At 43.4% G+C, this 144,179-nt stretch overlaps 2 protein-coding genes and 1 non-coding gene across 3 annotated transcripts in view; 2 read left to right on the top strand and 1 right to left on the bottom strand.

The window, feature by feature from the left end:
* The window catches only part of DENND11 (DENN domain containing 11), a 44,591-nt gene extending 7,587 nt beyond the window's left edge, over positions 1–37,004 (top strand). The window contains exons 2-9 of the mRNA XM_068973347.1: positions 13,287–13,386; positions 14,543–14,701; positions 26,550–26,703; positions 32,472–32,610; positions 33,434–33,565; positions 33,676–33,826; positions 34,343–34,411; positions 36,809–37,004. Coding sequence (XP_068829448.1) covers positions 13,287–13,386; positions 14,543–14,701; positions 26,550–26,703; positions 32,472–32,610; positions 33,434–33,565; positions 33,676–33,826; positions 34,343–34,411; positions 36,809–37,004 — 1,100 coding nt within the window. The remainder of the gene's footprint in view (positions 1–13,286; positions 13,387–14,542; positions 14,702–26,549; positions 26,704–32,471; positions 32,611–33,433; positions 33,566–33,675; positions 33,827–34,342; positions 34,412–36,808) is intronic.
* A 10,996-nt stretch (positions 37,005–48,000) lies between these two features.
* On the bottom strand, positions 48,001–142,667 carry AGK (acylglycerol kinase). The gene is made up of 16 exons (XM_068972838.1): positions 142,639–142,667; positions 136,778–136,895; positions 107,825–107,864; positions 103,000–103,079; positions 96,219–96,294; positions 91,084–91,176; positions 89,453–89,485; positions 88,018–88,112; positions 83,267–83,336; positions 70,769–70,848; positions 67,884–67,941; positions 63,182–63,329; positions 62,639–62,733; positions 52,954–53,024; positions 50,589–50,673; positions 48,001–49,281 (listed from the first exon to the last, which is right to left on the bottom strand). The coding sequence occupies exons 2-16, from the start codon at positions 136,876–136,878 to the stop codon at positions 49,144–49,146; spliced, it is 1,263 nt and encodes a 420-aa protein (XP_068828939.1). The 5' UTR covers positions 136,879–136,895; positions 142,639–142,667; the 3' UTR covers positions 48,001–49,143.
* On the top strand, positions 74,755–74,826 carry TRNAY-GUA (transfer RNA tyrosine (anticodon GUA)). Its single transcript has one exon. It is a non-coding gene; the product is annotated as a tRNA-Tyr (tRNA).
* Positions 142,668–144,179: the final 1,512 nt, after the last annotated feature.

Genomic DNA, 144,179 nt, shown 5'->3' with positions numbered 1-144,179 from the left:
TCCATAATGGGTGTGCCAGTTTACCTTCCTGCCAGCAATATAGGTGGGTTCCCTTTTCTCCACACCCTCTCCAGCATTGATTTGTAGACTTTTTGATGTTGGCTGTTTTGACTGACGTGAGGTGGTGCCTCACTGTAGTTTTGATACGCGTTTCTCTAGTGATGTGAGCATCTTTTTGTGTGCCTTTTGGCCATCTGTAGGTCTTCTTTGGAGACATGCATAGTTAGATTTTCCACCCACTTCTTTGGAGAAGGAAATGGAAACCCACTCTACAGTTCTTGCCTGGAAAATTCCATGGACAGAGGAGTCTGCAGGCTACAGTTCACGGTATCAAAGAGTCGGACCCGACTGAGCAACTGAGCACTCACTTCTTGATTGGGCTGTTTGTTCTTTAATATTGAGTTGCATGAGCTGTTTGTACATTTTGGAGATTAATTCCTTGTCAGTCACTTTGCAAATATTTTCTCCCATTGTATGGGTTCTCTTTTCATTTTGCTTATGATTCCTTTGCTGTGTAAAAGCTTTTTAGGTTTACTTAGGTTCCATTTGTTTATTTTTGTTTTTATTTTCGTTACTCTCAGAGGTGGATCCAAAAAGATATTACTTGATTTATGTCAAAGAGCGTTCTGCCTATGTTTTCCTCTAAGAGTTTTATAGTATCTGGCCTTACCTGTAGGTCTTCAATCAATTTTGAGCTTATTTTTGTGTTTCGTGTTAGAGAATGTTCTGATTTACATGTAGCTGTGTTTTACATGTAGCTGTCCAGTTTTCCCAGCACCACTTATTGAAGAGACTTTTTTCTGCATTGTACATTCTTGCCTTCTTTGTCCTAGATTAATTGACCATAGGTGTGTGGGTTTATTTCTGGGCTTCCCGTTCTATTGATCTATATTTCTACTTTTGTGCCAGTACCATACTGTTTGGATTAGTGTAGCTTTGTAGTTTAAAGTCAAGGAGCCAGCCCCATTTTTCTTTCTCAGGATTGCTTTGGCTATTCAGGGCCTTCTGTATTTTCATAAAAATTAAAAAAAAAAAAAAAGTTTGTTCTAGTTTGTTGAAGAATGCCATTGATAATTTGATAGGGATTATATTGAATCTGTAGATTGCCTTGGATTGTGTAAGCATCCTGATAGTGCTGATTCTTCCAATCCAAGAACATGGTATATCTTTGCAGCTGTTTGTGTTATCTTCAGTTTCTTTTATTAGCGTCTTATAGTTTTCTAGAGTACAGATCTTTTGCCTCCTTAGGTAGGTTTATTCCTAGGTATTTTATTTTTTGATGCAATTGTAAGTGGAATTGTTTCCTTAATTTCTCTTTCTGATCTTTTGTTGTTAGTATATAGAAATGCAAGAGATTTCTGTATTAATTTTGTATCTTGTAGCCTTACTGAATTCATTGATGAACTCTAGTAGTTTTCTGGTATTACTAGCATCTTTAGCATCTTCTATGTATGGTATCATGTCATTTGAAAACAGAGACAGTTTAACTTCTTTTCCAGTTTGGATTCCTTTTTTTTTTTTTTTTTTCTGTTTGCCATGGCTAGGACTTGCAAAGCTGTTGAATTAAAGTGGCAGGAGTAGACATCCATTCTTGTTCCTGATCTTAGAGGAAATGCTTTCATGTTTTCACCACTGAGTATGATGTTAGCTGTGGGTTTGTCATATATGGCCTTTATTATGTTGAGGTGGAGAAGGCAATGGTACCCCAGTCCAGCACTCTTGCCTGGCAAATCCCATGGACAGAGGAGCCTGGTAGGCTGCAGTCCATGGGGTCGCTAGGAGTTGGACTCGACTGACTTCACTTTCACTTTTCACTTTCATGCATTGGAGAAGGCAATGGCAACCCACTCCAGTGTTCTTGCCTGGAGAATCCCAGGGACGAGGGAGCCTGGTGGGCTGCCGTCTCTGGGGTCACACAGAGTCGGACATGACTGAAGCGACTTAGCAGCAGCAGCAGCATGTTGAGGTAGGTTCCCTCTGTGTCTACTTTCTGGAGAGTGTTTGTTGTTTTTTTTTGTTTTTATTTTTATCATAAACTGGTGTTGAATTTTGTCAAGAGCTTTTTCTGCATCTATTGAGATAATCATATGGTTTTTATTCTTAAGTTTGTTAATATGGTGTATCACACTAATTGTTTTGTGGATATTGAAAAATCCTTGCATCCTTGGCATAAATCCCACTTGATCCTGGTGTATGATCTTTTTAATGTATTGTTGGATTTGGCTTGCTAGTATTTTGTTGAGGGTTTTTGCATTTGTATTCATCAGTGATGTTGGCCTGTAATTTTCTTTTGTGTGTGTTGATTTTGTCTGGTTTGGGTATCAGGGTGATGGTGGCCTAATAGAATGAGTTTGGGAGTGTTCCTTCCTCAATTTTTTTGGAAGAGTTTCATAAGGATAGGTGTTAACTCATCTCTAAATGTTTGATAGAATTCACCTGTGAAGTCAGCACGCCTTGGACTTTTGTTGTTGGGTTTTTAAATGACAGTTTCAGTTTCAGTACTTGTGATTAGTCTGTTCATATTGGCTATTTCTTCCTGGTTTGTCCTTGGAAAAACATCTCATTGTGACTTTTTTTTTTTTTTTGTCTTTGGATGTAGAGTATTTTTTTTGATAGGTTCCAGTCTTTTTTTGTTGATAGTCGTTCAGCAGGGAGTTGTGATTTTGGTGTTTTTGTGAGAGGAGGTAAGCTCAAGTCCTTCTACTCGGTCATCTTATCTCCCTCTCGTATGTTGAATTGTTTTACACCTTAGGAAATTTTAAAAAGCTGTAAATCCCTCACTTAGGTAGATCCTTCACTCCCCATTTGTTGACATTTTGCTGTATTTGCTTTATCCTTGTAAAGTCAGTTCTACCATGATGTGAAATATGCATTTCTAAAAACCACTGTGCTAAGCAAATCCTGCAGTAAAAACCATAGCGTTTCTGGGGAAGATGGGGTGAGGGGCACAACATTTAAAAACCTCTTGAGTAACACTTGAAAGTTAGGAACATAATAAAAAGTGGTAGGACGACTGTACGTATATTAAATAGTTAAGAAATACATCACTACTTTAAATATGGCACTCTACTTAAAAAGAAAAAGACCTGTGGTTTGCTTACGAAGGTGGTTGTGGGAAGGGTGGGGCTTGTGAGTTACTATGAAGCAGTGGAAAAGGGCTTTGTGAAACTGGGTGGAAAGTCGTAGCACTAGAGGAGATAAATGCAGCTCAGGACACACTTGGTGAACCGAGGTAGCAGGCAGGGGTTTGAGTACTGTGTTGGGATTCATCTTGTATATTTCTGCAGCTGGGTGCAGTTTTCTGTACGCACATTGTAATCCTTGAGATCAAAATCATGTATCAGCACACATGAAATTCTCTGTGATCAAACTGTTAATATGTCGGTTGCTTTGGAACAAATTCCGCCAGCATTATAGCAGAACTGAGGATGTATAGACATACTTTTTTTCTGAACTGTTTGAAATTAACTTGCAGGCATCATGGCATTTCATTTCTAAATACTTAAGTATAAATCTCCTAAGAAAAAGGCCATTACCCTGCCTAAACCACAACATCGTTTCTACCCCCAGGATAATTAACCTAGGTTAGTTCATTTATTAGCTTTTTTAATTAATACATTTTATTTTTAACAGTTTTAGGTTTATAGGACAATTAAGCAGCAAATACAGAGTTTCCATATCATATACCTTCTTCCCTTACCCACCCACCTACATTGCCTGTTATTGACATCTTGCATTAGTGTGGCATATTTGCTACAATTGTTGAACCAATATTCATACATTATTATTAACTGAAGTTCATAGTTTCATTAGGGTTCATTCTTTGTGTTGTACTTTCTCTGGGTTTTGAAAAATGCACAGTGTTAGGTTATCTACCATGACAGTATCATGCAGAATAATTTTACTGCCCTAAAACTCCTCTGTGCTCTGATTATTTATCCTTGATTATCCCCAGATCTTTTTTTACTGTCTGTAGATTTTCCTTTCCAAAATGTCATATAGTCAGGATTATACAGAATATATCTTTTTTGGACTGGCTTCTTTCACTTAGCAATATGCTTTTAAGAAGTTCCCTCCATGCCTTTGTGTGGCTTGGTGGCTCATTTCCTTTTGTTGTTGAATGGTGTTTTGTTGACTCAGATGGTTAAGAATCCGCCTGCAATGCAGGAGATCTGGGTTTGATTCCTGGGTTGGGAAGAACCCCTGGAAGAGGGCACAGCAACCTACTCCAGTATTCTTGCCTGGAGAATCCCCAAGGACAGAGGAGCCTGGTGGGCTAAGGTTCATGGGGTCACAAAGAGTTGGACACGACTGAGTGACTAAGCCCAGCACAGTGTGTTTTATATGGATATCCTTCAGTTTTTTTAATCCATTCACCTTTTTGAAGGACATTTTGGTTGCTTCCAGTTGTAGGCAATTGTAAGTAAAGCTGTTGTAAACATCAGTGTACAGGCTTTTGTGTGGACATAAGTTTTCAACTCGTTGGATAAATACAAAGGATGCTGGATTGTGTGGTACGCATATATTTGATTTTGTAAACTAAACTGTCAAACTGTCATTCTAAGTGGCTGTACCATTTTGCACTCCCACCAGCAGTGGACAAGGTTTCCTGTTGATGCACATCCTTGTCAGTATTTGGTGTTTTAGCGTTTTGGATTTTGACCATTCTGTGTGTGCTTAGTCACTCAGTCCTGTCCAACTCTTTGCGACCCCATGGACCCCTGTCAGGCTCCTCTGTCCATGGGGATTCTCCAGGTGAGAATACCTGAGTAGTGTGTAATACAATCTCATTATTTTAATTGGCAGTTCCTTGATGACGCGATACTGAGCAGGTTTTCATGTATGTGTTGGCCATCTACATATCTTCTTTGGTGAGATGTCTATTTAGATATTTTGTCCATTTTTAAAATTGAGTTGTTTTCTTATTGTTGAGTTTTAGGAGTTCTTTGTATATTTGGACTTAAGCCTTTATCAGGTATGTTTTTGCAGATATTTTGCCCCATCATGAGTTTGTCTTTTTATTCTCTTAATAGCATCGTTCACAGATGAGAAGTTTTTAATTTTAATGAAGTACAACTAACACATTTTTTTTCGTGGATGATGCTTTTGATGTTGTATCTAAAAATATTGCTAAACCCAAAGTCACCTAGATTTTCTCCTATATTCTACAAGTTTTATAATTTTGCATTTTATATTTAAGCATACTATTCATATTGAGTTACTTGTTGTGTAAAGTGTAAGGTCTGTGTCTGGATTCGTTTTTTTGCATATGGATGTTCAGTTGTTCTAACACCACTTGTTGAAAAGACTGTCTTTTTTCCCATTTTATGACCTTAGCTCCTTGGGCAAAGATCAGTTGATTGTATTCATGTGGGTATATTTTGGGGCTGTCTATTCTGTTCCATTGATCCATCTGTGGCAATGCCACACTGTCTGGATTCCAGTAGCTTTATAGTCAGTCTTAGTTAGAATCAGGTAGTGTTGGTTCTCTTCAGTATCGTGCTGGCTAATTTTAGCCTTGTGCCTTTCCATGTAAACTTTAGAATTAACTTGTCAATATCCACAAATAGCTTACTGGGGTTTTCATTGAGATCACATTGAATCTATTAGCATTAGCAAATGTGAAATTCCCTGTGTGCACATTATTCTCGATATATATCAACTGACACAAATTCAGGAAGCATTGTATCAGAACTTATTAAATGCAGATATAAACTTTCCCTCAACCATTTGAAACTAAATGCCGACATGACTTCACTCCTTTCAGTATAAACGTCCTGAGAAAAAGGACGTTTTTCTACCTAGCTACAATATCTAGGACTTCCCTCGTGATTCATTGAATGAGACTTCACCTTCCAGTACAGGGGGCACAGATTCCATCTCTGGTCGGGGAGCTAAGACCACCCATGCTTTGCAGCCAAAAGACCAAAACATAAAACAGAAACAATATTGTAACATATTCAATAAAAACTTTAAAAACAGTCCCACATTAAAAAAAAAAAAAAAAACTAAAAAACCCCACTATCATTACTACTAGCTTTTTAAAATCACGCTTGTCCTCAGTAAAGCTGGGTTTTTGTTTTTGTTTTAATGTTCATCCTGTCCACTGTGCTCTGTTGGGATATAAAGATAAACAAGCAGAGTTCCTGCCTTTAAGAAGTCCAGTCTCCTGGGGAGACAGACATCTAAGACAGTGATTGTATTAGGCTGGGATGAGGGCCATAGTAGATTTATCTACTTTCCTTTCATTCAAGGAGTATGTCAGCAGAAATGTTCTTTCTGTGGGATAAAGAACTGTTCCCAGAGTGGTGTCCAGGAGTCCACACTCCATTCTGTGATTCGGCCTGACCGTGATGGACCTTCCTTCCCAACTGAGAGGGGCTTGCATCCATCTAGCAGAGAAGGATGCAAATAACAGAGTGTCATTCCCTTCATCTGATTCTTTCAATTTCTGTGCAACGAGGGTTGCCCAGGCACAGAAGAATAAGAACGAAGCTTTGAGAACTGAGCTGAGGAACTGGAGGCTTTATTCCTCAGATCAGCTGTATTAAGCTGTATTAATATATGTATTAATGTATATTAAGATATATGTTTGGCCATGAATACCAGAAGTGTACGTGCTCAGTGGCTCATTCATGTCTGACTTTTTGCGACCCCATGGACTGTAGCCCGCCAGGTTTCTCTGTTCATGGGATTTCCCAGGCAAGAATACTGGAGTGGGTTGCCATTTCCTTCTCCAGGGGATCTCCCAACCCAGGGATCGAACCCAGGTCTCCTGCATTGGCAGGCGGATTCTTTACCACCGAGCCACCAGGAAAGATGGATACCAGAGACCCAAATTAACAGAGACTTAATCAATAAAAAAGTTCAGCTTTCACTTAACAGGAGATCGGCAGTCCAGGGCTGGAGTGCCGGCTCAGCTCCATGAGGTCATCCAGGGACCTAGACTCACGCTCGCTGTCGTTCTGACCTCCCTTCCATGATATGTGGGCAGATGCCCTCACCTGAGTGATGCGAAATGGCTTATCTCTACATCCACATGCCAGGCAGTAGGATGGAAGAAGGGGGCAGCGTATGCCTTCCTTTTAAGGCATGCTTTAGAAAGACTCACCTAATTTCTGTCCAGATCCCATTAGCCAGAATTTACTTGTGTAGCCATACCTATTTACAAGAAGGTACAGAGAAACATAGTCATCATTTGGAAGACCATATGCCATGCTAAAGGGCTTCCCTGCTGGCTCAGAGATTAAAGCGTCTGCCTCCAAAGCGGGAGACCCGGGTTTGATCCCTGGGTCGGGAAGATCCCCTGGAGAAGGAAATGGCAACCTACTCCAGTATTCTTGCCTGGAGAATCCCATGGACGGAGAAGCGTAGTAGGGTTACAGTCCATGGGGTCGCAAAGAGTCGGACACGACTGAGCGACTTCACCTCACCTCACCTCACCTCATGCCGTGCTAAGAATAAGTTCTATCCCCTATAAGAAAGGTAGAGTGATATGTACTAAGGGTCAACTTGCAGCCCCTTATGTACTAGTATTTCTTTAAAAAAAAAAAAGCCTTCTATAAGATTGAACCCTTAAGATGCTACTTAAAAATAGGTTTATCAGAATAATTTTGGAACTTTAAGCATAGTATTGATCTCATAGATATTCATAATGCAGAATAACATTAAAGGCTCTGAGAATTTCTGCAGTAAAAGAATGTGTCTGTTTTTGTTTAACCTGAAAAATCCCTTAATATATATATATATATATATATATATATATTGCTGAAGTCCTAAGCTTTGGGAAACACTGCTTTGGGAATTATTGAAGTTGTTTCTTAGTTTGCAGCAATGCAAACATTTTTACAAGACTTCCACTCCCAGGGATTTTGTCAGCAGAAAGGTGTGCACGTTGTGTCAGTCAAAATCAAGGTTTAGGTAAAGAAAGAGAACCACTGGAGATGAATACAGGGATTTACTGCAGAGACTTGATCTTGTGCATTTGTGGGAGCTGGGTAGATAGTCTGCATAAGGCTGCTGTCTTTATATCTGATTGAGGTCTCTTGAGTAATGCAGTTAGAAGAAATTTTAAAAGGAGAATAAGCTGGAACTCACGAGAGTGGGTGAGATGACAAGTCAGTCTGTCATTGCCTCCAGTTCTAATGACGTGGTGTCCTGACCTGGTGATGCCGATGCCCTTCACTGTGGAACTAAGCGCACACCTGGGGTGTGAATCAGAAGCTGAAAGAGGATCTAGGGAAAGTGGATCCATAAGCAGCAGACCTCATGCCCCCGGCCCCCACCAAAGTGTGATGAGCCTACAAGATAAGCACAACAGGTATCAGCTTACCTGAAGCTCCCTCACTGACCTTCCCACACAAACATAATATGGCTACCGCTTCACTTCCCCTTCCCAGTCTCAACTGGAAACGTACAAAGAAGGGAATTCTGAGAAATGTGTATTAGCCCAGCTGGGTCATGCGTTACAAAGCTACTGCATATGGAGACACCAGATGAAAAGTATGGAATTGTTTACACCAGTGCTGTTTCTAATGGCTTCAAATAAGAAATAAGCTAAGTGTGCGTCCACAGTTAAGTAGATACATAAGTTGTGTCACTAGCATAGGACGGAAATAATAAATGAACAAATAATTGCTATATGCATCGCCATGGATGAATCTTGCAAAAAATATGGAGCAAAAAAAAAAGACACGAATACAAATGATGATTCAGTTCAGTTCAGTTGCTCAGTTGTGTCTGACTCTTTGCAACACCATGACTCGCAGCATGCCAGGCCTCCCTGTCCATCACCAACTCCCGGAGTTCACCCAAACTCATGTGCATCAAGTCAGTGATGTCATCCAGCCATCTTATCCTCTGTTGTCCCCTTCTCCTCCTGCCCCCAATACCTCCCAGCATCAGGGTCTTTTCCAAGGAGTCAACTCTTTGCATGAGGTGGCCAAACTATTGGAGTTTCAGCCTCAGAATCAGTCCTTCCAATGAACATCCAGGACTGGTCTCCTTTAGGATGGACTGGTTGGATCTCCTTGCAGTCAAAGGGACTCTCAAGAGTCTTCTCCAACACCACAGTTCAAAAGCATCAATTCTTCAGCGCTCAGCTTTCTTCACAGTCCAACTTTCACATCCATACATGACCACTGGAAAATCCATAGCCTTGACTAGACAGGCCTTTGTTGGCAAAGTAATGTCTCTGCTTTTGAATATGCTATCTAGGTTGGTCATAACTTTCCTTCCAAGGAGTAAGCGTCTTTTAATTTCATGGCTTCAATCACCATCTGCAGTGATTCTGGAGCCCCCCAAAATAAAGTCTGACACTGTTTCCCCATCTATTTGCCATGAAGTGATGGGACCAGATGCCATGATCTTCGTTTTCTGAATGTTGAGCTTTAGGCCAACTTTTTCGCTCTCCTCTTTCACTTTCATCAAGAGGCTTTTTAGTTCCTCTTCACTTTCTGCCATATGGATGGTGTCATCTGCATATCTGAGGTTATTGATATTTCTCCCAGCAATCTTAATTACAGCTTGTGCTTCTTCCAGCCCAGCATTTCTCATGATATACTCTGCATAGAAGTTAAATAAGCAGGGTGACAATATACAGCCTTGACATACTCCTTTTCCTATTTGGAACCAGTCTGTTGTTCCATGTCCAGTTCTAACTGTTGCTTCCTGACCTGCATACAGGTTTCTCAAGAGGCAGGTCAGGTGGTCTGGTATTCCCATCTCTTGAAGAATTTTTCACAGTTTATTGTGATCCACACAGTCAAAGGCTTTGGCATAGTCAAGAAAGCAGAAATAGATGTTTTTCTGGAACTCTCTTGCTTTTTCAATGATCCAGCAGTTGTTGGCAATTTGATCTCTGGTTACTCTGCCTTTCCTAAAACCAGCTTGAACATCTGGAAGTTCACGGTTCACGTATTGCTGAAGCCTGGCTTGGAGAATTTTGAGCATTACTTTACTAGCGTGTGAGATGAGTGCAATTGTGTGGTAGTTTGAGCATTCTTTTGCATTGCCTTTCTTTGAGATTGGAATGAAAACTGACCTTTTCCAGTCCTGTGGCCACTGCTGAGTTTTCTAAATTTGCTGGCATATTGGGTGCAACAGTTTCACAGCATCATTTTTTAGGATTTGAAATAACTGGAATTCCGTCACCTCCACTAGCTTTGTTCGTAGTGATGCTTTCTAAGGCCCACTTGACTTCACTTTCCAAGATGTCTGGCTCTAGGTGCGTGATCACACCATTGTGATTATCTGGGTCATGAAGATCTTTTTTTGTATAGTTCTTCTGTGTATTCTTGGCACCTCTTCTTAATATCTTCTGCTTCTGTTAGGTCCATACCATTTCTGTCCTTTATCAAGCCCATCTTTGCATGAAGTGTTCCCGTGGTATTTCTAATTTTCCTGAAGATCTCTCTAGTCTTTCTCATTCTGTTGTTTTCCTCTATTTCTTTGCATTGATCACTGAGGAAGGCTTTCCTATCTCTCCTTGCTATTCTTTGGAGCTGTTCAAATGGGAATATCTTTCCTTTTCTCCTTTGCTTTTGGCTTCTCTTCTTTTCACAGCTATTTGTAAGGCCTCCCCAGACAGCCATTTTGCTTTTTTGCATTTCTTTTCCATGAGGATGGTCTTGATCCCTGTCTCCTGTACAATGTCATGAACCTCTGTCCATAGTTCATCAGGTATGCTGTCTATCAGATCTAGTCCCTTAAATCTATTTTTCACTTCCATTATATAATCATAAGGGATTTGATTTAGGTCATACCTGAGTGGTCTAGTGGTTTTCCCTACTTTCTTCAGTTTAAGTCTGAATTTTGCAATAAGGAATTCATAATCTGAGCCAGTCAGCTCTCTAAATGCAAATGCTGATTGCATTTATGTAAATTTCAAGAACAGCAAAGCTCATTTGTGGTGTTAGAAGTCAGGATAATAGTCTTGAGAGAGGGTTAGCGACTTGGATGGGTTTCTGCTGTGCTGATAATGTCCTGCTTCTTGGTCTGGATTCTGCTCATCCAGGTATGGTCATGCTGGGAAAACTCACTGTGCCGCATAGGTCCGATCTGTGCACTTTTCTGAACTTATCCTTCAGCACAATGTTTAGGTGCATTAATGTTTTAACAAGTCATTGAGTGCTCATGGACATGCTGGATTAAAGGAAGGGAATTAAGTTAGGGAGAGTTGAACCCTCGTATGGAGCGGCATGGGGGCACGGAACAAGGTAGCAGATACTAGAAGAAGCAGATGAGTGAGAGGACAGGGTCTGCCAGAGGGTCATTGCAGGCTGTCCCTCTCCTCAGCTGGACATCTGTTGCCATCATGAAGGGCAGGACTCTGGAGACTTCCCTGGTGGGCCAGTGGCCAACACTCTGTGCTCCCAATGCAGGGGTTTCAGGTTCGATCCTGACTAGATCCCTCAGGCTGCAACTAGAGGGCCTGCATGCCAGATCAAAGATCGAAGATCCTGTATGCTGCAACTAAGACCTGGTGCAGCCGAATAAATACATACATATTATTTTTAAAAAGAGTTGGGACCCTGTACACAGGAGGCTCATCAGAGGCAGCCACATGGCACAGATCATAGATCTGGAGTAGATCCTGTAGATTTGGAGTGGGTCTCAGCTCGTTTGTAAGTTTCCTGGGTTTCCTGAGGCATGACACAGGGTGGAAGCCACTGGACTAAAGAGACAGTAGACATGGACGCTAAGGCATGTCGGGGGACCTTGACGCTGGAAACCTTACCTTTCTCCCCATGTTTACCCCAGCATGCTTTTTCTTGTCTTTAACCCTGACAAATACATTGGTCTAGACTTTCTGTTGTGTGAAATCATAACTCCTTTTCCCATGCTTTTTGTTTTAGCTCATCATTGGGGTTTATGATTCCTCTCTTGAAAATAAACTACTTGAAAGGGCCGCAGACTGTGAATATAGGATAGGCTGAGTCCCTGTGATGCCCGCCCTGTTCAGGGTGGGTTGTATACAGGTGGACCTCTGATGCCCTAAACAGTTATCTGAAAAGTATTGTTGTCAGGGATTATTAATGGTATTTCTGTTGCCTGGGAAATTAGGGTTTGCCATGTTGATGAGCAGTTCGTTCTAAAGTGAAATCTTTACAAGTTATCTTAGTATTTTTATTTGGAAAAAATTTGAATATGCAAGAAAACAGCAGGGAATATTCTGTAGTGTCCTCTCAAGCCTCTAGGAAACACTGGTTTTGTGAAATTCTCTGATTCTCTCAATCTGATGGAGGCTTGTCATTGCTACATTCTAAAATCCCATATTATACTCTGTCATGGAATTTAACATAACACTTCCAGAGCTGTGTTCCAGTCTCCTTGTTTATCTCTTTATCTGGCCCTGGAATCTAATCTGTTTGAGTTCAGGGACTATGTCTTATTTGACTTATAGCTCCAATGTCTGGCTCAGTAGAAACTCAGTAATTAGGGATGAGTGAAGGAGCCCTTGACTTCTGGAAGCAAAGAACTGGTGTCTGGACCTTGGAGAAGAGCCTCATTTGAGGAGGGAGGAGAGTTAGGGAAGGCAGCAGAGCTATACTGGCCAGAGAAGAAGGAAAAGAACCAAGACAGTGTTCCATCATGAGAGTCAAGGGGAAAATGGGAGAGGTTACTGAGGAATTATCAAATGCCACAATGAAACCAATGAAGATTTGAATTGAAAAGAGTTTGGGGGACTTCCTGGTGGTTCAGCAGATAAGACTCTGCACTCCCAGTGCAGGGAGGCTCAGGTTTTACCCCGGGCTGGGCAACTAGATCCCTTATGCTGCAACTAAAGATCCTGCATGCCGCAACTAAAACCTGGCGTGGCCAAATAAATATATTTTAAAAATAAATTTAAAAAAGAGTTTGGAAGTTTGTCAAAATCATTAGTGGCTATAGAAAAGCAAGATGGAAGCAGGATCCTGAGGGGTTAAGGAGAGAGTATGAGGCCAGGAAATGGAGGTAGAGGGTCAAAATATGCACCTGGAAGTGAGGCTACAAAAGAAAGGAGATTGGGAGGTGGCCAGGCAGAATGGCAGAAGCAAAGCCAGCAGCCTCGCTAGGAAGAACTGTGTTCATTCAAAGGCAGAGACCAGAGGTGCCTTCAGTGCCCATCTCCTGGCCTGCAGGATGACTCAGGCACTCTGCCAGCCTGTGGCTGGTGGAGGGATGAGCCTGCAGTTTAGTGGCTGAGTCAGCAGTTCATTTACTTGGAAGCCATATGGGTTCGGCCCTGCACTAAGCCCTTCAAATTATTTTGTCTGTTTTAAACGTGTATCTTCCCTTCCCCGCAGGAAACATGGTGGAATGGTGCTTACCCCAAGATATTGACCTTGAAGGTGTGGAGTTCAAGTCTATGGCCAGCGGATCCCATAAAATTCAGTCTGATTTCATGTAAGTAGCGCTGATTGCCAGTCTGCCCTCCACCGTTTCCGCTCCTCCTCTGCTTTCCCCAGAGAATAAGAGCTGTCATCAGGGCATCTTCAGGAAGTGTGTGTAAATGTCCTGAAAATATATGTACCGGTTTGTGTTTTTATATCAGGTTTGTAACAAGAAGCTCCCAAGCTTTTGTTAGGTTCTCATGACCCCAAAACGTTAAGAACTCCTGCCATAGAGGTTCTTGCCTTTTCTAAGAAATGATTGATCCTCATTTGAGGTTTGGCTTTAATAATGGAGTAGACTTTTGGTTCCATTTGGGTTAACTCAAGACATGTATGTGCTAAAACTTGAAATTTCAGCTCTAAGTAAGGCCAGTTTGTAGTCCTGTGTGGTTAAGATTCTTGTGAGGAGCAACTAGAACCTAAGGGTGACGGAGTAGCTTTCATCTTCTCATTGGGCTGAAACCATGACAGGCACAAGTGTGAGAAAGGGGAAGGAAATCAAATGACAGCTCTGGTCAAATGTTCTATTAAAAACATCAGAGACTCAGGAAGTGAGGAGAGGATCAACCCGGTTTATGCTAATAAAACAGAGGGCACACATCAAGTCAGCTGTTATGCAGGAAAGAAGGCTCAGGGTCACAGGCAGTTGATCTGGGGTCAAGGGCAGCTGAACAGCAGTCTTCGTGGAGAGCAAGTCCTGACTCCAGTGGGACGACGCTTAGTGAGTTCCAGTTTTTTTTTTTTGAGCCTTGATTGTCCCATCTGTAAGGTTGAATGGCTTGAGCTCATTGTCCCCCTGAGATTTTAAAAAAGATTTTTCTCAGGCTGAACTTTCTCATGTAGAGCCCTGGACACAGTTACATCTTCTATTTGGGATGCCTCTCAAGGGATTCCCAGGTGGTCCTGGTGGCAGGGAACCTGCCTGCCAATGCAAGAGACATAAGAGATGCGGGTTCCATCCCTGGGTCTGGACCATCCCCTGGAGGAGGGTATGGCAACCCACTCCAGTATCCTTTCCTGGAGAATCCCCATGGACAGAGGAGCCTGGCAGGCTACAGTCCATGAGGTCGCAAAGAGTTGGACACGACTGAAGCGTCTTAGCATGCCTCTCAAGGGAAAAAAACAAAATTTCCGATTTTGAGCTATGCTACATATTGGGTCTCTTTTAGCTATTTCCGGAAGGGGCCCTTCTTCGGCCTGGCCTGCTTCGCCAACATGCCGGTGGAAAGCGAGCTGGAGCGTGGCGCCCGAATGAAGTCTGTGGGCATCCTGTCTCCATCCTACACCCTGCTGTACCGGCACATGCACTTCCTGGAGAACCAAGTTCGGTGCGTGTCCCCCAGACAGGGGTGGGAGGCGGCGGGTGATGGTGATGAGCCCTCAGGGTTAAAGGTCGTGCGTCAATCAGAGCAGTAGGTGCCTCTCCGGGAACTTCCGTGGCCACGTTTCACGCCTCCGGCGGTGGTCCTTGTGTTTCAACCTGCGTCCTGTGTACTGATCCTTCATACTCGATTGAGAGCTGGGGTCGATTTTGCTTTCAGTTTAACACTATTATCAGTTTTGTTTAATTTGTTGACAGGTACAGTGATCTTTGCTTCCCTTCAACCACAGTTATGACCTCTTTGCCCCAGGCAAAGAGACTTTCAACTTTTTTAAAAATTTATTTTTAATCGAACGATAATTGTTTGCAATATTGTGTTAGTTTTTGCCATATATCAGCATGAATCAGCCATAGGTATACATATGTCTCCTCTCTCTTAAACCTCCTTTCCAACGCCCACCCTCAACTCTTTTAAGACCTCATCATTTATTAATTTAGAGTAATCCTTATCATGGGAGAGGATTAATAGGAAGGGAATTTTTAACAGAAGCTGCAAAACTGTTACTATTTCGTATTTTTTCCCATCATGTGAGTAACCTAATTTTATTTCAGATTTTTGGGGGAGAAATCACTAATCCCTGAAGCATTGTTAAAATGTTAGCACATTTGCCTCTTTTCTGGTATGCGTGTGTGTGTGTGTGACTTTAAAAAATTATTTATATACTTGGCATCGTACACTATACATACTTTTACATCCTATCCTTTTAAAATATATCATTATTTTAATTTTTGACATAACTGTCTTTCTTGATCATCATCTTTGAAAGAATATGAAATGTAGTTTGTGGGGAAAATATTTATTACATAAAAATTAGTTAAAAGTACAAATGAATTTTAAAAATTCTCCCAAATCTTAGCACTCAGTAAGACGAGATATCCATTGTCAATATTCAGTGAATGTCATTCTAAAACACATAATTTTCCAAAAGCAGGATTGGTTTAATGTATTTGTATATATCAGAGGAAAAGAGTAAGTGAAACTGAAGAAACTGTCAAACTTTAAGTGAATATTTTTTTCACAGTAGGATGTATTGTTTCTTGGAATAGTCCTCCCAAGTTAAGACAAAAGACTCTGAAAAACATGAAGCTACAGTATTATTCTTATCGAGAGATGGCATGTATACAATAAAGTGTACAAAGCTCTGTGCAGGGGTCACTGGTGCTTTTAGGTTGTTCGAGGTGTAGACAGTCAGGTATCTTGTACCTTTCCCCAGAGCTCCTCCCCTACTGTCTTTCTTGACTTTATATAGTGTGAGGTTTATCACATTTGGTTCTGTAATCATAATTCCCATGACGCTTAAGTCTCATTTATATGTCTACAACCACATCCAGGGCTTAACTGTGACTTGCTGAGCTCCTGATACGTTTCCTGGTTGGTTGGGTTTTGCCATCAAGCACTTTTTTTTTGTCATAAAAGGATCATGGATGGTGCCTTCTCTGAAATCTTGCATGCTTGATGGTGTTGGTCTTTCCCCTTTACTCTTTGCTGGGTTTAGGATTCTTATATCTTTTCTTTTTTCTTCTCAGGATGCTGTAACTATTGCTTTGCTGTCTCCTGATATTGGTTGCTTCAGAAAAGTCTCTTTTGTCTAGGTCCCTATAGATTCTTTATCTGAACTGTTTCTGAACTGTTTTTTTTTTTTTTCTTTTCTGGAATAGTTCTTGCTTTTTGATCTAGAGACATGACTTTCAATTTCAGGAACTTTTTCTTCTACCATGAAATACTCAACTTTTCCTCTGCATTTTTCCTTCTTCTTCAGCAACACCAGTTATGCTCAGGTTTTCTTGCCCTTGTCATACGTATTTTTCATTTTGATGGTTTAAAAAAATTATTTATTCACCTTTGGCTGCACTGGGTCTCCTTTGCTGCGCGTGGGCTTTCTCCGGTTGCAGCGAGCAGGGGCTGCTCTGGTGGTGGTGCACGGGCTTCTCATCGCGGCGGCCTCTCTTGTCGAGGAACACATGCTCTCGGGTGTGAGGGCTTTGGTAGTTGTGGCTTGCGGGCTCAGAAGCTGTGGCGCGCAGGCTCTGTAGTTGTGATACACGGGCTTAGTTGCTCCACGGCATGTGGGATCTTCCTGGAGCAGGGGTCGAACCCGTGTCCCCTGAATTGGCAGGCGGATTCATAACGACTGGGCCACCAGGGAAGTCCCTGGTGATTATTTTAATTGCTGTCGAATGTTAGAGCTGTCCCATTAATCTACACCAGTGTTCCCTGTGGTTGAGCAGTTGGCATGTTTCTCATTTTTTAAAACTGTTCCTCTGCATTTTGGAGCTGTGATAAATATGTTTCTGCATTTGAAACATTTCCTCAGTTTTGTGTCTCAGAATTAATCCTGAGGAAAAGAACATTTTTATTGGGATCTTGACACTTTTAAAAATTTATTACTCCTTTTGAAAAATTAACTTCCCAAGGAGGCAATACATTCTCATGGTTCAAAAGCCCAAAATTATAAGGAGGTATTATGTTAGAGTCCTGGCTAAATGGTGGTAACAGAGGCCCTGGAATACACTGGTTCCAATAAGACAGAAGATTCTTCTGCATGGAATGGTCTAGAAGTAGGCAGGTGGTCAGGGTGGGCAGCCTGCTGTTCCCACAGTCATTCGGGGCCCACAAAGCTTCTCTGATTGTTCTGCCAGATCCTAGGAGAGGTTTTTTGTTCTCAGGTGTCCTTCTCACCTGTTCAGAGCTGCTCACCACCTCGAGGTCTGCATTGCAGCCCACAGGTAGGAGGGAAAAGCCAGGAATTCCACATATAACTTCTCATAACCCAGGTCAAGTCTCCAATCACAGAGACACAGCTGACAGCGAAGGACACTGGGGAGGGTCGTCTCTAATTGGGTGGCCTTGTGACCGGTTAAAACTGGGGGCTCCTTTTCTGTATAGGAAGAAGGGTTTTAGGGGAAATTTTAGCAGCCTCTGCTTCAATTTGCCCCCCTGGCAACCCCAGTATCTGTGTGTACTGTCCTTCCCACACACAGAGCACATTCCTTCCATCCCGAGACATCAGAGTCTCATCCAGTTAATGCTGGCATCTAAAATCTAAGGTTTCTGTGTGGTTCCTCAGGACGTGGTTCCTCAGGACATGGTTCCTCTTATTCCTAAAAGCTGTGAAAGAACAGTCAAATCCTCCACTCCCCACCTCCCAAATGCAACATAGGAGATAGAGTAGGAGCCATGATACAAACTCCTGCTTGAAAATAAGATTGAGAAATACGAGCAGTCGTTAGTTCGTAACGATAATGGAATTCTGCCCAGCAGGGATGGCAAAGACGCCCTGTAGTCACAGAGCAGGAGCTCCTGGCTACACCTTGGTTCTGCTCACTAGAATCCCCTTGTCCATTTTCCTCCTTGGCTCCCCTCTTTGCCTTCTAGGGGATTCTTTATCTGTTTCCCACTGTAACTGCTTTTAAATCAAGCTTTGGAGAACTTTGGAGAAAGCTGCATAGCTTAAGAACATGTTTCCTGTGGGTGTAGGTCTGGAAGTCTAGTGATTTCCTTAAGGGACCAGAAAAATCCTGGGCTTATACAAGGCCAAGCATGCGGCAGTCCAGACCCCTCAGAACTCAGCAGGCTTCTGGTCTGTTTGCTCTCAGTCCCAGATAAAAATATCCACTGCCAAACATCTCTTCTGGGTCTGAGCTTTTAAGTCAGTGGACTGTGGAGTAGTTACTGGTCTTTGCTTGTGGCCAACCCATCTTTGCCTCATTTTAATGGCAACGGTCTTGAGACTGTAGCCTAAATCTGATCTTTATAAATGAACTGATGCTTATGTCTGGCGGAGAATACTTAACTGGAGAATTTCTTGGAGGCTTTGAGAGAAATTCTTACTTCCTGCTTTTTGGGTCCAGAGAAATTGGTTTTTCCAGTCCCATTGGGTCCCAAATGTTTTGAGTCTCAACTAATTCATATTGTGGAACTCAGAATGTACACCCTTATGCTATATTTATTTCTGCTTGCACACTGACCAGTTCTTGCTTATTTTCATCTTAACTCTTGTAAGTAGCTCATTAAAAACATCAAGGAGCCGGCAGTGCTCTGTTTCCCACTGTTTGCCCTAAAGGCACAAGTTCAGATGACACATGGCTTGTCTTATAAGTTACTGACATTCTAGCAAAGTTTTTTTGCTGCAGTAATAACAAGGATTACCAGCTTGTCAGTCCGCAACATTTATTTTCTTACCATTTTCCCTTGCCAGTTGCTAAACCAATGCACGATTGTTGATCATGGAAACTCATATCTATCATTTTCTACTTTAGCTCGAGTTCAGGCTGTTTCTGTAAAAAAGAGACCCAAAGTACAGTGACAGGTCTGGAGACAGAAGTACAACTTTTCTGGCATATCATCCCAGAAAGAGGGAAGTAGTCCGGTGTGGTAGGCTTTGCTCCACTGGGTCATTTCGGGACCCGAGTCTTTCTGTTTTGTATCCTGCCATCTCCTAGAATATCGTCCTCACCCACATGGTAAAAACTGATTCACCGTTAGCAGGTCGTGTCCCAGGCTGCCGGAGGGGGAACAAGGCAGAAATCCTAGAAATTGAACACATAACTTCTGCCCACATTTCACTGGCCAGGCTTTAGTTACTAGCCCCACCTAGCAGCAAGACAGTCTAGGAAATGGGGTATTTAACTGGCTGGTCATGTGACCGGCTACAATTTGAAAGGTTCTATTACTAAGGGAAGAAGAGAGTGCAGTATCAACTACTGGCATTAAAAAGCAAAGCGTTCACCGAGTTCCCACATCATCCAGTAATCCCGGTCACCACTGCTCATCTCCCATGTGTTTTTCCTAAGCCTGTGTTTGTGCATATACAAATACAAATGTACATTCTTATTTTCCCCCTTTCATACAAAAGATAGCATATTATACACGTTATCGGCACCTTGCCTTGTTCATTCAACAGTATATCTGGGAGATCTTTTCATATTCATACACAGACACCTTCTTCACTGTTTCTCACAGTTGTGTCACAAAAGGACCATGCTTGCTTTATCAGGTCTCTTCAGTTCAGTTCAGTAGGTCAGTCAGTCGTGTCAGACTCTTTGCCACCCCATGGACTGCAGCACGTCAGGCGTTCCCTGTCCATCACCGACTCCAGAGCCTGCTCAAACTCGTGTCCATCGAGTCAGTGATGTCATCCAACCATCTCATCCTCTGTTGACCCCTTCTCCACCTGCCTTCAATCTTTCCCAGCATCAGGGTCTTTTCCAACGAGTTAGTTCTTCGCATCAGGTGGCCAAAGTACTGGAGCTTCGGCATCAGTCCTTCCAATGAATATTCAGGACTGATCTCCTTTAGGATTGACTGGTTTGATCTCCTTGCAGTCCAAGGGACTCTCAAGAGTCTTCTCCAACACCACAGTTCAAGAGCATCGATTCTTCGGCGCTCAGGTCTCTTACTGATAGACATTTGGTTGTTTGCAGTCTTTTGCTGTGGTGCTGCTGCTGCACCGGATACCTATGAGCCAGTATCACTTCACACACGAGCAGTGTATGTGGACATTAAGTTTCTAGAAATGAAACTGGTGATTCAAAAGGCATATGCATTTCTAATTTTAATAGATACTTTCAAATTGCTTTACACAGAGATTGTACCATTTCGCATGCCCAGCAGTAATACAGGAGAATACTGTTTGCTCACAGCATTGCCCACACTAAAATACAGCTTTTGGATTTTGGGCATTCCGATGCATAAAGCACAGTTGTTGCTGTTCTCTAAGTCATGTTTGACTCTTTTGTGACCCCATGGACTGTAGCCCACCAGGCTTCTCTCTGTCCATGGGATTTCCTAGGCAAGAGTACTTTGAGTGGGTTGCCATTCCCTTCTCCAGGGGATCTTCCCGGACCAGGGATCAAACCCACATCTCTTGCATTGCAGGCAGATTCCTTGCTGCCTGAGCCACCAGGGAAGTCCATTAACACATTATAAATTTACATTTTTCTTAGGAGTGAGGACAAGCCCCTTTTATGTGCTTGAGCCATTTACATTTCCTTTTCCGTGAACTGTTCCTAGACTTTGCTACATTATTTTTTGGTCATGGGTCTTTTCTTATTAATTTCGAGTTCTTTGTACAGGATGGAGGTGTTATTCTTTGTGATATAAATGGAAAATATGTTTCCACTTTTTCGTTTGTCTGCTTCTTCAGGCTGTGCTAGGTCTTTGCGGCTGCCTGGGCTTTCCTCTAGTTGCTGAGAGTGGGGGTTGCTGTCCGGCTGGGTGTGCAGGCTTCTCACGGCAGTGCCTTCTCTTGTTGCAAAGAACAGGCTCACAGGGCCGGTGGCTCCAGCAGGCGCAGCTCCTGGGCTCCAGAGCACAGGCTTCGTGTTTGTGGTGCATGGGCTTTGGCGCTCCGTGGTACGTAGGACCTTCCGAGATCAGGGATCAAGCCCATGTCTCCTGCAGTGACAGGCGGATTTTTTATCCCTGAGCCACCAGGGAAGCTGCTGTCATTTGTCTTTTAACATTCCTTTTTGTTTGTTGTGCAGATTTTTCTTCATTTTTTTTCTTCACTGAATTCAGTACTTTTGTATGGCTTATAGATTTTGAATCATAACTAGAAAGGTTTTCCAGCTTGATGATTAAAGAGAGCTGAGGTAACACGAGAGAAGGACTTGCATGAGAGCGTATGAGGAGAAGAGAAAGCATGGTGATAAAAGCCCAGGTGTAGCCAGGGATAATACATGATTGTGGCCGTGACTTCTAGAAAAATTAACTAGACTTGATTTTCTAAAATACTCAATCTATGTTTTATACTTATTTTTATGTATGATATCTTAACCTTTTTTTGTTAGCATTTCATCTATAACTCTTGACCTCTCTATCTCCCTAGTCTTTTCTATGATTCTTTTTTTATTAATCAGGAGATATTGGAGAACTATTTTATAATTGTAAAGGATTAGTTGGAAAAATGAAGAGGGCATGTTATAAAAGGGACTTAAACACATAACCACATTTTTGATCTTGCTTAGATCATGATAGGATCTACCAACTATAAAATAACAGTTAGGGGACAGTTGATATAATTTGAAAGTGGACTGCGTATTAGTTTGTGTTAGAGGCATTATTATTTTGTTGGGTGAGATAATGGCATGGTAGTTACATTATTTTTTACAAAGATTTTATTAGTTAGAGATGCATACTGTATTTATGGGTAAAATGTTAAAAGGGATCTGCTTTAAAACATTTCAGGAAAAAGAGTGATGGGCATTGGGAAGGATAAAGTATAGCTTTAACAACCATATTGATCAAATATTGACTGTTGTTGAAACTAAGTGGTGGATAATGGGGTCTATTATTCTCTTCTTTCTACTTTTTGTGTATGTTTGAAATTTCCATATTGAAAAATTTTAAAAGACTAAATAGAAAATTAACATAGAGTTATTACGGAAAACTGAAAACCGGGCAAAGGCTAACGGGTTAAAAACGAACATGATCGCACCAGCCAGACCTATCTGCTGTTAACATTCATATCCTCCTGGTCTTTTTCCCATGTGTAAATATGTACATACACATTAATTTTTTTAAAAAGAACGTTGAGGTCACTCAGTGTCTAAATTTTCTAACTGAAAGATATTTAACCTTTTAATGTATCATGAGTACTAGTCCTTCTCATCATTCTGGTGATTTCCAAACATTTGGGGAAGATCTCTGGAGAAGGAAATGGCAACCCACTGCAATATTCTTGCCTAGAGAATCCCATGGACAGAGGAGCCTGGTGGGCTACAGTCCATGGGGTCACGAAGAGCTGGACACGACTGAAGCGACAGAGCACAGCACATCAGCATTTCATTGTATAGATGTATTTCACTGTTCTATTTTTAAGATTTTTTTTTGATGTGGCCCATTTTTATAGTCTTTATTGAATTTGTTACAGTATTCTCTTTTATGTTTTGGTTTTTGGGGAGTCATGTGGGATCTGAATTCCCCAACCAGGGATCGAGCCCACACCCTCTGCACTGGAAGGTAAAGTCTTAACCCTTGGACCACCAGGGAAGTCCCTGTTTCACTGTTTTGGGGCTTTTAGGTTGTTCTTATTTTTCACCCCCATGAACATGAATATCCTTATGAATAAATGGTTGTTCGTATCCACATACAGATCTTTAGGCCTTGATCCTGGAAATGGAACCATTGGGTTGGAGGGCACATCCAGGGTATGCAGTTTTACACAAATGTCAAGTGGCTTTCAGAAAGATAGTACTGCACCAGCGATAAACAGGAATGCCTGTTTTTCTGTACTTGCAAGGCCAGAAGACAGAGTGGTTCAGACCGGTCATGAGTGTCAGGAGTGAAGAAGTGTCGCTGCTGTGCAGAGGCATCCCTGATGCTTACACTGGGCGCGTGATGGCCCAGTGTGCTGGGGGAAGGCAGGGTTAGTCGCAGTGAGTGTCGGTGTGGCCGGACAGCTTATGCCATATTAGGTGAAGGGGCTGTGGGCCTACGCAGCAACCCAGTGTCTGGTTCTTGAGGAGAATCCTTGATGTGGCCCAGAACCACGGCTTGGATCAGTAGCTCAGACTCTGCCGGTTGCTCTCTCTTTCATGCTGTCGTGTCTCGTGGGCAGTTCCCATGGCACTTGGCGTGTGCTTCATCTCTGTATCGTATAGATCGCCCTCCTGGACCATCTTTGAAACCCAGCTCATCTTCTAAACTCTCAGGCTTGTTTCAGTACTTTTCGGTTTATCTTGGTGTTACGGTTTGATAATCATTCTTGCTCATGGCAAAATCTATATGGTGTTTACATTTTGAGGCCTTCATAAAACGGCTGTTTAACACCTGTCTGGGAACTGCCAGTTTATATTTATGTCTGTGTCCGTTTCCATACTCCATGTCGTTGCTTCATTCTGTTCCATCAGCCAGCGGTATCTTAGGCTGTCAGAGGACAGGATTCTGAAACTACCTGTTAGTGTAAGAGATTCTAACTTCGTAGTGAGCTTTTCTTTAGACTCTTGGTTTAAGTATAGAGTTTAATGGAGTCAAACAGGTAAGACTGTTAATTGAGAAGCAAATCAGCAAACAGTGAACCTAGAAAATATAGCCAAGATAATAGGATTAAAAAGACGAGAAAATGCTTCCCACTGTTCCTTTTAAGGAAATTAGGTCCTAATAAAAATACCCTTGAACTTAATTGTCTACATGCTATTTTGTAGTAATCAAGCTTTTGTCTTTTTGACATATCCTTGAAGGGTGTCTAAAGTCTGCCATCTTCTCAGAATAGCTGGACACAGCTTGGCCCTCATGGATTTCCCCTCTAGACTGTGAACATTTGTAAGAGTGAAAGAAAAGATTATAGGGACTTCCCTGGTGTTGCAGAGGTTAAAGCATCTGCCTGCAATGTGGGTGACTTGGGTTTGATCCCTGGGTAGGGAAGATCCCCTGGAGAAGAAAATGGCAACCCACTCCAGTATTCTTGCTTGGAGAATCCCATGGACGGAGGAACTTGGTGAGCTACAGTCCACGGGTCGCAAAGAGTCGGACACAACTGAGCGACTTCACTGGTGGTCCAGTGGTTAAGGTTCCACACTTCCAATGCAGGAGGTGTGGGTTTGATCCCTGGCCGGGGAACTAGATCTGACATGCTGTGCAGCACAATAAAAGAAAACCAGAAATGATTATAAGCACACACACCCTCAGAGTCATTTATTATTATATTACACAACTGCTGCTTCGTGCAAAGGTTAAAGTGTAGGAACCTCCCAAGTAGAGAGCTGTCACTCAGAGAGGAGTTTATTTTAGTAATGAATTTTTGGGGTGTACCTGATGATTTTTTTTGTTTTGTTTTGTTTTTAAATGTAAATTTGCCTAAAGTTCTCTTCCAGGGCTTGCCCTGAATCTTCCCGTTTCCCCACTGTTTCCAAGCCTTCCCTGTGCACCTGGCTAGACTGCCCATATCCTGAGGAGGAAGGAACTTAGTTTTTTCTGTGCTGTGCTCAGTCCCTCAGTCACGTCTGACTCTTTGCAACCCTGTGGACTGTAGCCCGCCAGGCTCCTCTGTCCGTGGGATTTCCGAGGCAAGAATAGGGGAGTCGGTTGCCATTTCCTCCTCTAGGGCATCTTCCCACCCAAGAATCAGACCCAGGTGTCCTGCATTGGCAGGCGGATTCTTTACCACTGAGCCACCTGGGAAGCCCGCCAGGTGTTCTATAAGAAGCTGAAATATATCACCAACTGTCCTAGGCACTTTTTCTACTCAGCTCCATTTACACCTCACAATAATATTGCAGTGGTGCTGCTATCTACGGGAAGAAAAGCAGATTTTGGAAAGTTCAGTAATGCCACTGAGCTCTCACAGTGACAGAGTGGCAGCTGTAGCCTTGACATCAGGAGCCGTTGGTCCCTCGGGAGCCGGGATGGGTGGGGCGCAGCAGGGTACCTGGTGGACAGTGCAGATCTTGAATCTGAGTATTGCGTGCCGGCGTTTGGGCGAAGCCAGCAGCGACAGGCTGGGGGCATTGCTGTCCAGTCATCATTGTGCCAGGGCCAGCTGTAATTAGGGAAGCCTCCCCTGGCTCAGTAAAGCTCTATTTTGATTCTCTTTCAGTGTGGTATGATGGAAATTGTACAGTTCTAAGGTAATTTAAATGGACTGAAAAAGTTTTAGTTGTTTTCTTTTCCATTTTTCCTTCTGTTCGTGTCCGAAGCCTGCTGTAACAAAGTACCACAAACTAGGTGATGACTGAGAACAACAGAAATGTATTGTCTCACAGTTCTGGAAGCTGGAAGTCTAAACTCAAGGTGTCGGCAGGCTTGGTTTCCTCCCAGGGCTCTGAGAGAAGCTGGTGGTTGCTCCTCTCTGGCTTCCAACAGTCTTGGCTGTTCCTGGCTTGCAGATTTATCGCTCCGGCCCTTCACTCGCACATGGTGTTCTTGTGTGTGTCTGTGCGTCCAGATTTCCCCTTTTACAAGATGCCAGTTGGGACTTTCCTGGTGGTCCAGTCGTTGAGATGCCGAACTTCCACTGATGGGGGCACAGGTTTGATCCATGGCCAGGGCACTAAGATCCCATATGCAGCGCAGTGTGGCCAGGAAAATAAAAAAAGATACCAGTCGTACTCGATTATGACCGCATTTTAAATTCAGCCTCTATTACACTTTCAGTAAACATAGTGCCAGAATGGTACCCGTGGTCCTCCTGTGCTTGACCCAAAGGCAGGATTGGATTCTCCATTAACCAAATGGTCCAGGGCCTTAATGTAGCTTTCTTGGCTTTGGGATCAGTTGACAGAATTAGCCACAGCCAAGTCGGCCACCTGTGCAGGATGGGGTTGGGGGAGAAAAGGTCCTGTGCTCTTTATTACTTGGTTCAAACATAAGCCCTTCATGACCTCCAATAGTTGTTTTCCATCATGTGAGAGGTTGAAGAGTACGCTGCTGCTTCTTTCTTTCACGACAGCAAAGCAAGAAAACAAAGTTGCTTTCTAAACAAAGACAAACTTGCTTTGAAGCAGGGAATCTGTGGTCTTTCAAGTTTCCCCTTCTCATCACCAATAGCCATTCTCCGGGAAGCATCCTTCGCTCCAGAACAATGGACATTAGTTAACAGCCTGTTAATTCCTCCTGTTTCCCATGAGAAGGAGCTTGTGTCCACAGCACGTCGGGGAGTTTCAGAGCCTGTCTTAGAGCTTTTGCTAAGGAACTTGTAACATGGAAGGAAGTGTCCTAGGCAACCTCTGGAAGAGAGGCTTTTCATTTATCCAGGCTTTTGCCCTCTCCCACCCCGAGTATTGCTGCTCCTGGGCCGGGGGGTGAGTGGCAGGGCCGCGGTCCGAGCCGTTCTCACTGTGCGCGTCTCGTGCAGACACCAGCTGGAGACCCCGGGTCATTACTCTCACCTGGCTGCCTTCTATGAGGACAAGAAGGGGGTGCTCCATGCCGGTCCGGGGAGAGGTGGCAGCCTGCCCCCCGTCTACTGGCTGCCTTCCATCCACCGATACATGTACCCTGAGATGAAGGTAGGTCAGCCAAAGTCTCACGCAGTCCCGGGCTTGGGTCTGGGGACAGTAGTTGCTGATTGTTGTTTTCATGAATAAGGAAATTTGTGTCTTGGGCTAACACCCAAAGTCTGCTTTTGATAGAATAGGATTGTAACCTCAGCATTTGGTTCTTATTTAAAACATAAGGCAAGTTGTCTTAACATGCTTTCTAATACTTCCGTAATAGCGGTGCAGAGCCATGTGAGGGCTCAGTGGTGGTGGACTCCTGGGGGCGGCGCGTGGATCTGATTCTCGTGATTGCTTTGGCTTTAAAGGCAGACATTTGAACTAAAAATGAAGCATTCAACAGTTGAGATATTTCTTAGTTACCATATTTTTGATATTACTTTACTGTGTATTTTTTCTGAATTACTTTGTACTGGAATATGTTTACTATTAACAGAAGACCCAAGCAAGCGGTAGGTGTTGGGAGGGTACAAAGAGCCCCCCCTTTCCCTCCTCCCCCAGCTCTGCCCTCCCCCTCCTCATCTGCTTCCTCCTCTTCCATCCCCCTCCCCCTCCTTTCAGTAAACATAGTGCCAAAATGGTACCCGTGGTCCTCCTGTGCTTGACCCAAAGGCAGGATTGGATTCTCCATTAACCGAATGGTCCAGGGCCTTAATGTAGCTTTCTTGGCTTTGGGATCAGTTGACAGAATTAGCCACAGCCAAGTCTCTGCCATCTGTGCAGGATGGGGTTGGGGTCCATCCCCCACCCCTCCTCCATCCCCCTCCCCCTCCTCCATCCCCCTCCCCCTCCTCCATCCCCATCCCCCTCCCCATCCCCCTCCTCCATCCCTCTCCTCTTCCTCCATCCCCCTCCCCCCTATCTTCCACCCCTCTCCTCCTCTAACCCCCTCCCTCTCCCTCCCCCTCCTCCATCCCCCTCCCCCTCCATCTTCCGCCCCTCTCCTCCTCTAACCCCCTCCCTCTCCCTCCTTCCCCTCCTCCATCCCCCTCCCCCTCCATCTTCCGCCCCTCTCCTCCTCTAACCCCCTCCCTCTCCCTCCTCCCCCTCCTCATCCCCCTGTCCCCCTCCATCTTCCGCCCCTCTCCTCCTCTAACCCCCTCCCTCTCCCTCCTCCCCCTCCTCCATCCCCCTCCCCCTCCATCTTCTGCCCCTCTCCTCCTCTAACCCCCTCCCTCTCCCTCCTCCCCCTCCTCCATCCCCCCCCATCTTCCACCCCTCTCCTCCTCTAACCCCCTCCCTCTCCCTCCTCCCCCTCCTCCATCCCCCTCCCCCTCCATCTTCCGCCCCTCTCCTCCTCTAACCCCGCCCCTCCTCCTCCACCCCGTCTTCCTCCCCTACCCCCTCTCCCCTCCCCTACAGGTGGCCACAAGATACTTCAGTGGAAATTTCAGGCTCCCTGGTAGAGAAATTATACTATGAGTCCTCTGAGAGGACTCTGAGAAGGCTCTTGGAAGAGCGTTTGAGGGATCTAACTGGAGGAAAGTGAGGGATGCTAACTCAGGCTGAGAGAAGGCATGCGCCGCAGGGGGCCGTGGTCCAGCACTCTGTCAGCACCTCCTGTGAGTTAGACCCCCTGCTGACTCTTTATCTGTATCTGTTGCAGCACTCTTTAAAGTGGATTTTTTTTTTAAATCCATGTTTTACAGATAAACCAACTGAGGTTTTTAAAGGTTCAGTGACTTGCTTAAGGCCTTACAACTAGTAGGAGATAGAGCCAGGATATTAACACAGGCCTGGTGCCAAGGCCAATGCTTAGTCCTCCCACTCCATTGCCTTGTGGGGATGTGCGTGAGAAATCACAGGGCGAGCTCATGGGCGTGAGAAGACTGGATTGACTGTGACGAATATCAGTGTCATCTGGCCAGGAGTAAAAAGTGGAAAAATAGGTTGCAGTCAGATTGGAAAGAACCTTAACTGTTAGACCATGGTATTTGAACCTGAATAAGTACCAGTTAGGGTCTTGTTAGGAAAACACAAACTATGCCAGGTATTTCAGACTGATTCAATACAGAGAATCGGTAATACAGGAATTGGAAAACCAAAGTCACAGACAGGTAACAAAATAGCCTAAACACTAGAAATACAGACTGTGGCTACCTCCCTATATTAGTTATCTGTTGCTGCATCACAAGTTGCCCTCAAATTAATGGTTTAAAACAGTGAAAGTTGCTCAGTCATGCCCGATTCTTTGTGACCCCATGGACTATATATACAGTCCATGGAATTCTCCAAGCCAGAATACTGGAGTGGGCAGCCTTTGCCTTCTTCGGGGATCTTCCCAACCCAGGGATTGAACCCAGGTCTCCCACATCGCAGGCGGATTCTTCACCAGCTGAGCCACATCTCTCAGTTTCTGCGAGTCAGGGATCCAGGCTTTGCTGGGTCCTCTGCAAGACTGCAATCAAGGTGTCCCTCATGACTGGGGGCTTATCTGAGAGCTCGACTGGGGGAGTATCCACTTGTGAGTTCACATGGTGGTTGGGAGGATTGAGTTCCTTGAGGCTGTTGGACTGAGAGCCTTGCTGACTGTTTAGAGCCTATGGCAATAAACAAACACGTCGGGTCTCTCCAACATGATGGCTTCCTTCATCAAAGCCAACCCGTGAAAAAGTCTCCTGGCAAGGTGGAAGTCACAATCCGTTGTATTAACTGTGGAAGTCACAGCGCTGTAGTGTTGCCATATTCTAGTGGTTAAAAGCAAGTTACTCAAGAGGAAAAGAGGATTGCACAGATAGGCAGTAGATAACCAGTGAGTGGGGGAGGGGTTGGTGGTGTGCCTGGGCTCCTTGAGGCTTCCTGCCATGCATTCCCGGGGCTGGAGTAAGAAAGAGGGGAAAGTGACAGGAAGTGACATCTGAACTGCAGGAGCTCGGAGGAGGGGCTCTGCCGAGGTGGTTCTCAGACCGCTTAGGGAGGCACCGTGCACCTGGGCATGGTGTGGGCAGGGCTTGCCTAGGGCCAGGGATGCCAGGAATAGCTGGAGTCTAGAATGGAGGTGTCCTCTGCCCCTGGAGAAATACCAGCGGAAGCTGGACCCTGAAACTAGAAGCTTCCTCCTGCCCTCCAGTCTCCTGTCATTGCCCCCCATCGGTAGAACCTAACAGGTAGCCACCGGGCATAAGAGTCTGGGAAATGTAGTTTGAAGATTTCCCAGGCGTGTGCTGTGAGGCAATAACTAAGAAGCTGTCAGAGGACCATTAGGGCAGTTATGGGCCTGTATTGATGAAAACCTACTTTCTTTCTCTTTACTCCTAACTCTGACCCCCTTTTTCCTTCTGAATTCAAGGCTGTCTCCAAACCCACAGAGAGGTGACCAGCATCTGACCTGGGTGCCCTATATTCCTCTTCCCAAGATGCCAAGAAGGGGACCAGAGGGAGAAAAAGTGAAATCGCCTGTTTTTTGCCTTATTGTGGGCAGCTCATTAGCAGACATGTTAAACCCTGGGAGATGCTGGGAAAAGGGTACTAACAGGTTGCAGGTAGAAATGTGAACAGTCTTCTTTTAAAAAAATAATTTGTTTGTGCTTTATTAAAATTCAAAATATTGCATCCTTTGATCTGATAGTCTCACTCCTTAGGATCTGTCTTCTCTGTAAACCACCGGCGTGTCATGATGTCTGTATGAGCATGTTTAATTCAATATTGTTCGGAGTGGCAGACAAATGGAGCACTCCATATATTACACAGCCATTCGGAATAATGAATTAGAGCATAACTAGTTGATGAGGGATGCTCTACTAGGAAGTATTGTGAGAGAACAGCAAAGAGCTGAAAACTGTATATGATGTTATCACTTCTGTAAAATAATCACTGCCTTGGGTATGTACAAACATGTAGATATATTCATATATGAACATACATACAGATACGTATCCACATACATATATGTATCCATGTCTGCATACATACATGAACATGGGGAAAAAAAAACATGGATGGGTGTGATGTAGGTTATTAACATGGGGTGAGGGATGAAGTGTGAATCCGAGGGACCTACCAGCAACAGTTAGGGAGTAAGAAGAGGATGGGGTGCCTGACATGAAAAGTTGGAGGGAAACCTCAAAGTAGGAGCTGTGCAAGTCCAGAAAAGAAGGTTCTCTGTAAAAGCTCCAAGGCCAGAGAAGGGAGATGTGTTGAGGTTGAAAGCACAGGAGAAGTCTCTTGTATCGTGCACTCAGGGTGCAGCCTAGGGCCGCGTCTCAGCAGAGAGAAGGTCCCCTCGCTGGGCTGCTGCCCGTGTGGCCCTGGCACAGGCCCTGCCCAGTCCCCCAGCTACTTGTGGTTCCCAGAAAGCAGCTTGTTCTCATACCTCAGGGCCTTTGTACGCCCTCCTGCAGCCCCCGGCCCCTCTTTCATCACACCTCTCATCAGGCTGGTGTTTAAGTGCTTGTGTGCCTGCTTCTTCCACTGGCTTGTAAACTACACACTTTGTCCTGGAAGTGACCTTCCAAATCATTCACAAAGCACTTGGCTTGAAACCTGGTGTCTTGTCAGTGACAGTTGTGTCATGTGGCTTTCTCATGTGCCAAGTGTTGCACACGATTTTTCTCAAGTGGTCCTTCTAGCCATATGAGGGATGTGATGGTATATCCCCATTTTACAGGTAAAGAAAGTGAACCAGAAACGTGGGCTGGCTTTCCTGAGGTCTCCCTGTCAGTAAAGGGCAGAGCAGAACCCTGGCCTCCGACTTCCCCTGGGTCAGATAGAGCTTATGCAGTTGCTCCTGGAATATATCTTGGCTCCTCTGCCCGCCTGGGAGGTGACCCTCAGAGTTGAGGGGCCCTGGCATCCAGCACTGAGAGGAGACGGGGGGTGGAGTTGGGACAAGGGGGTGGAGTTAGGTATAGGAGTGGGGTTATGTGCAGGGGGAGGGGTTATGTGCAAGGGTGGAGTTAGGTGCAGAGGGTGGGGTTAGGTGCGAGGGTGAGGTTAGGCACAGGGGGTGGGGTTAGGTGCGAGGGTGAGGTTAGACACAGGGGGTGGGGTTAGGTGCGAGGGTGAGGTTATGTGCAGGAGGGTGGGGTTAGGTGCAGAGGGTGGGGTTAGGTGCAAGGGTGGAGTTAGGCGCAGAGGGTGGGGTTAGGCACAGGGGGTGGGGTTAGGTGCGAGGGTGAGGTTAGGTGCGAGGGTGAGGTTATGTGCAGGAGGGTGGGGTTAGGTGCAAGGGGTGGAGTTAGGTGCAAGGGTGGAGTTAGGCGCAGAGGGTGGGGTTAGGTACAGGGGGTGGGGTTAGGTGCGAGGGTGGAGTTAGGTGCAGAGGGTGGGGTTAGGCACAGGGGGTGGGGTTAGGTGCAGGAGGGTGGGGTTAGGTGCTAGGAGTCCTTGTGCCAGTGGGGTAACCTGTAATCCCACATGTCACCTCCCACGGGAGCTGGTTCCCTGTGTATTTGAGGTGTCCCCTAGGACAGTTGGTTTATCCTTTCCTTCCTCCCTGTGCTTAGTCACTTCGGGAGCTGAATGGTCTCACTAAGGTGTGCATCATCCCGGATTCAAATATTACAATCCAGCTTCTCTTCCTCTGCACCCTTTCCCCAGACGAAGTAGTTAATGATCCTAAACTCTCACTTCGGTGCATCCGGGGAGCTGCTGAATGATAGAATTCTGGTTTAAAGATAAGACTTTCAAAGTGAAAAATACCAGTGTATCTGTTTAGTTATACGTTGAGTTATTTTTGGTGGGGAGGGGTAGTTAGCACACACTTATATTGCATATTTTTTACAATATTTCTAACAAGTTATTCCTCCCTCCCCCTCACCCACCTCTGTTAATTTTTTCAGATTACACACCCAGCTGGCTGCATGTCCCAGTTTATTAAGTTCTTTGGTGAACAGATCCTCATCCTTTGGAAATTTGCCTTACTTCGAAAGCGCATTTTGATATTTTCTCCCCCTCCAGTGGGCGTTGTATGCTATAGAGGTAACTAGAAGCCAAGGTCAGGGACTCTGCCCAAGCTCCCTGCGACAGAAACTGCCCCATCCTTTCCATTGTTGACCAAGGTCAGAGGGGTTGATCCGTGTCAGGGGCTCACTACTTTGAATCCCTGGAGGGCCGCAGCTGGATTGATATCGTAGAATGTGGACTCCGGCAATAGGGACGATGGATCGGGTGGCAGAGGAGTAGTCTGGAGAGAGAGAAGGGCCTGGATTAAAGCAGAGAGGATGGAGTCCAGATATAAAAAGAGAAAGCTGGCAGAGGCTGGTGTCAGATTGGGTTGTCAGGTTCTGATGTGAGAGGTCAGGGCGGGAGAGTCCAGGATGACAAGGACGGTAGGGCCACCAGCCGGGAACATGAGGAGGAACAAGTAGGGGTGGTGTGATAGAGTCCACTGGGACACTACCTGTGTGTGCTGCTCTGAGACCTTCTCGAGGTGGACGCTAGGCAGTGGTCTAGCTGGGGTCAGGATCTTGGGGGACAGGCTGGGCTCTCTGCCGCCACGTGGAGAGAGTGAATCAGGAGGGATGTGTCAGCGTGGAAGATGCTGGCCCGGGAGGTGAGCCAGAGGAGGAGGAAGACAGAGGAAGCTGAGGAGCGCAGACAGAAGAGGGGAGGGGACCAGGAGAGGCAGGGGTTGCCGTGGGCAAGGGTTCTGAGAAGGCGGAAGGTCACCAGTACATCCTAAGCAAGATCTCCTGCGAGAAAGGCTCACCCGTGTCTGAACGGGTGATGCTGGCCGCCCTGGAGGCAGGGGGGCAGGCTGGGAGGGGGACCCCGGGCGCCCTCACCTCTGCTGTCCCGCCAGTGTACTGCTGCTGCTGCCTGGCCAACGTCTCCCTGCCTGGCATCGGGGGCACCGTGCCCGAGTCCAAGCCTTTCTTCTACGTGAACGTGGCCGACATCGAGAGCCTGGAGGTAGAGGTGTCTTACGTGGCCTGTGAGTACGAGGCCCGCGCATCCCCGGCACCCCCCGCCCCTCCAGGGGCCCTGGTTCCCTGTAGGGCCACCCTGTGGGGGTCCCCGCCTCCTGAACCCCGGCTCCCGCAGGCACCACAGAGAAGATCTTTGAGGAGAAGCGGGAGCTCTACGACGTCTACGTGGACAACCAGAACGTGAAGACGCACCACGACCACTTGCAGCCGCTGCTGAAGATCAACAGCGCCGACCGGGAGAAGTACCGGCGGCTCAATGAGCAGAGGTGAGGCTGGGGGAAGGGGAGCCTCCCCCTGTCCAGACACCCGAGGGGCTCTGGTCCAGCCCCGCGGCCTGCCGCCCCTTCCCTCTGCACATTTTTTGCCCTTCTGCCCAGGGAGCGGGGGTTGAGGAAGCTCCCCACCTACACTGATGGGCAGCAGGCATGCCTGGGCTGACTCCTTTCTGGTGGCCTCTAGAATCTGTGAAGCCCGAGGCAGCACACTGGTATCAGTGGTGAGATAAATGACTTCATGGCCTCACCCTAATTGTATGACAGTTAGGAAAGGCTGTCCCTCGTCCTGGATTACCCAGGGCCAGACCCAGCCCAGGACTCCAAGCCCTGTGCTGCCCCTTCTCTCCCTGCCTTTGGCCGGGGCAGCGGTGGGGGTGTTGCTCTGGGTTTTCAGCCTCCTCCTTGAGAGGCAGTGACCCATGCAGATGCCCGCCCAGTGGCCTAGCCTGGGGCCTGGGGGATCCTTGTAGCTGCACCAGAAGCTGATGGTCGTTTCCTTCCTGACAGGCAGATGCTGTTATATTCCCAGGAGGTGGAAGAAGACTATAACCCTTGTGAAGAGGACCTCTTTGTGCTGTAAGTCAGCCTGGGTGGTGGTCATGGGCCTCCCTGAGGGTCCCTTAGCACTTGACAGCTTTAGCCTGGATCCCTCCTGTGTTGAGCTTCCTTGGTGGCTCAGCGGTAAAGAATCTGCTTGCCAGTGCAGGAGATGCGGGTTCGATCCCTGGGTTGGGAAGATCCCCTGGAGGAAGAAATGGCAACCCACTCCAGTATCCTTGCCTGGGAAATCCCATGGACAGAGGAGCCTGGCAGGCTACAGGCCATGGTGTCACAAAGAGTCAGACACGACTGAGCAACTAAACAACAGCAGCTACCTCCTGTGTTACGTGCTACACTGCAAGGATGCCCTTTATTGCCCTTAGAGCTGGGTTCCACAGAGTCAGCCTGAGCCCTGAAATGCGGTTAGGGGCACCCAAAAGAGTTCAAGAGCAGGGAAAGGTTATTAAGAGAAATGGGAGCCCCAGGAGTCATCTCCCTATTGGTCATTTACACCCAGATGTCCGCTGCATACAAGCTGTCTCAGGATGCGGGGGTTTGTCATCCATTGCTGCCTTTGAATAGAGCACTTCTTGTACAGAATATTATGGGATCATCAAAAACTTAACTCTTGAATTGAATGACATTTCTTTTCCCCCAGAGCAGTTGGTGGTCGGGATTAGAACCATGGCCTCTATACCTTTAAGGCATTGATTTCATTTATAAGCAGCTGTGTTTAATAGTGCCAGGTGATAAGAGCAGAAATGTAATTGAACCAGAAACAGTTCTGCCAACTTCCTGTCTTGGGGTGGGGAGTAGCGGCGGTTAAAACTGTTTCTGCCTTTGAGCATCTACAATGTGGGAGACCTGGGTTCAATTCCTGGGTCGGGCAGTTCCCCTGGAGAAAAAATCGCAACCCACTCCAGTATTCTTGCCTGGAGAATCCCATGGACAGAGGAGCCTGGCAGGCTACAGTTTATGGGATCGCGAGAGTCAGACACGACTTAGCGCTGGCTTTTGATGTTGCAACAAAGGTGCAGTACTTTGATTCTGATCAAGTGTACTTTCTAATGCGCACCTGCTGTTGAGATGTAAAAGTATCTGGGAGCTGAGTAGAGAGTCTTCTCAAGGCTTTTGAATCTGTCTGTTGAATCTGAAATTCCTGACCGCCCAAAGCTGCTTGGGGCACTGAGCACCTTGCTCTGTGGAATACAGATGAAAAGTCTAGACTGTTACGTTATCAGACCATATCTGAATACGGCTCATATATTCATATAGTACTATAAGTCAGTGACACTCAGATATGCCCTGTGCAAATTAAAACAAAGCCATCAAAGTATTGATTTCTAACATAATTCCACAGTGGCAGGAGAAAAGACTGTACGACTTCAATACCTTTAGACCATGACATTTTTGCACCTTGCCTCCTGGTTTATAGTCTGTGGGAACTTGAATAGAATTTGTATCCTACTGTTATGTGAAAATTGTGTAAATCTTAATTACATTGAGTTGCTTCATAGTGTTTTTCCAGTCTACTGTATCCTTCTACTTTTCTGTCTATTCATCCTAGTAATTTGTGAGAGTTTGATATTGAAACTCCAACTAAAAATCTTAATTTATTTACTTAAAATAGTTATTGTGATATATAGTAGAAATATATGTTAAGTTCCACTTACATATAGGAACTATATTTAAGTTCCACCATAGTGGGACTTTGTTCTATTTTCTAGGTGTCCTATAAAGCCATCTAAGGAACACAGTTATACACAGATGATGGTGAGCTGTGGAGATATCGGTCCCTCTGCCTCGCTCCCCCTCCTACATCACTGCCCGCCCCCCGGGGCTGGCTTCTGACTCCCCAGTGCCTGCCTCAGTACCTCTGAGCTCCACCTTTTTTGTGTGGTTGGCTCGGGCTGGAGAGTCATTTTAAGAGTCCTTCTCTGCGTTGGGAAGGCTCACCTCCTGTCACTGGCTTTAATTACCCATCCAGGGCTTGGAAGGTGGATTTCAGTTTCTCACATTAAGTCTTGACCTCAGAACTGCATTATCAGGTGTTTTTTTGTTTGCTTTTTAATCTTTCTCTTTCCTTTAGGACTAAGCAGAGCGGAACACAGTTCGTGGGGCGTCTCTCTACAGCTGTGTTTAAACCTCTAGTAACCTTCCTGTAGATTTCTGGCAGTCAGGCCATCACTCACTCAGAGATTCTGCGAATCATAGAACGGCTTAACACCAGTTCCTTGCTGACCTCCGTGGCACTTGAATAACTTTTCACTTTTATCCTGTTTTCTTCTTTTAAAAGGCTTATCTGACTTTTGAAACCATTTAAATGGATAGCAAGCAAAACAGTGTAGTTTTGGTTCCCCACGTGTGGCTTACTTGGTAAACTTTTGTGTCTTTTCTGCCCTCTCTTTCCCATGTCTTGTCTTGTGAATGCAGGTTTTTCCTTGAGCAAAACAACCGGATATTTCAGACTTTGTTGGAGGTGTCCGCCAGTCAAGACAAGACTCTGACAGCTGAGCATGCTCGGGGCATGGGTTTAGACCCCCAAGGAGACCGGAGTTTTCTTATGGACCTGCTGGAGGCCTACGGCATCGATGTTATGTTGGTCATTGACAACCCCTGTTGCCCATAGGAAGGATGCGCCGCTATCACGCGGGGATGGCCTGATTTCTAATTGACACACAGGAGTATTTATACTTCCAACAAATGTAATTTTTGCATCTCCTTTCTTCCCTTCTTCCCAAGAGGTAAGATGAGAGTGCTTTGATTTTGCAGGTCGTTGGAAGCTACCACTTTCCGAGCTGCTGCTGGGTTCAGACTTAGGAGTTATCAAAGCAGCCTCTCTCGTCTCCTAATGATTGACTTGAGGTGATGGGGTGGAGGCCACCTATCACCAGGAGTTCTGGACACCCTGGCTGGACTGTTGGGAAAGCCTGTCTGGTCTCTGTCATTTGATGTATCAAAAATGAGACCAGTCTGTCCAGTGTGGCCTTGCATATCCATCTGCCCAAAGCAGAAGCTAGACCAGATGGCCTTCCAAGGTTTTTATCAGTTCTGAGAGTCTTGTCTTGCGATCAAATTCCCTTTCCGGTTTATTAGAGTAAATCTGTGTTTTCTCTGTTCAGAGACTTCAGAGTGGGACGAAGGATGTTTCTGTCACCAGGTATGAAGCTTCTCTAGACAGAGGGCAGGGAGAGGTGGCTTCTCAGTCAGCTGGAAACTAAAGCTGTAAAAATGAAGCCTTGAAGCCTTTCTCTAAGTTAACGGTGGCCGCTCCATGTCATAGTCTTGTTTCTCTGAATCCCCTCCTGGGACGAGCTGGCACATTCCTCCGGGCTGATGTCAACAGGAATGTGTGCCAGCTAGGAGCCTTCATAAACAAACTCTCTTTAGCAGAGACAGCATTCCTCAAGCTAGGGACCTGGGACCAGAGACATTCCAGACTTGTTAGCAGAGGCGGCAGTGCCTGCACCCAGGGGAGTGGTTGGGAACCCCGTGAGTGAGTGATGAGTTTCTCTGCTGTGCTCTGGAGTGCTTGGACCTGGGATATCTCCTGTCGGCCCTGCCTGTTCTCTTTGGCTGGAGTGTTCAGTGGGTGTCAGCCTAGGTGAGACAACCACGGTTTGTTAGAGAAGCCGGCTCCTGTGAGTCGAGTAGAGGTCTTCCGGACCAGTTCAGGATTTTGACTTGGGGTCCTGGGTTGTTTGTGACATATAACTTTCTCCCCTTCACTATTCCTGCCTGGCTGTGTTATTGGAATAGGTGTCTGTGTATCTGTGTCTGAGACCTTGTTTCAGCCAGGCTAGCGTCAGAGAGAAATAACTTTCAAATGGATGGATCATGTGTCTTGTCTCGAGACTAGCTTTGTAGGGCTTATTCTTTATTCAAAACCATTCTCACTGCAGCTCCCTGATACAGAATTCAAGACTAAAGAAGTTCACATGTGGAAATGCAGACACTGACTAATTGAGGTAGTGTCTTTTATGTAAATATATAAATAAGTTTGGGCATTGAAATGTAAACTGTACATTTTTCTCCTCTGTGGGTTTAGCCATCATTTCAGTAATATATTTGTTTACAGAAGAAAAAAAGAATCCGTTTAGAAGCTGAAGCTTCACTGCCTTTTTCCTTGAAGAGTGGCCATCTCCTCTTGTTCCTGGAGAAGGAGCAGCCTTTGTAACTTGGGTCAAGTAATGGTTACTTTTAGTATTATCGGAAGGTTCAAGGCTTTCTAAGTTGGGATGGGCGGGGTAAAAGGAAAGGTCAGGTTCTCTTGGAGGACACTGGTAGGCCCTCGTTCTGTGGAACTCAGGAATTTGTTGGGCAAATAGTAAGCCCCTCTGCTCCAGAGGGCTTCTGCATGTGAATGCTTTTGTTTCTGTGCAGACATGCTGATGTGAAGGTAATCAGGTGAAAATGAGGTTCCTGTATTTCTCTTTGAATGGTGGGCCCAGGGTTCCACACCCCTTCTTTCAACTCCGTGCACTTCTAGGCAGCCTAGGCAGCCGTCCATCTGGCGTCCCCTGGGCTGGGAGTGGCCCTGGGAGAGGGTGCACCCATGCGGCAGTGCCACATCTGAAGTCGAATGCAGCCTGTTTTTGGCTGACCCCAGAGCAGAACCCCTCTGCTCCCCTTACACCCCTCCGCCTCCCCAGCAGAGTGCTGGTCCTTCCCTGCACTGCCAGCTTCCTAGTGAGGCCAGGAACCTAGCGCAGCGCCCTCTGCTGGCCTGCAGAGCACGCTGTTACCCTGTGTTACCCTCGTCACTGTCATCCCCAATGAGACGTGGATGGAGCCTCTTGGAGTTCATCTTTTGAAGGCTCCCTCCCCGGCCCCCCACCCCCACCCCCACCCCCACCTTCTTCCCCAATCTCTCAGCTGAGCAGCACGCAAGCATCACTTGCTGCCAGGTCTCTGAAAGGAAAATTTGTTGGCGAGGTACCAGGCAGGCCTCCCTGGTACAGGGACAGCAGAAGCTAGAAGCCACCCAGACCTGCTTTTGTGTCACTATGGAAATACTTTAAGAGAAACCATCTGCTTTTGTTTGGAAGTCACTGGAGAACGTCCTTCTCTGTCCTCTGTAGAAACAGGGCTTATTATAATATTACTGTGACCTTCGGGAGCAGGCTGGGAAACTCAGGTGTGGGTACACTGATTGATGGTGACCTTCTGTCCTTCTCGACTCTTAAACCTCCTCCTCCCAACCCTATGCCAGCTGGCTTGGTCCTTCTGGGGAACTTTAAGCCTGATCTAATGCCAAGCTGTACGTGTGTGTGTGTTCAGTTGCTCAGTCATGTCCGACTCTTTGCGACCTTGTGGCATGTAGCCCGCCAGGCTCCTGTGTCCATGGTTTTTCAGGCAAGGATACTGGACTGCGTTGCCATGCCCTCCTCCAGGGGATCTTCCTGACCCAGGGATTGAACCCCCATCTCTTGAGTCTCCTGCACTGACAGGTGATTCTGTACCCGTTGAACCAAGCTGTGCGCCATGCCCTAAGCTGGAAACATTGCTTACTTGAGATGTGGGGGCCACTGGGTCATCATTGGATGAAGTCAGAAGAAATTCTAGGTGGTCAGAGTCCTTGTGGGCCTAGAATCCAGGCTTGGAGTTTGCTGACGTCTAGGCGGATATGACAAAGTTCTGGCAAAATGGATTTTTTTCACTTGTGCGGGCTTGGCAGATGGTACTCTTCAGCCTTTGGGACAATGTCCAGTTGTCCTCTGGATTAGGATTATTCTGAAGGAGTCAGAAATGGTAGGACTTATCTTTCCCCAGACCAGAAAGTATGGGCCAAATAACAGTTCTGAATTAGCTTTGGCTTTTGCTAAGCACAAAGCACCCCTTAGGCCTAGCATAGATCCCTTCTAAGGTAAGTGCCCGTACAGTCCTCAGTAAGTTGTGATTGCTGTGGATTAGAAGGCTGCCTCCGTCATTCATCATGGTGTTGTGTCTTCCATTTGGCTGGAGAAGGGAAGCTGAATTCATTGATGTACTGATAGAAGTCATTTAGCCTAGGAATTTGCATTTATAACTTGTTTGTCCCACGTGAAAAAGCAAGATGGGAAATTTAAGTATAGCACAGGGTGCAGATAATTCTCAGTACCACATGTGAAGAGTCATTGATCAGTGTAACTACCTGTTTTTAGCTAGAAGATAAAGGTAAAGATAAATGAAATCATAGCTGAACCACTTTTTTTCATTCTGGTGGTTATGAGGGCAAACTTGCTATTTGTCTTGATACACTGAAAGCCCTTCAAACAGAGCAAAAAAGATGAGCTTACTCACCTTTAAACCAAGGCCTTTGGGGAAGCTTTTGCAAAGGGCAGTGATGGGAAGTTTTTGTTAACCTTTTAATGGCAGTACAAACAACCCTCCAGGAAGACGGGGACCTCAGGAACTTGTTTTTGTTTTGAAATGAAACTACCCAGGTGGCGCAAGTGGCAAAGAATCCACTTGCGTCTCCTGCTAATGCAAGAGACGTGGATTTAATCTCTGGGTCAGGAAGATCCCTGGAGAAGGAAATGGTAACCCACTCCAGTGTTCTTGCCTAGAAAATCCCATGGACAGAGGAGCCTGGTGAGCTACGGTCCATGGGGTCGCCAAGAGTCAGTCCTGACTCTGGACTGCTAAATCAAAGAAAGAAAAGAAACCAGAGAGCCCAGGGAATGAGAAAGCCCAGGGGGTGCTTTCTCCCATCCCAGGAGGATCATACTCACAGAGGTACAGGAAGGGGGGCGGGGGGTGCTGCTGAATAAGACCACGTGTTCAGCTTGACAATGAACTTGCCTTGGCGTGATGACAGTTCTCCACCAGGCGGGAAAGGTGGTAATAAGGGGACCGGGGTGTGTCGGGTGGGCTCTCATCTCTCCGGCAGGCTCCTGGCTGTGGGCCCGGCCTCCGAAAGCGCCAGTCCTCGGTCCCTTCTCTGCACTCCTGCTCTGCCTCCATGTAGTGCCCTGTGGTGAGGCTCCTGCGTGGCTGGGGTCGCCACAGCAGGCCAGCCCACCCCTCTCGTTTCAGGAAAGCCCTTTTGTGATTCAGGTGTAGGGGAAGAGGAGCTCAGGGCTCCTTTTACTCCCAAGTCATGGATGGATTTTTTTTTTAATATTCCATTTGTATTACTAATATACCTCTGTTCCCAGGAGCTACTGGAGGGCCGAGTGTGGTGGGAAAAAGGCTAACTGTGAATTAAGTTAATGTTTTTCTGATAAGAAATGGAAGTTTATTTTTATATGGATACGACTATGTGATGCATTGAGGATGCAGATGTTGAAATGGAAGGAAATATCAAAATGATAATCCTGGAAGAAATGGGCAGTATTACAAGTTGGAAGCAGCTGAGACCCCCTTTTTTAAAATTTAAATGTTCTGGTGAGTGAATAAGGACTGTCCTGTGATATCTAACAGCCTTTTGAGGAGATAAAGTTGACAGTCCTGTGGAGGACGACATAGAGTCACCAACTTTAAGTAAGACTCTTGTACAAAAGGGGGTGAATGTGATCAGGCTGAGTGCTAGGCCTCTTAACTGGAGGGAGTCAGAGGTAGTTTTATAACTGTCACTTGAGCTCATTTGTTTGGAGCTGGAATACAGGGACTGTTGGATGAAACTGCACATTTAGAAAGGAAGTAATTTTCTAGTACTATATAGAGAACTGATGATGGAGAAGTAAAGCCCTGTTCTCATCTCTTTAGCATTTATTCTAGAAGCAGAGCACTGAATGGGCTTTTACAGGTAATAGGATCTCAATTCAGGAAATGTATTTAATCACCATAAACAGATGGGTACGAACCACCTCTCTTTGCTGTAGAATGCTTCTTTACACTAATGGTACATCTGTTTTGCTAAGGACAGTTGGGGGATGCGGAGGTGGGGTGTAGGGTTTTATGAACTAGCCAGAGATGATCCACAAAACAAAAAATCCACACACAGGTCACTGAGTTATCTGGTTGTCAGCATATATTGTTGACATTGGAGTGAGAACGCCTTCCTTTGTCCAAATCAAACAAAGACTGAGTTTCAGTCTAGCCCTCCAAGACCAGCGAGGAAAGCTGTAGATTCTGTGCTTTTGAGAAGACTGGGTAGGAGACCTGAGGGGTATGGGGTAGAGGAAAACAAAACTAACCTCCTTTGTACATCTCAGGCTTGTTGGCCGAATTTTTTTTTTTTAATAGATCTGATGAGTAAGTCTTTTCTGAAAAAGAAACTTGGGAGAAGTTCTGTGTTTTCCAAGTTTAAGATCAGCATAGCCTCCCCGTCGCCTTAAATGTCAAACCCCTACTGTGATGAATATCCCAGTGTAAGTCATAGCAATAAGAGAAACGGAATCTAGTTTTGTTTCAAGTCTTCAGCTCCTAGGATGAAATTAGTAAGACAGTTGATACAGCTCCCTGAATGTCCTGCATCTGGCTCTGCTGGTCTCTCTCTTCGGTGGGAATCATTTAGAAGGCCTAAGGAAAGCTGGGATTCATCCCAGCGGGTACATGTTTCTCGAACTGATTTTGTTCTGTGCTACAGATAACATCTGTGTATATCATATCTGTATATATCTGAACCAAGCTGTATGCAGAGAGGTTGATATAACTATATTTACAGAAAACAGTTTTTATGATTAAAATTCACATTTTAACATGAACATGTGTGCTGCACTCCTTCGCCTGGTCCGAGAAAGGTGGTTTGTGATAGGAAGGAGCGGTAGCTGCGGGCATGAGCAGAATGTATGGTGCTCACCTTACTTAGGGTGACGACAGAGGCTGCAGAGGCCTGTCCTCCTCGATGCTGAGGTCTGGATACACACTCTCCAGGTAAGGGAAACCGAAGTTGGGAGTAACCATCCGCATTCCGTCAAAAAGTCAAGACTGTGTGCTCTCAGTCACATCAGGCGACTTCTGGAGGAGGACCCCACCCAGACCAAAGCCTTTTTGTTTCACATCTTCTTCCTACTAAAGTTCACTTTAAAACATTATATACTGAGATGTACACACACGTCTTACTTTTAACCTTTTGGGCAGTTACTTATTTTAAGGCAGTGTGGAGTCAATTCCTAACACTAGGAATTATCTCTGTGTTCTAAGCCAGGTTCCTACCTTCCAAGTGACGCGACCACATATTACCTAGCTCCTCGGGTGGTGAGAACACAGCCAATCAGTCGTGTGTGTGAAGCACTGGCACACAGTAGTTATAACCATGCATACACACTGGCTGTGGGGTCGCGCAAAAGACTTTATACTAAGCTATATTTAATATAAAACCTCTGCTGTTTTGAATAGAAATGCTGTCGGTTTTTCAGTGACGTTCGTCTGACATAAGGTTTGTACTAAATAGAAGGTGGTGGTGGGGGGGACTCGGATTCTCACTGGACCCTTTGCATTCAGGTCTGGCTGACGTGGGAGAGTCTGTCATAGTTGTGTTAAACATCCTTTACGTGGACCTTATATGGAAGGACAGTGGCAGGAAGGCAGTAGATGATAAGGCAGCTGTGTTCTCAGGTAAAAGCCTGAATCAAGAAAACAATTTGAACTAGGACATACCTACATTTAAAAATGAATAAACACACTAATCCGAATTAAATATCCTTCCCCAATCCTATGTTCCACTATTTCTATAGAAAAATTAGAATCACTAAATAAACACATACCTGCTGGTAGTCAAGATTCTGTGCTGGTCTTTTGCACTGTATTATACAAACAGTATATGCCAGATTCTCTGGGCTCACGTAGAGACTATTTTCTCAGACCACAGCACCCCCTCCTCGGCACGTTTGGACCCGTCTGCTTTTTGTTTAATTAGTTTTTGCAAAAGTGCAGCTTTTAACACCACTCTGAAGAACACAGAGGTAAACAGGTAAGCATTATTTTATGTGCTTTTTAAGCTGCTTGTCATGGTCTTGTCATAGCTGCTTTGTAATCCTTTAAGCATGTGGTCTTCCCTTCTCCACAAGGTCCGTGGGTGCAAGTACATGCACTGTCCTAAAACTGATCTGCCTGAGAAGCCTCCCAATTCTTCTTCCCCTTTTCCTCTTTTTTTTTTTTAAAGTGCCTTAGGTCTCATCCACCTTATTGCAGTGCATTGCCCTCTGGAGTAGAAAAACCTCAGGGGCACCAAATTCATTATAATGACTGGCTAACAAATCTATGGCAAGGCCAGTACTGTCTAGTTCTCTGCTTTCAACAAACTAAAGGAGAATCTATCTAATTAAGCGTTTAAGCTGATATATCATTATCATTTTTGATATGACAATGTCATGCAGTTGAGTTGCATAACAGAATCTTTCTATCCCATCTGCTTATTTATCTGTTTACATCTATAATGTTAAACACTGTCTCAGCTGTAAATAACATGCCTTTGGGAGGAGACACGATGGCAGTGTAGAAGGGCGTGAGCTCACCTCTTACGGAAACACCAGAATCACAACTAACTGCAGAACCACCATCAACAACAAAACACACGCTGGAACCTACCAAAAAGGATATGCTCCATCCAAAGAGGCCACAATAAGACGGTAGGGGGCACAATCAAGATTAAAATCAAATCCCATATGAACCAGGTGGGGACCCACAAACTGGAAAATAATTATATCACAGAAGTTCTCCCCCAAGAGTGAGTGTTCTGAGCCCCACAAAGGGCTCCCCAGCCTGGAGGTCTGGCGACAGGAGGAGGTGGCTCCAGAGAATCCAGCTTTGAAGGCCAGTGGGGTTTGACTGTAGGAATTCCACTCTCAGAGGGTACAGAGTCTCACATACATGAGGATTCAGGGAAAAAAAGCAGTGACCTCATAAGAGATTAGGCCAGACTTACCTGCTAGGATTGGAGGGTCTCCTGTGGAGGTGGGGGGCAGCTGTGGCTCACTGCAGGGACAAGGACACTGGCTGTTATAGTTCTAGGGAACACTTATTGGTGTGAGCCCTCTTGGATGCCCCCATTTTCTCACCAAGACCTGGCCCCACCCAACAGCCAGTGCTAGGACACCTCAAGCCAACCAACCAACAGGGCAGGAGCACAGCTCCACTCAGCAACAGACAGCCTGCTTAAATCCTGAGAAAACAGCTGCCCAATATAAACAGTCCCTGACATAGCCCTGCCCACCAGAGGGACAAGACCCAGCTCCACCCACCTATGGGCAAGTACCAGTTTCTCTCACCAGGAAGCCTGCATAAACCTCTTGGATAGCTGCACCTGCCAGGGGCAGGCAGCAAGAACTACAGCCCTATAGCCTGAAGAATGGAAGCCACAATCACAGAAAGTCAGACAAAATGAGATACCCCAGAAGAACTGGGTGAAGTAGAGACTGGCAATCTACCTCAAAGAGAGTTCAGAGGAATGATAGTAAAGATGAGCCAAGATCTCAGAAGATGAATGGAGGCACAGATCAGGAACATACAAGAAATATCTAACAAAGACCTTGGAGATTTAAAGAACAAAGATGAACAACACAATAACTGAGATGAAAAATACACTAGAAGGAATCAGTGGCAGAATATATGGGGCAGAAGAATAAATGAGCTGGAAGACAGAATGGTGGAAATCACTGCCGCGGATCAGAATAATGAAGAAAAGAATGAGGAGAAATGAGGACAATGGAAGAGATCTCTGGGACATTAAATGCAACAACATTTGCCTTATAGGGATCCCATAGGAGAAGAGAAAGGACCCAAGAAAATATTTAAAGAGATAACAACTGAAAACTTCCCTAACATGGGAAAGGAAACTAACACTCAAGTCCAGGAAGCACAGAGTCCCAGGCAGGATAAACCCAAGAAAACATGCCAAGACACATAGTAATCAAATTGACAGAAAAATATTAAAATCAACAAGGGAAATGTAACAACATACAAGGGAATTCCCGTAAGGTTGGCAGCTGATTTCTCAACAGAAACTCTTCAGGCCAAAGGGAATGGCACAATACATTTAAAGTGATGAGAGGGAACCTACAACCAGGAATACTCTACCAAGGCTCATTATTCAGATTTGACAGAGAAATCAAAAGCCTTACGGACAAGCAAAAGCTAAGAGAATTCAGCACCACCAAACCAGCTTTGCAACAAATGCCGAAGGAACTTCTCTAGGCAGAAAAGGCCACAACCAGAAACAAGAAAACTGCAAATGGAAAAGCTTACCAGTAAAGGCAGGAAATCATCTGTAAATGATGCAAATATTCCAAATATATCAAAACCAGAAATCGCGAGGAAAGCACAAATGCATTAGAAATTAACACTACCAACTTAAAACAATCATATGTATATATAGACTGCTGTATCAAAACCTCATGGTAACGGCAAAAGGAAAACCTCAATAGATACCACACACAAAAAAGAAACAGGAAACCAAACACAATACTAAAGTTAGTCATCAAATCACAAGAGAACAGAAGAGGAAGGGAAGCCGTAAACAAAGTGCAAAGACTACCCAGGGAAATGGAAGAAAATATTTGCAAAGGAGCTGAACAACAAGGGGTTAATCTTCAAAATTTATAAACAGCTCATGTGACTCCGTCACTCAGTTGTGTCTGACTCTTTGCGACCCCGTGGACTGTAGCCCACCAGGCTCCTCTGTCCATGGGATTCTCCAGGCAAGAACACTGGAGTGGGTTGCCATTTCCTTCTCCACAAAAAAATGGGCAGAAGACCTAAAAGAAGGCATGCAGATGACCAAGAAGCACCTAAAAAGATGCTTAGCATCACTAATTGCAGAGAAATGCAAATCAAAACTGTCATGAGACATCACCTCACACCACCGAGAATGGCCATCATCAAGAAGTCTACAAATAATGAGTGCTGAAGAGTGTGTGGAGTAAAGGGGGCCCTCCTATACTGTCAGTGGGAATGCAAACTGGTATAGCCACTTTGGAGAACAGTGTGGAGGTTCCTTAAGAAATTAGAGTTATCACATGATCCTACAATCCCATTCTTGGGCGTATATCTGGAGAAAAACGTGGTTGGAAAGGATACATGCAGCCCAGTGTTGACTGCAGTCCTATTTACCATAGTCAAGACATGGAAGCAACCTAAGTGTCTGGACAGATGAAGAGGCAAAAGAAGGTGTGGTACATACAGCAGGATTACTGCCCATTGAAAAGAAGAATATCATTTGCAGCAACACGGATGGACCTGCAGATTATCATACTAAGTGAAGTAAGTCAGACAAAGACAAATATCATATGAAATAACTTAAGAAAACACAAAGGAACTTATTTACAAAACACAGACCCAAAGAACATACTTACTGTTACCAGCAAGGTGGGTGGGGAGGATAGATTAGGAGTTTGGGCTCAACATGTACACACTGCTATATTTAAAACAGAAAACCAACAAGGACCTAATGTTGGTTGGGAACTCTGTTCAACACTCTGTAATAACCTAATGGAAAAAGAATTGAAACAAAATAGATACACATATCTGCATAAATCACTTTGCTATATACCTGAAACAACACTGTAATCAACACTACTACTATATAAAATAAAAATACAAAAACTTGAGTTAAATAAGTGTTTTTCAATAAATCAACCCAGAATAAAGAGCATTCTAATAAAATGTTAATTTTTAATTTTCAAAAATTTATAATATCAATTGTATTTCAATAATTTATAACATTTATTCTCTTTTGAGTTAATTGACACGAACTAAAAAAGTTATTTCCATTTACATTTTTTGTTGGCAAGAAGATAGTTCCAATAAAAAAAATTTCAAGCATAAAAACATTACATTATGATAGCATTCTTTGCAGAAAGTGGTATGGAAATACACATATAAGAAAAACCGGCATTTTTCAATGACTAAACAACGTACTAGTTTATTTTTGTAAATGGTTGATGAGTGTCAAATTGCTATCTATCTCAATTACACTGAAAATGTTTAAAAGAGTGATGTAACAGTTTTATTTTAAAATATCAATATTTACATGACACTAGAAAGTATGTACTTTGGCAACTACCCATGAAAATTTAGCTGTCAATTTAAAACTGCGGAGGGTTACATGATTTTTCAAAATACTTCTAGGACGTACATGAGCAGAATAACAGTGTGTGTGGACCGCTGCTTTACAAGACCGTCCCATTCAGTTCGGGGGACCTCTCCTAGTAGAACCACCCGGGGAGGGTGGCCCGCCTTTTAAAAAGTGCAGATTCCTGGGCTCCGCCCTCCAGACCGAGTTACTAAATTCGGGTTGGACCCCAACTAAGTCAATTTTCAACTGGCATCCTAGGTGGTTCTCGGGCAAACCATTTCAGAAGGAGGACTGTGGGGTGGAGGCGGGAGGTGGGAGAATAGAGTATTTGACAGTATTTCAGTCATGGCTGAAGAGGGACACACCTCTCCCTATGTGTTTTGCTTGGGCAGAGTAAACTGAAAGAAGCGGAGTCGGAGCTCACCAAGTCGCAGCACCGGCGGAAGGGCCTGGGACAGGCAGAGCGTTGGGAAAGCAGGTGCCTTGCTTCCCTGGTCCCAGGGCGGCCGCGGGCCCCAGCGCAGAGGAGGATCCTGCTCCCCACTAGGGGGGCGCTGTTGAGGTCGAGCCCTTCTCTGGCCACTGCGGGTGGGGATTTCCTGGAACTAGTCTTAGGAAAAGCGGTCTTCACGGGGGCCCGGGCCATCACAGCGGAGTCGAGCATGCGCTGAGAGGGGGACGGGGGTTGGGGAGTGGGAGGGGTGCTACTTGCCGTGAACCGGCCCTTGGGGGTCCTCTGACAACACTGCGAGGGACAGGGGAGGCCTCGGTTCCCTTTTGGTCCCAGGGTGGCCTAAAGTGCAGTCTCGGGCGCCCACCTGCCGCCCGCTCACTGGGCCGGGCTCTGCAGCAGCTGCTCCCTCTTGCGAGGGTCACAGAAGAACTGCAGTTTCCTGGGGAGCAGCTTCACCTCCACGGGCATCGCTTCGTACTCCTCACTGTCGATGCTGAAGGCGCCCCCTGTGCCCTGTGTGGAGGAGGGGTGGAAGCGCGGGGGAAGAGGACTCAGAACAGCTCGTGCCCACAGCTGGCTGGGATTCGTCATCACTGAGCATCTGGGCAGGTTGTTAGGGAAAACCGCAACCTCTCCGAGGATTTAGCTTAATGTTCTTTAAAAAGAGATTGCAGGGCCTGTGTCAGACACAGGGCTGGTTCTGGAAATAGGGGGGCTTCCCTCATAGCTGGGTTGGTAAAGAATCCGCCTGCAATGCAGGAGACCTGGGTTCAATCCCTGGGTTGGGAAGAGCCCCTGGAGAAGGGAAAGGCTACCCACTCCAGTATTCTGGCCTGGAGAATTCCATGGACTGTATAGTCCATGGGGTCGCAGAATCGGACACGACTGAGCAACTTTCACCTCACTTCACCACCATGAAAAACGTTTAAGTGGCCTCTGCTTCCTTCCAGAGGATTTTGGGATTTGTGAAACAAGGTTATCATTTTCAAATGCTTATTGAAAGACGGGGTCCTGTCATATCTTTAAGGAATTCACATAAGGTGTGTATGTCCTTCTCAGTCTTGCCCAGAAGAAAAGTGAGCAACACAGCCAGTTCTCTTAGGAAAGCCATTACAGCCACTTGATTATTTTCTCGGTTGTTCTTTAGGACTCGCTTACCTTTACACCTAAGGTATAGCGCCATTAATATTACAAATTCTAGAAAACCCTTCCATAACTCATGTATTTAACATTTGCTGTGTTGAAACCATGGTACCAGCCACTGTGGGAACACCTTCTGTTTTAGCTACACTCCTTTTTGACCACCTCAGTTCAACATCCAAATCTTCAGAGGCCATCTGTAGTAACTTTTCTTCCCCACTTACAGGTTATTCCACATGGCTCGGCATTTCCCAGTACAGAAAAATTTACTGCCATCCTGAAAACGCTTCCAGATCGTTTTTTTTTTTTTTTTTTTTTAATGTGAAGCTAGAATTCACTATGAACGTTTGCAAACTGGAGAATTCTGTGGGTTGTTATAGTAACCATTCGCATAATTTACATTCAGAAAAATAAAAGCTCAGGAGACTGAAGGATCATTTTACAGAACCTTGGCTTGACAACACTGGAAGTCTTCAGGAGCCAAACTCTAAACTTGTGACTCAGAAGGGGCTTTTCTGCCATCTTTTCAGGTCTCCCTTAATATAACCTAGAGCGTGGCACAGCACTCAGCATGTATGAGGTACCTAAGGGTCTGTTAATAGGAAGGAGGGAGAAAAAACCAGAAAGGAAGACCAAAGAGGAAAAGACCAGAAGCTATGGGGCAGCTCTCCCCTGCTCACCTCTGGAAGCAGCAGAGTGCAGCGGCTGGCTTGGAGACACTCGGTGCCCTCAACATGCAGCTTGGGGTCTCTCACCTTTTTACTTCTGTTGGTACAGGAAAAAGCAACCTTGGAAACCAGCACTCGCAACTGCATTCAACTGCCAGAACAAAGCAAGTTCTGCACGTCTTTGGGTCAAGTCAAATACATGGACTCACGGTCTCTTGAACCATGGGGTTCTGTGAATAATTTTTCCCCCAGTGCTTCTTGCTTAGTGTTGAGATACATTCTAGATTGAGAAGGTTTATTTATTGCAGAGAACTGTGCATGAAGACTGATTTTTCTCTCAACTGATCTTTAAGTAGTTCCATGTATACCTAATTCTTGGGCTATTTAAAAATCCCAACTTTAAAAACTGGAATGAAATGAAATATTTTAGAAAAAAGTACTAAACTTTTGATATTTGGCACTTCTTGTGAGTCTATTACTTGCAAGAGAAAATTTATTTTAATTTAAACTAGATGGATTTATATGAACAACCAACCTTAGCAGTTTTTGTATGATTCTCCGTATTGATATAAACAGTCTACTTAGAATACTGCATCTTGACCTTGACTACATGGCTTTGGAATAAAACTATTAGCCTCTCTCTACACACACCCACACACACCCACACACCCACACCCACACCCACAGACACACCCACAGACACACACACACACACACACACAAACACACACAGACAGACACACACACACACACCCCCTCATGTATATACACCCTGCAGCTAGTCAGTCAGTGGGAAATGGGTAAAAGCGAAATCTAAGAAAATTAGTCCATCTTTATCACTAATTGCTGGAGAACAGATAGGCTACCCACTCTAGTATTCTTAGGCTTCCCTGCTGGCTGAGCTGGTAAAGAATCCACCTGCAATGCGGGCGACCTGGGTTCAAACCCTGGGTTGGGAAGGTCGCCTGGAGAAGGGAAAGGCTACCCACTCCAGTATTCTGGCCTGAAGAATTCCATGGACTGTATAGTAATTCCATGGACTGTATAGTCCACGGGGTTGCAAAGAGTCAGACACGACTGAGCAACTTTCACTTCACTTCATCATTAATTAACAATAGCAATTCTTTCGATTAAACATCATCGGTTTTCTAAAGCAACTTTACAGTGTTCTAATCAGATACTCAGAGGAAGCTGACATGACTTGATTTCCCTTCGCGTAGAGACCAAAAGGAACCTATGTTACTGCCGCTGCTGCAGATGACGACAGAGACCATGTGCACCATGATGACTTCGTCTAATTTAAGCAGTATCATCAGCTTTTCCTTCTGGTTTTGGATGTCAGCATTATGAAGGAGATTCGAAAATAGCTGGTCCCACAGGCTTGTGGGACACTGTGTAGCTTCTGGACCCTTCGTAGGAGAAGAAAGACTTTTCCCTTTCTCCCTTTTACTATAGTTACAGCAAGTAAATCAAAGGCTGCAGAAGCAGCTATTGAGCATCTGAAGAACTGGTACCCAAGGCGAGAACAACACAAACTGAGCAAAGACATTGTGCTGCTGGTGCTGGCACAGAGAATGAGGTAGCCATGGAGACCCGGCCGCTGCAGCAGCAATGTCTAACCCTCACGTGGGCGCGAGAGGGAGCTCTGAGACAGAGTTCAGAAACAAATGGAGCAGATTCCAGCTGGCATGGTAACACACAGCCTTCTCCGTTGCTCTGAAGTCTGGCGGAAGGCTGAGAGGATCCTTAACCAATAAAACTCTGGCAGAGGTACGGCTTAACAAATCACGACAGGACTTGGGAGGGTATTTTGTAGTGGAAAAGGGAAAAAAGTCTGGAAAATGTCCAAGATACTCAATACCTTTCCATTAATGCCCTGGGAAGAGGCAAGGTGAGCTGACATGAATGGTAACTGATGGTACTTCATGCTGATGAAAGACTTTGCCCACAGAGTCCCTCATATGAGACTCAAAAACAACCCTGAGAGAGAGAAGCAATTATGTTGTTCCACTCCAGGATTCAGGGACGGTAAAGGACCATGAGGCCAGTGAGCGGCAAAGTCAAGGTTTGTATCCAGTAGTTCTGACCCCGAGGCCAAAATTCTGGGCAGGATACCATGCGACACTGACTCCTATCATTTCAGTCAAAAGACCAAGACAGCTCCCAAACTCTGATCTTCCCAAAATGCAAGGGGAAGGCCAGACTAGGAGACATGCACTCCGCGTGCCAACCCAAAAAACAAAAGGGTGCTGCAGCTCCCAAACCACGCAAGTCTCCAGTGAGATCTCTGCTTGGACTTCGTGGGCGCTCGGATCGGTAAAGTCTGAAAATACAAGCCACTTAAAGCCACCCTGCCTACAAACCCCAGTCCACTTACCCTATAGTGATGAAGTCTCCTTTGCTGATGGTGTTGGGTTCCATGCAGATGTTCATAAAGTCTTCTTTGCTCTGAAAAGTTAGGAAAACTAATGTTAATGCTCTGAATTTTGGCCTATGGACCCTGTTGCCCTCTTAGCCTTGGAGGGTTGTGGTTGGAGCTGTGTATTACAGAAGGGACTTGACTTTGAATGACTTAATCCTGAGTATATTTTCAGTCCTTTTTCTTCCTTTTTACATTAAGACCTTTATTGAAGCATAATTTACATACCATAAAATTCATCTCCATTGTTTGCTTTTTTTTTTCTTTTTTTTTTTACTATATACATAAGCTAGGTAGAAACTCAGGTTTGGAGGTTGGTCAAGTTCTGTCGCTTGCTGATAATCACAATTGTTACAGTCTTGAGGGTTCCCTCCCTGGCAAGCCTCTCTCCCAGCAAGTCTCCATCCTCACTGTATGTCAGCATCACACCACACCAGCTTGGTTGGCTTCTTGGTGTGCAGAAGTATCTGGATTTTTTTTTTTTTTTAACTCTCTACATGCAGACTTAGTGAGTGACCAGAGTTGAAGAACAGCAATCCATTTATGCCATGGAATGGAAGTGTTTTTAATGCAGGAGTTGTGGGTTCGATCCCTGGGTTCAAAGATCCCCTGAAGGAGCAAATGGCAACCCTCTCCAGTATTCTCGCCTGCGAAATCCCATGGACAGAGGAGCCTGGCAGGCTACAGTCCAAGGGGTCGCAAAAAGAGTGGGACATGACTCAGTGACCAAACAACAACAAATGTTTTTAAAACACTGCATTCCCAAATACAGAATGTTCTGGAAGAACTAAGCTACAAGGAAATGGCTATAAAAAAACAGCCTTATTTCTTTGGCCACCCCTGAAATTTACTACCAGTTGGTAGTGAACAATACAATCTGGCCCTCTATAAATCAATCCCAATCCTTCTGGGTCTGCTTCAAATAGAATTTTGTTCTTTTTGGAAAGGTTCAAAATTCATAGCCCCAGGGTCATCCCCAGGTCTCTGCAAGCTGGTCAGCCTTTGCCCAAGATTAAAGGGCTCAACCAAACCACAACTTCACATCTCAACCAGGAATTACAAAGCACAGAGGGATAACTGCTCTAAAGTCATCTCTTACTAAACGACTTATTGTCATCTTTGTACCATGAACTTTTCTAAGTGCTAGGGTCCCCTTAATGAACAAGAAACATGAACATTTTTGCCTACAAAGAACCTACATTCTACCAGAGACAGTGAAAAGGATGAACAAAACACAACCATAATAAAGTAATAAATGATCACAGATATTAGAAGTATGCTAGAGTATACCAGTATAAAAATAGTAAGCTGGAGAGTATGCATATTAGCATAAACGGTATAGAGTATATTAGAAATATTATGAGTACATTATAAAAGTGAGATAAAAGGTGATGTTGGTGGCATTTTTAAAGAGGAGTCCAGGTATGCCTCATTGACGAGGTAACCTCTAAGCAGACACCTGAAGAAGGTATAAGAACTGTGGAAACCCAGGGCAAGCTTTAAGAACCGTCACTAGGGTGGCTGTTAAATTCAGACTCAGCCCCATTCTCAGAGCTTACAGTTCAATAGATCTGGGGTGGGTCCCAAGAACCTTCATTGTTAAAAGGTCCCAAGCGATGCTACTGCTGCTGATCTAAGGCCCACACTTTGAGAACCACTGGTCTAGGGACGCGCAATCCACACAAAGGATACTGGCAGGGCAGGGGCCTCTGGTGGGAGCAGGTCTGCCATGGGAGACAGCAGCACGGAGCTGGCACGGCTGGAGCAGAGAGGGAAAAGGAGCCAGGAGGAGGGGAGATCAGAGAGGACAGACTGGACAGCCCTGCAAGGAAGCTGGCCATTAGGCTGAGTGCAGCAAAAAGCCACTGGAAGGTCTCAGGCAGAGAACTAGGATGTGCTTTTTTTTTTTAAAGGATCTCTCTGGATACTGTGTTTAGAGGAGAGTGAAAGGGGCAGGGAGACCACTTAGGAACCTATTGTAATAATTGGGCTAAAATACGACCCTGGCTTGGAACAGTTGGCAGGGGAGACTGTGACGTGCTGGCAATATTCATTAACAGAAGGTGCAGCCACTAGGATTTCCTCGGAGGTTTCGGGTGTGGACAAGGAGTATCCAAGATGTTTGGCCTGAACAACTAAAAGAATGGAATTACAACCAGTCGTACTGGAGGAAGAGTGAGAATAAGGCAATTTTCAAGGGGTGGGAGGGAAGATCAGGAGCTCAGGACATGCCAAGACTGACATGTATACGAGACATCAAAAGGGGTAAGTGGATATATATACGAGTCTAGGAGTTGACTTCTGTAAAGTGTGCAAGTGTGGAAATCAATGTATTGTAATACAACAGATTCAGTGAGAAAGCCTTATCTCAGTAGTGGCTGAAAAGGTACTTGATAAAATTATATAACCACTCATGATAAAAACTCTTGGCAAACTAGGATAGGAATGGAAGGGAACTTCCTTAATCTGATAAAGGCTATCTATTAAAAAAAAACCGCTCAAATTAAAGAATGAAGCAGTAAAGCCTTTTTCTCTAAATCAGGAATGAGACAAGGACTCCCGCCGATACTGCTTCTCTTCAACCCAGTACTGAGGTCCCAGCCAGTGTGACAAGGCAAAAGGTTATAAGGTTAAGCATTTGAAAGGAAAAAAATCATATCCACTGCACCATCTGCAGTTGGCATGACTTAATCTATTGAAAATCTAAAGGAATCCATAAACATGATAAGAATTGTAGGTTGTTGGTACAGCATCAATATAAAAAAATCAATTACATGACCATCTACTAAATCAGTTTAAAAAATGACATTTTAAAAGACACTATTTACAACAATGTCAAAAATTAAGATAACCAGGAATCTGCTCAGCAAGACAAAATGTTAAAGAAAACTATAAAACTTCACTGAAAGACATTAAAAGCTTAAATAAATGAAGAGATATGCCATGTTTATATAACAGAAGAGTCAATGTTGTAGAAAATGTCATTTCTCCTCAAACTGATCTACAGGTTCAATGGAATCCTGATCGATTTTATAACATATTTATGCAGAACAAACATTCTAAGAGATTTACTGAAGTCAAAGAGCCAAGAATAGCCAAGAAACCCTTTAAGAAAAACAGAGGGACTTACTCTAAAACTAATAATTAAGACAAGCATAGTACTAGTACAAATATAGAAAAATAAAGCAACAGAGTGGACTTAGGAACACCTCCATGTATACAAATTCTTAATGTATGACAGGTTTACTGCAGATCAGTGGGAGAGGGGGAGGGGTGGGGCACATTTCAATAAATGATGCTTGGACAACTGGCTTTCTACATGGAAGGAAGACAAAATTAGAGCTTCACCCTCTATCATTACCGTGACATTGAATGGTTTGCCTTGGAAACGAACAGAGATCATTCTGTCGTTTTTGAAATTGCATCCAAGTACTGCATTTCGGATTCTTTTGTTGACTATGATGGCTACTCCATTTCTTCTAAGGGATTCCTGCCCACAGGAGTAGATATAATGGTCATCTGAGTTATATTCACCCATTCCAGTCCATTTTAGTTTGCTGATTCCTAGAATGTCGACGTTCACTCTTGCCATCTCCTGTTTGACCACTTCCAATTTGCCTTGATTCATGGACCTAACATTCCAGGTTCCTATGCAATATTGTTCTTTACAGCACTGAACCCTGCTTCCATCACCAGTCCCATTCACAACTGAGTGTTGTTTTTGCTTTGGCTCCATCCCTTCATTCTTCCTGGAATTATTTCTCCACTGATCTCCAGCAGCATATTGGGGACCTACTGACCTGGGGAGTTCATCTTCCAGTGTCCTATCTTTTTGCCTTTTCATACTGTTCATGGGGTTCTCAAGGCAAGAATACTGAAGTGATTTGCCATTCCCTTCTCCAGTGGACAACATTCTGTCAGACCTCTCCACCATGACCCGCCCGTCTTGGGTGGCACCACACGGCATGGCTTAGTTTCATGAGTTAGACAAGGCTGTGGCCCGTGTGATCAGATTGGCTAGTTGTCTGTGATTGTAGTTTCAGTCTGTCTGCCTTCTGATCCCCTCTCTCAGTGCCTACCGTCTTACTTGGGTTTCTCTTACCTTAGACGTGGGGTATCTCTTCACAGCTGCTCCAGCAAAGCACAGCTGCTGCTCCTTACCTCTGATGCTCGTTTCCAAGGCAAACTATTCAATATCATGGTAATCCAAGTCTATGCCCTGACCAGTAACACTGAAGAACCTTAAGTTGAACAGTTCTATGAAGACCTAAAAGACTTTCTAGAGCTAATACCCAAAAAAGATGTCCTTTTCATTACAGGGGACTGGAATGCAAAAGCAGGAAGTCAAGAAACACCTGGAATAACAGGCAAATTTGGCCTTGGAGTACAGAATGAAGCAAGGCAAAGGCTAATAGAGTTCTGCCAAGAGAACGCACTAGTCATAGCAAACACCCTCTTCCAACAACACAAGAGAAGACTACACATGGACATCACCAGATGGTCAACACCGAAATTAGCCTGATTATATTCTTTGCAGCCAAAGATGGAGAAGCTCTATATAGTCAGCAAAAACAAGACCGGGAGCTGACTGTGGCTCAGATCATGAACTCCTTATTGCCAAATTCAGACTCAAATTGAAGAAAGTAGGGAAAACCACTAGACCACTAAACCACTGTATGACTATACAGTGGAAGTGAAAAATAGATTTAAGGGACTAGATCTGATAGACCGAGTGCCTGATGAATTATGGATGGAGGTTCATGACACTGTACAGGAGACAGGAATCAAGACCTTCCCCAAGAAAAAGAAATGCAAAAAAGCAAAATAGCTGTCTGAGGAGGCCTTACAAATAGCTGTGAAAAGAAGGGAAGCAAAAAGCAAAGGAGAAAAGGAAAGATATAAGCATCTGAATGCAGAGTTCCAAAGAATAGCAAGAAGAGATAAGGAAGGCTTCTTCAGCGATCAATGCAAAGAAATAGAGGAAAACAACAGAATGGGAAAGACTAGAGATCTCTTCAAGAAAATAAGAGATACCAAGGGAATATTTCATGCAAAGATGGGATCGATAAAGGTCAGAAATGGTATGGACCTAAAAGAAGTAGAAGATATTAAGAAGAGATGGCAAGAATACACAGAAGAACTGTACAAAAAAGATCTTCACGACCCAGATATTCACAACGGTGTGATCACTCACCTAGAGCAAGACATCCTGGAATGTGAAGTCAAGTGGGCCTAGGATGCATCACTACGAACAAAGCTAGTGGAGGTGATGGAATTCCAGTTGAGCTATCTCAAATCCTGAAAGATGACGCTGTGAAAGTGCTGCACTCAATATGCCAGCCAATTTGGAAAACTCAGCAGTGGCCACAGAACTAGAAAAGGTGAGTTTCCATTCTAATCCCAAAGAAAGGCAATGCCAAAGAATGCTCAAACTACCACACAATTGCACTCATCTCATACGCTAGTAAAGTAATGCTTAAAATTCTCCAAGCCAGGCTTCAGTAATACGTGCACCATGAAATTCCAGATGTTCAAACTGGATTTAGAAAAGGCAGAGGAACCAGAGATCAAATTGCCAACATCCGATGGATCATTGCAAAACCAAGAGAGTTCCAGAAAAACATCAATTTCTGCTTTACTGACTATGCCAAAGTCTTTGACTGTGTGGATCACAATAAACTGGAAAATTCTGAAAGAGATGGGAATACCAGATCCCCTGACCTGCCTGTTGAGAAACCTGTAGGCAGGTCAGGAAGCAACAGTTAGAACTGGACATGGAACAACAGACTGGTTCCAAATAGGAAAAGGAGTACATCAAGGCTGTATATTGTCACCCTGCTTATTTAACTTATGTGCAAAGTACATCATGAGAAATGCTGGGCTGGAGAAAGCACAAGCTGGAATCAAGATTGCCAGGAGAAATAACAATAAACTCAGATATGCAGATGACACCACCCTTATGGCAGAAAGTGAAGAGGAACTAAAAAGTCTCTTGATGAAGGTGAAAGAGGAGAGTGATAAAGTTGGCTTAAAGCTCAACATTCAGAAAACGAAGATCATGGCCTCCAGTCCTATCACTTCATGGCAAATAGATGGGCAAACAGTGGAAACAGTGGCTGACTTCATTTTTCTGGGTTCCAAAATCACTGCAGATGGTGATTGCAGCCATGAAATTAAAAGATGCTTACTCCTTGGAAGGCAAGTTATGACCAACCTAGACAGCATATTTAAAAGCAGAGACATTACTTTGCTAACAAAGGTCCATCTAGTCAAGGCTATGGTTTTTCCAGTGGTCATGTATGGATGTAAGAGTTGGACTATAAAGCAAGCTGAGCACCAAAGAATTGATGCTTTTGAACTGAGGTGTTAGAGAAGACTCTTGAGTCCCTTGGACTGCAAGAGATCCAACCAGTCCATCCTAAAGGGGATCTTTCCTGGGTGTTCATTGGAAAGACTGATGTTGAAGCTGAAACTCCAATACTTTGGCCACCTGATGTGAAGAGCTGACTCATTGGAAAAGACTTTGATGCTGGGAGGGATTGGGGGCAGGAGGAGAAGGGGACGACAGAGGATGAGATAGTTGGATGGCATCGCCGACTTGATGGACATGGGTTTGGGTGGACTCCAGGAGTTGGTGATGGACAGGGAGGCCTGGCGTGCTATGGTTCATGGGGTCGCAAAGAGTCGGACACGAATGAGCGACTGAACTGAACTGAACTCTATCATTCACAAAACTCAATTAGAAGTGGGAGTATTTCTTTTTAACATATATATGGAATCATTTGATGCAAATCATATTACCTGGTTTTCATTTAAATATACAACGAACATCTTTCCATGTTGGTAGAGAACATTTTAAATACATGTACCAAAATCTATTGGAGGAGGAAGTAGTAACCCACTCCAGTATTGAAATTCCATGGACAGAGAGCCTGGGGGCTACAATCCATGGGGTTGCACAGAGTTGGACATGACTGAGCAACACATCAAAATCTATTTAATCAGTTGCCTGATTAGTTTTGTTTCATGTATTTTGCAATGATAAATACAGTGAACATAGCTCTACAAGAGATCCTAATTTTCAAACATTCTACACCCCTAAAGCTTCTTTCAGACTCTGAATGGACTTTTTTCTTTTAATGATAAATGAACATTTTGAGCTATTACATGGCAGCTTCATTGTCTTTGAATATTTTATTGCATTAGCTTTTATTTTTACAAAGAGGTTTTGGAATAAAAGAAAATGAATGCGCTGCTGCCAGAGATAAGCAGCAGAGAATCATATACTTTTATAATTGGCACAGAGATAAAAAGCTTTTGGCATTCTGAATGCAACTAATCTCGAGCCACAATCACCTACTTGCTGAACTTGATCCATTCACTGGTATTCAATCATCAGAGCAAGAACAAGGTTAAAGAACATGAACAAAACACTGGAAGTACATATCATCAGAGACTGGGTATAAAGGAAATGCATAATTAGAAGTCTTATCTTTCTTTTTAACAGAGTATTTTTTAACCTTAATACATTCACTTTCACCAACATTTCCAGAATCCCATTATGTAAGAAATAAGGGATTGTCTTGTCTTTATATATCATCTGATTATTTTTGATGGATAAATTTTTAGAAATATACTTAACAGGGCCAGTGATATGCTTGTATTTCAGAGGCTTCATATATACTGCCACAATGCCATGGAGAAAGGGTGTTCCGAGGTCTCTTCCCTCCAATAATATCCGACAGCCCATTTCCCTACCCACACTGAAAACTGGCATGATTTTTAATTTATGGCCATTCGATATTTATGATTTTAATTTGTATTTCTTTGATATTAAGCATTTTTTCTTTACTTATGAAATTAAGATAGACATTATACCCACCTGATAGTACAGTTATGATGAATACATGCACTGACACTATATAAAATTCTTAGGACAGTGCTTATCAGGTAGTAAATATCAGCGATTTTTTTTTAATGTTTACTTCCTTTGTGAATTTCTATTTTTGTTCTCTGCCTGTTGTTTATATGAATCCTTTGCCCATCTCTTATTGATTAGTATAACAGTTTAGTACAAAGGAAAGCTATTAATTCCGGGTCTATCACATCCTAATATTTTTCCCAATTTTCATGAAAATTTTTATTTCTTTTTTATTAGAAGTACACAAATGCGTCAATATGACTGCTGCCTCAGGTGCCAGGTTTAGTCTTGTCCTCTCAAGTTTATATTGATAATCACTTAAGATTTTACTCTAGTACTTTCATAGTTTTGTTTTCTTTTTTTTTTTTTTACATTTAACCTTTTGGTGAAAAGAGCTATGTGATCCAAATGTTATACAACAGACATGCATTAGTTGTACGCTCTGAATACTGGAATCAAACTTCCCACCGCACCTCTCTCCCTTACTCGCCATACGACATTCATACATTCAATTCCTTGTGCCAATTTTCAGACTGACCAGGTCAACTGTGAACATACTACTTTGATTTACTTAAAAGCTAAACATAGTATTATTGGTCCATGGTTAAGAGTAACCTTCCTGCTGGCATCTTCATTAACATAAACTACTAAGGTTTCCTCTAGACCAGGGGTCAGCAGACCTTTGCTGTGGATGGTCAGAGAGTAAATGTTTTAGGCTTTTGGGCCATTCAGTCTCCGTCACAATGACTCAGCTCTGCCACTGGAGCACAAGAGTGGCTGCAGACCACACAGATATGGATGAACACAGCTCTGTTCCAGTAAAACTTTACTTACGGAGGTTGAAACTTGAGTTTGTATAACTTTTCACCTATCACAAAATATAATTCCTTTTTTGACTTTATTCCAACCATTTAAAAACTTAAAATCAATTCCTGGCTTGCAGGCTGTAGTAAAACAGGTAGCAGACCAGTTTGCTAACCTTTGATTTATCTCAGAATATTTTTTAGCGTTATTGTCTGTATCAGCACTCTCCAGGAGAACTCTCTGCACTGTGGAAATATTTCATATTTGTGCTTTCCAATATGGTAGCTACTAGCCACATATGGCACTTGACATGTAGCAGGAGAAATGAGTTTTAAGCTTTATTTTGTAATTAATTTAAACAGCTACCTGTGACTAGTGGCTACTATATTGGACAGTCCATGTCAATAGATTGGACTCAAAATATGTAAATATACATATTTGTGTGTGTATATATTTATACACACACACAAAATATGTAAATATAGATATTTGTGTGTGTATGTATGTGTGTATATATATAGTTTTCTTCCCTGGAGATCTAAATCTATACATTTAATACAGTCACCAAAATAACAGATGTTTACTCAAGTAAAAGTTCTGCAACTTTTGATTCCTGTGACAAACAGGAGTGGACTAACTCCACTGCTAAAGGCCCTTTGCCCTTAGTTCTCTCAAGGCACAAAGCTTGGTGAGAGATACTTGACCAGAGCCCCATAAGCTTTTAGGCACTTCACTCAGCTGTTTCTTCTCATGCTATTATTCCTCAAGGGCGTCCCGAATCCTCTTGTTCCTGACCCCTCTCTCCCCACACAGGGTAAAAATAAAAACATCAAGTTACTAGAAGAGTGTGCAGCTTCTGTAGCCTTTGTCACTTTTCCGAAATGCTTTTCTAATTAAAAAAAAAAAAAGCACACTTACTGCCAGGTCAAGCTGACTGTTCCGGGTTGTGATGGACAGCTCAAGGGTGGACAGCTGCACTTCCTTCCAGACCTCTGGGTTCACCTCTTGCGGGGCTGTGTGAATGCATCCGATATAAGTCAGTTATCTCCCACGAACATTTCAGCACTGCCACCCACGGCCAGCTGCCAGCGGCTCAGATGGCCTCCCAAGCCCGTCTGTGGACTCCCAGGCTTAATTTTCTTTATCTCATACTTTTTATACATGGGATAAAGAGCCAGGTTCAAAATGGAATCTCTAGGCCTGAGACAACCCAACAAAAGCAGCTACAGTAACATAAAGGCTGGCGAGAGAAAGAGGGAGTCGCTGGGAGTCAGGAATGGCACAGGCTGTTGTTCCCATTCACGGAATGTTGCTGCTGCTGGTCTGGGCCTGTGCTGTGCACAATGAGGGCTGAGTTTAGGCTTCCCCAACTCTGTGAGGGTCTGACACTGGTGTGGGGTCTGCCTCAGGCAGTCCTGAGCTGCCCAGGGCTTTCCAACCTCCAGTCTCCAGGCTCCTCACCTCCCTGCGGTTGTGCCCAGTAGGACGCGAGCCTCCGTAATATTCTCCTATATAAAGAGGGCCGGGGAGGGGTCTCTTCTGCTCCACTGGGAGGTCTCTCTGTAGGTCCCGTGTATGAGATCGAGGCTTGATGAGTCTGAGGCCACTCCTTTCAATGAAGGGAAAAAAACGTTTATCATGCAACACAATTACAAACTCTTGGAGTTTCTCAATATGAACAAGCATAGAATCACACCATAAGAAATTTATCATTCATTTAGAGATGGTGGCACAAACATGAGACAGATGAAATCTAGTTGCATCACATACTTCCTTCACTCCGGGAAGCATGTTCCACTCAGAGGCCACACTGGTCTGGCCTTGAAATCCAGCCCAAGGCTTCTCGTTCCTGCTTCAAAGGCCATCATTCTCTCACTCCAGATCTGTCCTCTTCCTGGCATCCCGAGTCCAGTACCATCCTGGGTCTCATCAGTGTCCTCAAGGATTATTAAAATAATACCCTAGCCTCTCAGCCTTTGACTTTGCCTCCAACCTACATAGCAACCCATTTCCATGGCCACATCCTGGTCCTTATCAGTACCCAGAACTACTCCATCTTAGAACTCTCAAGCCCTGGTATCCCACTATCTAATCACTTCCCTTATTCTTCCAGTTGATATTTCTGTGCCCAGTGGCACTCAGGGTGAACCACTCCCCTGTTCTCAAGTTTCCACGTGGTGAATTACAAAACAGTAACAATTAACTCTGACTTCTCTCACTCCATCTCTTACTCCTCCCAAGTCCAGAAAGACCCAACCTTTCTCTTCTTTCTCTGGAAGTGATCAGAGTCCTGCGGAGTCACACATCCATTGATTCCTCATGCAGTGGGCTTACTTAGCAGTCTCTGTCCTGATGGAGATCTTTTAAGTGGAGAAATTCAATTTGGACCGTGAGGAAATCAGATTGTGACCATGTGTCCACGCTGTGTCCTTCACTCCTGCTGACGCTGATAAAGCCGGTATGTCAATTTCCATCTGCTTTGTTTCTGCATTTTGTTTTCATAACTTGGTTCAAAGTCAGAGGAGGAAGAGAGGGCTATGAACTGGGGGCCCCTGAAGACTCTAACCACACCAGGCTCTGAGAGAGTCCCAGCTCCTGGCCTCTCCAGCTGTCCTCAGCACCAACAGGTGAACAGTGGATTTCACATCATTCTTCTATTGCTTTCGGCCCTCGTGTCTTCCTTCTCTAACATGTACCCTGAAAAGCCTCAGTTCTGGATCAATCTGTCACTAGGTGTCTATACTTCTACATCGTGGCTCAATATTATCAGAGGGGGAGACGAGGCCCTCCTGCTGCATACTGACCCAGGGAAAACAACCGCCCAAGTGAGCATATTCACGTCACAACAAGTTCTTGGTCTAAGGTCTTCTATGTCACTTGATAATCTTTCTAAACCTTCCTATTTTCATCCTTCTTCCAAACTCCCCACCCACCTCGCTTTCAAAAGATCACCTTGCTTCCTACCATTCAGAAAGAATACAAGGACATCAGGGAGAACTGCCTCACCTCTTTATAAAGGTGTTTTCATCTGGACCTCTGTTTTATTGCTCCCCAGTCTCAAGGAAAAAGGTGTCCCTCCCCCCGTCTGGGGCTAGTCCAGGGCTTTGATCCACTCCTCCTTGCTCACGGACTTGGCCGAGTCAGTCCTGTTTTTGGTGCCCTTTCTCTCCTCCCCTCCCATTCGCTTTTACTTTTGCTTCAGGGAGTAAACACATGAACAGTTCTCTAATTAAAAAAAAACAAAAAGAGAATGCTCCACTGACCCGTATTTCTCAGTACCTTCTGCTGTTTTCAATCTCCTCTCCTTCAAAGTCGAGTTTCTTAAAGGAGTCGCTCTGCTGCCTCCAGCTTTTACCTCCGGTTTATTCCTGAACTTTCTTCAATTTGGCTTCGGCCTCTCCACCTAACACGTGACCAAACCTGCAGGGGTTGCCAGATTCAACGGATCCTTACTTTCCTCTCTTTATTTTGCTCTTTGATGCTGCTTCTTAAAATCTCACTGTCTTTTGGAAGTTCTCTTTTTCATTGGCTTCTATGTCAGTACTTCCTCCCAGAGTCTCTTTCTGGATTTTCTGGGCATCATTTCGGGCTCTTTAAAATGATGGTTATTCCTGCCCACCTATTCTCAACAGTAACTTCAACAAACCCATAGCTCAATGTCATACACTTACAACATTTAAATCTATTTCATCAGCCCAGATATCTCTGAATTCCAGATTCTAAGTCATAGCTGTATGATTTTACTGGCCTGTACCACTGGTAATGTTAAGCTCAATATGTGCCAAACTGAGAATTTCACCTTTCTTCACGAACGTGATCCAACTCTAATATTATCAGCATTCATGGAAAATTCTAGTCACCAAACTCTAGCCCCTCGAGCCAGAAACCTGGGAATACTCCCAGCTCCTTCTGACTTTCGAGGATCGTGCCTCTGTAGTCAACGCTCTGGGGTCAGTGTTCGCTATTACCACCTTGTCGAGACCTCATCTCTCCTCACCTGGACCGTGTTAACAATCTTCTATCTGATGCCTTTGCCTGTAACTACCAATGCCAGTCTCGTGCATACTGCTGCCAAACAATTTCTTGCTAAAGTGAAAGCCTCCTCCTGTCATTCCTCTGCTTAAGATCCAGTGACCCTCTAGTGCCTTTATGATAAAGGTCAGATCCCACGTCAAAACCTGCCGTAAGCCCACAAGCCATTCCACTGTGCTGGCCATAAGTAAACACCATGTGACATCTCTGTGACTCCACACATCCTGACCCCTGCTCTTGGAACGCCCTTTATCTAGTTCTGTATATTTTTCAAAATTTGGCTGAAGTGTCACCCTCTTTGGGCTGACTCTACTGACCTTCAGTCAGAGGTAAAGGCTCCTTCCTCTCTGCTTCCATCTTATTCTTTCCTATTTCTCTCCAAGCATTTGCCAAACTGGTGATTTACCAGGCCCTCACTCCTGACATGTAAATACTTCTTGAGGGCATGACACCTGTCTTAGTCAACCTGGTATTCCGATTATGCAACAGGGCTTGCCACCCAATAGGTACGCAATCACTGTCTGCTGTTGAAATGATAGAAAAAGTTTATATGGTCCCAGATTCTACAACTTAAATACAGAGCTACTCTATTTCTTCCTGAATATTCCACCGATGAAATTATTCCCCCAAGCAACAACAGTCATGCATTTTACTCACACAGTTTGCCTTTAGCATAGAAAGTCCTTGCTCCCCACCACTCCAAGTTCATTTTAGTAATCACGTAGATTGGTTACCCCTAGTACTTTAATGGTTTTGTTAATGATTAACTGGATAGCTCTGGGTAAAGAGAGCTATATTTTACAAATGTTTTGCAATGGACATACCTTACTTTTTAAATTTCAAACCCATTCGATACTCTGAATGTTAACATTAGATAGAACCAAACTCTTTACTACATTTAAACTTCATCTGCCAATTTTCAGATCCAAACTATAAATATACTACTTTCGTGTGCATAAAAGCTCAACATGGTATGTAGTACAAGATAACTATGACTTTTCTATTAGCGTTTTCATTAACATACATTGAGTTTTTCTCTATGCCAATATTTTTCACTGTATAGCCTATAACAGCATCGCCTGATAGAACTGTCTCCTATGATGGCAATGGTCTCATACTTAGACTGTTCAATGCAGCAACCTCTACACATATTTGGCTAGTTAAGCATGGTTTGAAGCACAAAGCATTGTTTGAAGCCTACTATATTACACAGACGATTAGGTGTTCAGTTCAGTTGTTCAGTCGTATCTGACTCTTTGCGACTCCATGAATCGCAGCACGCCAGGCCTCCCTGTCCATCACCATCTCCCGGAGTTCACTCAGACTCACATCCATCGAGTCCGTGATGCCATTCAGTCATCTCATCCTCGATCGTCCCCTTCTCCTCCTGCCCCCAATCCCTCCCAGCATCAGAGTCTTTTCCAATGAGTCAACTCTTCCCATGAGGTGGCCAAAGTATTGCAGTTTCAGCTTTCGCATCATTCCTTCCAAAGAAATCCCAGGGCTGATCTCCTTCAGAATGGACTGGTTGGATCTCCTTGCAGTCCAAGGGACTCTCAAGAGTCTTCTCCAACACCACAGTTCAAAAGCATCAATTCTTCGATGCTCAGCTTTCTTCACAGTCCAAGTCTCACATCCATACATGACCACTGGAAAAACCATAGCCTTGACTAGACGGACCTTTGTTGGCAAAGTAATGTCTCTGCTTTTGAATATGCTATCTAGGTTGGTCATAACTTCTCTTCCAAGGAGTAAGCATCTTTTAATTTCATGGTGTATTCAGATACAAATCTTTAGTTCATTTCTTGATACAAATATAGGCACACTTGCAAGTAATCAATGAGATATAGGTCACTGTGTTCAAGGTTTGTTTGGTAAGAGTGAGTCAACAAAGGGAAGTGAAATACCAAAATGAAATTAAATATGGGCTTGGTAATAGAGAATAAGTTGGCAGATGAGAAATATCAGAACAGGAATGCTTTCTGGATTTGTGTGTAAGTAAATAGGCCCCATTTTAGGAGCGTGCCATATACATCTATAACAAGAAACTTTTAAAAATTCCAAATACACACATCACAAAGGAATAACAAAATACCAGAGGTCAAATTTCAATATTGTAGCCTGCATTTACCTTAAGAGTGCTGAAAAAGTGGGCTGCTTTGGTTTTTAGAGGCCCAAGATACCAGTACCTGAGAAAGAGCAAGATAAAAATCTGATTAGACTATTAAAAAAAACTATCAACGTGCCAGATACCATTCAGGACAGATAATACATTAGAATTACACCTCTGCCAGAAGTGTCTGCCCTGGTGGTTTGGAGATTGTGGTTTAGCATAAAAAAGTATTACAGTAAGTTTTTAATCTGCATTTGAATACCACGTCAAACAGAACATAATTAGTTATACAGCAGCTAAATCCTTGCAATTTATGAGATATATAATCAGAGTCTTCTTGAATCTCTAAATTCACAGGTATCACTGTAATATGTACTTTCCACCGTGGAACACAGTTGAGTTCGCACTCTGAATGAGTGGAGAGGGATAAAGCCACGACGAGACGTAGATGTGGGTGCTGGTGTATTACTCGTGAGCTAAATGGCTGCATGCTGTACACTGCGTTCTCTCTCGACACACAAACATACAATTAAAATCTGTAACTCAGCATCATTTTGCATTACGCATGTTATGCAGCTTCAACATGGCAAATGTGAAATCTGGGTGTAAAGAGGGTCTACTTCATATTGCTGAATTCCTAAAAGCCACTGAAGAGAAAAAGATGCCTGGCTGGATTTAGAAAAGTGGCATAAAGTAGACTTCTCTCTTAAAATGTCTCTCTTTCACCTGCCAGCCCACCTTAACCGCTCCCTATTCGATTCGAATCAATATGCACTCGTTTAGCACTTACTGTGTATATGGAGGAAACAGAAGCAATAGAATCAGTACAAAATTCTTGCCTTTGCGGGCTTCTAAGAAGATAAGGCCCCCCAGTATAATAGATAACGACAAGCAAACATATTTCTATGACATGGTATAAAGTGATCACTATTTACTCGTAAGGAGAGTCAAGAAGGCGCAAGAAATCATTACAGCCCTAAAATCACTGCAGCAGCCACACCTGCGCAACAAATGGCACAAGAACAAAGTGAGGGCGTGAGACCTAGAAACCTGGGCTGGATGGAGACACAGGAGGCGGCAAGGACATCATTCTAGGCAGGACAAGGAGAAACAGCACGGGAAGCGCTTAGAGTAATCGCCAGAGCAAGAGCTTTAAACAAAGGCACAGAACTCGGTAGTTAGGGATGACGACCGATTAAGTTGGTCTTGAACACCAGAATATGGAGTTTAGCCATCCAACGAACAGAGCAGAACCATTGTGACTATTATCCTAGTAAGCACCACCAGGCTATTAAGGACAGCTTTGACTATCTAATGTTTTTGTTTCTGCTACTGTGTTGGAAAGCTCACTTGATGCTTTGCTTCTTTTCCAGGGTAGCCAGACAGAAACACTTCCCAGCCAAGGCAGTTTATTTTTAAACTGATTTAGAAATAGATAAATAACTTTATTCTGAACTGATACTGTGCGAGGTCAGCTAGGAAATGGCTTCTTGCACCCCTACTGTTTCTCCCATAACACACAGAGCGACTCAGTGGTTGGTTCTAGTCCAGGTACAATAATAGCCACCATTTTAAAATTCCAGGCTCATAAATGAAACAGAACATGGGCCTGTGTGTGATACTCCTCAAGGGCTGACCTATGCTTGTGCTGAATACACTTAGAAAGCAATGTAGGACTTCCCCAGTGGTCCAGTGGTTAGGACTCTGCACTTCTACAGTAGGGGGCATGGGGTCCATTCCTAGTCAAGGAACCCCACGTGGTCAAGGAAGATCCTACATAGCGTGTTGTGTGGCCAAAAGAAAGAGAGTAATTTACTCTCACCAGACTTTCTCAGGGGAAACTAAGCAATTCCTCACGGTAAACTGCTGTCACGTGAGATTACAGATCAGATACAAGAGGACTTGCGGGATGAAGATAACCGTGCATACTTGCAAACACAAGAACGCAGTGCGTGATGTAACTCAGTGGTCTCTCTCCTTTGACAGTCCACTGTCAGGAACATCACTAGCAGGAATAACCATGTGGGACAAATGAGAGGGATTTCTGTAAAGAAAATGGCGAGAATGCCTACAAAGTGAAGGAGAGCTTTCTTGATAAAAGCTGTGTGTGAGCTCAATCACCGTTCATTTCGACTACACTCAAATTGTAAGCATGTTGTCAAGAAGAGGTAAAGAAAGAAAATAACGCCCACCAGCTAGGAGCGAACCTCACGCCCTGTCTCCTCCAGCCCCACCTCAGGAAGCCTTGCCCACGCGGCCTCTCCACGGCACACAGCACAGGGCACACCCTCTTTCCGAGCCAGCAGTTTCATGCTACACAGTGAATTCACCAAAATAAGCAGGTTGCCATGAAAAGCCACCAGCAGCCCTCTCGTCGCCTCCTCCGCAGGCCTGTTTCTTCCACCTTCCAGCATTCCCAGGTCTCTGCCTTTCTCCCTCCTCTGAAGGAGGCGGCCTGGGGTCGGTGAGTCCGCGAGGCATTCAGAAAGAACACCTCTTGGGGGAAAGGGCGTCTTCCGCCCAGGGCTGTCGAAGCTCCAGGAGGCTGCAGCCCCAGTGGTACCTTGCACTTGGTACCCAGCTAAGCAGGCAGTGGGAGGAGACGACACCCAGTGCCCCTCTGGTCTAGTTGAGCCTCCCTCTCCCTGGTCACATATGATGTCTAGAAAGAGAGGTGGACACTGCTCATCCTGAGCTACCACTCAGCCAGCGTGGAGGAAACTGGGACTTCCCCCAGCCTCTCTGCACACAGAATGTAAACTTCACTTCCGTTATTCATACATAATTCAACCATGGGGCCCACCCCATGTATTCCAAGATCACTGTATACTGAAACCTCAAAGACAGGAACGGAGTAAGAAGGTGTTTAAAAACCACCACTGGTTAACCCAGCGCCCTTCTACCTGCTAACTGAGACGCCAGCATCTCGGAAGGATCCCCATCGAAGGCCGGTGAGTGCAAACACAGGCTGTTCCTTTTCACCCTGGAAATTAAATACATTTCACTTAAATTAATGACAATAACCTGGAACTCTCTACAGGTAAGTAGCCAGCAAACGTTCATGGCCTATGTTTCGTCAAAACAAAATTCCAAAAGGGATGTTCCAGATTTAAGAAATGAACTCTTTTGAGTGCTCAGTAAAAGTAATGAAATAAAATGAAACCAACATTCATGTATTAGGCCTCATGAATCTGCTGGCAAGAAAACATGGTATCATACTTCAGCCTGTAATCACTATGCTGATTCTTGGACCAATTAGTCGGGTCAGCCAGATCTTCTCTCACTTGTACTTGTCCGAGGTCATTTAAATCTGTGTTCTCTACAGAGGGCCAAGAGTTGTAAAGCAAGATCATCAGAGTCCTGGTATGTACTCCAGAATGTTTCACCTGAGTCTCCGAAGATACAGCCAGGTATTTGTCATAACAAATCAGGACACAAAGTGATTCAGGTTTAATTCAGTGCTTTATGGCCAAATACTGCATATTATAATCACCAAAGTCTAATAAATCAGTGAGTTTAGCAATACCTATTATAGAAAATAAACATTAACAATGCCACTGTCTCTAAGAGTTTATACTCCACGCTGGACTTTTTTCTAGATGAAAATATACACATCTGAATTTTGAAAGGGACATTCCCTATAGCTCAGAATTGCAGCAAAAGCCCAAAGGCACCCCCACATTCTAAAGAGAGCTGCCAACTGCTAGACACCAATCCACAGAATTTGCTAACCATGCACAGAACCAGGTCAGTTTCCACTGTGCCATCATCAGAACCAGCGTAAGAAGAAGATTAGGAACTGGAGGAGACTCCTGGCACTCTAAGTTGCTGGCTGAGAGAAAGTGTCTAAATCTTCTTAGGAGAGGACGTCTGTCCATTTTCACTCCTGCTCCCACTATGCTGAAACAAGCGAGGGTCTTCTAGGAGAACCATACACAAATAGGGCCAGTCTACAAGGAAAAGACACTGGCCTCTCACTCCTTGGTTGTCTATCCATTGAAGCAGATTTGCTTTTCTGCTCTCTGTACCTGCTTGAGCAAGAGAAGAAACAGTAGAGGAAGAGAGAAATAGTAGAGCAAAGAGGTGATGGTAAGATTATGTCATGACGGGCAAGGCGAGGATGTATTAGTCTCCTGGGTGCCAAGTGCATACTGTGGAAGATAGCAGGGCCTGAGTCTTTCTCACTCTATTAATCGTTCATTTAACCATTTTATCCATGAATCATTAAGGATATTTACAGTATATATTAGGAACTAGCAATAAAAAATGTCTGTCCTCAAAAAGCTCAAGGTATAATGGGGGGACAGACAGACACAGACAATAAGAACATGCAGTAGGTCCAAAGAAGAGAGATATGTACCGAGTGTTATGAAAGTACAGGGTGGGTGCAACTGCATGGTGAGTGAGGGAACAGAGCAGACAGATGGTCAGGGAAACACGACGTAAGTTCTAAGACAATCCATGCATTTTAAAGAATAAGGTAAAATCTGAACAGCCTGATGACTAGTTAGAAGGCTGAATCAGTAGAAACCTCTCACCAAACAAACATCCAGGACCAGACAGTTTCACTGGTAAATTTCATCAAATACTCAAAGGAGAATTAACACGAATCCTTCTCATACTCTCCCAAAAAAACAGGAGAGATTTCTTCCAAACTGACCTTATGAGGCCAGCATTACCCTGATACCAAAATCAGACAAGGACAAAACACAAAATTAAAAGCCAATATTCCTGACAAATATAGATGCAAAAACCCTAAACAAAATATTAGCAAACCAAATTCAACCATACATTAAAGGGATCAGACACCATAATGAAGTAAGATTTATTCCATGGATGCAAGGATGGCTCAACATCTTCAAATCAGTCAATGTGATTTGACACATTAACACAAAGAAGGGTGAAAATCATATGTTCACTTCACTAGATGTAGAAAAAGTATGTGATAAAATTCAACATTAATTTATGATAAAAAGAAAACAAACCTCTCAATAAAGTGGCTATAAGGGGAACACACTTAAGTATGGGATAAAATTCAACAATGATTTATGATAAAAAAAAAACTCAATAAAGTGGGTATAAAGGGAACACACTTCAACATAATAGAGGCCATATAGGACAAGACCACAGCTAACATCCCATTCAACAGCAAAAAACTGAAACCCTTTTGTCTAAGATCTTGAACAGCAAAGACAAGGATGTCTACCCTCACCACTTTTATTTGACATAGTACTGGAAGTCTTAGCCAGAGCAATTAGGCAAGAACAAGAAATAAAGACATCAAATTGGAAAGGAAGAAGAAAAACTATCACTATTTACATATGACATGAGAGAAGTAATAAAGAAATTCAGTAAAGTTGCAAGATATAAAATCAATACACAAAAACCTGTAACATTTCTATGCACTAATAACAAAACATCAGAAAGAGAAATAAAGAAAACAATCCTGTTTACAACTGCATGAAAAAGAATACAGTATCCAGGAATAGATTTAACCAAGGAGGTGAAATTTGAAAACTACGTGGCATTAATGAAAGACGCGGAGAGTGACACAAACAAATGAGAAGAGACTCTGTGATCCTGGACTGAAAAAATTATTGATGTTCAAATGTCCATACTACCCAAAGCAGTCTAGAGATTCAATGTAATCCCTATCAAAATTCCAATGACATTTTCAAAGAAACAGAATAATCCTAAAATTTTCATGGAACCACACACACACACACACACACACACAAATGCAAATAGCCAAAGCAATCCTGAGAAAGAAGAACAAAGCTGAAGGCATTATAATTCCCAGTTTCAACCTACATTACAAAACTGTAATGATTAAAACTGCATGGCATTTGCATAAAACCAGACGCAAAAATCAGTAGAACAGATTTTAAAAGCCCAGAAATAAGCCCACAAATATATAGTCAATTAACTTGTGACAAAGGAGGCGAAAATATACAATGAGGAAAGGACAATGTCTTCAATAAATGATGCTAGGGAAACTGGCAGTCATATGCAAAAGAATGAAACTGGACCATTAGCTTATACCATATACAAAGATTAATTCAAAATGGATTAAAGACCTGAAATAGAAGACCTGAAACAATAAATTCCTGTAAGAAAATGTAGAGGGTAAGCTTCTTGACATAAATCTTGGCAATGATTTCTGAATCTGACACCAAAAGCAAAAGCAACAAAAGCAAAAATAAATAAGTGGGGCTGCTGCTGCTGCTGCTAAGTCACTTCAGTCGTGTCTGACTCTGTGCAACCCCAGAGACGGCAGCCCACCAGGCTCCCCCGTCCCTGGGATTCTCCAGGCAAGAACACTGCAGTGGGTTGCCATTTCCTTCTCCAATGCATGAAAGTGAAAAGTGAAAGGAAAGTCACTTAGTCGTGTCTGACTCTTAGCGACCCCATGGACTGTAGCCCACCAAGCTCCTCCGTCCATGGGATTTTCCAGGCAAGAGTACTGGAGTGGGGTGCCATTGCCTACATCATACTAAAAAGCATCTGTAGAGCAAAGGAAATCATCAACAAAATGAAAAGGGAACCAAATGATCGAGAGAAAATGTTCGTAAATCACATATCTGATAAGGGGTTAATATCCAAAATACATAAAGAACTCATACAACTCAATAGGAAAAAAGAAGCAATCCAACTGAAAAATGGGCAAAGCATAGGAACAGACATACTGATGGCCAGTAGGACGCCCAGAATCATTAATCAGAAAAGGCAAATCACACACAGTGAGATAACACTTCACATCTACTGGAAAGGCTATTATCAAAAAGATAGGAAAACGAATGCTGTTAGGAATGCGAAGGAAAGGGAACCTTTGTGAATGCTGGTGGGAATGTAAATTTGTGCATCCACTATGGAAAACAGTGAAGCCCCTTCCCTGGTGGCTCAGACGGTAAAGCGTCTGCCTGTAGTGCACAAGACCCAGGTTCAATCCCTGGGTTGGGAAGATCCCCTGGAGAAGGAAATGGGAGACCCACTCCAGTACTCTTGCCTGGAAAATTACATGGACTGAGGAGTCTGGTAGGCTACAGTCCATGGGGTCGCAAAGAGTCTGCCACGACTGAGTGACTTCACTTTCACTTTATGGAAAACAGCAGGGAAGATCATCGAAGAATTAAAAATAGAATTATCATGTGACCAAGCAAATCCACTTCTAGGTATTTATCCAAAAGCACAATACTAACTCAAAAGATATACATACCCCATGCTCACTGCAGCAGCATTAACAATAGCCAAGGTACACAAACAACTTAAGTGTCCACTGACGGATGAATGGATACACTGTGGGACACGTGCACACGTGCACACACACGTGTACACACACGCGCGTGTACCCACACATGTGTACACACGTGCACACACATGTGTACACACACACATGCAGACATGCTCATTATTTATTATTCAGTCATAAAATAAGGGATGAAATCTTGCCATCTGGGATAACATGGATGGACCTTGACAGCATTAGGCTAAATGCAGTAAGTCAGAGGAAGAAAAATACTGTATGATCTCTCTTACATGTGGAATCATTAAAAAAAAAAAAACAAAAAAAACAAGCTCATAGATGATACAGAAAACAGACTGGTGGTTCACACAGGCAGGAAGCAGTGGGTGGGAACTTTTTTTTTAATGCAATCTAACTATATTTTTTGCTTCAGCATATATACATGTGTATATCTGTATATACATCTATATTTACATGAATCCTGGTTTATCTATTCATTATAATTTTTGCAGATATACCTAGGAGGTTCTCAACAGTGACCTAAGCACTATATAGGATTGAAAGAGAATGAACAAGGCTGAATCATACAGTATTGGGACTAGGGAAGATGCATGCTAATTAAAAAGGGAGAAACAAACCAGGTCCCTCAACTGAGGAAGAAAACTAGATTACAATACAATAAGTGCATACCACAGTGATTTCACCAGTCCTTCTCCTAAAAGGAATAAAAATAAAATGAAAAAAGAACCTGGATTAGGGAGGTTGGAGAGAAGAGGAGAGAGAAAGGAAAGAAACTAGAGGAGAAAGAGTGTTCTAGCCTAAGGGAGAGAAACAACACTACGTGAATAGTACGCTGTATCCATGGGAACATTTCCCAAATGTCTTTTAAGATCTTAAGTGTTACATCTGATGCTGATGATTTTGATGTCAGAAGATTCCATGTTGAAATAGGCTGGGAAACAGCAACCGTATTTGGCTTGAAACAAGTTATGTTGACTGCAGTTCTTCTTAGAGTCTTTCATATGTTAATGTACATTATAGATTTCCAAGAGGAAAAATACAATATACCGTTTTCCTGAATCGTTTGTGCAGCCCTCTCTGGAAAGACATCCTGCATAAGTATAATAGATTCCTTGGGGAAATGCTATTCTAAAGCATGTAGCAGAGGCAAGAAGTTCTGAGATAAGTACTCAAGATTTCCTGAATGGTGCTCTAAAACCACTTTCCCTTTCTTCATGTAGGGGGAAGAATTTGGGGACTATCCTGTTAAGACTAACTGAAAAGCCTTGTAACCTTAAGGTTCCACAGACCTGAGGTGCGGTTCTAGCAAGTGGTATAAAGGGCTCTGGACAATAGGAAAGGAGTGTGAAGAGTCTAGAGAAGCAGATGGGTACAGAGCCTTCAGGATGAGAAGAGGTCTGAGGCTCAGTACCGAAGAGACTGGTCCCAGTTAGAGAAAACATGAGTCCAGCAAAAACAAGCAAGGTCAAATGGATGGAGTGGAAGCCAACAGACAAAGCATCACTGTATCTTAGGTCAGTGAAGGTCTGCTGCTGCTAAGTTGCTTCAGTCGTGTCCAACTCTGTGCGACCCCATAGACGGCAGCCCACCAGGCTCCCCCATCCCTGGGATTCTCCAGGCAAGAACACTGCAGTGGGTTGCCATTTCCTTCTCCAATGCATGAAAGTGAAAAGTCAGAGTGAAGTCACTCAGTCGTGTCTGACTCTTAGCAACCCCATGGACTGTAGCCCACCAGGCTCCTCCATCCATGGGATTTTCCAGGCAAGAGTACTGGAGTGGGGTGCCATTGCCTTCTCAGCAGTGAAGGTCTGGCTGATAGGTTATGAAATGGAGAGGTCACAAACAAGAATGGATACAGAAAGATGGTGCAGAGCCAGATCTTGGCAGCAGAGGAGACACGCTGCACCAAGTCAGAGGCTCCCCTGGACAGAGCGACTCCGTGCACAGAATGGCCTTGTGCTCTGCAGAGGAAAGTAACTAACTGGGAGAGCTGGCTGGAACAGAACAGTGAAAAGAAAACAATCTTGCTCAACCAGACACCTGCCTGATCTAGGAATCTTAAGGATTTTAGATGAAGAAAAAGAAGCAAGGCAAAGAAAATTAAAGTGGCTCAGTTGTGTCCGACTATACAGCCCACGGAATTCTCCTGGCCAGAATATTTCCCAGCCCAGGGATCGGACCCAGGGTCTCCTTCTCCAGGGCATCTTCCCACAACCCAGGGATCAAACCTAGGTCTCCCGCATTGCAGGTGGATTCTTTACCAGCTGAACCACAAGGGATGCCCAAGAATATTGGAGTGGGTAGGCTATCCCTTCTCCAGCAGCTCTTCCTGACCCAGGGATCAAACCGAGGGTCTCCTGCATTGCAGGTGGATTCTTTTTTTACCAACTGAGCTATCAGGGAACCCCAGGGTAGAAGGAGCTCTAAAGCAGCCCTAAGCATCATCATATGAGAAGGATCCGAGCTGGGGCTTTCACAGAAAGAAGCCATGTGATGAGCCAGGAATGACAGTGGGGAAGGGTGGGGAGCGTCTCACTCCTCACCGCCTGCCCCACACTCATTTGGTTCTGGGTTGGCAGAGTCTGAGTCAAACCAAAAGACCAAAAATAAAGAACCAGAAAGAATTCCATAAATCTTTCCAGTAGTTACTTTAAAGTCAAGTTCAAGGCACAGTAGGTATCTATGTGGGACGGGAAAACAGTGATCCCCCCTGGACAAAGCACTGAAGGAAAAAGCAATGGCCCATAAGACAGAGAATCCTTCTTTTGTCTCCAGCACAAAAGTCTATGATCAGATAACCCTTTATTTCTTAATCTGTCCCATGAAGACACTAATACACACCTTGCCTCTCTGAGTTAGAGGACCTAAGGAGATGCGAACTCACACACTACAATGAAAATATCAAGCACTATTAGAGCTTCTAAGGGCCATTTTTTTAATCTTTGAGAATCTTCTATTATATGTTTAACTGTGTTTCAGTTTGTTTTTTAAAAGAGGAATCTGGTATCAGGCTTCATCTATAATGCTTTCCAGCATATTTTGAAGGCAATTTCCAGAAATAAAGAAAAAAGAAAAAAGACAAGTTCAGCCTAGCTGGGTGCCTCAGAAACCACAGTAGGGGCTACTGTACTTTGTTTTCTGGGAATTGATTTTAAAGTTTTCTGCTTCCAGGAGTGTGTTACCAATATAAAGTGGCTGTGGTAAATTTGACTCTGGTTTTATCAATTCACAGAATTGGTATATTTGAAAGAAAAAGGAGACGAGATATTTAAATGCAAGCACAGTCACGAATTTCCAGTTAAATCCTAATTATTTCAGAATGTATAACTTCTCACACATAAATGAGAAGCAGTAACTCACTCAGTTATTAAGAGATCTACCCTGATTCATTCCTTTGATAGTAACAATATTTTAGAATAATATCTTCATAGATGCTGATCTGCAGTTTCCTTTTCTAGCCTAACATTTCTCTCAGTACCTTTTGTGAAAACAATTAAGCTTTATTAGATGCTAAAGAATCAATTGCAACTTAAATCACTTTTACCCTGACCAGCAAGGTCAGGGTGGAAAGTGCAGAGGTCACTGCATAAAGAACAAGGAAAATAAAAGGAAAACAGACTGCAAGCTCACAGGTCCATCAACTGTAAACAAGCACATAACGAATGCTATAGAACAAGAGTGCACTTTAGGATTTAAGCTTGGAATTGTGACACAGCGCTTCCACAGATACTTGGAAACCTGCGCGAATATAAAAGGTGCATAACCTTTGGAGGACAACCTGAACGGAGCTGATACATTTTTAAGGCCAAATCTGAGTAAAGTATGAGGGATTCACTGTTTGTTTACAGGATTATTTGGCTCTGTTTACAGGATTATTTGGCGGGGGGGTGGAGGGGGGGCGGATGGGGAGAAATATAGACGACAAAGGAACTGCTATCAAGTGAGAGTATCTTTTCCTTTTCAATTTCCAGGAATTGAAACCTTTTTAGAAGATTCTGATCAAGAACCTGCAATAGCTGTTGGGGCTTCTTCCCTCCAAACTTTTACCTTTGGTAAGATGTCAAACCAAAAAACTTTTTATATGTGCAATGAACACCATTTTTACCTCACACTCAGCTTCACCATGCCAACATTTCCTCATATTAGCTTTATCTGTGTGTGTGTACAAGAAACTGCAGACTTCATGACATTTCACTCAAAAAATTTCAGCATGTGTCTCCTAAGAAAAAGGGAGAGGGAGAGGGTGCCATAACACCATGGCACCATATATCATCCGTATTAAAATATCTCTGGTATCTTTTATAGCTGACACTATTTTTTCATTTTTCTAATCCAAGATCTATCTTAATTATGATATTTCTTTAGTTCTTCTTAACTGCTCAAGATTAAATCTTCTAAAAGAAGATTTCATGACACTGTTTTTTTTTTTTTTTTGACACTGATATTTTTGAAGAAGCCAAATCAGTGGTTGCCTCTAGAATGTCCTACAGCTTGGATTTGATTTTCTTCTCAAGATTAGAGTCAGTTAGATTAAGATTAATGTTTTAGGCAAGACACTACGTGGGTGATGCTGTGTCCTTCTCAATGTATCATATCAGGAGGTAGACGATGTTCATCTGTCCCGTTACTGGTGATGCTGTTTGATCACTTGGATAAGGTGGTGTATGCTAGATCTCTCTATGATAAAGGTGTTTTTTCCCTTTGTAATGATTAAGTACAGTAATTTGGCATAATTTGAGATTGTGTGGATATTTGTTTCTCAATTACCTTCTATTCAATGTGTACAGCATCCACTGATGATCTCTGCTTGAATTACTTCATTAGTGACTGCCAAACGGTAATTCTCTGTCATAATTTACACAATTTGGTGATTCTTCTGTAATATGACTGTAGATCAGGATTGATCATTTTTATTTAATGTATTATAATCCACTAGCATTACTCTTTTTGATGTTCAAACTGCTCCAAAAGTGGCTAGTAGGATACCATCGAAATAGCTGATAAAAGAAGAGAAACGAAAGGCAAAGGAAAGAAGGAAAGACACACCCATCTGTGTGCAGAGTTCCAAAGAACAGCCAAGGACCGGTAAGAAAGCCTTCCTCAGTGATCAACGCCAAGAAATAGAGGGAAACAATAAAATGGGAAAGACTAGAGATCTCTTCAAGAAAATTAGAGATACCAAGGGAACATTTCATGCAAAGATGGGCACAATAAAGGACAGAAATGGTATGGACCTAAAAGCAGCAGAAGATATTAAGAAGAGGTGGCAAGAATACACAGAAGAACTGTACAAAAAAGATCTTCACAACCCAGATAATCACGATGGTGTGATCACTCACCTAGAGCCAGACATCCTGGCGAATGAAGTCAACTGGGCCTTAGGAAACATTACTACGAACAAAGCTAGTGGAGGTAATGGAATTCCAGCTGAGCTATTTCAAATCCTAAAAGATGATGCTGTTAAAGTACTGCACCCGATATGCCAGCAAAGCCACTGCTCTTTTCCAAATTTGGCCACAGCAGTGGCCACAGGAAAAGGTCAGTTTTCATTCCAATCCAAAAGAAAGGCAATGCCAAAGAATGTTCAAATTACCACACAACTGCACTCATCTCACACACTAGCAAAGTAGTGCTAAAAATTCTCCAAGCTAGGCTTTAACAGTACATGAACCAAGAACTTTGAGAGGTTCAAGCTGGATTTAGAAAAGGCAGAGGAACCAGAGATCAAATTGCCAACATCCACTGAATCACAGAAAAAGCAAAGAGAATTCCATAAAAACATCTGTTTCTGCTTCATTGACTACGCTAAAGCCTTTGACTGTGTAAATCACTACAAACTGTGGAAAATTCTTAAAGAGATGGGAATGCCAGACCATTTTACCTGAGAATCCTGCATGCAGGTCAAGAAGCCACAATTAGAACTAAACATGGAACAACAGACTGGTTCTGAATTGAGGAAGGAGTATGTCAAGGCTGTATACTGTTACCCTGCTTATTTAACTTAGATGCAGAGTAATGCCGGGTTCGATGAAGCACAAGCTGGAATCAAGATTGCTGGGAGAAATATCAATAACCTCAGATATACAGATGACACCACCCTTATGGTAGAAAGCAAAGAGGAACTAAAGAGCCTCTTGATGAAAGTGAAAGAGAGTGAAAAAGCTGGCTTAAATCTCCACATTCAAAAAACAAAGAACATGGCATCTAGTCCCATCACTTCATGGCAAATAGATGGGGAAACAATGGAAACAGTGACAGACTTTATTTTCTTGGGCTCAAAAATCACTGCAGATGGTGTCTGCAGCTACAAAATTAAAATACACTTGCTCTTTGGAAGAAAACTTTGACAAACCTCGACAGCATATTAAAAGGCAGAGATATTACAATTATTAATATGTAATACAGATATTACATATTACCTTTGCCGACAAAGGTCCATACAGTCAAAGCTGTGATTTTTCCAGTAGTTAGGTATGGATGCAAGATTTGGACCATAATGAAGGCTAAGCACCGAAGAATTGACACTTTTGAACTGTGGTGTTGGAGAAGACTCTTGAGAGTCTTGAACTCTCAAGACCCTTGAACTGCAAGGAGATCAAACCGGTCAGTCCTAAAGGAAATCATTCCTAAATATTCATTGGAAGGACTGATGCTGAAGCTCCAATACTTTGGCCACCTGATACGATGAGCCAACTCATTGGAAAAGACCCTGATGGCTGATGAAGATTGAAAGTAGGAGGAGAAGGGGACGACAGTGGGCAAAATGGTTGGATGGCGTCACCAACTCAATGGACATGAGTTTGACCAAGCTCTGGGAGATGGCAAAGGACCGGGAAGCCTAGTGTGCTGCAGGGGTTGCAAAGAGTCGGACACAACTGAGGGACTGAACAATAATGAAGGATCCCATCAGGCTGGCCCCCACATCATTTCAGTGCTGTCCCCATTAGTTTTTCATTAGTTCTTTGCCTTGTTCTTGCCCTGCCACTGAAAGACCTCTCTGCACAGAGTGCTGCTAAGTTTAATTAGGGAATGTACTTAAGAGACCAAAATCTGGGTGCCAGGTATGCTCACTGCTGTTTGCTGTCACTGTCTCAAGCCTCTTCAGTGGGCAGAGCCAGCAAACGTATTTCTAGAATAATTCATGAGTCCACCTACAAATCGCTAAGAAAATGTTAGGCCACCCAAAAGAAGATATAGGAAGCAACAGAAGACATTGTTCCCACCCTAAAGCTGAGAAAAAGCCTGATAATCTACAGAATCATAATTTTTCTTAAGCTCTCCAGACAGCTGAGAATACAAGAAAACAAAATAACCTGAATTCCCAACAGAAGGCCCTTCAGAGGACAGACAGGTCATGAGAAGGGTTCTGCCCGTGGCAGAACATGAGATTAAGAGACAGCCACTACACACATGATGAAACCAGGTGCCGTCCCAAGGGCTTTTATTAGCTCTTTCAGTACTCAAAACAACTGTGTAAGATAAGAAAAATTACTTGTGGGTCAAACATAATCAACAGAGGAACTAAAAATCATGATACAACTATATTGAGAGCTGATATAGAGGACTTCTGATATGTAAGAGAGGCCAAGAGATAAGGCCTAAAACTGATAAACCACTACATGGCATCATATGCTTAAACTGAATTGTGTGTGCATGCTCAGTTGCTCTACCGTGTCTGACTCTTTGTGATCCCGTGGACCGCAGCCCACCAGGCTTCTCTGTCCATGAAATTTTGCAGGTGAGAATACTGGAGTGGGTTGCCATTTCCTTCTCCAGGGGATCTTGCCAACACAGGGATTGAACCTGGGTCTCCTGGATTGGCAGGCAGGTTTTTTACCACTGTGCCACCTGGGACACCTCCTACACTGAATTTCACAGAAAAATGATTATGATGCAAATTTCAAGTTTTGTGGGGGTTTTTTAACTACAATTTTAAAAAGTATCATCATAGTTATACTAATTAGTGGTAAGAGCTAGAATAACCAGGTAAAATTATTTTCTCTGTGGAGTTATACTTCAGATAGGAAAGGGTAAGAAGAGGAATTGGTTTCAGTCTAACATTATTTGAACTATTACATTTTTCAAAATATGTATTAGCTTGTAATTTTTTCAAACTCTGATGAAAAGACCTCCTTACCTTGATCTGTAAGACATCAAGTGGAACTGTCTCTCCTTTCACAATGGCAAGGGTAGCATCTGTAATATGTCTAAAAGACAACAAGAAGGAAATCATCACATGAAGAATAAGCAGCAGTCCCCCCAAGACACACACACCCACATATACACACACTCACCCCCTAACACAACCATTCCTGCCCAGAGGACCAACACATGAATCAGGAAAAAGACATATCCCTTCGAAATACCCCCAAGAAAGTAGAATGAGGGAGTATAAAAGAATTGCTGATGCAAACAGAGTGGAAGGCTCTGATACAGACTCAAAAAGAAGGCTTCAGCAAAGGGAAGTTTATACGAATCATTTATTTACTTCACACTTATTGAGGGTCTACATTGTGTCCAACTCTTATCATTGGAAATTATGATAAATAAATAACATACCATCTTTCATTCACTGTAACAAAGTCAAGCACTTCAAAAACCATATACCTTTTTACTCTAGTAATCTGAAGGATAACTAAAGGACAAGACTGGGCCTCCCTGGTTGGCTCAGTGGTAATGAATCCGCCTGCCAGTGCAGGAGACATGAATTCGATCCCCTGATCCAGGAAGATTCCAAATGCTGCAGAGCAACGAAGCCCATGCGCCCCAAATACCAAGCCTGCGCTCTAGAGCCAGGGAGCCGCAACTACTGAGCTCACGTGCCGCAAGTACTAAAGCCCGTGTGCCCTAGAGCCCGTGCTGCACACCAAGAGAAGCCACCACAATGCGAAGCCCACAGACCACAACTAGAGAGTAGCCCCTACTTGTTGCAATTAGAGAAAAGTCCACAGAGCAACAGAGACCAGCACAGCCATAAATACAAGTAAATAAATGAGATTATTTTAAAAAAGAAAAAAAAAACACCTAGGTATCTCTGGTGTGGGATTACATTCAAAAAAAGAAAAAAAAAAATAAAGGACAGGATTCGTTGAAGTTATTTTAGAAAAATATAATAAATCCTCAAAATATACACGTTAATGCTTGGATGACATTCTGGGTTCCCTAGTAAGCAAGCTGAAATTTAATAAACAACCTCATTTACTTTCTCAAATTTCTCTTTATCCTATTTCCCCCTCCAAGACAGATGCTATGTGGGAAGTAGGTAGAAGTCTAGAAAATGAGATTCAATTTAGGGGAAAGCAAGATGCATGTTCACCAGTTCAGATTAATTCAATATGAATATATTAATTTCAAAGGAAGTTATCAGAAAGAATCCTAAAGTTCCATGCTTGCTCTGAGTGGTACCTAGCACATTAAGAGGTTTAAGAAGTGCTTTTGAGAGGCTGACCTTTAAAAAATGTTCCAACTGAAAAATGCCTTTCCATATTAATTTTTTTCAAAATTGCTTGGCAGAAGATGGTTAACATGCAACCTTAAATTTGTCATCCTCTAGCAATAATTGAAAGTTCTAAATAAAGCAGCCCTGTAGCATGGAACAGCTATTTATCTGCAACATTCTGAATTCAAAATTCCTTTTTCTTCTGTAGTAATTATGGTACAACAAATCTTGACAGCAATGCAAAAAGCAAAGCCTTGTTCTTTTAAATAGCCTCAGGCACCTGCCATGTTAAGAGGGTCTACAAAATTCTGAACCCAGGGCAGACGGACTTAATTACCTAAGAGCCCTGGGGCATGCTTATAAATTAAGTTTTAAAAATCTTAAAATTATAAATAGAAGCAGCAACAACATTAGTTTAACTACAGGGAAAATCAGCTCTCAAGACACTGAGGGCCTTGAGGGTGGGCGCCCAGCATAGACCCTGGCTTTGGATAGGTGAGGGATTCTCCCAGGAATGCCGTCTGCCTCTGCGCTGCTGACATATTCGGTAATGCTGGCAAGCAGTTTGAATAATCTACACTGACAGGCAGAAAGACCAGCTATCACAAGTGATCAAGACCCGAACCAGACAGGCTTTGTCTCCGACAAGCAAAAACGTTTACCTCACTGGTTGTCTATTTATTGTCCCTCAGAAATTCTAAACTGGGGGAAAATATACAGCAAAATGAAATGCCATGTTCAGCTGCAGGAAAACTGGCAAAGGGCTGGATACTCCCCACTAGATGAAGACTTGAGGCATGAGGGACATTTTAATAAAGATCTGATATTAGTGCATGTCTACATTTATGCCTAATCTGTGGTATATGGACCAAGGCTTTTATCTAAAACAAAGAACTGAATTGTTAAAAGATATAAAATGACTCCTAAAATTAAACAGCAATAATAAACCCATAAAACCAGTCTATTCAAAATCCCCAAGCAGAACTGGACAGCCACATGCAAAAGAACGAACTTGCACCACTAGCTTACACCACACACAAAGATAAACTCAAAATGAATTAAAGACCTGAATGTAATAAGACTTGAAACCATAAAACTAAGAGAAAACAGAGGGTAAGCTTCTTGACGTAAGACTTGGTGATGATTTCTGAATCTGATACCAAAAGCAACAAAAGCAAAAATAAAAGTGTGGGACTACATCATACTAAAAACCTTCTGGAGAGCAAAGGAAACCAGCAACAAAATGAAAAGGCAACCTGATGAATGGGAGGAAATATTTGCAAGTCATATATTTGCTAAGTGGTTAATATCCAAAACATATAAATATCTCATACAACTCAATAGAGGAAAAAAAAAAATCCACTTGAAAAATGAGCAGATGACTGGAGCAGACGTTTTTCCAAAGAAGACATACAGACGGCCACAGGTACATGAAAAGATGGCCCGGAAGCATGAAACTTCAGGGAAAAGCAAATTGAAACACACAGAGATATCCCCTCATACCCGTGAGAATGGCTATTATCAAAAAGATAAGAAATAACAAGTGTTATAGAGGATGTGGAGAAAAGGGAACCCTTGTTCACTGTTGGTGGGAATGTTAAATTGGTACAGCCACTGTGGAAAACAGTATGGAGAGTCCTCAAAGAATTAAAAATAGAACTACCGTATAATTCAGCAATGCCACTTCTAGCTATTTATCCAAAGAAAACAAAAGCACTAACTCGCAAGATATATGCACCATATTTGTTACAGCATTATTTGCAATAGCTAAGATATGGAAACAAGCTAAGTGTCCACTGACAGGTGAATGGATAAAGAATACGTGATACATGTATATGTTTGTGCACACACACATAGCATTCAACAATAAAAAAGAATGAAATTATGCCATTTGCAACAACATGGATGAGCCTGGAGGGTGTTACGTTAAGTGAAGTCAAGTCAGACAGAGAAAGACAAATACTATATCATCTCACTTTTTTGTGGGTGGCATCTTAAAAAAGAAGTTCATAAATGACACAGAACAGATTGGCGTTTGTCGGAGGTGGGGTGTGGGAGGTGGGCAAAACAGGTGAAGGGAGTCAAAAGTTACAAAATAAGTAAGTCGTGGGGATGGAAGGTATAGCATGGCAACTAATGCTAATACTGTGCTGTATGTTTGAAAGTTTTAAAGAGAGCATATCTTAAAAAGCTCTCATTGTAAGGGAAAAAATTCTGTAACTATTGTCTGGTGGCAGATGTCAACTATACTTACCGTGGTGGTATACACATATTGAATCATTGTGTGGTACATCTGAAACTAATATAATGTTGTATGTCCATTACATTTTAAAAGAAAAATCCCAAAGCAGAAACAAAAAAAATAATCCAAAACAGAAAATCACTTGCATATTGTTATTGTCATTGATTCTGGAAGGTTATAAACAGAAATGCCTTGAGAATATTTCAATTCATTCATTCAACAAACACTATTTATTGACCTCTCCAATGTGTCACAAAGCCTTAAAGATCAGGCATTTAAAATGGATAATCAACAAGGACCTACTGTATAGCACAGGGAACTCTGAGCAATGTTATGTGACAGCCTGGACAGGGGGTAGTTTGGAGGAGAAGGGATACATGTATATGCATGGCTGAGTCCCTTCACTGTTCACGTGAAATTATTAACAACGTTGTTAATCGGCTATATCCTAATACAAAACAGAAAGTTTAAAAAATAAAGATCAGGCAACCAACAGTGAGACCCTGATAATGATGTGTCTAAGATTCTATTTCTAATCAAACTCACAACTCGAATTCAAGATTCCCATCTTCTTGAAAGACTCAATTTTTGTTTACAGAATGCTTTCAAAAGAAAAATGCAATGGTAACAATTTGCCTGACTCCTGAAGACAACAGTAGACTCACAGCAATTTAATTTAGATGTCAAGGCTGCACTGCTTTCTGTCGACTTTCTCTGTACTGCCTTCTACTTTAGGCATTCACTAAAGGAGGTAACTATATTTGGTTGTTTTAGCTACTTATATTATCAAGGTAATGGAGCCAAGGCTGCTGGCTTGGTCTCCACGGGGGATTTGCTATTTGTCATCATGCATACTTAACACAAACAAATGAGCACTGCGAATCTGTCTTCACCAGAGAATCTTACAACACAAAAGCACATAAAGAGTATGCTTGGATCAGCAAAGCTAACTTCATAAGAAACAAAAGGACATCAGTATTCATCGCCATACCTCACCTGGGGACTTAATATTAGATCACCAGGGTCCCACCACCCAACAGAGAAACTTCCCAATCAACCGAATGCTTGAACTCTGATCTCCTCTTAATGATCTGAAGTTTCAGGCTGCTGCTGCTGCTAAGTCACTTCAGTCTGTATCACACATGCGGATCTGCCATTCCCAGGCTCTCTCACCCACAAATGCTACCATCCCACATTGACAACCTACTGGACTTTGTTTCCACTTTCTGCAAAGAGTGTCTGGCTCAAACTACTGGTCTGGCCCAGTGGGATGAATCCGATGGGAATCTTACTGAAGGTAGCCTGGGGGGAAGAAAATGAGAGGGAAGTTTTATTGCTATGGTCAGAAAATGAGATCGAACAAAGAGGCACAGACGTGTCCATAAAACAAAGTAAGTGACCCTGGCCCTGCCTCCCTGTCTTCCATCCCACAACCCTAGACCAGCCATCAGGTGATCCTGAGGAAGCAGTTTCTAGAAAAAGGCAATTCATGAAAACAACAAAACTTCAAATTTGGAAGAAATACTTGAATACTTACCAACAGCAATGGATTGAAAGAAATCTGGTTTAGAAAATGAGTGTCTTGGATATTACGTAACTGCATGACTGCGACAGACTGTATTACGTTGCCAAACTATTTGACAAAGTTGCAGATAAAATTCAATTTAAAATGTCTAACACTGGTATAGTGACTGAGGACAGGTGAAATTGCCTTGTAAACTACTGCAAGTATAAACAAGGCTAAGAGAATATGCAAGGTCAAGTAGCAGAAGGCTACCAGAGGACTTAATCAAATGCTACAAATACTAATAGATACTGTAAGGTTCTAAAGAATATTTTGAGCTCAATCTATTATTACCAAGGGACTGTGAAGGATCTTCTTCACTGTGGTTACTTTTTCTTGTTGTACTTCTTATTTAAAACACTTTAAATGATTGTAGAAAAGTGGATAAAATAATCCCACAACACCCATGTAACTAAGACCCAGATCTGGCAAGTATTACATTTTGCCATATTTGCTTCAGAGTTTTAAGAGAGAAATTGATGCAGATGCAGTTCAAGTCCCTTCTCACACTCTTCCTCTTCCCCTTCCCCAAAGGAAACCAACCATCCATCACCATAGACTTGGTACAATTCCTTTCCATCCACATTATCATCCTTTGACTACCTAGTTGATGCTTCCATCAACAGTATCTTTGTTCTCTGAATTTTAAAACTTTGTAGAAATGCATAACATGCTTTAGCAACCTGACTTTTTTATTGAATATTTTTTAGATTTACCACGTAGATGTTTGTAAGCCTAGTTAATTCAACTGTTGTGTGGCTTCCAACATATGAATATACCATGGTTTATTTATGAAGGAATCCTTTGAGAAAAAGATTTTATAGGGAAATTTTATAGTTTAAACAACTCTTGGTTAAAAAAAAAAAAAATCATCGGATATTCTAGATTCCCAAAGCAGCAAAAGTCAGCCACCGGTTAATAAAAGTGTTCTATGACAGGCAGATTTTACTTTCTAAAATCCAAGGAGGCAAAACTTGTTCCCACCTTAAAATATAAAATAGGGAGGGAGGGAGGAAGGGAGGAATAAAGAGGAGAAAAGTAAAAGTCAAAATGTAATTACTCTTATTTTAAAGCTCACCTCATCTGCTCTTCGAAGAAGTCCAGTAATAACCTAAAAATGTTTTAAAAAATTATTATAAACACCTTGTAGTTCCTTTATCATAAAATAATTGGATTCAATTTTCATGGACCACAAACTTGTTCCTGTTTTCTTCCTAGAAACTATGTCAAAAGATGTATTGGTTCTTAAAACACAAACCATTCTCCAATAAGATCAGAGCTAAATTAGGTTTTATTCTTCACCTGGGATCAATACGACTATAAAGACTAAGATAAAATAATTATAAAACCTCCACATTATATTAGCAAAATTATGTTTTAAGTTCGGTAAGATGGGTCACTCAGAAGCCTGCTCTCAATAAAAGTTTCTTATCGATGAATACAAAGACAAGGGGAATTGTGTTCCCTCTATAAAAAGACATTTTTAATTTGAATTTTTACGTAATTTACTTTTCACTTTTAAACTATAATGCACAAGTCTTGTAAAAACTGTAAAAAATACCTAAGGAAAGAATACTTCCTCATTAACCCACCAGACATCATTAGTGAGTTGTTTATATTCTGTTACATTTCCCTCCAATTCTTTTTTTTTAATCAGGGCATAGTTTTATGACTAAATTATACTAGATACACAATTTGGTTATCTTTCTTAAAAACATTTTGTAAAGTCAAGGCTGACGCCAATCTTCTCCCCATCTCCTGCCTCCCTGAATTTGGGGATTAAATGCGGCTCTGATGTGGCCCACTTCATTCTTTGTTGGCGTGCTGTTTCTTCACATTTCATTAAAAAGCCATAAAAACAATTAGAAGATCATTAGCACAGCCTTTTAAAAAGCAGCTTACTAAGGCTCACATGGTTGCTAAATTAAACACAGGACAATGCCCTGCCTGCTGGGAGCTCTTGACCCACAAACACTGAGGCAAACCAGAGGTAGAGACAAAAGGCAAGGGAAATGAGGTTCGGATGAAGCGTTTACACAAGCTGGGGCGACTGAAGGGGAGGGGCCCCTGCACAGGGCTCTTCAGGGGCTTCCAATACGTAATGAAGGAGCTAGTCTATTGCCCTGGAAGAGGAGAGCATTCCCAGGGCAGTATACTTACTGTCCCAGGGAAGCAATATGGAAAAGGTACTGCAGAACAAAGGCAGTACACACACGTGAGCATGGAACCCTCTGCCTCTAAAGGTACCATTAGGAGATAACATTACCTAGGATGGAAATGATGTGAGAATGGACACATGCCTTCTTTTAAAAAGGGAATCATTATTTAAGTTTTACAAGAAACCTTCCCAAAATTGAAACTACGATTCTATAATAAACAGGGCTATTGCAGAAGAGTCATCAAAATGTAAAAAGCGTTTCACACCCAGCACCATTTTGTACCCTGTTTTATTCCACTTTATCTACCTTCAATTTGATACAACAAAAACCTTTCTATGTGCTGGGTTCAGAATTTATACAAAGCAATGAGATAGAAGTCCATAAGGAAAAATGTAATGCTATGCTTGCTTCACAGAGAAAACAATCCTGGGAAGAATGGATTACCAAGAAACCATTTCCTTAAATGATAATCACTTTATGCCCCCGTGCTAAGATCTCACTTCTGTTTTCCTCATTTGCAAAATGGCTTCAGACAGAACAGTGGCCATACCTCTTGCAAAGTCCCATCGCCTCCAGCGACAATGATCACATCTGTGTTTTCCATCAGTTCCAGGAGTTTCTTGGCTTGGCCCTCATAATCTGTCTGCAATACAAAGGAAGCCTTTGGTAAATGTATCATCCTAGAGCCACAAGCCCAACGGTCTAAAAATGTAGAAGTTTTTTTTACAGTTTTACACTGAATCTTTTCTTAAATTCATAATTGATGCATATGAAAAACTAAATAGCTGATAAAGCAACTAGATATGGTTTTTATAGTTTTATATGTTTAGAGCTGGAAGGGACCTCAGAAACCGTCCAGTCAGCTCCTTGCTTTAAAAATAAAATTTAAACTCAAACTGATGATGCGTCTCAGTTACAGTTAGCCAATCAGGGGACTCATTCTCAGTGCAGTGCAGATTCTATTATTCATTTATCCAATGACTTTCATTTGAAAGCAAGAGGTCAAATGTGTACGCAAATAAGGAGAAACAGATGTAATGAGAAGAGCACAGAATTGAGAGCTCAAGAGACCCAGATTAAACCCCTCAACTCTATTTTTTAGCTGAGTGGTTTTAAACCCTCAAGATCTTAATTTCCTTATCAATGAAATCATGTGTACTGGAAGAAAGGCTAAGAGATTTCTCGTGAAAAGCAATCAGTAAGGTACCTGTTCTTAACTGGTACTGTGCTAAATAACGGCTTCCCCAGTGGCGCAGCTGGTAAAGAACCCGCCTGCCAATGCAACAGACGTAGACTCAATCTCTGGGTCGGGAAGCTCTCCTGAAGAAGGAAATGGCAATCTGCTCCAGTATTCCTGCTTGGAAAATTCCATGGACAGAGGAGCCCGGTGGGCTACAGTCCATGGGGTTGCAAAGAGTTGGACATGACAGAGCAACTAAAACCAAATACTGGATTTTAACAGATGTAAAGGGAATGCAATTAATAATAAGGAAACACTATTTCCTGTGGACATTCTACCAGACAAACTAACAGGCGAAAAATTAAGAGATTGAGGTTTCAGACGGGCTAAAGCACCCGGCCACAGTCAACGCAGAAAAAAAAATGAAGTCCCTACACTAACATCACCTCATCTCATGATGTATGGTTCTACTTCTATCCTGAAAAAATCAAATGACTGGCTTTGCAGTTATACATTTGCAAATACATCTTTTTTCACACTTAACAGCTTATTAGAAAGGATTTAGATGAACAAACGAAGAGGTACCTGGGGCAAACTGTGTGGGGAGGGGCGTCCCATGCCCTCTGGTACACCACTTCTCAGACTTCCACAGGTTCACCAGCCCTGAAGCTCTCTGAACCCTATCTCTTTGGGTTTTTATGTTGGTTTCATTACATACCCATGGTTGATTAAATTGTTGCCCTCTAGTGGTTGAACTCAATCAATCCAAATATTCCATTAAAAAGAAAAAAAGAATACATATTGATCCTAATTTAAAAGGAGGCTTTGTAAACATCCCGAAATAGGTGACTACTGGTAATCTGCAAGGGTTCTCCAAGAACAAGACGTCTCAGACTGTTCTCATCTTTGATAGTGATAGTGAAGTCGCTCAGTCATGTCCGACTCTTTGTGACCCCATGGACAGTAGCCAACCAGGCTCCTCTGTCCATGGGATTTTCCAGGCAAGAATACTGGAGTGGGTTGCCATTTCCTTCTCCAAGGGATCTTCCCGACCCAGGGATCGAACCCGGGTCTCCCGCATTGCAGGCAGACTCTTTACAGTCTAAGCCACCAGGGAAGTCACAGATAAGAAGATACGAGAATCCAAATAGACATTCTGTCTGGTCCTCCGCAAGGCTGAGCTATTTGATAATATCCTTGGGAACAAGGCGGAGACAAGTGGGAACAATACACTAGAATACAGCTGGGTGGACTGATCACCAAGTGAATGTCTATGTTCAAAGTAACATGCGCCCAGGGGAGGAACATCAAATTGTAGGTAGATTCCTGATGACATTTCTTTAGGGCTCTCCACTCAGCCTTTTTCTGAATAACACTTGATCAACAGGGAGAGGAAGGGTCATTTACTGAATATATAAGTGATACAAACCTGACAATCTTGCCCTTCCTGACTTCTCCACCCTCATCTCTGCCTGTCTCTCCTAGCTCATCCTCCTCTAACTACACTGGCCTTCTTACTCTTCCTCAAACACACACAAATACCCTGCAGAGCCTCTGAACGTGCAGTATGCTGGCCCTGGATCCTCTCCCCAGCCCACCGGCATGGCTCACTCATTTCCTCCAGGTCTCTTTCAAAGGGCATCTTATAAGGCCAGCCTTCCTCGGCTTCCTGAACTAAACTAACACCCCCTTTACTTTTCTTATCCCTCCTGACTTTTCCTCTTGGCACTCACCACCACCTGACAAACCGTTTATTTATATATGTTTATCATGTGCATCCCTTCTTTTCCCACTTGAGAATTTCTCTGAGGACAGACAGGGAAAATGTTTTGTTCAGACTCTATCCTCAGTACCTAGAACAGAGTTTACTTTATAGGAGGTGCTGTGGTTGTTTAGTTGCTAAGTAGTATCTGACTCTTTGTGACCCCATGAACTGCAGCCCACCAGGCTCCTCTGTCCATGGGATTTCCCAGGCAAGAATACTAGAGTGGGTTGCCATTCTCTTTTCCAGGGGATCTTCCTGACCCAGGGATCAAACCCACATCTGATGAGTTGGCACGTGGATTCTTTATCACTGAGCCACCCGGGGTACTCAAATATTTGCAAGAAAAAGTGAAAAATAGGAATGAGTACAGGAATGAAAGAACCAGAATTTCAAAAGACACTGACACATTTAACAGACCATAATTTAAAAGACTACATTAATAGGGATGACATACTTGAGGCTCTAACCTCAAGAGGAAAATTCTAAATGCACCAAAGAGAAAGGAGAAAGAGTGGCCTAAGGACGCAGAAAACTCAAATTTTATACCTTTCATAAAAATTAACTCAAAATGGATCACAGATCTAAATGCAAATAAAAACCTATAAAATCTCTAGAAAATAACACAGTAGAGGATCTAGGTGATCCTGGGTTTGGTGATGAGTCTTTAAATAAATCACCAAAAGCAAACCTAAAATAAAAAATTAATAAGTTGGACTGTCTTAAAATTAAAAAGATAAGTAAAAATTATACCAGGCAAAAACTAACCAAAGTAAGCTAGTATGGTTACTAATAACACTAAATAAAATAGACCACAGTAAAAGGCAGCATCAATGCTTAAGGGTTATGCATTACGATGGGTTCAAAATGCAAGGAAAATGAAATAATTTGAAATGTGAATGCATCTACTGACATAGTCTTAAAATATAAAAGAGCAAAAGTGAATAAAACTACATTGAGAAATAGACAAATCTATCCAGCTGGATACTTCTAACACCTCTTTCTGAATAATCGATAGTTAAAACAGAAGAAAACGGTAAGGACATTGTAAGTTTTGAGCTACACAATTAACACACGTGACTTACTGGGCATATATAGAACATGGTACCCAATAACTGATACCTGTTCTTTTCAGGCATACATAAAACATTTATGAAAACAAACCACATGCTAGGCCATAAAACAAATTTACTGAAATTATATAGACTACATTCTTTGACTATAGCACAATTAAACCAGAAATCATTAACAAAAAGATGTGGAAAAGTTTTGAAAATTTTTAAACATGCCTAAATAACTCACAGGTCAAACAAAAATCATGATGAAAATCAGAAAATATTTAGAAATGAATAATAATGAAAATATATCAAAACTTCTAGGATGTAGCTGAAGCAGCAAATGCTAGGAAAGAAGGGTGAAAATTAATGAAATAAATATTCAAGTTAAAATGTCAGAACAGCAGAAGCAGAAAAAAAAAATCCAAAGAAAGTAGAATGAAGGAAACAAAGACAGACTGAAAATTAATGAAACAAACATAAATAATGGGATCAACAGGCCAAAAACTGGTTCTTGGCAAGGATTAAATTGACACGGCTCTCACATGACTGGGAGGCAAAAAAAAATGGTATAGATAAACAATAAAACAATATTGAGCATGCCAATGATTTATTTCAGATGGTACAGAAATTTAAAAGAAGATTTTATGAACAACTTCATGCCTATTAATTTGAAAACTTAGATGAAATGCACAAATTCCTTTAAAAATTTTAACCTTACTAATATTAATAGAACATCTTGATGTACTTCTACAGACACTAAAGAAATTTAATACACACGTACAAAAAAATTTCCCTTCAAAGAAAGCTCCAAGTAGGCCCAGGTGGTTCTGCTTTTGAGTTCAACCAAACATTTCAGGGATAACTAGTACCAGTCTTAAGTGAGCACTCTCAGCCCTCTTATACGTAGAGTCTGCAGTATACGTTACAGATTCTAAAATAAACGTCAGTGTTCTTCCCCTCTCTCCCATCCCTGCAGGCAGACAACTGGAAGACCATGTCTCAGACAAGGTGGCGTTCAGCACTGCATGGTCAATTGGACTAAATGACCATTCAACCTCTAAGATTTAATGAAAGTGTCTAATATTAAAAATCAGTAAACCACAGACTTAAAAACAGGTAACACAGTGGTTTTTACCAAATACATTCACCTATGTACACACCATACACAAAGTACTTAAAGTCAACAAAGTGGGGCTTTGAGGCATCTTCTGAAGTACACAGTTCCCTCTCATTTATTTTTTACCCCCTTTCTTCATATCCAAATCTTGAAAATTCTAAAGCTTTACCACTTAAAATTCCTCACCAGAGATAATTCCTTACCAGAAAGAAAATGTTTACCTGTCTGCCAAGAAATTAATTACTCGAAGTTTTTTTTTTAAAGAGTCAGAAGAATTCTTACAGCTATAACAACTTTTCATCTTCTAAGAGATAAGAGTTCCAAGCCCTATCTTTCAGAGGAAAGGAACCAAGTTCATGGCTCCATTTAATCCTATTTTGAAAATGAAAAGCTCAGAGAGGTTGGGAAAAACAATATAATAGTATTAATTATCAGAAGAAGAACACAATGTTGATTTCTCTGTTCTTACCTCCTTACGTGATAAACGATTTCTGCTAAGCCAAGAGAACTGGATATGTTATAAGGAGGGGTGACTTGGATAAAATCAACACTCTAGAGCAATTCTCACCTTAACGACAGTAACATCCATGCCAGATAAGTGTAAAATCGGGGCAGCATTTTTTTCAAACAGAGTCCTGGCTTTGCTGTAAACAAAGGAAAAAATACAAATATTTTAACAGGAGTGCTCAGGAGGGAAAATAAAAAGCCCAACTATGTTCTCTAGAATAGGACAAGGAACAGCCTAGAGCACACAGGCTTCCTCTATTTCTTCAACCCAGGAAGACTAATGATGAGTAATGAATGGGTTTCTCTGGGTAGAAACACAGACTCTCTCACTCTAGGGCCCCCAGGAGCTTGCCCCTATCCATGCAGGATGCTTACAGTTCACAGTCTAGCTCCTCCAGAGGAAAAGTGTACACTAGATATGGCTCCAGTCTAGCAACAGCGTCTGATTCATTCAACAAGCACTACCGACCTTCTACTGTGTGCTAGACACATGTAGGAGCTGGACAAACAACAGGACAAGGCAGACAAACATGCGTGTAATTCAGGTATAATGTAGCAAGCCCTCGAGGGGCTTCTTTATAGTCGGCTGGTGGACTGAGAACGTATTTAACATTTTTCATGTGGCCTGAGAGAACAGATGGAACCTAAGAGAACATTGCTTAATTCTGACTCAGTGAACACCACCTTTGAAGGAAAGAGACATCATTTTTAAAGATTTCAAATACTAGGGGTATCTCCATTTCTTGAGTTTTAAGCCTGTAGTGAAATCCCTGGAGAAAGAGCAAAATTCTTTTCCATGGAGGCAGAATTTCTGCTGAGAAAGGGAGAAGTTCTAAATTACCTAATCTTACTATGGGATAATTGGTAGCTTGTCTAAAACTCCAAGGGACCTCCCTGGTAGCTCAGCTGGTAAAGAATCCACTTGCAATGTGGAAGACCTGGGTTCGATCCCTAGGTTGGGAAGATCCCCTGGAGAAGGGATAGGCTACCCACTCCAGTATTCTGGCCTGGAGAATTCCCTGGACTGTATAGTTCTAGGGTCGCAAAGAGCCGGACACAACGGAGCGACTCTCACTTTCACTTTCTAAAACTCCCAGTCATGTGCTTCTCAGGGTAGCCCTGGCACATGGTCCACACCTCTTGTACGGACTTTCACCTTCTATGAGGAATAGTGGTTCCCAAGACAGTCTTCAGGACTAGACTGGAAGCCTTGCAAACACACACATCAAACCTTATTAGTCCTCGAGTCCTGTGGCCTTTAGCATTATGACAGGTATTCTTAGAAGGTTATTCAGTAAGCACCTGGTCCATTAATGCACTTATGAATGAATGAATAATCCATTCCAAATGTAGACAGGTATATTGTGAGGAAAAGGAAATGAGACAATTGTGGTATCTGATAACAACAGAAATAAAGCGCTCTTAGGAGAGCTTGTATGTTTTAAAAGTATCATACACATCATTCTAGTAGTGACCCTTGTCCAATTCAGGTCAAGATTCAAAAACAAGAGCCTAGAAATCAAGGGATACAGAAGCTGCAGAAAGTTCCCAATCACAGAGTCTCAAGGTTGAATCAATGTTAAACATACCCATCAGCTGACTTGTCTTTTACGCAAATATTTTCAACTATCGTATCGCAAAACAGAAACAAAAGCTAGCACTTTCAAAACAATCAACACCAAACATCTAACTTTTACATTCACACTTACCCAGTCCTCTATCAAAAAGATTATTTTTCTTATCAGTGAGGCATGCTTTGAATTTCTTAATATTTTATACTAGAAAGAGATGCAAAAGCAGTGAATGAGGAACATGTAAAGTTATGCACAGACCATATTCAACGTTCTTTAAAAAGAAGTAACTACCACCTGGAATACAAAACATAAAATGTTTCTGATTATGAATGAAAACAGAAATTGAGAAGCTTGAGCAAATTTTCACAAGAGCCAAAAGAATAGCTTGAACCAAGGGCCCACCTAGGCAGGTAATAAGCAAACCAAAAAAACCTATCCTCCCACTTCTACGGCTCTGAATGCTTATTAGAATGAACAGGAGAGGCTAAATGGAAACTTCTCCTTCCCAGATCACCATTACTGGGGCTTATACCAATAATAAAAGGCTGAGCTGGTGATACTGTAAACACTCCTGCTGGTAGGACTGCTTTCATTAACAGGCTGATAAGAAAGGGTCAGGTGGAAGTGGATCAGCTCTATCTCTGGGAGGCAGAACTCTGGAGAAGTCTCAAGCGGCGGTATTAATCACTTATAACACACCTGTGGGCTCCTCTGAGTCAGCTTAAGAAATAAGATTTGCAAAAGTACAATGAGGTATCACCTCACACACAGTCAAATAGCATCATCAAAAAATCTACAAACAATAAATTCTGGAGAGTGTGTGGAGAGAAGGGAACCCTCTTACACTGTTGGAGGGAATGTTCATTGGTTTGGCCACCATGGAGAACAGTATGGAGGTTCCTTAAAAAACCGAAAACAGAGCTACCATATGATACAGCAATCCCACACCTGGACATATATTCGAAAAAGATGAACTCTAATTTGAAAGGATACATACATGCACCCCAATGTTCACAGCAGCACAGTTTACAATAGCTAAAACATGGAAGCGACCAAAGTGTCCATCGATAGATGAATGGATAAAGATGTGGTGTGTACACACATGCATATGCACACACACACACACACAACCAAAGCGTCCATCGATAGATGAATGGATAAAGATGTGGTGTGTACACACACACACACACACACACACTGGAATATTACTCAGCCACAAAAAAGAATGAATATTGTCATTCATAACAACATGGATAGACCTAGAGATCATCACACTAAGTGAAATAAGTCAGAAAGAACGACAGATACTATATAATATTACTTATATGTGGCATCTAAAAAAAAATTATTTTAAAAACAGAAATAAACTCATAAACACAGAAAACAAACTTACAGCTACCAAAATGGGGAGGGATAAATTAGGAGTATGGGATTAACAGATACACACTATTATATATAAATTAGATAAAGATTTACCAGTTTATAGGTTTTTTGTTTTTTTTTTTGCCAAGCAGCATGTGGGATCTTAGTTCCCTGACTAGGGATTGAAGCTGTGCCTCCTGCATCGGAAGTATGGCATCTTAATCACTGGACGGCCAGGGAAGTCCCAGCAAAGATTTACTGTATAGCACAAGGAACTATATTCAATGTATTATAATAATCAGTAATGGAAAAGGATCTGAAAAACTATACATGTATATATAACTGAATCATTCTGCTGTACACCTGAACCTAACACAATATTGTAAATCAACTATAATTTAAAAAAAAGAAAAAAATATCTGAACATTTGGGCCTTTATTCACATATTTATGTGATGCCACAGGTAGAGAAAATCTCTAAGATGAAAGTGAAGACATTTTTTTTTCCTTCTAATGTTCCATATACAAGATTGAAAAACAAGTGTTACCAGTAAGAAATGTATTATTTATTATATAATTAAGGGTGAGATAGCACCAGAGTCAAATAAAAACTTTCTATACTACAGCAATTTCCAAATTCATGCACACACAAAAAATAATTACTCCTTAATGTATTATGTATTAATGCTAAACACAGTTATCTTATTTCCTAAAGCTCTAATGTAGTTTTAAACCAGTACTACATAATGAAATAGCTACATGATAAATTATAAATTATGTGTCAGGGCAAAGCCAAGATGACAAAAATAGTACAATTAAGTAGTGAAAGCTATTTCAGAGTGACTGCTTCCTAGAAGCATGCAGGGATTCACCTTGTCAAAGCGGACCATGACTTTAGAAAAATTTTCCTTACCCTCGTCTGCAGATAAAGGTATCATACTTTTCAACAAGAACTTCACCTTTAAAATCGCAAATACATTTCCATGTAAAAGTGTAAACAGAACCTAAAACTGCTTTTCAAAAAGTGTCTTCATTGTTTAAAAATGCAAATATCTCTTACATGTAAAAATTCAAAATGACTGATTATAGCTTAAACAATTGCCATATAGATCATCAGAATTGGCAAGTTACTAACTTACTAGGTCTCTAGAGGAATAGAACCTGGAACAGTTACATTAATTCTGACAGAAGGAGAGGTCCAAGGGTGGAGAGCCAAGTAAAGAGCCTTTTGAACTTAGCCTATAGGTCAGTAAGGGCTTCCCTGGTGGCTCAGGGGGTAAAGAACCCTGGAGATGTACAAGACGCAGGAGACTCGAGTTCGATCCCTGAGTCGGGAAGATCCTGTAGGAGGAAATGGCAACCCAGTCCAGTATCCACACCTGAAAAATCCCATGGACAGAGGATCCTGGTGGGCTATAGTCCATGCGGTTGCAAAGAGTCGGACACGACAGAATGACTAACACTACAGGTCCGTAACAACAAGAACAGCAGCTTATATTTCTTTGATCGAATGCTAACTATGAAATGGAAGGAATGCAAAAGACTTTAGGGGCGTTGTCTCATTTAATCCTGAAGGATTACATGGTAATTTTTATAAGGTATGTGCCATTATTTTACCATTTTACAGATGAGTATAAATTGAGGAGTTAAGAAACTAAAAAGCAATACCCGCAGCATCACAGAGCAGAAGAGAGGATACAGACCTGATCCTCCAGACTCTTAAACTCACATCCACTTCCCTGCTGGCTTCTCCCAAAAGCCACCAGTGACTATTTAGCTGTCTTGGGTATTTTGATTGTGTTCTGTTAGAACCTTTGTTGGTATTTTTGTTTAGTGCTGGTTTTAAACGAGAATGAGGAAAGTTCCTGGTGGTCCAGTGGGTAAGAATCCACCTTGCAATGCCAGGGAAAGTGAAAGTGAAAGCCGCTCAGTTGTGTCCGACTCTTTGTGACCCCATGGACAACAGAGCCCATGGGATTCTCCAGCCCAGAATACTGAAGTAATGCTGGGGACGCAGGTTCAATCCCTAGTTAGGGAACTAAGATCCCACGTGCCATAACTAAGACCCTATGCAGCCAAGCAAATAAATATATATAAATAAATATTAAACAACAATGATCATAAGGGCTTATGATAAGTATGTTTAGGGCGGCAGGAAGCGGCTCCAACAAAGGTGGGCAAATATGATTCAATTAGGTAGAGAAATGGAGTTGATTTAGGCAGTCTGTAGTAAGTATCTCAAATTGCTGAATTCAAAAGAAATAAGGCAGGGCTAGTCCTCACATAGCTGAAGCCACACTCACTACCTCCCTAGAAAAGACAAGAGAAACTTATTTCAGAATTCCTGCTTTTCTTTCCAGACAACGTCAAACTTACCACTTAAGAGCCACTCCCAACTATGCTTTTTGTTGTTCTCATTATCTTAATGCCGTTTGACTTTGACCTTATAGAATCCAATCTAATACACAGTTATTAATTTTCTGATCCTCAATCAAGACAAAAAGAATTATTCTGGTCCTCAGAAAGAATAAAAGGTTTCAGTCTCCCCCTCCTCCACCAATTCTTACTATTTAAAAAATAATAATTTTAGGACTTCCCTGGTGGTAGAGTGGACAGGAATCTGCCTGCCAATGCAGGGGACACGGGTTCAATCCCTGGTCCGGGAAGATTGCACACGCCACTGAGCAGCTAAGCCCATGTGCCACAGCTACTGAGCCCGAGTGTCGCAACTGCTGAAGCCCACACACCCTTGAGCCTGTGCTCTGCAACAAGAGAAGCCACTCCAGTGACAAGGCCAAGTGCTGCAACAAGGAACAGCCCCTGCTCACCGCAACTAGAGAAAGCCTCCATGCACAGCAGCAAGGCCCCAGCACAGCCATAAATAAATAAAAAGCAGTCGTAATTTTAAATGATTTCTTCTAGAAACTATTAAAAGCCCCTTCCAACTGAATGACAGTTGTTCCCAACTAATAGTATAAAAGAAACAGTTTTTTATTTTGCTTATGGTACTTTTTAAAAAATTAAGACTGTAGCCTGCCAGGCTCCCCTGTCCATGGCATTTTCCAGGCAAGTGTCCTGGAGTGGGATGCCATTTCCTTCTCTAGAGGATCTTCCCAACCCGGGGATCAAACCCAGGTCTCCCACATTGCAGGCAAATGCTTTACCCTCTGAGCCACCAGGGAAGCCCAAGTTCACAGTAAAAAAGAGTAGACAGTACAGAGTTCTCACATAACCCCCTCCCCGATCCGCCCCCCCACCCCACCCCACAACACACACAGTCTCCCTCCCTTTCAACATCCTGCACCAGTATTGTACATGTTACAATAAATGAACACATGACTATCGGCCAAGGTCCCAACTAGTCCTCACATGTTAATTCTCACACTTGCCTCACATGACCCCTCCAGGACTGTCAGAACATGACATAGCAAGGGACCTAAGTCAGCCCTCCTATCTCTAACCACATTCCCCCACCTCCATGCGTCATTTCCTTAGTCGGGAAGACTGAGTGTCCTCCTGACTGACCTCCAAGACCTAACTCTACATTCACTGCTTTGGGGAAGAACGTTTCTGACCTCACAAGGCCACAATACTCTTGGCCACCTCTGAACATCTCATATCACGGCAGCAGAAGCTATTCCCAAGGGGGCTAGGACCAAGCAGATAAGACTGATTTGAGTGTGCTAATTCTTCAATAATTATTAAAATTCAATTAGACAAGTTGGCTAAGCATCAGTTAGCTTTACAGTTATATCCCCTTAAACTGTGATTTCTACAATTGAATCTTATGGCTACAAGAGCAATGAACCTAGTGCGTCCAGTTTCACAGACTCCAAACAGCTGCCTGACACTGTGACTCTTTGCCCCTAGAAAAACTGAATTTGTAACAAATCACAAACTGAAATACCCTTTGCAAGCTGCAGGGTTGAGAAACACGGTTGCCTTCTTCACTTGCGCATTGGGAGGAATAAGTTGATTGCCAAACACCTAAAAAGGAACAAAGAAAAGTTTTCAGTAAGTGTCCTTTTATTGAGTTGGCGAACACATATATTCTTTCATTCCAAAAGAATTTACTTCTGGTGTCTACCCTGAAGAAGCCAATGTTCTTCCAAGATTTCATACTGACAACCCCACCATCAGTTCAGTTCAGTCGCTCAGTCGTGTCCGACTCTGCGACCCTGTGAATCGCAGCAACCCCACCATAAACAACAATAAAGCTGCATGAATCTAAAAAGAATGACACCAACGAATTTACTTATAAAACAGAAACAGATTCTCAGAGAAGAAACTTAAGGTTGCCAAGGGGGAGGAATGGAGGAAGAGATAGGGAATTTGGGATCGACACGTACCCATTGTTATAATTAAAATGGATAACCAACAAAGACCTACTGTAACAGCACAGGGAACTCTGCTCAGTATTATGTGCCAGCCTAAATGGTAGATGGGTTTGGGGGAGATTCAGTTCAGTCGCTCAGTCATGTCCAAATCTTTGCAACCCCATGGACTGCAGCACTCCAGGATTCCCTGTCCATCACCAACTTCCGGAGCTTGCTCAAACTCATGTCCATTGAGTTGGTGAAGCCATCCAACCACCTCATCCTCTGTTGTCCCCTTCTCTTCCTGCCTTTAATCATTCCCAGAATCAGGGTCTTCTCCAATGAGTCAGCTCTTCACATCAGGTGGCCAAAATATTGGGAGTTTCAGCTTTAGCATCAGTCCTTTCAATGAATATTCAGGACTGACTTCCTTTAGGATGGACTTTAGATCTCCCTATAGTCCAAGGGACTCTAAAGAGTCTTCTTCAACACCACTTTTGAATCGATGTTCAAAAGCATTGATTCTTCAGCGCTCAGCTTTCTTTATAGTCCAACTCTCACATCCATGCATGACTACTGGAAAAACCATAGTTCTGACTAGACAGACCTTTGTTGGCAAAGTAATGTCTCTGCTTTTAAATATGCTGTCTAGGTTGGTCATAGTTTTTCTTTCAAGGAGTAAGCATCTTTTAATTTCATGGCTGCACTCAACATCTGCAGTGATTTTGGAGCCCCCCCCAAAATAAAGTCTGTCACTGTTTCCATTATTTCCCCATCTATTTGCCATGAAGTGATGGGACCAGGTGCCATGATCTTAGTTTTCTGAACGTTGAGTTTTAAGCTAACTTTTTCACTCTCCTCTTTCACTTTAATCAAGGCTCTTTAGTTCTTCTTCACTTTCTACCATAAGTGTGGTGTCATCTGTGTATCTGAGGTTATTGATATTTCTCCCAGCAATCTTGACTCCAGCCTGTGCTTCATCTAGCTCGGTATTTCACATGATGTACTCTGCATGTAACTTAAATCAGCAGGGTGACAATATACAGCCTTGATGCACTCCTTTCCTGATTTGGAACCAGTCTGTTGTTCTATGTCCAGTTCTTTTTTTTTTCCTATGTCCAGTTCTAACTGCTGCTTCTTGACCTACGTAAAGATTTCTCAGGAGGCAGGTCGGGTGGTCTGGTATTCTCATCTGTTTAAGAATTTTCCACATTTTGGAGGAAAACAGATACATATACATATATATGTCTGAGTCCCTGTGCTGTTTACCTGAAACTATCACATTTTAATCAGCTATACTCCAATACAAAAATTTTTTTAAATGGATGATTATTTAATAAAAGTAAGCTAAATTATAATAAAACACCCACTTCATTCACTTACTACAGGTAAGTAACTTTTCTTTTCTCTGTAAGATATGGCTAGGTTTATTGCAACCAACAAGGGCACAGTCTGTCACAAGGGAAGTTTGTCTTTAGTTTTCAGAATATAATCATTTTTCCTTTTAAGTGAAATGAAAGTCACTCAGTTGTGTCCAACTCTTTGTGACCCCATGGACTGTTCAGTCCATGGAATTTTCCAGGCGAGAATACTAGAGTGGGTAGCCTCTCCCTTCTCCAGGGGTTCTTCCCAACCATATAAAGCTTATTAATGAAAAATCTTTGTGTTACCAATTAACATTCATATCTTTATACACATAAAAAATAAATATCATACTCTAGCTGCCTCCTTTCTTTGCAACCCTGAATGATAACTCAGTAGCATCAACTGGTACGGAAAAGAAACATAATTAATGTTTCAGTTCAGTTCAGTCACTCAGTCACGTCCGATTTTTTGCGACCCCATGAACCGCAGCACGCCAGGCCTCCCTGTCCATCACCAACTCCTGGAGTTCACTCAGACTCACATCCATCGAGTCAGTGATGCCATCCAGCCATCTCACCCTCTGTCGTCCCTTTCTCCTCCTGCCCCCAATCCCTCCCAGCATCAGAGTCTTTTCCAATGAGTCAACTCTTCCCATGAGGTGGCCAAAGTACTGGAGCTTCAGCTTTAGCATCAGTCCTTCCAAAGAAATCCCAGGGCTGATCTTCAGAATGGATCGGCTGGATCTCCTTGCAGTCCAAGGGACTCTCAAGAGTCTTCTCCAACACCACAGTTCAAAAGCATCAATTCTTTGGCGCTCAGCCTTCTTCACAGTCCAACTCTCATATCCATACATGACCACAGGAAAAACCATAGCCTTGACTAGATGGACCTTAGTTGGCAAAGTAATGTTTACTAAGTGCCTAATATTTGCCACTTCCACACATACTGTTCTTAGTTCTCAGAAACCACGTAGGAATTAAATATTCCCATGTCTATAGATAGAAAAATTAAGTCAATGTGTTAATAAATTACAAGTTCAGAATTTATATCCATCTAACTTGAAAACCCAAGCTTCCACTCTATCAGTTCTAAAGAGAAGATAATGGATGAGACAGAGTTCAGACTCACAGATAAGATGTAAGGGGTTACGACGGGGACTAATCAGAGCTGCCACTGCTCCATCAGGATGGGAGAAGACAGTCAACAAAAAGAAGGAGAATAGGGAAATCCCAAAGAGGGTAAAATTTCGAGTCTTAACTGGTGGGAAGCAGGTCTGGGCCAAGAAGGCAGAATTCAAGTACAGAAGTACAAAGCAAAGAAGAAAAATCAAAGTTATACCAAGCATCTTATTAAGTAACTGATTCCAACTCTACCACCTCCCTGACAGCCCACTGGAGATCCTTTCTCATTATTGTCTATTACTTGCTCTAAAAACAAAAATAAACCTCTATTCCTGAATACTTCAGAAGGATATACTGTTTCTTTGTAAAAAGTTTCTAGTACATCATAATTTCTACGGTTTTCACTCTGAGTTAGACCTTAATATAATATTGTAATTTGTTCTTCTATCCATACTATTTCTGGAATTTGGCCAAGAATGACTTAATTAACCGGCCAAATTCCAGATCTATAGTTCTAGATTATTCCTCTTGGCCCTCGGTTTTTAGCCTCTAGAAGCCTTAGCTACCTGCCGCTCAGGACTCGGGTTTACAGTAGATTAAGGAGTTTACATGAGACTATAATGAGGTGAGTTTATGTGAGCTTTAACAAAAAATAGTATTTTATTCAAGAATTTAGACTGAAAGGGCACAGACACAGGGCACAACATTACATTAACTAGAATGAGCAGACTGTAAGGATGAATTCACTTCCTTTTTTCCGATGAGAGGAGCTAAATGGGTGTTGGGAAGTGGAGAATTAGAAGAGCGGGAAGAGGGAAACATATGCAAGGGAAGAAACAACAGAAGGAAAAGGGCCATGAAAAAGGAGGAGGAGAGGGAATTCAGAGCAGAGGTGAAGGTATTAATACTTCACACAAGAAAGGGAGTGCCCATATCGACTCTTTGTTCAAGAGCAAAAGGCTTCCCCGTGCACAATTTTCTAGTTGCTAATGGAAAATTAGCTTGGGGTGAAGATCACCTCAAATTTAATACTAAAGTTTATTTGAATTGATTTCCAAAACAACTCAGAGCCATGAGATGAAACAACAAAGCAATCAAATTCTTAAAACATAGATTTAGAACAGTTAGGGAATTCCGAAAGAGAGAAATTCATTCATAGTGTCTATTGTCATTGTCATCCATGAAAACATTTCAGAACGTTTTCCGCCCCCTACTTCTACTAAATGTATCATGCCTTTGTCATTTTTAAATATCATGTTTCTTTTTTTGGTATTTCTGACATCATAAGCTTAAGTAACATAACAAAAAAGCAACTTAACCATGCAAATTCATCTGCAAGTTATAATGTGCATATCTGGAGGGGAGGGAAGAAAAGAAATGTGATCTTAAACTTGAAAGGATGAACAATTCAACTCTAACCGGACAGATGAATATTTAAGCGCAATACCCTGAGACTGGGAATAACAACGCACAGGGTATGACTCAGCTGGGCTAAAGAGACAGGCTTTAAAAGTACGAATCAACAGTTTTAAGAAGATTTGACTTTGAGAGGTAATGACTGCTCTGAACTGATATCCTTGGGGCTTATTCGGCTTAGGCATGAATCTGGCTTTAGCCAGAGCTTCCAGGCCACCTGCAGACATGAACAAATTCCCAGAACGCCAACCAGTCCGGTTCTGTGTTCTTTGGACTAATCCAGAAGTAAACAAGTCTGAAGGGGTGGGCGTTGGAACTGCTTTTCGCCAGATGGTTAACTTCCTCGAGTTCTATTCAGAGTTGGCTGGCAGCCTGATTCATCCCCTGATAGTGGGGGAAGAAATAGCCAAGCTGCACTGATGCAAGGTGCTGGGCAAGTCCCCTGGAACAGCCCGAGATTTCTGCACGGTGGAGATAAGGCGGGTTTTAATTGTTTCATATTAAACGGCATTACCTGAGCTTCTTGACAGGCTGCTCTCCTTAGTAGGTTATCACTATCAAAGTAAACAAAAGAGAAGGAACGTTAGCTTTAATAAGCAGGTTCAGATCCAAACAAATCATCATTTTTTAAAGTACATATAACTCTTTAAAATAGTCAAGTGAACGTTTCTTAAGACCTGTAACAAATCACGGGCACATCTGAAAGGTACTTTCTCCGAATGAAATCCGTGTTAGGTGTTCCCACACAACAGCAGGCAGAATAATCCCCACTCCCTTTAAGATGCTCACATCCTAATTCCCAGAACCTGAAATGGTTACCTTATGTGGCAACAGGGTTTCTACAGACATGATTAAGTTAGGGTCTGGAGATGGGAGAGAATTCTGGATGACGTAGGTGGGTCCAATGGAATCACAGGGGTCCTCAAAAGCAGAGAAACTTCAGCAGCAAATGTGACCAGGAAAGGATGGTCAGAAAGATACCCCGCTGGCTTTGGAGATGGAAGGTGGCTTTAAGTCAACGAGTGTGGGTGCCCAGGAAGGAGAAGGGTTCTCTCCGGAGCCTCCAGGAGGAACGCTGTCCTTGCCGACACCTTGACGTGAAGGGAGCCCTGTGTCGGAGCTCTACGCCACACACAGCAGTGCTTGTGCTCAGCCGCGTCTGACTCTCACGACCCCACGGACTGCAGCCCACCAGGCTCCTGTCCGTGCAATTCTCCAGGCAAGATTATTGGAGTGGGGTGCCATGCCCTTCTCCAGGGCATCTTCCCAACCCAGGGATCACACCCCCATCTCCTGCATCGGCAGGCAGATTCTCTACCACAGAGCTACCTGGGACGCCACAAAACTGCAAGATAATAAATTTGTGTTGTGTTAAATCTCTAAGTTTGCGGCAATCTGTTAGGGCAGCAACAGAAAAACGAATGCACATACCCTGCGTTTTTCTGATTCAGTAGAAATTACTCAGGTCATTTGCCAGAAATAAATTTGATATACAGTTGCTTCTGCTAGTGTTTTCTCTTATTTTTTATATCATAGTCAGATACACAATTATATCATAAATGGAAAATTCTGGTGTGGGGTAAAATTTTGGCTTGCAAAAACAAAACGTTCTATCAGAATATGTTCACCTATCCAGCATAAAGCTTTCTAAAATGTGTTTGGGCCACTTATACCTTAAGACCACTTTAAATGGCTGACTGCCTACCATGCTCCAGAATCTTCTCCCTTTAGGTCCATTCTAACATGGGTTGCTGGCATCATTCATATAGTAACTTCAACCTGGCTAACAACAGTTAAGAAAATGAATACCCAGAAAACATGAGCAGTAAACAACTTAGAGGGAAGAATTAAACGGAGAAAGGGTTATTTTACTTAAATTTCCTGTGTAGACCTTTCTCATAACATCAAAGACCTTGAATTTTGCATCTTTCTAGTACAGTAAGTCCCCTACATGCAAACAAGTTCCGTTTTGAGGGTGCATTCCTAAGTCCAGTTGGTCCATAAGTCCAACCAAGCTACCCTAGGTACCCAGCTAACACAATCGACTATATAGCACTGCACTGGAATAGGTTTATAATACTTTTCACACAAATAATACACATTAATTAAAATTAAACTTTTGCTTTTGGCTATAGTTGCAGTCAAAGCCTACAGCATTTTCTTCCATAGCCAGGCTGAAGGACAAACCCGATTTCACAGAGCCATCAGCTTCCAGGAGAAAGCACTCCCTAAGAGGAAGTATCTCTGCTGCCCACCTGAAACCTAAGGGCAGTGACGACGTCCCATTACAATTACAACGACACCAGTACCTCAAACCCGGACAGCTCAGATGGCAAAGAAGCCACCTGCAATGCAGGAGACCCCGGTTCGATCCCTGGGTTGGGAAGAGCCCCTGGAGAAGGGAAAGGCTACCCACTCCAGTATTCTGGCCTGGAGAATCCCATGGACTGTATAGTCCATGGGGTCACAAAGAGTCGGACACGACTGAGCGACTTTCACTTTCAGTACCTGAAAAGCGCATACGGTTCTACAACAAAGATTTTAGGCGGACCGATCCCTTGTGATGTGTACCCCCACAAGGCGCCTTTACAGCCAGGCTCAGCCCCCCTACTTGAGCGATACTGCTCCCGACTAGCCCGCAGCAAAGGAGTCCAACAAGCTCATCTCCCTCCCCCACCCAAGAGTTACAAACGCTTCACTCTTTCCAAGCCTCTCCATCAGCTGCTCTCAGTGAATTACTCTAAAGTCAACAGAACATGCACACAAGACGAAGCAGATTCAGGGTACAATCTAATATTTAAAAATAGTTCAGTTCAGTCACTCAGTCGTGTCCAACTCTTTGCAACCACATGAATTGCAGCATGCCAAGCCTCCCTGTCCATCACCAACTCCCGGACTTTACCCAAACTCATGTCCATCGAGACAGTGATGCAATCCAGCCATCTCATCCTCTGTCGTCCCTTTCTCCTCCTGCCCCCAATCCCTCCCAGCATCAGAGTCTTTTCCAATGAGTCAACTCTTCGCATGAGGTGGCCAAAGTATTGGAGTTTCAGCTTTAGCATCAGTGCTTCCAAAGAACAATAGTTACATGTCAATAACCCTTTGTAATAACCCTTCAGACTCATGCCCTTCTGTAGAATGATGAGGCAAAATACAGAGCCCTCTGTATCCACTGGATCATAAAATAACACTAGGTTCCTTGTAGTCACCTGAGCATTCTCAGCGGATTTAACCCTCAGTCTAGTTTCCAGACTGCCCAAGTTTCCGCTGCCAGTCTCACGGGACTGTCTTCCTCCTCTTCCTCGCCTCGACGTGTTTTTCCTAGTAGACAGAATGACCTGTGCCTCGTCTTATACCACAGAGACGTCCTGTGGATGACTCCGTACAAACACATGCTTCTGTAAAAGCTGAGTGCCTGTCTCTATATATCTGTCCGCTTCCCCCAGCCAGCTCCTCCTCTACTAGGACAGGTCTCTGAAGGCACCAGGCCCCTCTGGGTCATTAGCAGTCACTACCTTCCTCACTGCATTTCAGCCACGCTGATGCCTGTGGACCCAGCTGAAAAGGGAAGACCCCCAAACAGATACAAGAATGTGGGAAGCATCTTGGATCACCTTTTCTCAAAAATTTTTTTTTTTTTTGCTAGAAGTAAAATTCTGATAGTTAACTTGTGATGAAGTGTATTATTAAAGATCTCAGCTCTCTCGAGCTTACTAATAACTGCTTGATGTATCAGCGTGCTATTGAAAATCAAAAGGTATTTTGATAGTTAACATCCTGGATTACAACGAGCTAGATGGAATATGTGTGCTGCCAATGCCACCTGTGAGAAAGACAGAATATGTACCAATTTAGACATTACAAAAGAAATCCTCATTATAATCACACTTAGCTTTTTAAATATCAAAAAATGGTATCAGCTATCTTGATCACGTTCTCTGAACCAAGCTGTATCTAAAACTCAAACTTGTCCTCAAAAGAAAAGATATTTCTCCTATTGACATATTCTGAAGGTCTACAGCAAGTTCTGAAAACTATTTCAAAAAAGAAATTTCAAGTATGTTTTCCATAATGGCAGCATTGCTGCAATAAGTAAGAAAATAACTTAAAATCCACACAGCAACTACTGTGCGCCAGATACTATGGCTGTTGTTTTCCTAAACCTTTAGTCTTTGTAACAACCTTGCAGGGCTTCCCTGAGGGGCTCAGTCGGTGAAGAATCCATCTGCAATGCAGGAGACCTGGATTCGATCCCGGGGTTGGGAAGATCCCCTGGAGGAGGGCATGGCAACTCATATCCAGTATTCTGACGTGGAGAATCCCCACGGACAGAGGAGCCTGACAGGCTGCACTCCATGGGGTCGCAAAGAGTCAGACACAACTGAGGGACCAAGCACACAGCCACCCTGCAAGTCAGGTGGTATATTCCCATCTTACAGATGAGGAAGTCCAGGCTGAAAGAAACTGACTTGCCCAAGAGCACCTGTTGCTAAGTGGGAGAGCAGGCTTTCAAATGCCTTAATGCTGCTACTTCTTAATTCCAGACCATACTGAATGGGCAATACTTCTTTGGATTCATACTTTACAGCACATTTATTAAGCTATCACATCACTTCTTAGTTCCAGCTAACATAACTCTGAGAATTTATATTCGTATAGTTTTATATATATATATATATAAATTCAAGTGCAATAAAGCTCCCAAAACGAATTGGTGAAACAAACTGATTTAACACAAAGTGCCAGGTACAGCACCATGAACAAGACTTGGTCCTGACCTGAAGAAGCTTGGGATCCAGGAGCAAAGAACAGCATTTGGTAAATATCAGTGATATAGTAAAAGACATGTTTCTTGATAGATAACATGCCAGAGATGATACACAGGTGAATAACAACATTCCCCATCCTCATGATGTCTACAGTTTGAGGAGGGAAGAAAGACAATTTGCTAGGCAATCACATGATATGACTTATATCATTTACTCCATAAAATGATATGACTTACATTTTTACTCCATAAGAGGAGTGTCTAGTAGAGGTATCTAACCTCGTCTTGAGGGAATTAGAGAAGACTTTTACATGGATAGTGAAGCTGAGATCTAGGAGAGAAACAGAAAGTAGCCAGGCAAAAACAGGGAGGAGAATGCCGGCAAAGGAAAGAGCGTGGGAAAAGCCTGCAAGTGCCAGGTCACAGCCAAGGCCAGAAGTGGAAGTAGCTCAGGACAGCTGCAGCGGCACACCAGGGAGGAGCCAGGACAAGTGGCCACCAAGAGCCTTTTCTAACTTATTTAAGCAATGTGGGCTTTACCCATTACAGGGTTTTAAGAAGGAAACTGACATGACCAGGTTGACAGGGTAGAAGGAGCATTCTGCTGCAGTGTCAAGAGGGCAAGGGTCAAAGAGAAGACTGCATCCAGGGAGACCAGGGAGGATTCTTCAGGAACGCAGGTCAGCGAGGATAAGGTCTGGAACCAGGAGGTAGGTGGTAGTGGGGATGGAGAGCACACAGACTCTGCAGAGGTTGAGGAGTGAACTTAAGTGCTGGTTCGTGAGTAGGGAGGGGTCAAAGACCCCTTGACCTTCCAGCGGAAGGTGTCACATTCACAGAGATGGAAGGCAACACGGACTAGTTGAGGAGGCAGGAAGCTATGTCTGGTCTGGATCGGTCGATCTGGGACAACGGTGAGAGACCAGGTGGGAGGATCCAGGGGACAGCTAGAAATACACGTCTGAATTCCAGACAGAGCTCTTGACTAAAGATGAACATAGCTGGACTTCCCTGGGGCTCTGCTGCTGCTTCAGTTGTGCCCGACTCTGTGCAACCCCATATAGCAGCCCACCAGGCTCCCCTGTCCCTGGGATTCTCCAGGCAAGAACGCTGGAGTGGGCTGCCATTTCCTTCTCCAATGCATGCATGCATGCTAAGTTGCTTCAGTCATGTCCAACTCTGTGCAACCCCATGGACAACAGTCCACCAGGCTCCTCCATCCACAGGACTCTCTGGGCAAGAATACTGGAGTGGGTTGCCATTTCCTTCTCCACCCTGAAGACCAAACACCACCACCTAAGTCTTTACCCTACCACACACAAAGCGGCTTGTCTTATCTTTCTTCCTTGATGACAGCGGTCCTGAAGTCATGGATAATTCACCATTTTCTTTCCCATAGCACAGAGCACAGACTTCTACACACAATCTAAGATACTCAATAAATAACTGTTTAATAAATAAGTGGCAAATGTTTGAACAGCAGAGATTGACTCATTGTGCTCAGGCAGACTTTGTTCTGGAGGAGACACTGAAGGTTATTTTCTGTAGAAGAATCTGGTGTTCTTGAAGGGGATGCTCTTTCAGGGTCATGATCACCAAATGGCAAGAGGAGGGCTTGCTGTGGGATGGGACAGGAGAGAAGGGGAAACTCCAGTCATAAGAGTGAAAAAAGTGAAGTGAAAGTCGCTCAGTCCTGTCCACTCTCTTCGATCCCATGGACTATACAGTCATATATAGTCAATACAGACATATAGTCAACATAGACATACTGCACTCAATATGCCAGTAAATTTGGAAAACTCAGCAGTGGCCACAGGGCTGGAAAAGGTCAGTTTTCATTCCAATCCCAAGGAAAGGCAATGCCAAAGTATGCTCAAACTACCACACAATTGTACTCATTTCACAAGCTAGAAAAGTAATGCTCAAAATCCTCCATGCCAGGCTTCAACAGTACGTGAACCATGAACTTCCAGATGTTCAAGCTGGGTTTAGAAAAGACAGAGGAACCGGAGATCAAATCGCCAACATCTGTTAGAAAAACATCTACTTCTGCTTTATTGACTACGTCAAAGCCTTTGACTGTGTGGATCACAGCAAACCGTGGAAAATTCTTCAAGAGATGGGAATACCAGACCACCTGACCTTCCTCCTGAGAAATATGTATGCAGTTCAGGAAGCAACAGTTGGAACCAAACATGGAACGACAGACTGGTTCCAAATCGGGAAGGGAGTACGTCAAGGCTGTATATTGTCACCCTGCTTATTTAACTTACATGCAAAGTACATCATGAGAAATGCTGGGCTGGATGAAGCACAAGCTGGAAACAAGATTGCCAGGAGAAATATCAATAACCTCAGATATGCAGATGATACCACCTTTACAGCAGAAAGCAAAGAAGAACTACAGAGTCTCTTGATGAAAGTGAAAGAGAAGAGTGAAAAAGTTGGCTTAAAACTGAGCATCCAGAAAAGTAAGATCATGGCATCCAATCCCATCACTTCATGGCAAATAGATGGGAAAACAATGGAAACATTGGCTGAGTTTATTTTTGGGGGCTCCAAAATCACTGCAGATGGTCACTGCAGCCATGAAATTAAAAGACACTTGCTCCTTGGAAGAAAAGTTATGACCAACCTAGACAGCATATTCGGAGAAGGCAATGGCACCCTACTCCAGTACTCTTGCCTGGAAAATCCCATGGATGGAGGAGTCTGGTAGGCTGCAGTCCATGGGGTCGCTAAGAGTCAGACACGACTAAGTGACTTCACTTTCACTTTTCACTTTCATCCACTGGAGAAGGAAATGGCAACCCACTCCAACATTCTTGCCTGGAGAATCCCAGGGGTGGGGGAGCCAGGTGCCAGACACGACTGAAGTGACTTAGCAGCAGCAGACAGCATATTAAAAAGTAGAGACATTACTTTGCCAACAAAGGTCCATCTAGTCAAAGCTATGGTTTTTCCAGTAGTCATGTATGGATGTGAGAGTTGGACTATAAAGAAAGCTGAGCACCGAAGAATTGATGCTTTTGAACTGTGGTGTTGGAAAAGACTCTTGAGAGTCCCTTGGACCGCAAAGAGATCCAACCAGTCCATCCTAAAGGAAATCAGTCCTAAACATTCATTGGAAGGACTGATGCTGACGCTCAAGTTGAAACTCCAATACTTTGGCCACCTGATGCAAAGAACTGACTCTTTTGAAAAGACCCTGATGCTGGGGAAGATTGAAGGTGGGAGGAGAAGGGAACAACAGAGGATGAGATGGTTGGATGGCATCACCAACTCGATGGACATGAGTTTGAGTAAGCTCTGGGAGCTGGTGATGGACAGGGAAGCTTGCCGTGCTGCAGTCCGTGGGGTCACAAAGAGTCAGACACAGCTAAGCAACTGAACTGGACTACACAGTCCACGGAATTCTCCAGGGCAGAATACTGGAGTAGGTAGCTGTTCCCTGCTCCAGGGGCTCTTCCCAACCCAGGGATGGAACCCAGGTCTCCCACATTGCAGGCAGATTCTTTACCAGCTGAGCCACCAAGGAAGTTCAAGAATACTGGAGTGGGTAGCCTTGACTGGCTCAAGAAGACCCATGGGTGTGTGTGTGTGTGTGTTTGTGGGAGAGGCTCATGGAGCTAGAACCCTCTAGAGAGGCTAATTAAGGAACTCAGAAATTCCAGAATGCTAATGGGTCAAGTATCTGAATCTGAACCAAAGATATAGCTAACAGCAAAAAAACAAACATTGTACATAAATTCCAAGCCCACACTCCTTCCACTACAGCATGCTGTCTCCTGAGAGCACTGAAGTTTAACACAATTTAAAAGAGGTGCTGCAAACTGTAGTCATATCAAAAAGGGTCCCTGAAGATCTGCTCAGTACTAAAATGTGGGTTCTTATACAGAAAGAAATTAGAAGCTTCTGGATTAGAAAATGAAGAAAACAATCTGCTGATGTCACCCTGCCTGAGGCTTTAAAAGAATTTGAACATGCCTGCTACTGCAGGAAATGGGATGCTCTCAATTTATTCTGAGCCATAAATGTTTTATTTATTACTTTAGGACTGCAAAATAAGATAAGCTGTTACTTCACTAACAACTTCTACATGGAGAGAAACATTACATTGATCCATCCTATTCCCCGCCCCGCTTCAAAATACTTCCCACTATAATCTAAAGGCAAACTGTAGAGCAATTTCTACCACCAGCCTTCCCCTTGAGGTATGCAAACAGCGTTTCTGCTTTACACAAAACTGATTTGAAGTCCAAGCCCCTACTCTTTGCGACCCCATGGACTGTAGTCCGCCAGGCTCCTCTGTCCATGGAATTTTCCAGGAAAGAATACTGCAGTGGGTTGCTGTTTCCTGCTCGAGAGGATCTTCCCAACACAGGGATTGAACCCTCGTCATCCAAGCCCAAATTCCATTTCCTGACAATTGACATTTTTAAGGTTGGGTGAGTCCTTAGAAATTATCTAGTCCAATGCTTTTCAACCTCTCCCAACACAGCCTGATCCCATCAATCAAATGACATGGCATTCCATTAGGAACCAAGTTCACTACAGCAGTGATCCTCTTCTGGGCAGAGAGACACATACATACCACACCACACACACACACACACACACACACACACACACAGACAACATATATAATAAGATCCTCTTCTGGGCAGAGAGACACATACATACCACACCACACACACACACACACACACACACACACACACACACACACACACACACACACACACACACACACACACACACACACACACAGACAACATATATAATAATTCCAATCCCTAAGCCCCACGAGATTCTGAAGGTTCACTTCAACAGGAACTCCTTCAACTGTGCCATCTCCTTCCACCTCCTGAAAAATAACCAACTCATCTAGTCTGAGAAACTTCTGGTCTGGGGATCTGCCCACTATCAGACAGAAGTTACTCAAAAACGCAGTACTAGAACTTAAGCCTTCTCATGCTCAACAATGGTGGTTCTTCCCTCGACACTCTGCTTCTACTCTGTTCTCTAAGGCCAAGCCCAAATAACACAAAAAGCAGTCAGTACAGCTCCATCCACTGTCTAACTACACACGGGTCTATGCTACCGCTCTGGTCACCTTAATCCACAAGGGATCACGAGTGATTACTTTATGTCCTGCAAACCGGCTTAGGAAAAAGCCCAACTAAATCTAACCCCACTCTTTATTCATTAAGTCAAGAACACTTACTAGCCAGACAAAGACCCAATCTCTGTGCTCAGTGGGAAGGCCTGTCTACAGTGACGGCCAGCGGCTACATGAAGCTCTGGGTGAACTAAGGCTTATTCTTTCTTACTCTCTGAAACACAGGACTCCAAAGCCAGCTTCCTCCAAGCTTACTCATTCCCGGTCGTTTCAGTCTATACTCATGTGTACCTCCCTGGTGGCTCAGCTGGTAAAGAATCCACCTGCAACGCAGGAGACCCAGGTTCAATTCCTGGGCTGGGAAGATCCGCTGGAGAAGGGATAGGCTACCCATCCCAGTATTCCTGGGCTTCCCTGGTGGCTCAGATGGTAAAGAATCTGCCTGCAACGTGGGAGATTTGGGTGCGATCCCTGGGCTGGGAAGATCCCCCAGAGAAGGGACTGGCTACCCACTCCAGTATTCTTGCCTGGAGAATTCCAGGAACAGAGAAGCCTGGTAGGCTACAGTCCATGGGATTGCAAAGAGTCGGAAACAACTGAGTGACTTGCACTTTCAATGTGTACTTAAGGGGACCGCTCGTAATATTTCAAGTAGCTTCTTATTTCTCAGGTTTACGCCACACAACATTTCCTCTCTAATTCAGGATGGGAAATGACTTAATGAAAAACAGCATCCCCCAAGGGCTGCGCTCACATAATAAATGAATCATTTGGGTCTGTTCTGTAGAAATTTCCATTGACCAGAGAGATGGAAGTGTGTTCTGCAGGTTATTCCTTCATTCCATTGACCAAGAGAAACGGATGTGGAGGAAGCCTAAATCTTTTCTCATCTTAGAACATGAAATTATTCTATTTTCACCCTCTTATTTGAGCCTCTGCTTTCCATAAAATACCGACTGTTCCAACTCCGCTGTCCACACATTCACAGAGGCTGAGGTCTGAGGACCACCCCCAGCTGGCTGCTAGCTTATGCTCAAGTGTGGACTTTGGCTGCCACTAAAGGGATTCTTGGAGCTGCTGCTACCTCTAGTCACTTTTTTGGGATGATTTCTACCCCTACCTAATTCTTACAAATACTCTTTCTCTTGTGGTTCAATTACTTCTTTTGCTTTCTGTTCTTTTTCCATTCATCCACTTCCACCCAACACGCCAACTTAAACATTCTGTGCCACAGAGTCTCCTTCACACGCGTATAACATTAACTTTAGTTGGCAACCAAAATACTAGTTTTTCCTGTTCTATCAACCATTACGTATTTATGGATATAATTACAAACACACACACACATGGAGTGTCAACTACGTACAAGGTATTCTCACCTATCTGCACAGAAAGAGAAAACACAGAAAACAGATGACATGGAAATTATGACAGGTATTCAGGAAGAAAGCCTTTCCCAGTGGCTCAGTGGTCAAGAGTCCACCTGCCAATACAGGAAACATGGGTTCGATCCCTAGATTGGGAAGATTCCCTGGAGGAGGAAATGGCAACCCACTCCATTATGATTGCTTGGGAAATCCCATGGACAAAGGAGCTGGGCAGGCTATAGTCCATGGGGTCACAAAGAGTCAGATACGACGTAGCGACTAAACAACAACATTTAGGAAGAAAGCACAGGAAGGGAGAATTCCTTTCTATCTCCCTCACCTCCCTCAATGACATATCCTATGTAAGTCGCACACAGAAAGTGGTTATTTACTTTGGGATCCAGGATTCAGGACAGATCAGGAAAACTGACCTGTAAACACACAAACTCGCAGCTACTGTGATCATTATTTGTGCTGGTCCAGGGCAGGCAGTATTTGAGATGCCAGTGACCACCTGGAGAGGGGAAAATTTCAGCATCTCCTATACTGAGATCATGGCATCCGGTCCCATCACTTCATGGGAAATAGATGGGAAGCAGTGGAAACGGTGTCAGACTTTATTTTGGGGGCTCCAAAATCACTGCAGATGGTGACTGCAGCCATGAAATTAAAAGACGCTTGTGCCTTGGAAGAAAAGTTATGACCAACCTAGATAGCATATTCAAAAGCAGAGACATTACTTTGCCAACAAAGGTCCGTCTGGTCAAGACTATGGTTTTTCCAGTGGTCATGTATGGATGTGAGAGTTGGACTGTGAAGAAAGCTGAGTGCCGAAGAATTGATGCTTTTGAACTGTGGTGCTGGAAAAGACTCTTGGAAGTCCCTTGGACTGCCAGGAGATCCAAGCAGTCCATTCTAAAGGAGATCAGTCCTGGGTGTTCTTTGGAAGGACTGATGCTGAAGCTGAAACTCCAATACTTTGGCCATCTCATGCAAAAAGTTGACTCATTGGAAAAGACTCTGATGCTGGGAGGGACTGAGGGAACAAGGAAAAGGGGACGACAGAGGATGAGATGGCTGGATGGCATCACCAACTCGATGGACGTGAGTCTGAGTGAACTCCAGGTGTTGGTGATGGACAGGGAGGCCTGGCGTGCTGCAATTCATGGGATCGCAAACAGTCGGACACGACTGAGACTGAGCGACTGAACTGATGATTATTCTCTCTGCAGTGCTTGGAGCAGCTGAAACCACTGATATAAATATCCCTAAAAATTATGTAAAATTAAAACCAAATATAACATAAATATATCTCTGTCGTTCCAGCTCAGTGCCCCCGCCCCATCCCACTCCACCTTCTACCAGTAAACATATAGAAAATACATGGAAAGGAGGCAAAATAAACAACATAGACTTTTTTTTTTTTTTAAAAAAAGAGATCTGTTTTCTAAATAATATGACAAGAGTTAAAAGGAACGGGGAAATAATTAAACTTCATTGCACTGAAAAAAAAAAAAGTTCCCCTGTTCTCTATCAAATCTGGGCCGACAGGCATGTTATTTAATCGTCCATAAATGAACTTCTTTAAACAGCACCTACTGATACCTCAAATTTCAGCATCAGACTGTGCTCAGAGAAAGGGAGAGAGAGAGAGGAACTTTGAAATGGCTAAAAAGCAAAACAAACGGCTTCCTTCAAACTGCAACAAAATCTGGAATGAGGAAAAGTCATGAGGGAGAAGAGCCTGGCTACCTTCTACTGCTACTCAATCAGCCGCGCTCTGGACCACTGACTGCAAAGTCAGAGGCTAATCTGAATGGATATCCAAGTAAAACATCTGCTTTGTCAGAAATCCCAGAGATACTAAGGAATAAAGCACAAGGCATTACTGGAACCATATCTGTACCAAAAGAAACAGCATGGGTCTAGCCAAGTGCAGCTTCTGCATCATTTCCCCCTGGAATCTGACATTCCCTCCTGGACATCCCGTCAAGGTCTCAAACTCAACACATCTAAAAGGGAATATAAATATATAACACAGCCTCCTTAAACCGATTCTCCCAGGCGACCTTCCTCTTTCTGTATCACCAATTATCCTAGTCGCTCAGTTGTGTCTGACTCTTTGCGACCCCATGGACTGCAGCACACCAGGCTTCCCTGTCCTTTACAATCTCCTGGAGCTTACACAAAGTCATGTCAACTATCCTAGACTTGAAGCTAAAAAAGATTTCTCCTAACTTCCTCTCCTTTAACCAAACAACCAACCATCTAGTAATTATTACAGTTAGCACTCATCAAAGTGCAGCACGTGACATGCATCATGTCATTTTTTTCTTTTTTTTTAAATTTCTTTTGGCCATGCCACTGGGCATTTGGGATCTTGATTCCCTAACCAGGGATCGAACCCACATCCCCTGCGTTGGAAGGGCGGAGTCTTAACCACTGGACCGCCAGGGAAATCTCTGCACCATCTCATTAAATCCTTACAGGTAACCTGCTAAACAGACCTCACTGTCCCCATTCACCAATAAAGAAAAGGAGGCTCAGAGGTTAAGCAACTTGACATGACCAGTAAGAAGCGAAACCCAGACCAAAGAGAAGCCTGCTGGCATGGCCCCCACGCCCACACCCGCTGCTCACAGTGCCACAACTTCCCGTCTGCCCTTTTATTTTCCCCTCCTAACACCAGCACTCTGGCCTCTGCTCTCTTCTATGTGAAGTACTGAAACGCCACCCCCGCACCCCCACATCCACAGTCTACACATTTCTCTCCCTCCTAGGCAGCAGAATTCAACTTCTAAACACCTCTTTGTTCCAGACATCCTCCTCTCCTTGGGCTCCAAATACTATACACTGCCTAGAGTCAAAGCCTTCCATCTGGCTTTCCCCTTGTTCTACAGGAAAAAAAAAACCTCTATAGTGAGGTCAAATTCTTCGCCAGTCTCCAAGAACACACCACACACTTTCGTTTCCTGCGTGTGCTCAGGTCATGAATCTCACCCAGAACATCGTTCCATCCATTCTGCAAGGCCCCACTTGAGACATCTTTGCTACAACACTTTCTCCAATGAGGAAAGAAGAGAAGAAGGGCAGCAATGTCTCTGATGGAGAGCCTGCTTTGTGCCAAGCCTCTAAGAAAATCTGTGTGACAGCCCACTGAGGTGGATCAACCATGATCCATCTTTGCTTACAGGCCAAGAACTGAGGCACCTTATCCAGGGTCACAGATGCGTAAGTGTAAGTCAACATTCAGATCCATCCAGCTGCCCCTCCTTCACCATGTTACTCCAGGGAATGCTCGGAAGAGATTTCTCAGCCTTCTAACGGATAGGTCAGTCTGATCACATCTGAACCACTGATCAATTTAACATCCCCCAAAGCAGGACAATCAGACACCACGTACTTCCTGATGTGATACACTAAGATCCAGAACACGTCTATGAAGCGCTCTCGCCACCACTAAACCCGACTGGAATCATGCCCTCGGGACAGTGCTCCTCAGACTTCACTGCGCAGACAGGGCCCCTGGGGATCCGGTTAAAGATGGGGGTTCGGACTCAGCAGGTCTGGGCTGGACACCGGGATTCTGCATTTGTAATCAGCTCCCAGGAGCGACTTGTTCCACTGGACCACGGCTCATGCTTTGAAGAGCAAAGATCTAGAAGTCAAAACTCGGGACTTCCCTGACAGTCTCGTGGTGAAGATGTCTCTTTCCAAAGCAGGGGGCGCAGGTTTGATCCCTGGTTGGGGATCTAACATCCCACATACCTTGCAGCCACAAAACCAAAACAAAAAAAGAGAAGTCATACAGTGACAAATTCAATAAAGACTTAAAAAAAAAAAGCAGCAGCAGGGAACTATTCACCAGTGTACAAGACACAGGTGAGACAGAGGAACAAGTTAAACAACTCAGAGCTGGGCCTGGAACAAAGGGAGGGAGGAACCACTCGCCTCAGGTGCAAAATTTAAGGGAACACCACAAAACATAGGAATGGAGATAAACACTTTCATACATTATGTTTAAAAAATCAAAATGAGCCTAAAAGATCCATGATGAACACAATATCAGACTTTTAAATACAGACTCTGTATTACTGATTCTTCCTTTTGCCTCAGGCTCCAATATGACTCTGCCCACCACTGAACCATGTAAGTTAACTGTCAAATCTAGAGGATGAAAAATTCTACAGGGCAAATGCAGACAGGCCTGGTTTCTAAAACAAATAAATGCTACAAGAGGAGGAGGGAGTGAGAGTTTATGAGGCTTAAAAGATAAGACATCAAGTGCACTATGTGGAACTCGTTTTGATATTGATTTGAACAAAACCATAAAGCAGAAATTGGCATCAACAGGCAAAATGTAAACATAGACTGAATATTAGATGACATAAAGGATTTGGGGCGGGGGAAGCACCCCTGGGAGCTCAGTGGTAAAGAAACTGCCTGCCAATGTGGGAGACATGGGTTCGATCCCTGGGACGATCCCAACCATGGGTTGGGACGATCCCCTGGAGGAGGGTATGGCAGCCCACTCCAGTGTTCTTCCCTGGGAAATCCCATGGACAGGGGAGCCTGGCAGGCTACAGGCTGTGGGGTCACAGACAGTAAGATACAACTTAGTGATTAAACAGAAGCAACAGTAGAGAATTTTTAATTTTGTTCAGTTCAGTTGCTCAGTTGTGTCCGACTCTGCAACCCCATGAATCGCAGCATGCCAGGCCTCCCTGTCCATCACCAATTCCCGAAGTCTACCCAAACCCATGTCCATCGAGTCGGTGATGCCATCCAGGGTTGGCATCCTCTGTCGTCCCCTTCTCCTCCGGCCCCCAATCCCTCCTAGCATTAGGGTCTTCTCCAATGAGTCAACTCTTCACATGAGGTGGCCAAAGTATTGGAGTTTCAGCTTCAACATCAGTCCTTCCAATGAACACCCAGGTCTGATCTCCTTTAGGATGGACTGGTTGGATCTCCTTGTAGTCCAAGGGACTCTCAAGAGTCTTCTCTAACACCACAGTTCAAAAGCATCAATTCTTCAGCACTCAGCTTTCTTCACCGTCCAACTCTCACATCCATACATGACCACTGGAAAAACCATAGTCTTGACCAGACGGACCTTTGTTGGCAAAGTAATGTCTGCTTTTAAATATGCTATCTAGGTTAGTCATAACTTTCCTTCCAAGGAGTAAGCGTCTTTGAATTTCATGGCTGCAATCTGCAGTGATTTTGGAGCCCAAAAAAATAAAGTCTGACACTGTTTCCCCATCTATTTCACATGAAGTGCTGGGACCAGATGCCATGATCTTCGTTTTCTGAATGTTAAGCTTTAAGCCAACTTTTTTACTCTCCTCCTTCACTTTCATCAAGAGGCTTTTTAGTTCCTCTTCACTTTCTGCCATAAGGGTGGTGTTGTCTGCATATCTGAGGTTATTGATATTTCTTCCGGCAATCTTGATTCCAGCTTGTGCTGCCAGCCCAGCGTTTCTCATGATGTACTTAATTTTGTTCGGCCCATGTTAAAGGCGTTGTGATTTTTAAAAATTCTTTAATTGTTAAAAATAAGGTACTAATGTATTTACGGGTATAGTTACAAGATATATCTGGAATTTGCTTAAAAATATTCCAGAAAAATAAAACAAGGAAGAGACAGAGGAAATGAGATTAATACAATGCTGATATTTGCTGAAGCTGAACGCTGATATATGGGGATTCATCATACTATTTGCATTTTTATGTTTTAAATTTCCCTAATAAAAAAAATGTTCACATAATCCCTTCTTTCCTTAGGCACCCCTCACACTGACTTTGTAGCACACAGGACGCAGCACGCAGTGCCTTATTCATCCAAAATAAAAGGTGCTGCTCTTTTTGATGTGTGCCAGAAACTGCGATGATCTTATTTAAGGTCACAATAATGTTGTGAGATACTGTGAGGAGGCAGAAAAGTGAAGTTTAGCAAGCTTGGAGAATCTGCCCAAAGTCACACATCAGGAAGTGACAAAAGCAAGGGCTCGACCCCAAACCCAGCTGACTCAGAGGGAAGCTCGATTTGAAGCACGACGTTCTATCATCATCTTAGGCCATGTGGGGCTTGGGCGTGGAACAATCTGTTTGCAGTTTGTCACCTAAGACACAGGGGCCATTGTGAGAGGGGACGAGAAGGCCCTGGTTTTCAATCAGGGTCCTGACACTTACTAATTGTGCTCAGTTACTCAGTCGTGTCCGACTCTTTGCGACCCTAAGGACTGTAGCCCTCCAGGCTTCTCTGTCCATGGGGATTCTCCAGGCAAGGATACTGGAGTGGGTTGCCACGCCCTCCTCCAGGGGATCTTCCCAACCCAGGGATCGAACCCAGGCCTCCTGCATTGCAGGAGGATTCTTCACCATCTGAGCCACCAGGGAAGCCTTTACTAGCTGTGTGACCCTGGACAAATTACTTCATCTCGCTATCCCTCAGCTTCTTCATCTGTCTAGGGCTATTAATCTCACACTAGCCTGAGATTAACAACCATCTCATAAAGTTGTTAGGAAGATAAAATGAGCTAATAAATGTGAAGTGCTTAGAACAGTGTCTGACACGTGACAAGCTCTGATGAAGTATTAGTGATCCTCATGATTAATACTACTACGTTCTCAATAAAGCTGAACGACACTGAACACACCCCTTGGGCCAACTCATCATTTAGTTTTACTTCTAAGCAATTGTTTTGACCACAGAATTGAAAGGTGGGTTCTTCTCAATGCTTATAGTAATCAAGATTAATGTATTGTAATCAAGATTAACGTTCCTATGTTCAGATGGAAAAAATTCCAGTATTAATAAAAACTTCGGGACACATGGCCCAGGACCAGTGCTACAGCATCATGTCTGCTTTGCAAGTTTCATGTGGAGGCATGCATAGTGTTCATGGGATTGAAAATTCTCAGAGAAGATACCAGGATGTCTGGCTGAGTGGCTATATGCTCCAGAAATAAACAGGAAGAAGTCCCGGGTCACAGGCCAAGGTGGGTGGCCGAACTGGTGCCAGAAGCACAGAGCCAAAGCTGAGAACCAGGAGCCAGAACTAAGCAAGAACAGAGCTTCTGTCACCTGCCGAGCCACGAGGATGAGTCGATAAGCTGTGGCAAGCCTCACCAGCCAGGATCTCGAGGAGAGAGAGACCAGAGGCAGGATGAGCAAGGTCCCCAAAGGTGAAAGGATCTGAGCTCAAATCAGACGGACAAGGGTTCAGACACGCCTCACGGCTTTTTAACTACTTATGCCCTGCCTCTTTTGTGGTTATGTTCTGTCACTCTTGAAATTACACTTTTCCAAGCTGTCTTGTTACACATGAAAGGTGAAATAAATAAAAGGCTGAGATCTCATTACACCATCTGGCCGATCCTCACCTTCCTTCCCCACTGGCTGGCTCTCGAATCATTCACTGCCCAGTTATCAGCAGTAATTCGTTTTAACTCCCAAAATGAGTACCTATTACATCAAATTAATTCAGTTACTAGCATGTAGTGAACCCTGATATCAATCAAGCACTATGCTAAGAGCTTTTCAGTTATCTCAAGCCTTCAAAGATCCAATGAGGTACTGTTATTAGCTCCACTTTACAGATGAACCTGAGGCTCAGAGAGCCCAAGGTCAGACTGTTAGAAGTGCCTCCTTTCTTATGCTACTGTCTGTTAGCTGGCTGCTTGCCGCTGAAGGGGCTCCGAACGAGAGAAAGACCATTGCAGGTAACTGCTGACATGATGAACTGAACAACCTGGAACACAATCTCCCCCAGGGAACCCAGAAAGCTTGGGGAGAGCAGTCGAAGAGGAATGAGCAATACTTAAATCCTCTTTACTTTCAGCAAAGACGGTCATTTCCTCCTGTTCAACTGCTCCTTCCAGAGTCCTGAAAGCAGCCCCTGCAGCTCCTGCCCACTACTGCAACCTGCTGTGGGGGGAAGGGTGCAGACGAGAATGTCACAGGTTTTGTTTTTTTCCCCTTGAAACGGAGGGGAAGGGAGGAAAGAAAGGAGAGAAATTCCCACAGGAGAAGAAAAAACTATAAATACAGCAACATGAATAACACCCGCAAATAAGTAATACCTGATCCCAAAGACAAAGACACAGTCTAAAATCGGATGGATAAAAATAACATATGTCACTTTTCCCCAAAGCTGTCATACAAACACACACAACTTTTCCTTAAAAATGAAAGTGAAAGTCACTCAGTCACGTCAGACTGTTTGTGACCCCATGGACTATTAACAGTCCAGGGAAGTCTCCAGGCCAGAATACTGGAGTGGGTAACCTTTCCCTTCTCCAGGGAATCTTCCCAACCCAGGGATTGAACCCAGGTCTCCCACATTGCAGGTGGATTCTTTACCAGCTGAGCCAAAGGGAAGCCCACCTATCAAACCAGGGTCGTTATTTAATCAAAAAGTCAACAATGAAACACAGTCAATTATTCTTACTGGTATGTGAATCCTATTATCAGGAGACACCAGTTTCCTTCCAAAGGAAAGAAAGTCAAATACATATGACATAACAATTTGCTTGCTTTTTAAAATGAGGAATGCAAAATATCAGTCAGTAAGAACAAAAAACTTAAAATTCTATAAGTAAAAAATATTTAATGCTTATCTTCTAGAATACTACTCAGCCAGAAAAAAAAAATTAACAATATGGTTGAATCTCAAAGACATTATGTTAAGAGGAAGAAGCTTAACAAAAAAAGAATATGGTTTATATTATATGATTTCTCTCATACAAAGTTCTAAAAGTAAAAAAAGCTTAGTCGATGATGGGGAAAAGAAAGAAGAATACTGACTGCCTCAGGGTTTGGGGGACAGGGAGCGATGGCAAAGGAACATAAGGAAGGCCCCTGGACGGATGACAGCACTCAGTCTTACCAGGAGTCTGAGTCACACAGGTGTCTGCATCTGACAAAACTCAGCGAAAGCAGGCTTAAACCTGTATATTTCATTGTATGTACATTTCATTGTAAAGGAAAAAAACAGTATAAGCAAATGCTAAACTCTAATTACTGATCCACATGGTTGGGTATTCAGGTAGAAGTACATCGATGTTGACAAATTACTTGGAAATGCTTCAGAAAGAAAGATTGAGAGGATGGACAGATGGATAGGGACGTGACAAGACAAATACAGTGAAGTCTAGAATCCAAGAACTAGGTAGGCAGATGTTTACTGTAAAATGCTTTCAAGTTTGCTGTACCTTTGAAGATTTTCACAGAATGGAAGAAAAATAAATGTACTCACCTATAAATTACAAACAGGTAAGGAAGCTTAAAAGGGGCGGGGGACGGGACTGAATTCCCTGATGCAGTGGTTAAGAATCTGCCTGCTAAGGGAGGGGACATGGGTTCAATCCCTGGTCCAGGAAGATCCCACATGCTGCAGGGCAACCACTGAGCCTGTGTGCCTTGAGCCCGCACTCTACAACAAGAGAAGCCACCACAATGAAAAGTAGCCCCCGCTCACAGCAACTGCAGAAAGCAACAAAGACCCTAAGCAGCCATAACAAATAAATAAAACTTTTATAAAAGGAGGCAGGGGGGACACAGAGAAAAAGTGAAAGGCCTAGAGGAAGGGTAGGAGCAGTGAGTAAAGGGGAGAGGGGGAGTCAGACCAGATACGAACAGAGGCCCACAGAGAACCACTGAGAGCACGAAGGGACAACCAAGAGCATCCAGAAGATTCTGAAATGAGGGCCGCGTTCCCTGGGCTACACGTCCAGTTTGCACCTCGTCTCTACTAAACGCTAATAAATGCATTCTGTCTATTTAATAAAGGAGCTTGATTACATCTGAACAACGAAAAATGAAATGGGAACATAATAGAACAGTTCTAGTAAAGCTGCATAAAAAGGCTTTTAAAAGGTAATGTCATTTAATCAATGCAGCAGAATTTATATACTGAAGTGAGCATCGCTGTTCAAAGTGGTCAGCAGCAAAGAAAGCACATGGGATGTACTATAGAACATGATTAACCTGGGTTCAAATCTCAATTTCACCAGTAGGTTGAGAGACCATTTTAGACAAGTTATTAATTTCTCTGAGCCTCAGTGTCTTCATTTCTATATGGAAGTAACATTCTCTCTCCCACAGGTCTGGTTTGAGGACGGCATGAGACCATGTATGTAAATGGAAACAGCGAGCCCAGCACCGGCAGACCAGCAGGCATAGGGTACTTAACACATGTTGTTTTCTTTTATTCTTATTCAGTAATGCCACCATTGCTTTACACAGGTTGGCAACACATTTTTTGAGCTGCTGACCAAGTGAAGAAGAGCAGAAGGGTTCTAGTTAGAGAGGAGAATGCAAGCAAAGGGACAGTGAGACACGCAACAGGGAGGGCTTTTTCTAGACTTCCAGAACACAGAGGTTGAGTGTTAAGTGCGATGGAGGAGGGATGAAAAGGAATCAGAAAAAGGCTGGAGAGGAGGACAGGGCTGGATCATGAAGGCTTCTTTATGTCGTGCTAAGGGGCTGGGTCTTTTTGTTCCAGGCAATGGAGAGTTATTTACAGGTTGTCAGTACAACAGCGACATGATCAGAGGTCTCTTTCAGAAAGAATATTGTGCTTGTCGACTGCCTGCTACAACTCCAGGGACACGCCTCACATAGGATGTCAAGGGAAGTAAGACATGGACCAGAAAATACTATGACTCCAAGATCTAAGTATCCCACCTGAAAACCCTACTGTGGTTACGATCACCTAACAAGTCTATGGGATGAGGATAGGATAGGGACACCAGCATCTAAGGGACAAGCAGAGCAAAAAGACACCCTAAAGGTGGGAACTCCCTGGCGGTCCGGTGGTTAGGGCTCTGTGGTTCAACTGCAAGGGGGCACAGGTTCGATCCCCGGCAGGGGAACTGAAAGAACTAATATCCAGCATGCCACAGGGCATACCAAACAACAGGAGAAAAAAAAAGATGCCCTAAAGGTAACTGAGGAGAATCAAACGTGGCAGGTGCGAACTGAAAAGTATCTACTTTATTTAACAAGCTTTAATGACCTCGTCAAGAACAGGGTCAATCAAATGATGGGATAGAAAACCAAGTTTTACTAAGCTTATTCTAAAAAGAGGGAGACGTATGCAAGTGTGAGGCAAGCTGTCAAGAACGCTGTAGATGGGAGAACGCGGGCGGTAAATAAATGGGAACACACGGCTGAAATGACACATCCCAGCTCTGAACAGTTTGACAAATGGGGAGAAAGAAGTAGGAAGGATGGGATTCAAGATACAAGTGAGGACTGCTGATACTATGTATAAAATGGATAACTAACGGGAATCTACTGCATAGCAAAGGGAACTTGAATCAGTGCACTGTGGTGACCTAAATGGGAAGGAAATCTACAAAGCAGGGGATATATATATATATCCCTATAGCTGATGCACTTTCTGGTACAGCAGAAACTAATACAACATTGTCAAGCAACTATACTCCAATACAAATTAATTTTTTAAAAAAAGGTACAAGCAAGGAAAAGGATAACCAACAAAGGAGGAAGACCTGGATCCACATGAGGGTTGGAGAGGCTAGTCCTGGGCAGGATACAACTTCATACGAGACACAAAGAACAGAAGTGTGCATACAGAGGTAAGTGCTGATGTTCTTTCTCTTTGAAGTAGGAGTTAAGGTTGTCTAAGAACGAGGATAATGGTGAAGCAGGAAACAGAGGAAATTCATCACTGTTTCAAAATAAATTGGTGAAGATGGAAGAGTAGCCTGACTATGGCTTTAGTGTATCATTCTCTTCAGGAGGATATATTCAAAAGCCTGGGTTTGTGAATTCAGAAGTAGCCAATCAAAACGGTTGAGATTTTGCTCTCTGAGAACTCAGACCTTCTTTCTTTTGCTTGTTCCTGCCTCGATAAATAAAATAGATGTCAAGTACTTTCTATGTGCTGGCCTTGGGGATGACGTTGAGAAAGACAAACAGGGCCCTTGCCTGCAGAGTCTTATGGCAGAAGAAGCAAACACGACAAAAAAACGACAGCAGTGATGAATATCACATAGAGCTGGGCCAGCAGGAAGGCTGAGCACCCAAGGATCGATGCTTTTGAATCGTGGTGCTGGAGAAGAGTCTTGAGAGTCCCTTGGACAGCAAGGAATTCCAACAAGCAATCCTAAAGGAAATCAACCCTGAATATTCACTGGAAGTACTGACAATGAAGCTGAAGCTCCAATACTTTGGCCAGTTGATGCAAAGAGCTGACTCATTGGAAAAGACCCTGATGTTGGGAAAGATCAAAGCAAAAGAGGGCAGCAGAGGATGAGATGGTTAGATAGTATCACCAACTCAATGGATGTGAATCTGAGTAAACTCTGGGAGACAGTGAAGGACAGGGAATCCTGGCATGCTGCAGTTCATGGGGTTGCAGAGACACAACTGAGCGACTGAACAACAATTACACAGTAGGTCATAGTACTATGGAGAGAATACGGGAAGACTGCCTAGCCTGGAGGGGACAGAGAAGAAGTAACATTTGAGACCTGGGGAAATAGTAGTTGGCTGGGGAAGAAGAGAAGGGAAAAGTGTTCTAGGAGGGAACACTCCTGGAGGCTCTCCAAGGGACCCCCCCCCAAAAAAAAAAATAGGACGTGGTGTTCTGGAAGACCTGAATTGGGCTAGCCAAAAAGTTTGAGTTTCTCAGTAACTTCCTAAAACGCATATGGAATCTCAAGGGGCCCTGAATAGCCAAGAGAATTCTGAAAAAGAGGAAAGTTAAAGGTCTAACACTAATTTCAAAATATACTACAAAGCTACAGTAATTAAGACAGTATGGTACTGGCAGCACAAAACAGATTAGAAGCAGTCAAGAACAGATGCAAGGAGAGCAGCCAGAAGGCATGTAGTAAGAATCCAGGCCCAAGATGATGGCAGTAAAGACAAAGGCAGTGACAGTGAGGAAGGACAAAAGGAACTGAACAAAGTCGATGTAAAAGCAGCAAGATCACTCAGAATGCCATAACCTGAATGTGGGAAATAAGGCGGAAGGATGAACAGAGAATGACGTTCAAATTTCTAGTTTGGGAAACTACATGGATGGTGAGTGGTACCAATCACTGAGAAGGAACAGGCTTGCCAGGAAAGCTTTTGATTTTGTTTTTGGTATGTTGAGTTTGGAGGCACCTGGGAATTATCCAAGGAGACAAGTTGTAAGCAGTAGAATACATGTACAGGTTTGGAGCTCAGAAGAAAAGGTCTTGATGGAAGTATGAATCTGGGGTTTGTCTATCTACAGCTGACAGTGGTGCAAGTGGGTGTGACTGTGTAAGGAAATGGGATAAAGTGGGCAGAGGGCCTGGGCAGAGTCCTGTGTGCTTGTGTGAAAGTCACTCAGTTGTGGTCAACTCTTTGCAACTCCATGGACTATGGCCCGCCACGTTCCTCTGTCCATGGAATCCTCCAGGCAAGAATACTGAGTGGGTTGCCATTCCCTTCTCCAGGGCATCTTGCCGACCCAGGGATTAAACCTGGATCTCTTGCATTGCAGGCAAGATTCTTTACCATCTGAGCCACCAGGGAAGCCCTTAGGACAGAGTCCTAGAGAACTATTAATACTTCCCCAATGTCTGAAACACTGGGCTGGAGGAAGCACAGGCTGGAACCAAGACTGCCGGGAGAACCATCAATAACCTCAGATATACACACGACACCACCCTTATGGCAGAAAGTGAAGAGGAACTAAAAAGCCTCTCGATGAAAGTGAAAGAGGAGAGTGAAACAGTTGGCTTAAAGCTCAACATTCAGAAAACGAAGATCATGGCATCTGGTCCTATCACTTCATGGGAAATAGATGGGGAAACAGTGTCAGACTTTATTCTTGTGGGCTCGGAAATCACTGCAGATGGTGACTGCAGCCATGAAATTAAAAGACGCTTACTCCTTGGAAGAAAAGTTATGACCAACCTAGATAGCATATTCAAAAGCAGAGACATTACTTTGCCAACAAAGGTCCATCTAGTCAAGGCTATGCTTTTTCCGGTGGTCATGTGTGGATGTGAGAGTTGGACAGTAAAGAAAGCTGAGCGCTGAAGAATTGATGCTTTTGAACTGTGGTGTTGGAGAAGACTCTTGAGAGTCCCTTGGACTGCAAGGAGATCCAACCAGTTCATCCTAAAGGAGATCAGACCTGGGTGTTCATTGGAAGGACTGATGCTGAGGCTGAAACTCCAGTACTTTGGCCACCTCATGTGAAGAGTTGACTCATTGGAAAAGACTCTGATGCTGGGAGGGATTGGGGGCAAGAGGAGAAGGGGACGACAGAGGATGAGATGGTTGGATGGCATCACTGACTTGATGGACATGAGTTTGAGTGAACTCTGGGAGTTGGTGATGGACAGGGAGGCCTGGCGTGCTGGGATTCATGGGGTCACAAAGAGTTGGATACGACTGAGCAACTGAACTGAATGTCTGAGTAGAAGGGAAAAGTGAAAAGTGAGAATAAACAGCTAGAGGAGTAGGAGGAAAACAGGACTCTGGCAGTCAGAAGTCAAGGGAAAAAAAGTTTCAGGAAGAATCAACTGTGTCTAAAGCTGCGCAGTCAAAAAGGATGAGGAATAAAACTGGGAAGACTAATTCTAATGAAGACCAGACGGGATGTAGCACAGGCAGGAGGTAGGGAAGCAGAGGGGATTATTCAAAAAGTTTAACTTAGAACAAGGGAAAATGAGATTGTGAAAAAGCCAGGGAGGCCATATGAAAAACGGTGTTGAGAAGTTGTATAATATGTTGGATAGAGGAACCAAGAACAGACGAACATGAAGAAGGCAGGGATGAGTAATAGACTGGAAGAAAAAGGAGGGCCCAAAAGACAAGAAATTGACAACACTGAAAAAGGGGAGTAAAGGAAGAAAATTGGGATAACAGAAGGCTGACATGAAAGATTCAGATGCCGAAGTTCCATATTTCAAGAGAGGAACAGGGACAAGTGATAATAAGGTTTAGCATTCAACCAATGAGAACGGATGAAGATGAAAGAGGCAAAGGCTTACTGTGACAGGGATAAGTCAGGGAAAGGAAAGATGAGGTTCTATTGGATGGGTCATTCACATAAACACTCAGGGCATTCAGAAAGATAGCAAGACTTAGAGAGAAAAGGATACTGATAAGCCAGGCACTGAAGCCTGAGTCTGATGCAACAGATGAGACCCCAGAAATCTGGCTAATGGTTTTTATGGTTTTATGATATAGTCAGGTATTATGAACCTCAAAGGAGAAGAGATTTTTTTTTTATATGATGAAAGAGTAATGGTTTGGAATAGGTACTGAGAAGCTAGGAGAATGCCAACACATTTGAAGGCAAGAGTAGCTTCTACTTAAGAGAGTTCGGGGGAAGATTTTCTCAGGGAAAAAAGTTAGATTAGTATAAAAAATTGTGTTAGGACTGTTATGTGAAAAGTTGGGGGATATATAGATTTTTTTTAAAAAAGACAATAGAAGGAAACTACCTCAAAACAATAAAGAACATGTATTAAAAGCCCACAGCTGACATCATATTCAACAGTGAAGATTGAAAGCTTTTCCTTAAGGATCAGGAAAAAGGCAAGGATGCCTGCTCTTGCCACTTCTACTGCATACAGTACTGGGAATCTTAGCCAAAGCAATTAGGCAAGAAAAAGAAATAAAAGGCATCCAAATTGGAGAGGAAGAAGTAAAATTATGTTTGCGGATGACATCATCTTATATGTAGAAAACACTTGAGATGACACACACACACAGAATCAGAATAAACAAATTCAGCGAAGTTACAGAATACAAAAATCAGTCATGTTTTCATACACTAACTGAACAAATAAACAGATAAACAAATGGCCAGCAAACATGAAAAAATGTTCAACATCACTGATCATTAGAGAAATGCAAATCAAAACCACAAAAGGCCATATCACACACATTAGGATGGCCAGTAATGGGGGACGGGGGCGGGGGGGGGGGCGTGAAAACAGAAAATAATAAGCATTGATAAAGATGTGGAAAAGTTGGACCCTTGTGCAGCTGGGACTGGAAAATGGTACAGCCACTATAGAAAACAGTATGGAGCTTCCTCAAAAAATTAAAAATGGATATACCATTAATCCAGCAACCCCACTTCTGGATATATATCCAAAAGAACTGAAAACAAGATGTTGCAGCCATATCTGCATGCCCAAGTCCAATGTACTAGCATTATGCACAACAGCCAAGAGGTGGAAGCAACCCAAATGTCCATTAATAGATAAATGGATAAGAAATGCAGTCTACACATACAATTCAGCCTTAAAAAAGACAGGAATCCTGCCATATGCTACATCAATGAATCTTAAGGATACCATGCCAGGTGAAATAAGCCAGTCACAAAAGACAAACACTTCATGATTCCACTCACATGAAGTATCTGCTGCTGCTGCTGCTAAGTCACTTTAGTCGTGTCCGACTCAGTGTGAGCCCATAGACTAAAGCAGTCAAACTTATAGAAACAGGAAGTGGAATGGTGGTTGCCAGGGGCTGGAAGGAGGAAAAAGACAGTGTTCAATGCGCACAGAGTTTCAGTTTTGCAAGATCAAAGAGTTCTAGAGATCTGTTGTACGACAAAATGAATATACTGCATGCTACTGAGCGTACACTTAAAAATGGTCACAGTGGTAAATTTTCTGCTAGTGATTTTTATCACAATATTTTTAAAGAGGCGGAGCTGCTAAGTAGCACCAAAGCATGCAGGAGAGAAGTTGAGAAAAGCGAGCTACGCAGGACAATGGAGATTTGCATTCTAAGCAGCGACCCTGAATGTCAAGGGCAGCGACAGAGCAAAATGAAGACTTCAGGCTCCTGCTACACTTCCAGTTCAAGCTGTTTCAGATCCAACTGAGAATGAGACCTCTGACTCAGTGCTAGAGACTTAATGGGGCCTTTTTAAAAGTCTCAAGACTACACTATGAGAAGTAACTATGGTACCTTAAAGACATCCTGAACTGAGGACATGGTTATTTCCTCAGACCTTCACCCCGCAGTAGCAACAGCCACAACCCTCAGTGAGGGGGAGGTTCTCCTGCACTGAGCCAGCTGAGGCCTGGACTGGGTGCTCCTCCAAAGGAAACCTTAGTTCCTTCCTTGGCTGGAGCTGTAAGGAGCCTTCCCTCGAGGGCTCAAATGTAGCTTGAAAAGGGAGGAAAAGCCAGACAATTATGTGCTCCAGACACAATTTATTAAAACCTTTCTTCTGCCTTTCTTTTTATATATTAAAATTTTAAGATGCTTGGGTCTGTTCTTTATATGCTAGCTAATGGAGCTCACATGGTCAGCCTTGAGAATACTTTAGAGGAGGTGGGAATGGTTCATCTTCTCCATATCTGCAGAAAGTAGATACGTTTACCATAAATGATCTCTGACGGGTGAATTGAGGATGTTCACAAAAGGACCAACGTGAGTCTGCTTTTCAATGTGGACACTTCCATTGTAAAGCCTGCTCAGTGGGTTCCACTTAACAAAGCAATCAATTAGGATAACTGGATTTTAGAGAAGGTTGCTATATATTTAAGACGTAGCCCTGAATCCCCCAAAGACTACAGTGTGACTCGGTCTCTTAATAATCTGTTTAATTTTTATTTTAAAAAATTGTTTATTTAAATCTTATTAGCATGCTAAACCAGAAGAAAAGCTTGACACTTTCTTCTCCCTGCAGACCTGAAGGGTAATAACTAAAACCCAGGACTCCCTGGAATCCCTTACTCAAACAAAAGGCTGGAAAGTCTTAGTTTCATTTAAATGAACCTAGGCTAATGAGTTAGACGAAGATAAAGTCCGAGTCAGACATTGGAGGGACCGGACTCAGTGTCCGGCAACGGCCACCGTCACAGATCAAGAGGCTGGAGTGAGAAGAGGAGGACTGAAACCCCAAGGAGACGTGTGAGCTCCAGCCCTCCACCCTTCCTTAGAAGGCAGCTTGCCTCTCTCTCGAGGCGGCGCTGAGTCTCTCCCTGCCCTGATCTGGTGGGTGTATTCTGTGTCCACTGAGGTATAAGTCTCAACAGTTCTACAGTTTCCACCTCTCAGGACTGGTTACAGGAAGCCATCATCTCTGAGGTTTTAATATTTGCCTTCCCTTTATACCACAACATTTTAGAGACAAGCACAGCTGAACAGGACGCTGACCACAGGCCCCGTGGACTGTGCTGCACGTGCAGGTGGGGTGGGGTGGGGGGCCGTCAGATGCTTACCAGTGTTTCCCGTAGACCCAGTGGCCTCCCCATGTCAGCAGGCAGATCCCAGCTGTCGTTTTCTTCCAATGATTTCGAAGCGTTTTAAAGAACGCAGGCATCTTCTCTTAGGGACTTGCTAGATTAGTACAGGCAGAAAAGAAAAACATAATTATCCAGGGAATCACGTGGGCCCTATGCTTTCATCCTCCCCACGTCTTCCTCCCTTCCTCCTTTTCCTTCCTAGATACTTCATCTTCTTACCTGCCCACCTACATTCCCTTGCTTCCTTCACTCCTTTACACCCAAACTATACTTTCTCTTCTTTCATCACTTTTTCTTAGAAGGAAGAGGAAAGGAATTCTAGGAGTCCTGTCTCTGCTTTCTTTTTACAGTCACTATACCTGTTTAAAAGCATCTGCTTATCCTTTATATATAAAGCACTTATCATCAAATTAGTAATCAAATTAGTGATGTAAAAAGGTTATTCAAAATAGGAGAAAACAACCAGGCCCTCAATAAAAGAACATTCAAAGAAAACTCAATGAAGAGGAAATATCCATAACTGTAAAAATGCTCAACTTCCAAGGTAATCAAAGACATGCAAATTACAAAGAACTATCACCATTCACCGATAAAATGAACAAAATTCTAAAATGATCGTATTCACTGATGACAAAATAAAATGAGACAGACACTCACACACTCCTATAAGGAAGGTAAATTAGCGTAACTTTATGGCAACCCACTCCAGTATGCCTTCCTGGGAAATTCCACGGACAGAGGAGCCTGGCGGGCTGTAATGCGTGGAGTCGGAAAGAGTCGGACTTGACTGAGCCACCGAACAGGCACACGCAAAACCAAAGTCATGCCAATGTATGGCAAGGACCACCGCAGTATTGTAATTAGCCTCCAATTAAAAAAATAAATAAAAACAAAAGTGCAAAAAAGTGACCATATATACTTCTGTTTTTCTTCACCGCACTTCTCACGTGGATGGTCCTTAGGTGCTAGTTTACTATCCCACTGGAACGTAAACTCCACGAGTAAGGACTTTGACTGCTCTGATCCACTGCAGAATCCTCATGTCCAAAATAAGATCTGGTGCCTAACAGCCACTTGATAAATAACTGGGGAATGAGATGGGGCTCAAGACATGCTACCCCAAACATGGCACGTTGTGAGGGTGGACATCTTACTCAGAAAAGGTCTGGAAAATAGCAAAAGCAGGAAGGTCACTCTGACCACCTCCCCACCTTGCCATTTCTTAAACAGATCATAAAACCCTCCAGTGAGAGGCACTTGCTTTGTCAACAAACACTCCTTAACACACAGGCCTCTCTAAGGTTTTCATCTGCTACAATTACCTCATACTCTTAACCCTATCACGTTCCTCCACCATGGTCCACTCAAACCCTTGGGTCCTCATTTCCTTATGAAGGCTCTCATGTCACGTAAAACTTACATTTAGATAACTTGCATGCTTTGCTCCTGTTCATCTGTCTTTGTCAATTTAATTTCCAGACCCAGGTAGCAACCCTACGAGGGTCAAGGAACACTTTTTCCCCACCTACATTAAATTTTTTTTCACTAAAAATTTTTGTTGATGTGGAAAAAACTAAAAAATATAATTTTAAGTAAAACTGGCAGGATTTAAGTCTTATGTAATCGGCATCTACCAATTACATTCAAACAAATATAAATTTTTTAAAAAAACAGAAATAAACACACAAGACTTTGTAGTAATTCCCTCTTGTGAGAAAACGGCTGATATTTATGTTTTAAATTGCAATGTATTTTTAAAATTTTCTTAATTATTTTCTAGACAGGACATTTTTAACTATGTGTGCATGAGATAAATAGGCCAATGCTGATGGGGCTGGGGGCAGCTCGGGAACAGCTGCTTTTGCTGATTCTAGTGGGCAGGACTAGTGGTAAAGAACCTGCCTGCCAATGCAGGAGATGTAAAACATGTGGGTTCGATCCCTGGGTCAGGAATATCCTCTGGAGGAGGAAATGGCAACCCACTCCAGTATTCCTGCCTGGAGAATCCCATGGGCAGAGGAGCCTGGCAGGCTACAGTTCACGGGTTTGCAAAGAGCTGGACACGACTGAAGTGACTTAGCACACACTAGTTCTTTTATTATGCCATTTAACGACAGGGACTCTCTTCTTGACCAGAAACTTGAATCAGGCTCTGAGTTCTGCTGGACTAGGGCTTACCTTGGGCTTCCCTCTCGGCCCTTGTAGAATCCAATTTGAGCAAGAATCCTACTAAGGTGGTTTAGTGAAAATCTCCCATCCCCACCATTGGAATCTGACCACCCTGGATATCTTATCAGCCTGGTCTGCCTTCAGCAAGAATTCTACTGGGTTACCTAGTAAGAGTCCCCTCTACCCCTGACATTTCTTCAGCAATTTTCCATCCACTGATGCCGCCCTGCTTCTTGGCTATAACGCCCATTTGTCCTCACTGGAGTCAGGGTTGAGTCCAAGCTCCTCCCCTCAGTCCAATACCATGCCCTCAGTGGTTCCTACATCCACCCAGATGCCTCTCCCCACCCTGGAGGGAAGGCTGTCTTACCAGTCTTTAACCAGTGTCACTACTTAATTTTTTCTTTACCGCCACCACTGGTTAAAACTCCTCTCAAGGCCAGACACATCCTTATCACCAGTCACGTGTGAAACTGGTGCCAGGGAGCCCACCTTCCTGGGAATCAGGGCCGCAGTGCAGGATGGCACATAAAGGAACCCGAAAGCACATGTGATAATGAGATGCCTCTCCACCTGGCCCTAAAGCGCTCATTCATTCCACGTGCTAGGCTCTGGGCTGGCTGCTAAGCAGAGAAGCACAAGTCTCTGTTCTCAAGTGCTGGCAACTGTGAAAGCCACAAGTACAAAATAATCACATAACGTATGGTTGTAACACAGGGGGAAGGCGGTTGAGGGCTAAGTCATGGCTCTGTGAGAAGCCCCGAGAATGACCTAATGTGGACTGGAGGTGACCGGGTGGTCCATGATTGGGGAAGTCTTCCGAGAAGGCATGACATGTACCCTGGGTCTTGAACAATGAGGAGAAACACCAAAGCAGCAGCTAAGGAGACTTCTGCACACAAAGGCCTCACTGACAACAAGGTACATTCAGAGAAACACAAGTGTGTCGCCAGGTATAGACAGGGAACAGGGTCAGTGAGAACAAGGCCTCTCAAACTTGAGTGTAAATCTTGTTAAAATTCAAAGAACTTGTTTAAAATGCAGATTCTCGGGCATGACCCAGAGATTCTGACTTATTCTGGTCGGGCTGTCAGGGAAACAGACCAGTACCCTGTGGAGCTTCTGGACACAAAAGCCTGTGCCCCCCATTTCTTGACCTTCCCCGAGTTCCAAAGGGCAGGTTCAAATAGTTGCTAATCAGGGAAGGGAGGGGGATACACAGACAAGGGAGGAGGGAAAAAAAACAAACAACAGTGCAGCCTTGGGGGGCAAAGTCCTGATCCTGCCTCAAGTGATAAACGGAAGGACTCTTGGCGCTCTTCAGAACCCCCAACAGATGGAACATGTTAATTATTTGATGAAGCATTCTTCATCCCAGAGGTCACAGTGTGATAAACTCTAGAATCACAGAAGCGCATCAGAAACCCACCTGAGGCCCGATTAAAGGGGCACAGGCCCTGCACAGCTGATCCTTATTAACAACCCTGCCTGTAAACCATTCCTATAAAACTCACCAAGTCCCCCAGAGTTGAGACACACAGGTTTTGAAGGCATGATCTCGCTGTGTCCCCCTTTGCCTGGCAAAGCGATAAAGCTATGCTTTTCTTCTTCACCCAAAACTCTGCCTCCAAGATTCGACTGGGTACCTGCGCAGAGGCCACTATCTGCATCATCATGTTCATTATTAACCAGTACTCCCGTGCTTCTCACAGAGGTCAGCACCACATTGACAAAGAGTAGTTTGGAGATAAAGGATGGGGAAGGTCCAGGGAGTTTAGAAAACTTCAGGCAGGACCTTGAATCCATGCTAAAGACTCTGGAAACAATATTGACAATAATAAAAAACCCTGAAGGGAATAAGTAAGTGAGAGACAGGATCACATGTGGACTGTAGAAAAATCACTTCGTAGCAAAACGGAAAATGGGATGGAAGAAGCTGAGTTCAAAGCTACAAAGAGCCAGCAGGAAGTTATTACAATCTTTAGACACATAAATGAAGGAAAGAACAAAAGGGGATGGACTTGGGAGATCTTTAGAAAATAGAATTTGGCAGCACTGAGTGATCAATTAGGGCTTCCCTGGTAGCTCACACAGTAAAGAATCTGCCTACAATGCAGGAGACCTGGGTTCAATTCCTGGGTCGGGAAGATTCCTTGGCAAAGGGAATGGAAACCCACTTCAGTATTCTAGCCTGGAAAAGTCCCATAGACAGAGGAGCCCGGTGGGCTACAGTCCATGGGGTCGAAAAGAGTCAGACACAACTGAGCAACTAACATGTTCACCCATGATCAATTGATTATAGATGGTGAAAGAAGAGGTACCAAGCAAGGTTTGTACCTGGGCAATGTCTTGAATAATGATTTCAATCATGGGATCTGGGGAGTAGCTTCATAAAGAAAGGTGTTACATGTGGTGTAGGAGATGCTGAATTTGAGATTCCCATGGGGAATCCAATGGAAATGATCAATGGGTTATCTGGACTTAGCAGTTAGAAGGCAGGAGAAACTGGATAGAAGATATAGATTTGGGATTCAGTGTGAAGGAGGTCAAGATGGAGTGCAGATAAAATACCCAGGGCAGACAGAAATTAGAGTAACAATTTAAGAGTTGTTAAGAGTCTGTTTTAAGGCCACCCGTGACCCACTGGAACTGCCTTGCGTCACAAATGAATGGGTCTGTGCATTACAAAACTAGTGCAGAACCATGCAAGCAACCTCGAGCAGTGGAAAGAACACTGGTCTAAGACTTCGGCTTAGATTCAAGTCCTACTTTTGTCACTTATTGGCAGTGAGAGCCTGGGTAAGTCATTTAACCTGTCTCTTATGTTTTTATGAATAAAATGAGGATCAGTTCAGTTCAGTGGCTCAGTCGTGTCCGACTCTTTGCGACCCCCAAAGGAGGATACACCTGCTCTGATCAACTCATTAGGCTATAAAGTTCCCACTGTACCAGGTGTCGATGCACTCTGTAAATGTCTCATTTAGGTCATCATCACAATATGCAACATATGAGTTACCAACGTAATGCTTTCTAAGTACCCAACAGAATTCTTACTCCCCAATCAGTTTTTTAAAAAATTGTTTTTTTACTAAAAAAATTAAAGTTGGCATATAATATTCATTGGAGAAATAACGGTTTCATGTCTCATCCGAAATGCATGTTTGCTTTTCCCCTAAGAACTCCCAAATTCCGATTGTATTCGACCCCCCTCACATACGGTGGGGCTCTCCTTAGACTGTGAACCCTCACAAAGCAGGTTCTCACAAACAGAACCTAGTAACGCAGCTGGAATGAATGAATCAACCGACCAGAGACCATTAGCCCTATTTTGCAAAAAAGTTAGCTGAATCGCTTTCTCCCCCCCCCTCCCCCATCTTACCCCCGTCCCCAAGAAAAGGAAAGGGTCACACAAGTTAGCGACAGCTCTGGGAGCAGAGCCCGGGGCATGTGCCTCCCGCAGGGGCAACAGGAACCGCCATCCGATGCTCGGAGCTCGCCCAGTGCCGCTCAGCCCGGCCCTCGCTCCCAAACCCTCCGCCCGCAGCGGCGTTCCGACAGCGGTCACCTAGGCCCGGCCCCCGGGGCTCCGCCCCACACCCCCGAGTCCAGCGCTTGCACGGTCCACGAAGCCCGCTCCCGGCTCCCAGCGCCAGCACCGCCGCACTCACCACGGCTGGTCCCGCTCGCCGCCCTGCCTTTCCTGTGTGCTCCCTTAAGAGTCCCCCGCTCTTTAAAGGGAAACAGCTACCCCCGCCCTCAGGTTCCGCCGCGGGTTCCGGGCGCGCAGGGAGGGCGCGGTCTGCAGGGGCCGCCGCCGCCAGGGGACTGACTTAGGGTTTTGATCAAACATTTATTTGATCTCCATCCTTGTGGCTCAGACGGTAAAGCATCTGCCTACAATGCAGTAGACCTGGGTTCAGTCCCTCTGTCGGGAAGATCTGGAGAAGGAAATGGCAACCCACTCCAGTATTCTTGCCTGGAGAATCCCGTGGAACCTAGGAGCCTGGCGGGCTACAGTCCATGGGGTCCCAGAGTCGGACACGACTGAGCGACTTCACTCACTCACTCATTCATCCATTCATCCTTACCACCTATCCCTCTGTCGCTCAACAATATTTTATGACAAGTCTAAAAGGCGAACACTGTTTAGGACCTGGCGCCAAATCAGAGAATTTTAGGCAGTGATATATACCACTCATTCATTATGGACATGAATTTGAGCAAACTCGGGGAGACAGTGGAGCGCAGAGGAGCCGGGCGGGCTACACAGTCCATGGGGTCGTGAAGAGTCAGACACGACTTAGCCACTAAACAACAACATGTACACAAGAAAATGAAAAGAGATGATAGAAAGTGGGTGGAGAGAACTGTTTTAAGTTAGGCCTCTCCTGGTAAGGGGCAATTAATCTGAGACCCGAAGGCGAGAAGGAGCAGGTCAAGCAAGGTCCTCCTTTTTGAGGGAGGGAACAATCAGGGCAAAAGCTGTAAAGTCTGAGGCAGTTTACCAAGTCAGGGACCAGTGTGGATGAAGCAGAGAGAACTAAGCAGTGGGTGACAGGGGTGAAGGCAGAGAGGTGGGCAAGACAGGCCAAGGCAGTAAGGAGCTCCGACCACGTTATAGGCAACAGGACCGGAAGACCCGGAGGGCAAGGGAATGACGTGATCTGATTTGCATTTTAAACACCTCTGGCCACAATGTTCAGTTCATTCTCTCAGCCGTGTCCTACTCTTTGCGACTGCAGCACGCCAGGCCTCCCTGTCCATCACCAACACCCGGAGCTTACTCAAACTGATATCCATTGAGTCGGTGATGCCATCCAATCATCTCATCCTGTCATCCCCTTCTCCTCCTGCCTTCAATCTTTCCCAGCATCAGGGTCTTTTCCAAATGAGTCAGTTCTTCGTATCAGGTAGCCAAAGTATTGGAGTTTCAGCTTCAGCATCAGTCCTCCTTCCAATGCATATTCAGGACTGATTTCCTTAATATGGACTGGTTGGATCTCCTTGCAGCCCGAGGGACTCTCAAGAGTCTTCTCCAACACCACAGTTCCAAAGCATCCACAATGTAGTGAATAAATCCTAGCAAGTAAGAGAGGGCAGAGACGTCAGGGCACAGGCAGACCACCAAAGGGCAGTTCTAATTCTCTGTCCTCCCACCTCTTCCCCTGACTAGCACCTGTAGGGTGGAGACGATGCCAGTCAATCAAGA

The sequence above is a fragment of the Capricornis sumatraensis genome, chromosome 5 (assembly GCF_032405125.1).
Source record: "Capricornis sumatraensis isolate serow.1 chromosome 5, serow.2, whole genome shotgun sequence".
NCBI classification, from domain to species: Eukaryota; Metazoa; Chordata; class Mammalia; order Artiodactyla; family Bovidae; genus Capricornis; species Capricornis sumatraensis.
Note: the sequence above shows the minus strand (reverse complement) of the source record. Positions and strands in the feature narration are given on the sequence as shown.

Bases quoted from the DNA above. Each gene is read 5' to 3' on its own strand.
- AGK (XM_068972838.1), bottom strand. From the start codon at position 136,878: ATGCCTGCGTTCTTTAAAACGCTTCGAAATCATTGGAAGAAAACGACA. The intron at 103,080-107,824 runs GTAATGCCGTTT...GTTCCTTTTTAG, and splicing joins CAGCCTGTCAAGAAGCTCAG to GTGTTTGGCAATCAACTTAT. The intron at 88,113-89,452 runs GTGAGCTTTAAA...TCTTCCCCCCAG, and splicing joins TTCTTCGAAGAGCAGATGAG to GCTACCTTCAGTAAGATTCC.